Source organism: Phragmites australis, chromosome 15 (genome assembly GCF_958298935.1).
Source record: "Phragmites australis chromosome 15, lpPhrAust1.1, whole genome shotgun sequence".
Lineage (NCBI taxonomy): Eukaryota > Viridiplantae > Streptophyta > Magnoliopsida > Poales > Poaceae > Phragmites > Phragmites australis.
Genome location: NC_084935.1, coordinates 6,498,545 through 6,639,980, shown reverse-complemented (window position 1 = coordinate 6,639,980; position 141,436 = coordinate 6,498,545). Strand labels below are relative to the sequence as shown.

General features: G+C 44.9%; 10 protein-coding genes and 1 long non-coding RNA gene across 14 annotated transcripts; 5 read left to right on the top strand and 6 right to left on the bottom strand.

Moving 5' to 3' along the window:
* The first annotated feature begins 14,672 nt into the window (after positions 1 to 14,672).
* LOC133892008 (obtusifoliol 14-alpha demethylase-like) lies at positions 14,673 to 19,231 on the top strand. Of its 2 annotated transcripts, none has more exons than XM_062332744.1 (3): positions 14,673 to 14,783; positions 17,380 to 17,862; positions 17,993 to 19,229. In XM_062332744.1, the coding sequence occupies exons 2-3, from the start codon at positions 17,392 to 17,394 to the stop codon at positions 18,992 to 18,994; spliced, it is 1,473 nt and encodes a 490-aa protein (XP_062188728.1). In that variant the 5' UTR covers positions 14,673 to 14,783; positions 17,380 to 17,391; the 3' UTR covers positions 18,995 to 19,229. The 2 variants fall into 2 exon arrangements, with proteins under 2 accessions (XP_062188728.1, XP_062188730.1); XM_062332746.1 differs by having other exon boundaries at positions 14,679 to 14,783; positions 17,385 to 17,862; positions 17,993 to 19,231.
* Positions 19,232 to 44,411: 25,180 nt separating this feature from the next.
* Positions 44,412 to 45,212, top strand: LOC133891958 (uncharacterized). The gene is made up of 2 exons (XR_009904327.1): positions 44,412 to 44,594; positions 44,665 to 45,212. It is a non-coding gene; the product is annotated as an uncharacterized LOC133891958 (long non-coding RNA).
* A 2,019-nt stretch (positions 45,213 to 47,231) lies between these two features.
* On the bottom strand, positions 47,232 to 52,388 carry LOC133892492 (uncharacterized protein At4g19900-like). Its single transcript, XM_062333309.1, has 5 exons — positions 51,006 to 52,388; positions 49,752 to 49,901; positions 48,698 to 48,835; positions 48,217 to 48,411; positions 47,232 to 47,504 (listed from the first exon to the last, which is right to left on the bottom strand). Exons 1-5 carry the CDS (start codon positions 52,172 to 52,174, stop codon positions 47,318 to 47,320), a joined length of 1,839 nt encoding a protein of 612 aa, XP_062189293.1. The 5' UTR covers positions 52,175 to 52,388; the 3' UTR covers positions 47,232 to 47,317.
* Positions 52,389 to 52,600: 212 nt separating this feature from the next.
* LOC133892493 (cytochrome c6, chloroplastic) lies at positions 52,601 to 54,552 on the bottom strand. Its single transcript, XM_062333311.1, has 5 exons — positions 54,233 to 54,552; positions 53,606 to 53,694; positions 53,488 to 53,519; positions 53,324 to 53,387; positions 52,601 to 52,942 (listed from the first exon to the last, which is right to left on the bottom strand). The coding sequence occupies exons 1-5, from the start codon at positions 54,450 to 54,452 to the stop codon at positions 52,802 to 52,804; spliced, it is 546 nt and encodes a 181-aa protein (XP_062189295.1). The 5' UTR covers positions 54,453 to 54,552; the 3' UTR covers positions 52,601 to 52,801.
* Positions 54,553 to 65,526: 10,974 nt separating this feature from the next.
* LOC133893443 (scarecrow-like protein 23) lies at positions 65,527 to 67,304 on the top strand. Its single transcript, XM_062334459.1, has one exon. The coding sequence runs from the start codon at positions 65,738 to 65,740 to the stop codon at positions 67,157 to 67,159; it is 1,422 nt and encodes a 473-aa protein (XP_062190443.1). The 5' UTR covers positions 65,527 to 65,737; the 3' UTR covers positions 67,160 to 67,304.
* Positions 67,305 to 79,141: 11,837 nt separating this feature from the next.
* Positions 79,142 to 84,253, bottom strand: LOC133892719 (exocyst complex component EXO84C-like). The gene is made up of 7 exons (XM_062333656.1): positions 83,956 to 84,253; positions 83,294 to 83,388; positions 82,076 to 83,114; positions 81,038 to 81,556; positions 79,854 to 80,042; positions 79,639 to 79,775; positions 79,142 to 79,524 (listed from the first exon to the last, which is right to left on the bottom strand). The coding sequence occupies exons 1-7, from the start codon at positions 84,058 to 84,060 to the stop codon at positions 79,287 to 79,289; spliced, it is 2,322 nt and encodes a 773-aa protein (XP_062189640.1). The 5' UTR covers positions 84,061 to 84,253; the 3' UTR covers positions 79,142 to 79,286.
* A 1,997-nt stretch (positions 84,254 to 86,250) lies between these two features.
* On the top strand, positions 86,251 to 91,061 carry LOC133892720 (nodulation receptor kinase-like). The gene is made up of 12 exons (XM_062333657.1): positions 86,251 to 86,551; positions 86,750 to 86,900; positions 87,107 to 87,178; positions 87,260 to 87,331; positions 87,454 to 87,522; positions 87,610 to 87,812; positions 88,224 to 88,444; positions 88,740 to 88,866; positions 88,947 to 89,015; positions 89,211 to 89,400; positions 89,996 to 90,128; positions 90,349 to 91,061. The coding sequence occupies exons 1-12, from the start codon at positions 86,458 to 86,460 to the stop codon at positions 90,688 to 90,690; spliced, it is 1,743 nt and encodes a 580-aa protein (XP_062189641.1). The 5' UTR covers positions 86,251 to 86,457; the 3' UTR covers positions 90,691 to 91,061.
* A 532-nt stretch (positions 91,062 to 91,593) lies between these two features.
* On the bottom strand, positions 91,594 to 96,690 carry LOC133893083 (uncharacterized). Its single transcript, XM_062334051.1, has 4 exons — positions 96,352 to 96,690; positions 95,387 to 95,425; positions 94,435 to 95,292; positions 91,594 to 94,159 (listed from the first exon to the last, which is right to left on the bottom strand). The coding sequence occupies exons 1-4, from the start codon at positions 96,688 to 96,690 to the stop codon at positions 92,177 to 92,179; spliced, it is 3,219 nt and encodes a 1,072-aa protein (XP_062190035.1). The 3' UTR covers positions 91,594 to 92,176.
* An 18,008-nt stretch (positions 96,691 to 114,698) lies between these two features.
* Positions 114,699 to 117,606, top strand: LOC133892555 (zinc finger CCCH domain-containing protein 50-like). The gene is made up of 2 exons (XM_062333403.1): positions 114,699 to 114,888; positions 115,140 to 117,606. Exon 2 carries the CDS (start codon positions 115,172 to 115,174, stop codon positions 117,191 to 117,193), a length of 2,022 nt encoding a protein of 673 aa, XP_062189387.1. The 5' UTR covers positions 114,699 to 114,888; positions 115,140 to 115,171; the 3' UTR covers positions 117,194 to 117,606.
* A 1,959-nt stretch (positions 117,607 to 119,565) lies between these two features.
* On the bottom strand, positions 119,566 to 124,315 carry LOC133893269 (HVA22-like protein k). Of its 2 annotated transcripts, XM_062334258.1 has the most exons (9): positions 124,075 to 124,315; positions 123,065 to 123,123; positions 122,488 to 122,585; positions 121,827 to 121,878; positions 121,180 to 121,243; positions 120,636 to 120,731; positions 120,479 to 120,551; positions 120,005 to 120,067; positions 119,566 to 119,945 (listed from the first exon to the last, which is right to left on the bottom strand). In XM_062334258.1, exons 1-9 carry the CDS (start codon positions 124,105 to 124,107, stop codon positions 119,893 to 119,895), a joined length of 591 nt encoding a protein of 196 aa, XP_062190242.1. In that variant the 5' UTR covers positions 124,108 to 124,315; the 3' UTR covers positions 119,566 to 119,892. The 2 variants fall into 2 exon arrangements, with proteins under 2 accessions (XP_062190242.1, XP_062190241.1); XM_062334257.1 differs by having other exon boundaries at positions 119,930 to 120,067.
* A 656-nt stretch (positions 124,316 to 124,971) lies between these two features.
* Positions 124,972 to 128,992, bottom strand: LOC133892752 (protein TIC 20-I, chloroplastic-like). 2 transcript variants are annotated; one of them, XM_062333696.1, is made up of 3 exons: positions 128,760 to 128,992; positions 127,949 to 128,105; positions 124,972 to 125,823 (listed from the first exon to the last, which is right to left on the bottom strand). In XM_062333696.1, exons 2-3 carry the CDS (start codon positions 128,073 to 128,075, stop codon positions 125,183 to 125,185), a joined length of 768 nt encoding a protein of 255 aa, XP_062189680.1. In that variant the 5' UTR covers positions 128,076 to 128,105; positions 128,760 to 128,992; the 3' UTR covers positions 124,972 to 125,182. The 2 variants fall into 2 exon arrangements, with proteins under 2 accessions (XP_062189680.1, XP_062189681.1); XM_062333697.1 differs by lacking the exon at positions 128,760 to 128,992 and adding an exon at positions 128,334 to 128,753.
* Positions 128,993 to 141,436: the final 12,444 nt, after the last annotated feature.

Here is a 141,436-nt window from a genome sequence, read left to right as displayed (position 1 = left end):
AACGATCTCTTGGTTTGGCTCCCACAGTTTTTGTCTTGATTCGCTACTCCTTGAAGATCGTCTTCTTCGCAAAAACTTTGCAGGCATGATTGGACAAAGGTAGTTCCACAATGAGAATTCCTTTTGCACGAAATACGCTGGATTAGTTTTTTAAATATCCAGCAAATCGCTGGCTTGTATTATATAGTTGAGCAGTGAGAGACACGGACGACGACTAGAGGACTCATCTTCTTCTTCCTCACCCTTCTCCTTCTCCCTCTTTATCTCCCCTTACTCTCTATAGACCACCCAGAAGGTAGAGGGCTTGAGCCCCTCGCTCCCCCCTAAAGGTCCTGTAGTTGAGGGAGAACAAATGTAGAAGAAAAAGAAATTGCATGTTAGAATAAAATTGAACACATGAATAGGGTTTTGAACGCTGGATTAAAATTACATGTTAGAGTAAGCACCCTTTTTCATTCCACCACAGCTGCGCTGTCGACTCCTCGTTTGCAATTTCTTCTAACTACAATGCGTGTCCGTATCAACCACTTACCTTTCAAAATAGAGCAGTGCACCCAAACAACTCTCTACGCTTAACTTCAAACAACAGGAGCATATATAGCAACTGGTGTGACAGGCTTTGAAAATAATAGGGTTTGAGAATGTGATAGGAATCAATGACGAACAACCAATCAATGACAGGGTGCAAATGAGTCTTGACATGTTTTTATCAAGGTTACAAATAGCGTCCACTATTGCGTTTGTAGTGACTGCTATTACTACAAAAAATATCTTCACTGTCGGCTCTAAAACCACTCTTACTTTCGATTTTCGAGCCAGTAATGGGCAACGGGCCAACTATCATTGCCGGCCCAGGGACCAGCAGTGATAGTTTGTCCTTGATTCAATGTTTTTGTAGCTAGACAAATTAAAAAAAAATGCACTCGAGGAACCCCGCGGCCTCGTCGTTCCAAGTCACACGATTTTTTGTACAAAATACGCGCGCATGTAATTCATGGCACTCGAACCCGAGACCTCTCATCTCGCCCGATACGTCATTAACATCCCACCACAGAAATACTTGTGGTAACAATAGCATATGCAATTATTTTGATCTCTTCTGTCTGAAACTTCAAACGATTATTTGGACATCTAAATAACTTTAAATAAAAAAGTTTTTAACTACAAAGTTGTAGATCTCGTCGAGGACTACAATTTTTATATAAAGTTTGTCCCTATGTAACTTTGTATAAAAAAAGTTATGATTTTTTTAATATAAGCTATCATCCATTATCACTGCTGGTTCGTGGATAGAACCGGTAGTGATAGTTAAGTTTTAATACCGGTTCATAAGAAGGATCGCCAATGATTTTGACTGCATAACTTTTTGAAAAGCTTCATCAACTCTTTGTTTTTAAACTGTCTGTAGAAGTTCGCACCCATATGGCGTATGCACCACCTGCTTTTTATTCGGGCCATTGTGCTGCTACACCTCGTCGAACACTACCATGTTGCATATCCAGCAAGCCTGCAATAATCCTACATGTCTATCATGAATGAGACACACATCTGGTCAGTCAAGAACAATAGCATGTTTGATCCGCTCTAGGAACCAATACCAGCTGTCCCCGTTCTCACTCTCCAGAAAAGCAAACGCTAGTGGCAGGACTTGGTTGTTACCGTCGACCCCAATTGCAGACAATATCTGCCCTTTGTACTTCTCAGTCAGGAATGTTCCATCTAGGCATATGATGGGTCGACAGTACCAAAATGCTTTGATAGTTGTGGTGAATGTAAAGAAAGCACGCTGCAACACTCTTTTCCCGTTATACTCTACATCAGTAGAGGGGTAATGCTTGATATCATAGTAGCTGCCTGGGTTCCTTCCATAAATTATGGCTAATTGACGAGGTAGATTGTGATATGAATTTTCATATGTTCCGAACCTCATCTCAATAGCCTTTTGTTTTGTCCTCCATGCCTTCGCATAGTTTATTGTGTACTGGAACCTTTGCTCAATAGCACGGATTATTGATCGTGGCTCATACCTTAGGTTATCCACAATCTTCCTGTACATAACATTTGCAATAAAGGCAGATGACAGGTTTCGGTGGGCGAACTCTATTTCCTCAATGTGACAATTATGTTTCTTAACTATTAAGCACTGCCAGTAGTCTACCCATTTCTCTCTGAATGCATGCACCTGCCAAGGACACTGCGGCACCAAACACTTCACATCGTACTCCCTTTTACTGGATTTAACAACCTTGAATTGCCTCCGAAGAGACAACAACCAGAATTTCACTGCATCAATAACTGCATCCTTTGTAGGATATATAGCACCCTGTGACACCTCGTTCTCATGGTACTGCCACGGTGTCCGGTCAGCCTCGCTAACCACCAGCTTCGAAAATTCATGATCCCTCCACTCTGCAGGAACTAGAGCATTACCCTCCTCATCAGATGAATCCCCATCGGCAAAGCCTTCCTCCAACTCTTCATCCTCCAACTCCATCTCTTCAATGATGCTAGGGATGTGCTCCCCTTCATCAGTTACACCCATTGGTTGCAGCTCCGGACCAACATCCTCTCTGAACCCGATATTAACCTGCTCCGATTCATCTTCCACTGCCTCACTTGGTCCTGCTACTGCTTCCGCAGAGTTCACCTCAGTTTGATCTTTCAGGTACGGCTCAGCTAACAAAACCAGCGGCAGACCACGTTCACAACATATATCTATATACTGCCTCCAAGTTGATGTAGCTTAGATGGGAACAAGCTCACCAAAATATCCATGACTAGCACAGCTGAGGACAGCTTTCAACTTCAGCTCATGTTGTTGCGGATCCAGTTGGAAAAACCGCATGAGCCATTTGCACACACCCACAATAGTCCGCTCATTAGCTTTACTAAGATCCTTCATGACATGACGAAATCTAGACAGATCTACACCGTTAGGACTGTACCTAATTTCACCCTCACCATAATATATCAGAAAAATTAATTTATCTGTCATCCCTAGAAACACCCGCAAACATAACCAATATTAAGACCGATAAACTATATTTCTAATTATCGGATAAAATAATTTACCGACACCGATTCATACATAACAATAGGTTTTAAATAATAGTCCTAACCAAACCAACCTATAAATATCACTCTATACAATCTATATTTACTACCTATTGTACCGTGTGCAAATTAAACGCTACCATTTTCTAAATGCTACATCCTATGTTCGCAAATTATCATATAGTGCTACCTCCTATATCACACATTACAACCCTACAATTATTATTCTATAAAATCTACATATCCAAACCTAATATAGTAAAAATAATATTCTATATTTCATTGCTATCATACAATTTTCTAAGTAAATTTGACAATTTCCTATTAAATATGAAAATTTCTAAACCATAGATCATATATGTCTAAAACCTATGTCATATACTACTATTGCATTAATTAACAATAATAAAAAGAAAAAAAAGACTTACTCGAAAATAATCTTCAAATCCACAGCTCAAATGCAGTATGACTTCGCCGGCCTCTCTTCCAACCCTCCCCTCTCCTCTCTTCTCCTCTCTCTTCACAATTTTTTTCTTTTTTTGAATAAAATAGGATTTTAGGCTAATTTTAGCCCCTTTTATAGAAGAGGCCGGAGGGGTGGAGGCCGAGCGGCGCGAGCGGGAAGCCCCTTGAGGGGCGGTAAGGACCCCTACCCGCCCCCTCAGGGGCGGTAAGGCGCCGGTCACGGGCGAGCAGGCCCTAGCTGCTCTCTAAGGGGGTGGTTAGGCCAGCTAACCACCCTCTGGGAGGGCAAAAGGCCTAACCGCTCTCTTATAGTGCTGTATACGTTTAGTTTTGTAATTTTTTTCTATAAAATCTATTTATTTAAATTTTTAATAAAAATATAAAAATAAAAAAAACTCTCCCGTGTGCGCGTAGCGAAGTCACCCAATTTCTAGCAGCAACAGGTGACGGTAGGCTTGCGGCTGTGCACCTTTGCCTGGGACCAAGCAAATATCTTTCAAAAAAAAGACCAAGCAAATATATATTCTTTTGTGGCTTCACGGGTGAACAGGGACCAAAGCCTATCAATAAAGAAAGGAATAAATACTTGATCGGGCTTTGCTTCCGGGCGAGTGTTTCGTGTCAGCAGGTTCGGGAGGACGCCGGCTCGGGACAGCTTCTGTCGGTGATGTCACCGGTGGTTTGGCGGTTGAACACCTGACACGTGAAAAAATCCTTGCCAAAAAAACTATGAACGTCAATCGGTGATTTTTATTATACGGGAGATTGTATATAATATAGAAAAATTACAATAATTATTTCAACTTCTCATACGACTTACTATATATATATATATTAACACATACGGCAAGGATTTGGCTTGCGCTGTCGACTCCTCGTTTGCAATTTCTTCTAACTACAATGCGTGTCCGTATCAACCACTTACCTTTCAAAATAGAGCAGTGCACCCAAACAACTCTCTACGCTTAACTTCAAACAACAGGAGCATATATAGCAACTGGTGTGACAGGCTTTGAAAATAATAGGGTTTGAGAATGTGATAGGAATCAATGACGAACAACCAATCAATGACAGGGTGCAAATGAGTCTTGACATGTTTTTATCAAGGTTACAAATAGCGTCCACTATTGCGTTTGTAGTGACTGCTATTACTACAGAAAATATCTTCACTGTCAGCTCTAAAACCACTCATACTTTCGATTTTCGAGCCAGTAATGGACAACGGGCCGACTATCATTGCAGGCTCAGGGACCAGTAGTGATAGTTTGTCCTTGATTCAATGTTTTTTAAGCTAGAAAAATTAAAAAAAAATTGCACTCGAGGAACCCCGCGGCCGCGTCGTCCCAAGTCACACGATTTTTTGTACGAAATACGCGCGCATGCAATTGTAGGAAACATGCCCTTAGGTTGATTGCCTAAATTACATAAGGGCATGTATGTAATTTTGGTGATTAATGACAATATAGTCAATAAGACTAACATGTTTGTCAAGTATATGCTTTAGTAGGTCTCATGGATGCAACAAAAGAGAAGTCACCGAAGCCGGAATAAAGAAAGGAATGAATTGGACTTGTTCCATGAATTTTGATGTGATCAAATGGGTTGGATTTCTGTATAATTTTGTAGAGTTCTTCACAAGCTTTCAATAGAGCCCAAGATCATCAAAATCGGAGTTCGGAGCGAAAAGTTATGCCCAAAATACAAAACGCAGTTGTGCTGAAATTTGCCTCACCGGATTATCCGGTGCTCACAATGAATTTTGATGTGATCAAATGGGATGGATTTTTGTATAATCTTGTAGATCTATTCACAAGCTTTCAATAGAGCCCAAGATCATCAAAATCGGAGTTCGTAGCGAAAAGTTATACCCAAAATACAGTTGTGCTGAAATTTGCCTCACAGGATAATCCGGTGATCAAAATCAACATAACTCCGGTGCTTCAGAGGAATATCCGGTGCTCAAATCAACATAACTCCGGTGCTCAAATCAACATAAGTCCGGTGCCTCACAGGATAATCCGGTGCTCACAAAATGAACTCACCGGACTAATTTTTGCAGAGAGCTCCAAAATGAACTTATGGGCATAGGATAATCCGGTGCTTTTGTCCGGTGTTAACTAACTCATCACAGGATAATCCGGTGCTCACAAAATGAACTCACCGGACTAATTTTTGCAGAGAGCTCCAAAATGAACTTATGGGCATAGGATAATCCGGTGCTTTTGTCCGGTGTTAACTAACTCATCACAGGATAATTCGGTGCTCACAGTTGAGTTTGAGTGGGTTCCAACGGCTAGTTTCTCTGATGTACTCACAGGATAATCCGGTGCTTGTACTACTATCATCACAGGATTATCCGGTGCTCACAATTTTCTGAGCCGTTGGGGCAACGGCTAGTTGGCGGGTTTGAGGCTATAAATACTCCTCCACTCAGTCATTTGAAGGGGCTGGAGTCCAGAGAAGTTCATGTACACTTGAGAAGACATCCAAGCCACCAAAGTGCTTAAGTGATCAAATCCAAGGCGATTAAGCACACCATTAGAGAGTGATTAGTGCTTGTAGGCCTAGAGAGAGTGTAGCTAGTTGATAGCTGCATAGAGAGTGGATCAAGGAGTGATCCTAACTTGTACCAAGTGGTACGCCGGCACCTTGGAGTCTTGGTGACTCGTCGGTAAGCTTGTTGACCCTCCGACTTGGTGTGGAGAGGCGGCAAGGTATTTGTGCGGGGACGCGGAGACCCTTGCCTTTGTGGCTCAAGCTCCGAAGTGATCACGGCGGCGAGGAACCGGAAGAGAGGCTAGTGGTGAGACCTTGCCTTGGTGGTTTGGTGGCTCATCCGGGTAGAGGCCTTGTCTTTGTGACTTGGTGGCTCAAAGGCCGTGACCGGGTGCCGACCGGGAGCATATCCTTTGTGGAGCTCCAACGTGGACTAGGGGTGGCTTTCATACCATCGAAACCACGGGATAAAAATCCTTGTGCCGAGTTTGTTCTCTCTACCCTCTTTACACTTCCGCATTTACATTCTTGCAATTTACCTTACTAGATAGGTTGCAAGTTTCCTTAATCGGTAGAGTAGACACGCTAGATAAACCTAGAGCACATTTAGATAGAAATTGATATAGGTTTATCTTGTGTTATTTTTTGAGCCAGTTTAGTTCTAAATGTCCTAATTCACCCCCCCTCTTAGGACGTCACCGATCCTTACAGCAATTCATGGCACTCGAACCCGAGACCTCTCATCTCGCCCGATACGTCATTAACATCCCACCACAGAAATACTTGTGGTAACAATAGCATATGCAATTATTTTGATCTCTTCTGTCTGAAACTTCAAACGATTATTTGGACATCTTAATAACTTTAAATAAAAAAGTTTTTAACTACAAAATTGTAGATCTCATCGAGAACTACAATTTTTATATAAAGTTTGTCCCCATGTAACTTTGTATAAAAAAAGTTATGATTTTTTAATATAAGCTATCATCCATTATCACTGCTGGTTCGTGGATAGAACCGGTAGTGATAGTTAAGTTTTACTACCGGTTCATAAGAAGGATCGGCAATGATAGTATCACTGCTGGTTCGTGACTAGAACCGACAGTAATAGTCAATTATCACTGCCGGTTCTTTTCGAATGAGCTTTTAGTGCCAATACTTGATACGAACCGGCAGTGATACTCTATCATTGTCGGCTCGTAAGGAACCGACAGTGATTTGCTGGTATATAAGGCCTATTCTGTAGTAGTGATATAGTGAAGACTTACAAGATGGTCCCTATAAATTAGAATGCACATAATTAAGAATATCTTCTATTGTATGAACCGAAGTATTGATCTCACCCTCTTATGTTGCTAAAGACATAATACTTACAAAATTTCTGCTTGCAGATATTATGTCTGTCAAGAAGACATCTCTTACTCAATTTTGCCAAACCAAGTTCACTCATATGCCAAATATTAGTAGAATCAGAATATGATAATGTATGTGCACTTACATCTACATCACGGTTATTGTAGTGCCGTGTAGACAATAATTACAGATTTTAAATCACCTTTCATTATAGTAAGGGAACATTTTTCACCTTCAGAACACCATCTCCACCTGACTATTTATACCTTTATTATCAAGAGTACTCAAAGAAATAAGATTCCTGATCATACCTAGAACATATCTCACATCTGTCAAGGTCATAACAACGCTATCATGCATCTTTATCATAATCGATCCAATTCCAGCAATTGGATATGGCTTGTCATCACCCATTTTAACAGAACTAGGACCTTGAACATAATTATAAGTGGTGAACCTGGATGCATATATGAAAACATGTAGCAAAATCAATCAATAATCCATTCATCACCACTACTTGCACATCCAGCAAAAGCAACGTGAGTCTGACCATCATCAGAACTACCATTGGTAGTAGCAACAAAAACTTTACCTTCTTCATCAGATTTATCGTTCCTCTTTTCTTTGTTTTCATCTTGTAACAATAATATATGTCATGATTGTCCTTGTTGTAATACATGTAGAATTTTTCGTTGCCTTTGGATTTCAAACGACCTATGTAACCGTTCGAACTTTTACCCATGTGGCCATGTTGGGATTTCTTTTCCTTTGTCCTGCTACATGCAATCAGATCTTCTCAATTGGAAGGCGAGCCATTAGTAAACATCATATGTTTTTATCTTTTCCTTAGCATGCAATACCTTATAAACTTCTTTCAATCTTAGAGTATCATAACTGTATAATATAGAGTCTCTAAAGTTTGCAAAAGAACTGGACAATGAGCATAAAAGATTAAGACTCAACTCATCATCATCATATTTGACCTCTATAAACTGTAGATCAGCAATGACATCCTTGGAGACCAAAAAATGATTTAACACGGAACCATCATTTTGTAATTTATGTATGAACAACTTTATCTTTAGATATATTTTATTGGTAAGATCCTTGGACACTTAGTCGATTTTACCTTTAGCTATAAGGCAGCAACGATTTATTCCTACAAAACCTCTTATAAAATAATATTTGATAAATTAAAATGAATATGTGACAAAGCGTTACGATCATTTCTCTTTTACTCATTGAACCATGATCTCTTGTCCTTTTTGCCGAAGCCATTAAACACATCATCGAGATCAGTATGTGTCAAAATTGTCTGCATCTTACCTTGCCATAGAGAAAATCTTATGTCTCGATCTAATAACAGAATATCATATTTTATAAAAACCATGGCAAAGAAAACTAAGTGCGTGATCAACAGAGCAGGACAAAAATATTTGTTTAACTTGCGTGCAAAAATAAAGTTGGTGTCAACTTTCCTGGTACGTCTTCTTGGTGCACGTAGCAGAACCCAGCAAAGAATAATAGGGAAGTAGCCCTGCAAATATTCCTGGTAGGCGTCCCGTGTGGAGTTTTTTTTTATATTTTTTGGATTAAAAATTTAAATAAATAGATTCTTCGTAGGAAAAAATGTAAAACTAGATACCTGCAGCCTTCTGAGAGGGCTGCAGCTCTCTGAGAGGGCTGTTAAGTTAGCTAACTACCCCCTGAGAGGGCGAGAGGTCTAACCGCCCCTTCAGAGGGCGGTAAGGGACTTTTTTTCCCGAAAAATGCCAAATTTTGTGTAATTAATAAAACAAAAAAAGGGCTTTAAGAAAATTTGGAATTAAAATTTAGAGTAGGTTATGTAATAGTCGGAGAATAAAAAATTAGGAATTAAAACTCGCAGCATATTACGTGGGTATGAGGTGCGAACGACGATAAACATAGTATTAAACATAGGGTGAAAATATTACATAAGACTGTAACCACGACGACACGACGAAGAAACAAAGGTAGCATATACGGTTCGTACTAAGACCTACTTATTAGTGCGCCGATCCTAATCATAATATGCCTTAGGGAGTGAAAGTATGTCGGGTTACATTAGATACTCTCTACTGAGTGCATCTAGAATATTTTCTCTTTCGGAGGGCATCGGGACCTACCGCCTTAGCACGGCGGCCTCTCAGCCTCCCGAGCCTGAGCCATGGTACGGTCGTGCGCCGTCTTTCTCATATGCTCTTCTTCCTCCCGCTTGAGGCGAAGTTCCTCTTGCTGTTGCTCGTACTCCCGACGTGCGTACGCTTCTCTTCTCCACCTCATGTTCATGTTGACCCACTGCTTTTGTTCCTCATTTTGCTCATTGTCGAGCCATTGATAAAATCACAGAGCGGTGGAGGGGACTGAACAAATAGAACAAGATGAGCGGTTAGTAAAACAAGGTGCAAAATCGGCAGAGATGAGGCTGATATCTGTTGTTATACCGGTCGATACTCATATGTTGCATATTGAGGCTTGTCATACTCGTAGTTGGCACACATGAAGAAGCGCGTATGAGATGTATTGCGACTCGCGGAGCTTGCAAAGATCACCACAGAAGCACATTGGTGGTTCGATACCTTGAGATACGGTAGTCCCCTAATGTTTCTTTGGTGGGTTTGGTAGAGCTGAGGAAGACATTGCACTTGAGATATCTGAGAAATGAGTGGTGCATCAACGTAAGGAGGTTCGGCTATTTATGGTTGGGGGAGGCAGGAGCATTGGATTCTCTCTTGAAGAAAAGAGTGATTGCAGGGGCGCAGATGGTGGCAGGAGCATCGGATTCCATCTTGAAGAATGGGAAAGTTGTGTCACTGATGATGGTCAGATATTCCACATTTATTGGTACCTGTGTTGTCATTTATTGTTTGAAAAAAGCTGTCCAGTGTTGTCACTTCTTATCTAAAGCCTGCGCAAGGAAGCATGTGTTGTCATGTCATGGTAAAAGTTGAGTAGTGTGATCACTTCGTGATTAAAGTTACACTCCCAACAGAGTAAGCGAGGTATCACTCGTTGCATAAGTTGCTTTGTAAGATATAATGACGACGATAGAATGTAGCGTGTGGTCGTGTCAGATTAAGAAATGCAACTAGGATGCCATCGTTTTGGATATGAAATGCAGTTACAACATGCTAAGTGGACCATAAAGAGTAAACATGTCTGAATACGTAGGAGTACATCGCGAAGCGAATATGCATATATAAGTTACAAAAAATCTAAAATTCTACTGCTGCCTCCCCCGTTGCCATCGTCCGTGCCCCCCATCGTGGTCCCGATGCTGCTGGTTAACTCTCACGTGACCCCTGGAGTATGTGAGGGGGTCGGGTGGACCGACCTGTCTGGTAGGCCTAATAGGGAGCACCGGTGTCAAGGCCTCGTCCTGCGTGGGCTGTGTCCAAAGGGGAGTACTGGGTACCTGGGACCGCTGGAGGACGTCATAGTCAGGTGTGCCCCCGAAGAAGTCACGAATGAGGTCGTATGCGGCGTCCGAGCCAGCCTCATCCTCCTGACTAGGGTAGGAGGACTGTGAAGGCTCTCCTGGTGTCCATGTGTACTGGCTGGAGGGGCCTACGAACAAATAATTATGTTAGATACGAATAATGTGGTATTGTAAGTAGTAGTAAAAATTGTACAATTGTACCTGCGTGGTATGCCGGTGCAGCAGAAGAAGGCCAGGCTGTCGTGCCGTAGTATGGCTCAAACGATGCTGGTGGGGTTGGGCGTGAGGCCGCTGAAGACGGATCGGCCTCGTCACCGAAGTAACATGTGCACAATATTACCTTAATTTGCTGAATGTACCACCGTAGGTACTCGTTGAAGCTCCGCTCGTTGTGGGGACGGACCTCCTCCACGACATAACCCAAACAACCAAAACAGAAAGGCCTCCAAATGCCTGGAGACCGAGTATGCGTTGGCATGGGGGTGTATGTACGTCGGCTGCAAATATGACTGGTGTAAAAAGCAATCATTACTACATACTAGAACTTCAAATGATAGGTTGTATTGTACCGAACCTGAAACTATAGGATCCACTTCTTCATTGGCCCTTGTGCATCGGACAAGAACTAAGGCACGTAGGGGGGTGCGTCCGCCTTCCGCTCCACCGGGCCAAAGCACTGATGCATGACATTGATCCAGTCAGCATCCATATCGATAACCCCAATCGCAGCTCCCACGAAAGGTAGGCCTAAGAGGTAGGCTACATCCTGCAAGGTCGGGGTCATCTCGCCGCACGGGAGATGGAACGTATGTGTCTCCGACCTCCATCGGTCGACCAGGGCTTCTATCAGCGACCGGTCAAAGTAGAAACGACGCGCCGCTGCCTCGGGGTTCTCCGTCGATCGGGCCTCAACCAACCGGCAAAGCGGTAGGAGTCCCGCCGCTGCCAACCTAAAAGTATTGCAGTATATCAATAATATGGAATTACATCAGTGATATGGCAATTTCGTATAAAATTATCGAAGTACATGTGCTTCCATCGCTCGTCTATCGTAAGCAGCTCTCCAGGGCCCCGTGGTCGAAACACTCTTAGCTCTGTCTGGTGCTCGGCGGACAAGAAGCTGCGATGCTTTTTGTCCACTGCAGGGTCTAGAAGCTCGGGGGTCACAGGGTCCGCTATATCTGCATTTGAAAGACATGTACATTAATGCATTGTTAGATATAGACAGTAACAATATACTTTGAATGCAAATTCACTATATCACTATATGCAACATTAACACATTGCGATAGTTACCTACAAATGAAGGTTCAAATGCTACAAATCGAGCACAATACGTCATAATACTCACCTAGACAACAGGTGCATCACCAGGTGTATTTTTGGGACAATAATTGTTCGTGTGACCTGTTTCATTGCACTGACTGCATCGCTTGACCCTAGGGCCAGCCTCGGATTCATCCATATCGTTGCGAATCCGACGAGTTTGTCTTCGGCCAGGTGCGTTCTTCATCTTTTCCAAATCAGGCACATATATTCTTGCAGGCCCTGGATTATTTATAAAAGTGTCAACAATGCCGTAACCATACAGCTCATGATTCCAGGTGTTCAATATTTGATCTTCCATAAAATACTTTGAAACATATTGTCTGGGAAGCATATGGTGCTCCGCACACGCAGCTATGACGTGTGTACAAGGTTTGTGGAGTAATTGTGGCTTCTGGTAACTACAGATGCATGTCCCACTCCTTAGCACACACTCTTGAACATGTAGCTCACATCTTCCCCCCTCCGGCCCTTATCCCGGTACAGGACACTGAACCTGTGCTCCGCAGCCCCCTCTTGATTTGCGTGATGCATGTAGGCCTTCTTATTGGCCTTCTCCATATACTCACATAGCATTCGTCTGTAAAGCATACGATTGTCCTCCATTACGTCTGGACCCGATATTAACCTGCTCCGATTCATCTTCCACTGCCTCACTTGGTCCTACTACTGCTTCCGCAGAGTTCACCTCAGTTTGATCTTTCAAGTACGGCTCAGCTAACAAAACCAGCGGCATCCATGTTCACAACATATATCTATATATTGCCTCCAAGTTGATGTGGCTTCGATGAGAACAAGCTCACCAAAGTATCCATGACTAGCACAGCTGAGGACAGCTTTCAACTTCAGCTCATGTTGTTGCGGATCCAGTTGGAAAAACCGCATGAGCCATTTGCACACATCCACAATGGTCCGCTCATTAGCTTTACTAAGATCTTTCATGACATGACGAAATTCAGATAGATCTACACCGTTAGGACCGTACCTAATTTCACTCTCACCATAATACATCTGAAAAATTAATTTATCTGTCATCCCTAGAAACACCCGCAAACATAACCAATGTTAAGACCGATAAACTATATTTCTAATTATCGGATAAAATAATTTACCGACACCGATTCATACATAACAATAGATTTAAAATAATAGTCCTAACCAAACTAACCTATAAATATCACTCTATACAATCTATATTTACTACCTATTGTACCGTGTGCAAATTAAACGCTACCATTTTCTAAATGCTACATCCTAGGTTCGCAAATTATCATATAGTGCTACCTCTTATATCACACATTACAACCCTACAATTATTATTCTATAAAATCTACATATCCAAACCTATTATAGTAAAAATAATATTCTATATTTTATTGCTATCATACAATTTTCTAAGTAAATTTGACAATTTCCTATTAAATATGGAATTTTCTAAACCATAGATCATATATGTCTAAAACCTATGTCATATACTACTACTGCATTAATTAACAACAATAAAAAGAAAAAAAGACTTACTCGAAAATAAACTTCAAATCTACGGCTCAAATGCAGTAGGACTTCGCCGGCCTCTCTTCCTCCCCTCCCCTCTCCTCTCTTCTCCTCCCTCTTCACAATTTTTTCTTTTTTCTGAATAAAATGGGATTTTGGCTAATTTTAGCCTCTTTTATAGAAGAGGCCGGAGGGGGTGGAGGCCGAGCGGCGCGGGCGGGAAGCCCCTTACCGCCCTGTAAGGACCCCTACCCGCCCCCTGAGGGGGCGGTAAGGTGCCGATCACGGGCGGGCAGGCCCTAGCTGCTCTCTGAGGAGGCGGTTAGGCCAGCTAACCGCCCTCTCGAAGAGCAGGAGGCCTAACCGTTCTTTTATAGGGCTGCATGCGTTTAGTTTTGTAATTTTTTCTACGGAATCTATTTATTTAAATTTTAATAAAAAATATAAAAATAAAAAAACTCTCCCGTGTGCGCGAAGTCACCCAATTTCTAGCAGCAACAGGTGACGGTAGGCTTGCGGCTGTGAACCTTTGCCTGGGACCAAGCAAATATCTTTCAAAAAAAAGACCAAACAAATATATATTCTTTTGTGGCTTCACCGGTGAACAGGGACCAAAGCCTATCAATAAAGAAAGGAAAAAAAATACTTGATCGGGCTTTGCTTCCGGGCAAGTGTTTCGTGTCAGCAGGTTCGGGAGGACGCCGGCTCGGGACAGCTTCTGTCGGTGATGTCACTGGTGGTTTGGCGGTTGAACACCTGACACGTGAAAAAATCCTTGCCAAAAAAACTATGAACGTCAATCGGTGATTTTTATTATACGGGAGATTGTGTTTATATATATATATATAAACACATACAACTCGAATCTAATACAGACTATTTCAAAACGTAGCCGAATTAAGACGTCTCTTGCGTGACTCGAATTTGGTTTACAGTACAACTTATAATAATTTGAGTTGACCTCTCAATCCCTTTTTTTTCGTTTATAAATATCGTTCTCCCTGCATCCATCGTCAAGTAGCTCAAACACATCTTTGCATATATGCATTCCCTCTTAGCTTCTTCCATCAGCCGGAGAAATCTGTGAACTAGTGAAGGCTGCAGCTGCTCTAACAAAACTGAATCTCTAGCTGCTGTAAGCTCGCTCTCTCTCTCTCAGCCTTTTTACCATTCTTGGAAGTTACCAAGAATTATAATTAGGAAGGTACTAAATTTCGGTACCTGATCCGAAGGTATAATTTAATGGTACATCATAGTACCACCAAGGACCGTAAAACTTTAATCATGTTATTCGGTGTATAATTTATTACCACTAACTATGTATATATAGACTGTATATATTAGCCCGCTCAATCGCACGGTGTAGCTTACTAGCAGTAAACTATAGAGATTTCTGTTTCTTCACAACTCAATATTGGACAGGAATCTGTTGTACCGGGAGAAGTTTTATGTGGTTGAGATTTTTTTTTCTTACATCTTGAGTTCAAATATGATGTAGGTTACTCTGTCTTAATACACATATTTTGAGTTTAAATATGTTGTAGGCTATTCTTCTCTTCTTTTGACAAATAATACATGTTATTTGGACATGGCACCATGCATCTATAAGAGACATCTTTTACTGCTCTTTCTGATCCAAAATATAAGTCATTTATGACATTAACATGGTCTTCAAGATGACATTATGATTAGAAATTTTATAAAAATATACTCTCTCCGATTACAAATGTATGTCGTTTTAAACTTGTACATAAGGATTAAGAAAGTAGATCAAATAACTTTGTTACCCTTCATTTATTCTGCATTAGAAAAAATAACTTATTTATTTATGAGAGTGATAGCATTTATTAAACAAACAAAAGAGAAAAAATACATAGAAGTTCGAGAATGACTTATATTTAGAGAATATTTGAGGGGACTAAAACGACCTATATTTGCAACCAGAGAGAGTATTATTTTAAATACAAATTGTATATTATAGAAGTATTTTTCAAGATGGATATAGTAACATCAACCTTATGTTCTCAACTCATGAAATTTTCTTTATATTCATGGCCACAACTAAAGTTTGACCAATATGAATCCTGAAACGATTTACATTTTGGATTGATGGTACCTCCCAAGGACGGTAAAAACACTCTTCTAAAAAATACTATGGTTTCGTGTTTTGGTAAACTTTTGTAGCTTGATAAACCGTGATATGGCTAATACCATACTATAAAATCCATACATGATCTCTTTTTTTCTTCTCTCAAAACGAAAGTCATACTTCCAAAGCTGCCTCCCGTGTTCACTCACATGCATAGATATTCTTCTCTTTTGTTGGCCTGGCTTGAATGCATGGTACGGTAAGTTGAGATCAGTACATCTTATTTAAGCTTGCATATTATTCTTGACTGTTTACCACATTGAGGCCAGCTCCAGCAGTTTCACTTTCCAGTAGCGGTACTGTTTACACCGTAGGCACTGTAGCAACACTGTAGACACTGTAGCAACACTGTAGCGGTACTGTTTACAGAGGCTGATAGCGGGATCGTTGAGAGAAAAAGAGAAGTAAAATGTAGAAAATAGGATAGTTACTAGAGGAAAAAAAATAAGAGATACTGTAATAATATTTTTGAGGATGAAAATTTAAGGTAGGTACTGAAGATTACCTGAGCTACGACTAAGAGCCCTTATCGTCCTTGCATGGTATATCGTAGCTACCATATATTAATCCATATTTGATTTAGCTACAATAATATACAATAATAAACCACTTTTAGTTTCAATTTTTTTTTCAGAAACGAAGTCGATAATGATAATGTCAGAAACGAATACGATGTCGATAATACGAGAAAAACCGGAAGTGGTGTTGTTAGGACGAAAACATACCGGTATCGATCAAGAATCAATAATTCAAATCCGAAAGCACCGAATCTCGAGCTTCATTATAGTAACTAAATTGTTTTAGGATTGCAAGGATTTTGGATATGAAAGTGGAAGGGAATGGATCCGAAGATTTCAGATAATAGCAAACCATAAAAGATGAATTGTGATATCCAACCCTGGTTGTTTTATGTGTTGCTTCGCAGGCTCATGGCGTCCAGAGTGGCATCATGTTGCGTCTTATGTGCGGCTTCGCATTGTGTGGGGATGGCCAGACGGGGCGATGTCACGTCACGTCAGGGAGGGGAGGGTGGAGGAGGAAGGGTGTTGAGGGCTCGAGGTGGTGGATCTGGGAGGTGGGATCTGGCTACCGATGAATGCAAGGAGGGAGACACTCCAACGGCGGCGGTTGTCTGCCCGTCTAGGGTTGGACTAGCCGATTGCATAGGGTCAATCGTCAGCCTACCACAGACGACTGGGCGAATAGACAACGGAACTGTGGGAATCTTGAAGCCATATTGCCAGTTGGGCCATGGGTCGTGCCCGAGTTGAGATGGACCACAGGAAGGAGAAACGGGAATTCCCGGCCGAAAATGGAAGAACTAAAAAGCGATCAGAAATGGCCTAAATCGTTTCCGTAGAGTTTTCTCGTTTCTGTTTTCGTTTTTCCTATATATCATTTCCGGCTGCCACGGTCGGAAAAGTTCAAAAACGATCTCCGAAATACTGAGAATTACCATTTTCTTTCTCATCCCTAATTATATAGTTTTCAAATGTTGTAGCATACAAACAGGCCCTAATTATGATTCATCTTTAACATTTGTCATAAATAACTTTTTAGCCACTCTAATATGTACCTGCAGCACAGTTCCGGCATGGATTTACCAAGAATCACATGGCTGCTGTGTGCTCCCTTCTTTATCGCTGTAATAGCGACCAAGATTGCAAGAAGGCAATCTGCCGGTCCGACAACCAGACGGCCACCACCTCCACCCGTGGCTCCAGGAGTCCCTCTTCTCGGTGTCCTGCCAGCGCTGCTCGTCAAGGGCCCACTGGCGCTGATCCACGACTACTACGCGAAGATGGGTAGCGTCTTCACCGTGCGCTTGTTTCACATGAAGGTTACCTTCCTGGTCGGACCAGACGTGTCGAGCCATTTCTACCAAGGGTTGGACTCGGAGATCAGCCAAGACGAGGTTTCTCAGTTCACCATCCCGACCTTCGGCCCCGGCGTCGCCTTTGACGTGGACTATGCCACTCGGCATGAGCAGTTCCGGTTCTTCGGCGATGCGATGAAGCCGGTAAAACTAAGGACCTATGTCGGCGTCATGGTCCGTGAAGTTGAGGTAAGCAAGGGTTTTTTAATTTTTAAGATTTGGTTTAAATTCGTACAATTTTTTAAGATTCGCGTGTCTTATATGTCTTCCCAGTTTCCAGCAATACAACCTTTGAAATATCATGGTACATATTTTGCAGAGTTACTTCGCGAGATGGGGACAGTCCGGTAAGGTTGATCTGAAGCACGAGCTAGAGCACCTTGTGACGCTCATCGCCAGCCGGTGCCTTTTCGGGCCGGCGGTCCGGGAGAAGATGTTCGGCGAGGTCGGGGCGCTACTCCGCGAGCTCAACGACGGCATGCGCCTCATCACCATCCTGCTTCCTCACCTACCAATCCCGGCGCACCGCCGGCGCGACGCGGCGCGCGCCAGACTGGGAGGGATATTCTTCGAGATCGTGAGGTCCCGCAAGAGCGGCCGGGTCACCGAGAACGACATGCTGCAGTGCCTGATTGACTCGAGGTATAAGGATGGCCGCGGCACGACGGAGACGGAGGTCGCCGGAATGCTCGTTTCGGCGCTCTTTGCAGGGCAGCACACGAGCTCCAGCACGGGCACCTGGACCGGCGCACGCCTTCTCACGCACACCAAGCACCTGCGGGCCGCCGTCGATGAGCAGGAGCGTATCATTGCACGACACGGTTCCTGGATCGACTACGACGTTCTCCAAGAGATGGATACCTTGCACCGCTGCATCAAGGAGACCCTCCGGCTCCACCCGCCGGCGCTGATGCTGCTCCGCCACGCGCGCCAGAGCTTCAACGTGCGCACGAGGGATGGCCGCGAGTACGAGGTCCCGAGAGGCCATGCGGTCGCGAGCCCGCTGGTGATCCACAACAGGCTGGCGCACGTCTACGAGGAACCCGACAAGTACGACCCAGACCGGTTCGGCCGCCAGAGAGCCGAGGACAGGGCGGGGGGCGCGTTCGCGTACACGGCTTTCGGCGGCGGGAGGCACGCGTGCGTCGGTGAGGCGTTCGCGTACATGCAGATCAAGGTGATATGGAGCCATTTGTTGAGGAACTTCGAGCTTGAGCTGGTGTCACCTTTCCCAGAGACGGACTGGAACGTGGTCATGCCAGGGCCCAAGGGAAAGGTAGTGGTTATCTACAAGAGGCGGCAGCTATCGACGACCGCCTAAAATTATCTTACATTGTCGTAACAGATGCTATAGTATTAATAAATTGCGGTAGTGTGATAAAGCGTGGTTTCGTGGGTGTGCTAGGGTGGTTGTGCGTCCATAGCAGTGTGTGCATGTGTCGCTATTGTAATAAAAAGGCTTTACTAACAGGACCCGACTAATGCACATGCTATAGTGGGTCGGGATGCACATCCGATTCATAAAAAAGTAGCATTAATTTCTTTGGTGTTTACTACTCTCTCCGATGACAAATATTTAAATCTTTGACTAAAATTTGATTAAACTTTTGAAAATTTGAACATCAATATCTTTAAAAAATATTTAATTTGAAAATATAAAAATCACACGTATAGATTTGTCTTAAAAAATTATTTAATAATATTATACTTTTATTAGATATGCAACTATATTCTAATAAAAAATAGTGATCAAAGTTGCACATCAAAAATCGTGAAAAATCAACAATATCATGTATTTTTTATTGGAGAGAGTAATTCGGAAGTACATCCCCATTGCTAATTAATTAGGTAGGATCACCTAATCAATCTGTCTCAATGTGCAAGAGCGCGTTCGCTTGCGGCCACGCCATTCTCTCCGGTAGTGGATTGAATCACAACATATTCAGCATTGGATCAAAACTACGTATCCAATGATATAGGCAAATCAAAATAAAAATTTGTTTCTATACTCCTTTTTTGCATTTAGAAATGATAGGTAAATCATTGTAATATCATGAGCAATTTTGAACAAAATCCAAAAGCAAGTTATAACATATATAAAAGCAAATACTTAGCGAACGCTTCTTACTCCAGTTTGTTCCATATTTTCTAATAAAATTAGTACATTTGGGGGGAGCAAATTGTGCAAAAAAATTATTGTCTATCTGCAGTGGGGAAGGGAGGGGGAAGAGAAGAAAAGAACAGGGCCGGCTAACCTGCTCGCCGGAGTTGTGGATGAGGAAGTCCTAGTCACCATCGGTGAGGATGGCAGAGGGGACGACAAAGGGAAGGGGAAGGGGAAGGGGAGGGGGCAGCGTTGTGATTCTCGCGCTTGGAGGATGCAGACGAGGGGGGTTTCTTGAGGCGGCCATGGTTCTTTACGAAGAGGTCGGTGAGGGAGGTGGGGAAGCCGGTCTGGATGGGGAGGGGCCCAGTGCGGGAGGAGCGGAGTGCGGTGCTCCGACGGTCGGTTGAGCAGTTCTTCAGTGGGTTGGGCATTAGCTGCCGCGGTCGTCGCTGGCAAGCATAGGAGGAGGCCGAACATGACGGCCGGAGCAGGGCCTGGGTTGATTGGAATTTTGGATTTTCTTTTTGTTCGGTTTGGTGCTATGGTAGATGTTGTATCTATATGTACCCTATATAGATTAAGTCTTGCGAGTACCTTTGTACTCACGCGGCTCTTTCAGGTTCTGAAGATGACGATGAGTTAGTCTTTGGTTACTTCACACCCGCCGATGTTGGTGGCGGGAATGAGTAGTGTAAACTATTGGAGTGACGGTGTTCTGGGGTGGTGCCTCAGGGCAAATGGCTTCACCCTTCTTTTGTTGTCAATAGGTTTTGTTTCCGCTATGTAGTTTCTCTAATCTTTTATTGAAAATTGTTGAAAATAATGATCCCTAAAGGCTTGTAATATAATGTTAATTACTCGCTCTTTCTTAAACTTGTTGTGATGCTATATGTTGGTAAGGTATGTATTCCGATCTTAGACATAAAATACGTGTCGGGACTACCGGGATGGTATTCTGATTAATCATGGAGGTTGTGATTATGAATAATGATCATCCTGATGATTAATTAGAATACTGTTTGGACGGTTCTTCACAGCTTGATATCAGAGCTTGGTTTAAGGAAGTAGCCTAAAACACTTAAGGTGTTGTTTAGTAAGTGTGTCAACATCACTAAGCATCCCACTAAAGTTTCGTATAGTGCCTCTCTTGCTAATATGTATGAACTTGCTATACTATACCTCTAAGTATAATGTGTTGTTGTTTGTGGTCTGTAAATTGTTTGCTTCCGTATTATGTTATTCCATAGTACGATGCCTTTGTGATTTATATTGCATCGACGCAATCGACGAAAAAGGTAAGAAGGTAAGGAACATGGTAGATGCCTGGTTTGTTTTATACGACAATGGTAAAAAAGTGAATATGTTAGCAATAACGTATGAACATCCACCATACGATGGTAGATATGGTCATTTATCCATGTGGCGATTAAATAGGATGTCCCGTAAGGCGATGGTACGGGATGTGAATACGTTGGCAACAACATATAAAATGTTGCTTGTGTGACGAGATGCAAAAGCACCCTTCACGCTACTTATTCTTTCTCGCGCGAAGGGTGATGAATGGTATTTTTTGCATATATAACTGCCTGTGATCTTGATGTTTGTTGCAGAGAGACGCGTTCGAGAAAGAAAGTGTGTAGGTAGGATCGAGCAAGCCGTCATTTCTCTATTGCTCATATGCATGCATTTCCCCCAAATATACGCTCTTATGGAATCCAAGCAAGTAATATCCGACATAGCATAGCAGCATGAGTCAGAATCTGACCTTTCGCCTCTTTCCTCATCCTACTGTGATGACGTTCATCTTAGTCTACCGTTCCTTGTCGTCTTAAATTTTATTCGTATCTCCTTGTCAAAACCTTGTTGTCACAAACTTTGGAATTAACGACGGGATGAGAACTCGTCACAATCTTGAAGATCTTCCCGAGGGTTCTAATGAGAATAACCCTTCACCTCTTCCACCACTGAGCATGATGGATGTGCTTATGCAAATTGAACAAAACCGTCAAGCTCAAACGATACTCCTCAAATCTCTTATGCGTAACACGACCCCTCAAGGAGGAGGTGGGCGAACGCTGGGATGACTTCTCGGATTTCCTTAGAACTCAGCCACCCACCTTCACGCGTGTTGAGGATCCTCTCGATGCAGACCATTGGCTTATGACTATCGAGCAGAAGCTCACTCTCCTCAGATGTGAAGACCACGAAAAGTCTCTTTGCCACCCATCAACTTCACGGTGCTGCTGGCGCATGGTGGACCAACTACCTCGCCATGCACGCCGCCAACCAACGGGTGTCTTGGGCGGAGTTCCGCTAGGCATTCCGTGATTATCATATTCCCAAGGGTATAATGGAAATCAAGAAGCGAGAGTTCCTGGATTTTCAACAATGAGGCAGATGTGTTATGGTGTACGTGCAGGTGTTCAACCACCTTGCACAATATGCGTCGAACGAGGTCAACACCGATGAGCGGAAGCAATACCGTTTTGCGAACAACCTCTCTTCTAAGATACAAGATCACTTGTCAGCTCATGAGTTCGCTGACTTCAACAAGTTGGTGAGCACCTCCCTCATTGTCGAGTTCAAGATGAAGGGCCATCAAGAGGAGAAGAAATGTAAGAGGGTTCTGTCGCCTTCCGTGGCAGGACCTCCCAACATACGCGTACGAAAAGTCAGCATCCTCCATCTCACATGTTAACTTTGGCTGCTCCACAACCAATGTGGATGGTGCGATGTCCATCTTTCTCTGCTCCACAAGGACAACCTCCAAGACCTGCCGGTTCTCAAGTGAGTGTGATAGGTGGCCGCGGCGGCCCATATTACAATTGTGGTTGTGTCGGTCACTATGCACGGGATTGCCCCTTCCCGAAGCCGGGAGCCGTGGCGACTGCTTCAAGGCCGTCACAGTCAGCTCAACCCCCTCCCCAAGTTTCCAAGATGGCGCACGTTCCCAAACATGGCCAAGTGAACTACACCACCACCGAGGAAGCTCACGAGGATGCCGATGTATTGATAGGTATATTGCTCATGAATTCTCACCCTGTAGTTGTCTTTTTGATCCTAGTGCATTCCATTTATTCATCAAGGAGGGTTATGCTTTGGGTCACCATATAGTCATCGAGACCCTGCCTTCTACTTATCATATTGATGCACCCGGGGCCAAGTTAATAACCAACCGATGTGTTCCTAAGGTCGAGATTCTTATTGAAGGAGTTGCATTCTCTGCCAATTTGGTCCTGCTTGATACTAAAGGAATGGATGTCATATTAGGGATGAATTGGCTAACCAAGTATGGAGCTCGTATTGATTATGCCCAGAGAGTCGTTTCTCTCAAGAATCCCAAGGGTGATCATGTGTCTTTTCACATTGGAAAGGGTGGTCATCATCTTTATGCTTTGACGAGTGTCGCAACTACGAGTCTTCTGGATATACCAATCATCTGTGAATTTCCAGATGTCTTACAGGAAGAATTGCCAGGAATGCCAAATGATCGAACCATAGAATTCTCTATTGATCTATTGCCCGGTACGACCCTGATTTCAAACAGGTCCTATCAGATGCCGCCGAACGAGTTAACAGAATTGAAGAAGTAAATTCAGAAATTGCTTGCGAAGGGTTTCATTCGTTCGAGCTCCTCACCTTGGGGACACCTGACGCTCTTTGTGAAGAAGAAGGGACAAACTCTTCGGATGTGTGTTGATTACTATCCATTGAATGAAGTCACTGTCAAGAACAAGTATCTGATTCCTCAAATCAATATTCTGTTTGATCAACTGACTGGTGCTCGAGTTTTTTCCAAGATTGACTTACTACTGGGATACCACCAAATAAAGGTCCAACCGGAGGATATTCCAAAGATAGCTTTCTCTACCCGTTACGGTCTTTACGAGTTTACCATCATGTCCTTCAGCCTTACCAACGCATCAGCATTCTTCATGTATTTGATGAATATGGTGTTCATGGAGGAACTGGATAAGTTTGTTGTGATTTTCATCGATGACATCCTTATATACTCCAAGGCTGAGGAAGAACATTTAAAGCACCTCCGTGTTGTTCTTGTTCAACTTCGAGATCACCATCTCTATGCCAAATTTAGCAAATGTGAGTTCTGGCTCAAAGAGGTCGCTTTTCTGGGTCATTTGTTGTCTAAAGGTGGTGTTGCAATTGACCCGAGCAAAGTACAGGATGTACTAAATTGGGTGCAGCGCAGGAATGTCACCGACATTCGGAGTTTTCTCGGACTCGTGGGTTATTACCGCCTATTTATAGAGAATTTCTCCAAAATCTCTAAACTAATGACCGAGCTATTAAAGCAAGGGAGTGTATTCAATTTTCAATTTTTGCAATAGTTTAAAATTTTGCTAGAAGTTAAATAGGAGTTGTAGATTTTGTTCAATTTGGAAGGAAATTAATTTCTAAATTTAATTTGCTACAAGTTATATCTATGTTTGATGCATTCATGCTGCAGTAGTTGCAATAGGCTTTTATGGGTGAAAAATGTTTGCAAAAAGTTCACTAGAAGGCGCTCATTTAAAAGCTCTTTGCGAAAATGGTTTAAAAGTAAAGAGAAAATCTTTTCCAAAATTCTTAACCATCTCGGGCCATTTTCCTCTCAAAATCCGGCCCAAACCCTTCCTCCCCCTCTCCCTCTCTCTTTTTCGGGCCGTTTTCCCCCATCCTCTCCCTGTTGGGCCAAAGCCCGACCGTTCCCGCGTGTGCACTGGGCCAGGACCGCCAGGCTGAACCGGCCTTCTCCCGTGTTGGGCCGCCCGAGCCGGCCTGCCCACAGCGCCTGAGTCACCACTTCCCTACCCTCTCTTGCTGTCGCATGGGCCCGGCTGGAGCCGAGCCGAGCCGCCGAACCGTGCGCTCACCCGCTGGCTCCTCTTCTTCCTCCTCCCACCCGAGCTCACTCCACCCCCAAAATCTCGCACCGCCCGTTCAAATCCGAGCCTCCCCGCACCGTTCCGCATCAATTAAAGGCTGTGGCCACGATCCCTGCCCCTTAATCACTTCGCCCCGCTCGTTTCCCCCTCCATTACCCCTCTCAAATGAGGAAACCACCGCATTCAACTCCTTTAAGGCTACCAGCCAATATCTTCAAATCCCGGCTGATGCACTTCCCCTCTCATGCTTATAAGTTGGCCATTGTCTCCATGGTGAGGTTTTGCACCAATTCAACCTGTTTCCCCCTCCTTTCCCACTCGGTTTCACCCTCAGCGCCGTCGTCTTCTTCGTTGCCGGTGAGAGCTCCACAGCCGTCTCAATTCACCGTGGAAGAGCCATCTCTAACCTTTTCCTCCCCTCCACAGCTTCGCAGGGTCATCGGAGAAGCTCCCGGCCGTAGCTCAGCGTCGCCCGACATGTGAAGCACCGCTCGCGTCGTGATCGAGCCCCGCCGTCCACCTCTCTCTATCACCGGCCTCCCTCCGCCCTTCTCCACCGACGAGAAGCCCACGGTGATGATCCTCTTGCCCTCCTCTTCATTTTTGCGCCTTGTCCCATCGTGATACATGGCCGGATACGCAATTTCATGCACTCTGGTGATGCGCCGATGACCCCACCGTCGTCGGCCGGCCACTACCCATGTCCACACCCCCGGTCCAAGCCCCCTTCGCCCTGGCCATCCAATCGAGATCCAATGGCCGAGATCACGTACCCCTTCACCATCTCATAATCGATCCATCGTAGACCCATGGATCGGCCTTCAGGCCGTGGTCCATGAGCCCATGAACCTTTTCCACATGCTTTTCAATTGGAAAATAATCCCATTTTGATTTATGATGTCATAAATAAGATTTTTAGTATAAAAACAAATCAGTTTATTCCCGGAAAACAAGTGAAATTTGCAAAAAAGCCCCTAGAACTTCAAAAGCTCGTAACTTTTTGCTCGTGACTTCGATTTGGACGATTTTCATGCTCAAATGTTTGTAGCGATGTCTAGAATATTTTTTTATAGGATTTTTTACCTAGATTTAGTATTGTTTGGTGTACTGATCTTTGTAGTTTCCCTTGTGTACTTTTTTGGTTATGTCTTTTAGGAGGTGATCAGTTCGGGAATCTGCAAGAACAAGTTTTTGAAGACTTTGAGCAACTCTCAGCTGAAGGCAAGTGCCCTTGAACATCTTGCTCCTATTTTAGGATTCATGTGTAGTTATTTATCCTTCATTGCATGCTTGTCAAAATTAGAATCTCATGTTAGGGTTACTAGCTTTTGTATGATTATTCCTTGTCGTCGTTGATAAGTCATGGTTAAAGAAGGGTAGATATACTAGTGCTGTCATACTTGGATAAATGTTAATCTTGACTAATGTTTATGCAACAAGAATCGGGTATGGTAATCTTGTAGCAACATGGTATAGGGATCCTAACTGGATGGTTGGTTTGAGGTGGTGGTGCATAGTAGGTTTGTGGTTGTTCCTCTGTGGGATTCTAAGGACCGGTTCTTGAACATGTAACCAAGCTAATCCGCACACCCACAAGGTCTATATGGGTACAGACTGGCCAACTAATTAGCCACACATCCGGTTCTGTGGGCACCAATGGACTGTTGAGTGGCGCAAGAGGGAGCTTCTGTAGTGATGAAATCGTCTGTTAGCTGTGAAACCTCAACGGGTGCCTACGGATCGGCGAGAACTTTGGAAAGGCATTGTAGTGAGACCCCGACTCCACACCTCAAAAGTGTGAAGCAACACGGGAATCATGACTCGTGGGGAAAGCTATGCAAACTCTGTAGAGTATCAAACTGATCTGATCAGCCATGCTCATGGACAAGAGTGGGCTTGGACTTCTTCTTGATTAGCTGGGATCAGGGTTTTGGTATGGATAGTCAAGTAGCTGGGTAATTGAATTACCTAGTGAGTCTTGGTTGTCGGATGGAATCCGATGAGTCATCCTTTTTGTTATAGATATATCTTCACACTTAGTAAAAAGGATGTCTGTTGTTGAAGTCATAGGTCATAGTTGTTTAGAGCAGTTAACCAGTGTCTAAAATTTCCTTGACTTAGCCCCATAGCATGTTTTCCCACACTTGCGGAGTACATTTTGTACTCACACATGTTGTCCCCTTTCTTGCATCATTCTCCTGTCCAGAAGCCGCTATGAAGCTGCATCCTCCAATGAGGACGACTTCGACCCGGAGCTCCTGTTCTAGGCTGGTGTGCCCCCAGTTGACGCTTGTGGAAGATGGAAGACCCGCTGGCGCTGAAGCTCTCTTGTTCTACTGTGTTTTATTTTAGACTCTCGGGTCCTTTTGTAATAAGTTATTAACATTACTATAATAATGGCACTGTGATGATACACTGATGATGTAACGCATGTATGAAACTTAATCCTGGCATACATGTGTTGTGCCCAGCTTCATTCCTTTAAAACTGGGTGTTATAATACTTTGAAGAAACTACTCACGACTGCTCCCGTTCTTGCTCAACCCAAAGTAGGCAAGGGTTTGACGTCTATTGCGATGCTTCCTGCATAGGCCTCAGCTATGTCCTCATGCAAGAAGGACGATTTGTCGCTTATGCCTCGCGCTAATTGAAGCGCCATGAAGAGAACTATCCAACCCATGATTTAGGACTTACAGTAGTGGTGCATACTCTGAAGATTTGGTGCCACTACCTATTAGGAAATATGTGCCGTATCTATACGGATCACAAAAGTCTTATGTATATATTCACTCAAGCTAATCTGAATATGAGACAGAGAAGATGGCTCGAATTAATCAAGGACTATGAACTAGAAGTTCATTATCATCCCGGCAAGGCCAATGTGGTCGTCGATGCACTGAGTCGAAAGGCTCGATGCAATTGGCTCATGGTCAAGCCTGGGAATGCCACACTTTGTGATGACTTTCGACGGCTTGGGCTCAAAATGGTTCCGAAGGGATTTCTTGCTAACCTGGAGATCAAGTCCACCCTCTTGGATCAAATCAAGGAAGCTCAAAAAGACGATAAGGGCATGGCCCAAATCTGAGACAAAATGAAGGAAGGCAAAGCCACATGCTTTTCTATATATGATCAAGGTATTATGTGGTTTGGGAAGAGGCTAGTGGTTCCAAAGGTTGAGGCATTGAGGAAGAAGATTCTGGACGTGACCCATGATTCATTATTGTCCATCCATCCAGGAAGTACCAAGATATAACAAGACCTCAAGACCAGATCTGGTGGACTCGCATGAAGCGAGAGATCACTTGACATGTAGCTGAGTGTGATGTCTACCAAAGGGTGAAGGCCAAACATTTCAAGCCAGTCGGTACGCTCCAGCTGTTGCCCATTCCCTCCTGGAAGTGGGAGGAGATCGAAATGGATTTCATTACCAGATTACCGAAGACCTCACAGGGATATGACTCAATTTGGTCCATTGTGGATTGGTTCACAAAATCCACTCATTTCATTCCTGTTAGGACCACGTACTCGATCAAGCAATAGGAAGAGATGTATCTCACTCGGATTGTTTGCCTTCATGGGATTCCGAAGAAGATCATCTCCAATCGAGGCACTCAGTTCACTTCTCATTTATGGAGGGGCCTTCATGAATCTATGGGGATCGAGTTCTTCCACAGCATCGCTTACCACCCTCAAACCGATGGTGAAATCAAGAGGGTGAATCAAATCTTAGAAGATATGTTGCGGTCATGTGCCCTCACGTATGGGAAGAAGAGGGAGTTTTGCTTGTCGTTTGATGAGTTCTCCTACAACAATAGCTATCATTCAAACATCAAAATGTCACCGTTATAAGCTCTCTATAGCCGAAGATGTCGAACGCCCTTAAATTGGTCTGAATCCGGCAAAAGGGCTTTCTTAGGCCCGAATTTGGTCTAAGAGGCAGAAGAACATGTTCTGGCTATTCAAAAATGCCTCCTCACGGTTCAGTCCCGACATAAGAGCTATGCGGATCGCCATCGTCGAGGCCTTGAGTTCACCAATGGAGATTTTGTGTATCTCAAGGTGTCTCCACTCAAAGGAGTTCGACGCTTTCAAGTTTGAGGCAAGCTAGCACCTTGTTATGTGGGACCATTCCAAATCATTGCTCGGCATGGAGTGATGGCCTATCAATTGGACTTACCTCCATCCCTCTCCGCCGTACATAATGTATTGCATGTCTCACAGTTGAAGAAGTACCTTCGAGTTCCAACTGAAGTCACTGAAATTGCAAGTTAAAACTTGCAACCTGATCTGACCTACTTCGAGCGACCAATCCGTATCTTGGACAAAGCGGAACGCAAGATGTGATGGTATTCCATTAAGTTTATCAAGGTTCAATGGAGTAATCACTCCGAAGATGAAGTTACGTGGGAACATGAAGACCAGCTTCGCACTGATTTTCTCGAGCTCTTCTCCAATATGTAAATGATGCTATAATCATATAGACGTCATGAAACACCTTGCCTATCGTTGAGATGTGTTCACTTTTGAGTAAAATGAAAGTTCTATCATCCCACCCATGCCACCCATGTTTTCGTAGGAATCTTATATTCCTATTGTTCTTATATATGTACACAATCACCATCCAGTCCCTGAGGAGGCCACCCTCACCTTTGTTCTCTCATGAATATAAGTAGAATTTGTTACTTTGTCATGTCAATGAACTGAGATCAGAAAGGATGGTGATACTGCCAGCACTCGCACCATATCCGCTTGTTACCTTGTATATCCTTGTTATAGGATTAGCTTATCTAGGTGAATATGGCACTAAGAAAACTAGGGTCGTGTCATCTTTTCAATGTCGTTACCATTCCATTTCTGGAACTCCTTTTTCATTACGCCCTTCCCGAACCTCACCCAAATCTCGGGACGAGATTCTTTTAAGTGGGGGAGTGTTATGACAGCCCAAAGTCTGTAAGCACGTAATTGAGCATTCATGACCATCATTAACATCATAATTGAAGTGTTGAGCATGTAATTAATTCAATTAAAGCTTACCCAAAATGGTTAAGTTGAATAATAATTGATGTCTTGTGAAGCAACTCACAATATTTCTATACGACATAGGGTTGGAAATAATTTTAGAAATTAGTCTACAATAAGTGATGAATATTAGTAATTTTTTCCAAATTTTTAGGAGTTATTTTGAAGGCATAAAAATTACAACAAGTTAGAAAAGGGTGCATGTTTGAATAATTTTATTTCAAATTTGGCTCAAGATTTTTGGGCCGAACAAGTTAAAATGGGTTGCAAAAGAATTATAATTTCACACAAAATGTGTCCCATGAATTTTGGACCACATAAAGATCTCCAAATGGATTAGAAAGGAGGGATATCTTTTTCACCTGAACGGTTACTGTTCATCTCCCATCCCTCCTCTCTGCTCTCTGGTCGGCCGCCATTATGGACTTTTGCGGCCACCAGCCATTCACTGACACAAGTCATCGACGCTGATTTCCTTGACCCCGAGCACATGGCCACTAGCCTTATCGCCCCCCCTGCCCGCTCGTCTCTCCCCCATTCTTCTCGTACGCGCCTAGCGCAGAGCTGAGTTGAGCATCGCATCACGCACCGCCGGCCAAGTTTCCATGCCCAAGCTCCATCTAGCTGGGCCTGAGCTTCATGGAACCTCACCCGAGCTTTCCCCTCTAGATTCACTGTGAGCCGACGCGCTGCCCCTCATCTTCCTCGGTTCTGGCGCATCCATTCCACCCCTCTCCGTCGAGCCACTGTGCCACTACTCTCCGGCCCAACCGATCGTAAGGTGAGATTTCATGTTCCCCACAAAGTCTTTAGTGTGCGCTCCTTTTCCTTTTGCCTGACACCAGTGCGGTCTCCGCGTGAGCCATTCGTCGTCACCGCCTTGGCGCACGTCATCGACTGAGCTGGCGCCGGGCTCATCATCCAGTAGCCGCACCGTTGAGTTTTCTAGGGCGCATAGATGTCGTAGGTACCCTCAGCTTGACCGTTTGGGCTGTCGTTCGCCGCTCGCACGCTTGGACCCAACCGTCACCATGTCACCATCGTTGTGCGCCGCCGTTGGCCGCTCTCCGGCCATCGCTGTTGACTACATGCGCCACCGATGCATTCCCCCTATCGTGCTAGTGCTGCCTCTACCCTCTGCTGGCCGAGCCACGTCGTCGCTCACCGTCGACGAGGCCGCCCGTGCCGCCTGGCGCTGTCTAGCTATGGCGCGCGTCGATTTTGACTCGGGGTCAAAATGCCAAGCCTGCTATCAGCGATTGAGGCTAGCTCCCCACCAATGCAAAATGGTTTAGAGCCATTTAATAATCTGCTTGATTCAGAAATAGTAAGATTGATTTATTGATCAAGTGTTAAATCGGCTGGAACTTGAAAATACATAGGAAATTGTATGTTTCTCCAAAAATTGTGAAACCAATTTTGTAGGGTTTGTATGAGTATAATATACACGTTAAAAATACTAAGAGCTATGAAATATGTACTGGAATTTCATTGGTTAATAAAATATGTTTAAGCTTAATTAATCCAAGAAATATTAAATATTTGTCAATAATACGAAATAAGAAAACCTTGAGGCTTTAAACTCATGGCATGATGCTTTGCACTATTGTCATACTGTGGAATATCTTTCATTGTATATCATTCGTGCTCATCATTGCATGCGTTCTTCAGTAGTGAATGAAGGACCAGAGCGTGACGCGGGCACGATCAAGGATAACACCGAACTACCAGAATTTTGCGAGTGTTGTGCGGGTAGCATCAGCCAGGCACCAAAATAGCAAGGCAAGCATCTAACTTTAATTTGATAAATTATGCTCTATGTATATTGCATGTTCAGTGAGTCGATGTCGGGTTTGTATGGATAGAATCTAAGTTGATTGCATTACATCTACCTTTAGTTGTTGTTTATCAGTATCCTTGTAGCCTTTATGTAATTGGTGTCTAGTGTCAAAGGTTAATCGAAATGCTTAGCACTGCTTAGGTACTTGATAGAAGTCGAACGACGGTGCATCCGTTTTTCGCGAGCCTAGTCTTACTTATTGATTACATTAATGGTTAAGAGGTTAAGATGGATGAGTTGTGATGATGAGGAAAGATGTGGGCGGTGTTAGGGGTGTTTCTCCTGCCCGGATGTGGAATTCCCTTGGGTAGGTCGGGAGAGGAGCCCAGACACCATTGATCGCATGCGTCGTTTAACCACTGATCGTTGTTGCAGTTGGCTCCAGCACTTTTCGTACTAACCACATGTTGATCTAATGGTAAGGTAAGCCAATTATCATACGTCGTGCTAACACTTGCCTTGCGGCCCAATGATGCGTAAGAGAAAAAAAATGAGGAGAAGCAAGGTGTCAGGGAGCTGGAGCATGGTCGGGACTTGCTCGCGGTAACCCTGGTGCCATAGGGGCATGTGCCTGTGGTGGTTCCGCGTATGAGAAAGGTTGTCACAAGTACCCTCTTGTATGTACTTTAGTGAGTAGCACAAGCCGAATGATCATTGTGTCGTGTGGGTAAAGATGTACCCCCTACAGGGTATAAGAACAATTCAAATTACCGCGCTCTCGGTTATGAGCATGTTTCTATCCATTTGCAGCAGTTGTAGAGTTACGAATGTGATTTTGGTGTGGTATGTGTTTGAGATGGCTATGTTTACAGATATATTAATTGTTGTTCCAGTTACACATACGTTCATATTTATGTTGAGGTTTACAGGTTGAAAAGGTATAGTTAGTTAAGTATAGATGCTCACACATATGTGTCTATGTTGCGGTCGCATGCTATTTTACTTAATCTTGTGGTCTTTTCCTTACTAGCGGCTCAATGCATAATTCTTGGAGTCAGATAATCTATATGTACCTTATATGGATTAAGTCTTGTGAGCACCTTCGTACTCACACTGCTCTTTTAGGTTCTGCACGTGAGGATGAATTGGTATTTGGTTACTTCACGCCCGTCAATATTGGTGGCGGGAATGAGTAGTGCAAACTACTGGAGTGACAGTGTTTTGAGGTGGTGCCTCAGGGCAAATGGCTCCACCCTTCTTTTGTAGTCAATAGGTTTTGTTTTTGCTGCATAGTTTCTCTAATCTTTTGTTGAAAATTGTTGAAAATGATGATCCTCTAAAGGCTTGTAATATAATGTTAATTACTCGCTCTTTCCTAAACTTGTTGTGATGTTATATGTTGGTAAGGCATGTGTTCTGATCTTGGGCATAAAACACGTGTCAAGACTATCAGGCTGATATTTTGGTTAATCATGGAGGTTATGACTATAAATAATAATCCTATTGATGATTAATTAGAATACTGTTTGTGTAACACCCTGAATTTTAACATATAAAAATATAGCAAAAATCGCTCCAAATTAAAACTTTTTCTAATTATTAAACCAGTATAAAATCAAGGAGATATATATTTGAATATGTATATACTTGTATGTGTGTATTCAAATATATTATTTGGCTAAGTATTCCAAAGATCACTAAGTTAATTTCTAAATTAATTGTTGCATAAATTGAGCATGTGCATTTTGCTTTATTTTTCTTATGGTTCTTGTGTGGCAATTCGAGTGTTGAATGCTTCTCAGTTCGAATATGTTTTAGTTCTTCTCGGTAATTTTCTAATCCAAATCAATTCATGAAAATCGATCTTCCAATCCAACTCAAATCTATAATTCAATTACTCAATTGAATAATCCCCAATTAATTTTGATCGGCACGAATTTGAATGTCTCTCGAATTCAAATATATTTCTTAGATTCTTTTCAACTGAATTTCAATTTGAATTCAATTCCTTTGAGTTCAAACCTCTCTCAAATACCGAGATTTCTAGATCAAACCTTTTTCCTAATTCAAACACCCTTATCGGAATTAATGTCAAATTCAATCTCTAATTCAGATCCAAACTCAAATATTCCTATTTGAATTCAATCCCAGATATCCCAAATCCAGTTTCAATCAAATGTTTCTCATTTTCGTATTCGAGTGCGGTTCAAATCATTCGAGTTATAATCTTATTCTTCCGGTTCAATCGCTTCGCAACTTAATTCAGTCGGTTCGAATCTTGGTTCAAGTTTGAATCTCGTATTCAAATTTTCATACCAACACGATGTCCATTTCAGTTCAATCACAATTGAATAATCCATTCTGATCTAATACAATTTACTCAAATTGAACATTTACAAATTCAATTCAATTACATCTGAATTGAATTATACAAATCCAACTCGATTCGATTGCATTCAAACTGAATCATTCAAGTTATATTTGAATACTTTCCAGTTTAATCTTTTCACAAAATCGTTTCAATACAATCCAATTTGTCGGAGAGTGAACTCCTGTCGCAGGGATCCCGAGAGACCCCTCTTTAGAGATTCGGCCGGGGGGATGATCCTAGAACAGCTTGTACGGGAAATGAGCGGGAACGGAAGTAAATGCGATGGCTTGCGGGTATACCGGGTTTTTGGACAGGTTCGGGCCGCGCGGAGGCGTAACACCCTACTCCTGTATGAGTGTTATATCTATCCTTGAAGGGGATCCTTCAAGGATATATCTGGTTCTCGAAGGAGAACCGTTTACAAAGAGCAGGAGGCTCTTATGTTCTAGCTAGTTGGTCCCTTGATCGTCTTGCGATCGGGGGCTGTTGTTTTTTTGTTCTTCGACTGACCTTTTTTCCTCTCTCTCTTCGGTGTCCTCCATCCTTTCCTTTTATAGATGCGCCGACCTCGACATATCCTGAATGGGAAAGAGGGGACGCGAATGCCCAGGTGCCACGGAGAAAGGCGTAATCATTTCATTTTGGCGAAGTGACAGGGGCGGTGGAGGAAGGCGGCGTGCATTCGACCACCAGCCGCTGCGGAAGCTTCGGGGTGCTCTGAAAAGGGCCTACCGGACAGCCTCAGAGGTGCCCGGTGCGCCCACCCTGTCTTGTTCTCCTGCCAGGGCATGGTGGCAGGCCGAGCGCTTCGATTCTGGCGACGTTATCCCGAGGCGCGCAGGCGAAAACGGGACGGGACCCGTGCATTTAATGGACCCACGCCCCCCTGCCATTGCATGGCAGGGTCTGACACTGGGGCGTGGGCAGCCGAGAATGTCAGGATGTCAGAATGTCAGGCCACGCGCGCCTATTAAATGCGGCATCGGGCCTTTGACTGGATGACACCCTGACGACGGGGCCCTTTGAGTCTTTGAACGATCTTGCGCGGACCTTCGGGGCACCGAGTCCTCGGGGGCTGCCATGTGCAGCCCCGAGCACTCTCTCCCGAGCTCTTTGGTGGGACCTTCGGGGCACCGAGTCCTCGGGGGCTGCCACGTGCAGCCCCGCGCACTCTCTCCCGAGCTCTTCGGTGGGACCTTCGGGGCACCGAGTCCTCGGGGGCTGCCACGTGCAGCCCCGAGCACCCTCTCCCGAGTACTTCAGCGGGACCTTCGGGGCACCGAGTCCTCGGGGGCTGCCACGTGCAGCCCCGCGCACCCTCTCCCGAGTACTTCAGCGGGACCTTTGGGGCACCGAGTCCTCGGGGGCTGCCACGTGCAGCCCCGAGCACTCTCTCCCGAGCACCTTGGAGGGACCTTCGGGGCACCGAGGCCTCGGGGGCTGCCACGTGCAGCCCCGAGCGCTCTCTCCCGGGACTCTGCTTCTACCTATCTTGCAGGGTGGTGATATGTGGTGGACGGCCGGTCTGGGACTTAGGGACCCCTGGTTCTAAATACACCGACAGTAGCCCCCGGGCCCGTTTGGCAGCTGATGGGACAGAGACTGCGAATGGGCCCTTCGTCACGACCGAGGCCAAGGCGGGCCGGATGCTATGTGGCAAGCCTTCGAGAGGTGGTGGCTAAGGCGAAGCAGGATGCCGTCCCCGCCGCAGCTGGCGGTTCTTCCGGTCCGGCCGAGGACCAGGGACTCGAGGCACAGCTGCGGGCCGCCAGGGAGAAGCTCGAGGCAGCCTTTGTTTCGCGGGTCAACCTTGTGCAGATGCTGGAGGATATACTCCGGCGGATGCGACGGGCCATGGAGAAAGGTGGTCTTGGGCGGCTTGTCGGCGACACGAAGGGCGACGGCCCCGCACGACAAGTGTTGGAGCTGCAGCAGGTCTGCGAGCGCCTCGAGACCCTGCCCTGGGCAGTTCAGGAACTTGCCGCCCGGGAGGGACGTGGCTTGGCCCAAGCCGTGGCCGAGCATGTCCTGGCCTGCTACCGAAGCAGGGACCCGGACTTCCCATTGGAGCCGGCGCGGGAGGGAGTGGTCGAGGCTGAGGAGGAGGTCGCCCGAGCAGCGGTTAGGAGTACCGCCTCTGCGGTGGCGGCCGGCTTCAGGCGAGAGGTGCCGCCACCGCCAGCCCCCGGGGACGACTCAGAGGACTCAGCCGACGCCTCTGCCGCTGACTAGGCCTTCGGCGCCCTTTTTTCTTTTGTTGTAGATGCAGGAGTGAATATTAGGAGTGAACCCTTAGAAAAATGCTTTGTCTATGTCTTGTGAATATAATGGCAGCTTTTCCTTGGGCTCGCAACTCCAATTTCTCTGTATGCTTGATGTTTCCTCTGGCGCTCCGCCTGGAAGTCCCGAGGAGTACTCAGTCGGGCCGCTCCCGACCTTCCCATCCCCGAGAAATGAAGTTGTTCTGGTTGCTGGCGTTGGCACAGCCAGCCTTCAAGCTCTCGCGAGTCCGTACTGCCTAGTTTAAGAAACAAAGACACAGACTCCCTTGCTCGGGAGATGGAACGGCCCTGCCCGGAACACGCCGTGCCCAGCGAACACCTTTTCACTTTGCGACCACTCAGCTGGTAGAAGGGAGACGCGTGCGGGCGAGAATGTGACCAAAAGTCCTCGCGGTCCGGTGGTGCCCGGGCTCAAAATGGGCCGGACCGAGCACTGACAGCCCGCCCTCAAGGCCTGAGCTCCGGACTACTCGAGCAGCTCGAGTGATAGGATTACCCAGGGCACCTGAGGACTCGGTAGTGCTCGGGGTCCTTAAAAGCGGACCGAACACCACGACCACCACGAAGGGCTTCGGTCAGACGTTACCGTACGCACGGTACTCCTTTCTACGAACCGCTCTGTCGTTCTGGAAAAAGCCGACACGCGGCAGGGTTTTGCGTGCCAGGAGACCACCTCACCGAGCAGATTAAAGCGCAAGAGCCCCCGAGAATGACTCGGGAACATAAATTTACTGAAAGCAGACTTGTCTGAACATAACCACTCACCGGACAGCCGTCGGCCTTTCGGCCAGCCGACCCAGAAGGGGTTGATTCCGAGCTCGGGGGCCCGGGGACTTGATCCTTTCAACGGAGCGCCCGAGCGCCCAGAGTCATACGAGGCTCCTAGGGTCGGGTGATCTCGACCACCCAAGCCTAGGCGGTAGGACCACCCGAAGACCCTTGGGGCCGACCAGAGACCGGGGCATTGAAGCCCTCGCGGCCGAACTGCTTGTGATTGCCAACCTGTGACTCGAGAGAGAGAATATAGAATTTCTTTGTTTGGTGCACTCTGTTAGTGCGGTACTTGCCATAGACTGCTCTCGTTTTTTCGACCCGAGACCTCTCGAATACCCGAACCGGCAGACAAGGGTGGACAGAGGCATAACCTAGAGGTCCTATGGTTCGGTGGCGCCCGGGTATGACAGGCCAGACCGAGCACCGACAGCCCGCTCCGGGGGCCTGAGCTCCGGCCTACTCGAGCAGCTCGAGTGATGGGATTACCCAGAGCGCCCCGAAACTCGGTTAGTGCCCGGGAGCCCGTTACGACACCGAATACCACAGCCTACCATGTCGGACGTAAGTCAGCGGCGACTGCTCGTATGTATACCGATTGGGATTCTTTTATCAACGGGAAAAAATGAGAGAGCGAACTTTTTCTCGCACAACCGAGCACCTCACCAGACAGATTAAACATAGGGGATCCAGAGGAATAATTTGCCATAGTGATTGCTTATTAAAATACTGAATGTACGATATTTACAAGGTTGGGTGACAGCGATTTACCACACGGGGCGAAGCCTCCAGACTGCTCGGGCGGGGAGAAGCCCCCGGCCTTATCAACCTGAACCGCGAGCTTGACCGTCTACGGGTAGAAGCGTCGAAGATGCTCGATGTTCCACGGATTCGGGAGTGGCTGCCCTTCCTCCGTCGCCAACCTGAAAGAACCTGCCCGGGGGACTGCAATTACGGTGAAAGGACCTTCCCACACAGGGGACAATTTATTCATTCCTTCGCGCGACTGGATGCGCCGGAGAACTAGGTCCCCCACCTCAAGAGACCGGGCCCGGACGTGACGCAGATGATAACGGCGCAGACTCTGCTGGTACCGAGCCGCCCGGACAGCAGAACGCCGCCGGCGCTCTTCCAGGTAGTCTACGTCGTCGCGCCTTTGATGCTCCTGCTCGCGGTGGTGAAGGCGCGGCACCCGGTGCCGTACCCCGCAGCACGAGCGGGGGTTCTTGGTGGTGAGGAACGGCGAGCCGGGGATCCCCGGTGGTCGTGGGCCGGGAGAGAGGAAGCTTGGTCCTCTGCCCCAACCCCCTGCCGGGTCTCCCGCTGGCGCTCGAGAGTGACCCGGGCATCCTCGTGTCCCCTTCGCTCGTCGAGACGCAAACGGAGGTCCCGGGCCTCAGATACGTCCTGGGGGATGGCGCTCCGCCTGGAGACCCCTCGGCCCGTGCGGGTGTTGCCCGCTGAGGAGCCGACTCTGGCGGCACCGCGCTGAAAAGTGGCGCGAGGGCTCTCGACCTGCACCTGGCGACGAGCGGTGCCGACCAAAGCGGCGATATCTTGCATCCACCGGCCTTCCGGAGTGTTTGGCGTGGCCCGAATGGGAGGGTGCCTGAGGAGGGCTTGCGCTGCAAGCAAGGCGCTCCCTGGGCTGGCCTCACCAAAAGCGAGCCTGCGCCGGGGCGGCGCTCGATGTGATCCAGAGGCGGACCTAGCGGCCGGGGCCCCGACCATCTGCTGGGGGTCGGAAAGTACGCCGGCAGCGGCGGCGCTGATGGGCCCAGCGCCCTGATCCCCTTGGGTGGGAAAAACCTCTTGGTCGTGGGGCGGCGTTCCGTTACTGGAAGTGGAGCCGGAACGCTGGAGACGGTGCCCACCGGCCATCTTTTCCTGTGGAGAAAAAAGGGAAACAAACAATCTAGGGATATTCCCCCCTACCTGGCGCGCCAGCTGTCGGAGAGTGAACTCCTGTCGCAGGGATCCCGAGAGACCCCTCTTTAGAGATTCGGCCGGGGGGATGATCCTAGAACAGCTTGTACGGGAAATGAGCGGGAACGGAAGTAAATGCGATGGCTTGCGGGTATACCGGGTTTTTGGACAGGTTCGGGCCGCGCGGAGGCGTAACACCCTACTCCTGTATGAGTGTTATATCTATCCTTGAAGGGGATCCTTCAAGGATATATCTGGTTCTCGAAGGAGAACCGTTTACAAAGAGCAGGAGGCTCTTATGTTCTAGCTAGTTGGTCCCTTGATCGTCTTGCGATCGGGGGCTGTTGTTTTTTTGTTCTTCGACTGACCTTTTTTCCTCTCTCTCTTCGGTGTCCTCCATCCTTTCCTTTTATAGATGCGCCGACCTCGACATATCCTGAATGGGAAAGAGGGGACGCGAATGCCCAGGTGCCACGGAGAAAGGCGTAATCATTTCATTTTGGCGAAGTGACAGGGGCGGTGGAGGAAGGCGGCGTGCATTCGACCACCAGCCGCTGCGGAAGCTTCGGGGTGCTCTGAAAAGGGCCCACCGGACAACCTCAGAGGTGCCCGGTGCGCCCACCCTGTCTTGTTCTCCTGCCAGGGCAGGGTGGCAGGCCGAGCGCTTCGATTCTGGCGACGTTATCCCGAGGCGCGCAGGCGAAAACGGGACGGGACCCGTGCATTTAATGGACCCACGCCCCCCTGCCATTGCATGGCAGGGTCTGACACTGGGGCGTGGGCAGCCGAGAATGTCAGGATGTCAGAATGTCAGGCCACGCGCGCCTATTAAATGCGGCATCGGGCCTTTGACTGGATGACACCCTGACGACGGGGCCCTTTGAGTCTTTGAACGATCTTGCGCGGACCTTCGGGGCACCGAGTCCTCGGGGGCTGCCATGTGCAGCCCCGAGCACTCTCTCCCGAGCTCTTCGGTGGGACCTTCGGGGCACCGAGTCCTCGGGGGCTGCCACGTGCAGCCCCGCGCACTCTCTCCCGAGCTCTTCGGTGGGACCTTCGGGGCACCGAGTCCTCGGGGGCTGCCACGTGCAGCCCCGAGCACCCTCTCCCGAGTACTTCAGCGGGACCTTCGGGGCACCGAGTCCTCGGGGGCTGCCACGTGCAGCCCCGCGCACCCTCTCCCGAGTACTTCAGCGGGACCTTTGGGGCACCGAGTCCTCGGGGGCTGCCACGTGCAGCCCCGAGCACTCTCTCCCGAGCACCTTGGAGGGACCTTCGGGGCACCGAGGCCTCGGGGGCTGCCACGTGCAGCCCCGAGCGCTCTCTCCCGGGACTCTGCTTCTACCTATCTTGCAGGGTGGTGATATGTGGTGGACGGCCGGTCTGGCCTCGGGACTTAGGGACCCCTGGTTCTAAATACACCGACACAATTCAAATCCAAAATGAATTGCCAATCCAATTCGATTCAAATCATTCCTTCAATTATCAGCCATCTGATTTTGAATTCGAATACGTTTACTCAATCAACATGCAATTCGACTCCTCGTTCCAAAATCAATTTGATTTCAAATTCAATTTGAATTACCCAATTCAAAACAATTCCATTAATTCAAATTGAATTATTATACATCTCTTTGCAATTCAAATACATCCATCTCAATTTAGCTAGTCTAATTCAATTCAACTTATACAATTGAATTGTCCTCAATCATATCTCACTCTTGTCTCTCTCTCTCTCACATCTCTCCCTCTCTGATCCTCTCACCATGGGCATTAAAAGATCAACACCGGCCAACACCATGCCCATGCCCTCCTCTCTTCCTCACTGACCTTTTCATCTAGATGGCAAAGCCAATTTCCCTTTCTCCTCCTCTCCTCTCTACCTTCTCCTGCAAGCATACATACACACGGGCATACAAGCCACAACACAAACACAGCACAACAGCAGCTCGTCACTGCTAGCCGCCACGTTGTCCTGCGCCGCCCACGCGTCCTCCTGCATAGTCGGCCTTCCGCTGCAGGACGTTCCACCACGCCGCCCTCAAACCATCCTCCACGGTGAGCTTCTCTCCCCGTCGCCGGTGAGTTGGCCCCTCCAGCTGGCCATCTCCATCGCCCCACTCTGGCTCCACATCCCTCCCCACTCGGTCCCGCACCCCTCCACCACGCGCAGCCGTGCCAGCCTGCGTGCTTCTTCCGAGCCGCACGCCCCTCTGCGCGTCGTGCCGCCGCCCCCTGCAGCTGCGCCGTCCCAACCGCGCTGCCGTGCTGTGCCCTTTCTCCCCTGGCCGCCGCGCTCAACTGAAGGAATCGCTGCCACCATTCGCCATCGCAGCCCAAATCCACATCGCGCCGCCATGAGCGCAGCTGCGCCATTTCCCCCGCACCACCAGCCGTGCCGCCATGCGTCGCTGCTCCACGCACGCCGTGCCACCAACCGTCATGCGCGCCTTCTCGCCCCGGCCGACCTCCTCCTTCTCCGCCAACCACCACCACGAGCCCCTTCCTCCGCTGGTGAGCTCCACCTCCCTCTCCGATTCCCTCCCATCTCTGGCCGGCCACCTTCCTCCGGTCGCCGCCCCCACCTTTTTTCCCGCACCACCACCCTCCCTCCGGCGCCGCCGGCCTCCCTTCTTCCCCGGCGCCCCCCACTCACCTCCCTCCTCTCCTTTTTTCTCTCTCAGCGCCGCACGCCCAGAAGCCCGGCTGGCCTTATCCGTTCGGCACACCCCCCTGCCGTGTGGGCCCATGGGCCAGTCCACTGGCCACGGTCTGTGGTGGACCGCCCACTGTGAGCCCCCCCAGTCCACAGACCTGGAGACCGAGTCCACCGCACCGGCCCACGGCTTCGGTCCACGGTGCACCACCTTCACAAGCACCTCCGGTTCACCAATCCCGTAGACCCAATCCGTGAAACAGTAACCCCTTTTTAATTTCCAGGATTTTCCTTTTCCGTAAATCTTTCGGTGTCCATAACTCATCCGTTTCAACTCCGATTTCAGCGATTCTTTCTCCGATATTCCTCTAAAATCATAATCTACCTCCAAGCCAAATCTTGTAATTTTTGGAGTTTGTTTATTTTCTCATCCGGTATTTAATTCATGTCGTCGTGTTTGATCTAGATTTAGATTTCGCCTTTTGATAAATAAAGTGAGTTAGATAATTTCATAAATATGTTTTGGTTGTAATCATGTATAAGTTGCTTATATTAATCTCGCTTAAGTGTAGATTAATCATCATATGAGTTAAATGGTAGTTTTTAGATTAATCTTTTAATCAATGTTGCAATATATTGTTATTTCATGTGATAGGTTATAAATTAACCTTAGCTCAATTAAGGTAATAAATTAACCCATGCAGCGGTTAAATAAATCGGTACATGTTAATAGAATATGATAAAATAGTTTAACATTGGTAATTAGTTAATTGAATACTCTTTTAATAATTAATTAATTAGATTTAAAGAATAGATTAACCTAATTAATTAATTGCATACATGCTTTTATGATAGCAATAAATATAACTTAATTAGTGTGGAAATTAAACAACACTAGGTAATTAAGATTAATTACTAAATGACCATATTTAGTGCAAGGTTAGAATATTTAATCTCCACACTTAAGCACATATAATCGTCTAGAGTTATACTCACGTATATATGTATACATGTTCACATACATATAGACGTAAGTATTACACATACATTCATGCCGGTACACGTGCACTCACCTACGTGTAGAATCTCTAGCTGTCAACTTCTGGTAGTTAAACTAATAAACATTCACCTAGTTAATCATATTTTGTTTAAGCTTTCTCTTAAGTTGATAAAATAACTAGGTAACAGCTTAACCTAGCTTTACTAGTTTATCCCGCTATTCCTTGAGTATTAGCTTTGTATCGCTTAGAGTTGTCGGTCGTCTTCCGCTAGGTTTAGCTTTCGTCGTTTTCTCCGTCGTTCTTCTTCCGCTTTGGTATTTCATTTGGTTTTATTCTGGTGTTCATTTGCTTAGTCATTGTGCGCTTTTTGTCGTTAATCTATGTAGGCTCGAAGTCAAGGTTCTAAGCAAGAACGCGAGGAAGGAACTGAAGGCAAGGTCCAGCGATGAAGAAGAACCCCGGATGACTCAAGTGACAAGACCAATCGTGAATTGACCCTTCAAGAAGGCAAGTCATATCTCCTTGATCATACTGAACCTATGATTTTCAAATAATATACATGATCAACTAAAACCAGACTTATTATCGCATGTGCTATATATTGCGTTTCCTTTCAAACTACTTGTAATAATTAATCCTATCAACACTGCCATGCCTTACATGTCATCCTCCAGAATACATATCACCCTAGGAATACCTGTTGTTAAATATATTAACGATGGACGACACCTTGATATCTAGCATGCTTAGGATAGAATACGTCTCCTCGAAGACGTCGCTTTTAAAACACTTCTCCTCGGAGATAAGATTTACCGTTATCAATGTTAACTCATATACCATGAATCCTTGATGGTTATGAATTCTATGATGGGTGTGAAATCCTTGACATCATGTGGGATATGGTGGGAGATGTGTAAAAATGGGTGAAAACTGTTTTGGCAAGGGCATGTGGAGTAGTACTCTGGACGAGGATGCTCCTGGGGGCTTGAGTCACCTTTGTGGTGTTCATTGCCAGAAGATACTTGCTCTGGCTGATTAAGGACCGAGTCATTGCGCCGTCATACTTAGCCACTCCCGTGCAGCCATGCGTCCTAAATGGGTAGGACTTGACTCTCCTTTCACTGGATCGGGTTAGGCATAATACTAAGCGGCTGGGGAGCAGCGAGAAACCAAGTGTCCATCTGGCCCTCTATTGAATATTTCGAGAGACGGCATAGCCAATCTGGTATTCTGAACATGGTCTCTGGTGCTTGAGGTGTCTCGTAGAAAAGCCCGGCAGGAAAGGTGTTCGGAGGATCTCGGTATGATTCACTCCTCCGCTTGCAACTGTTAGAGGCTGAGCATATCGCATGGGTAAAGTTGTACAACCTCTGCAGAGTGTAAATCTATTCGAATAGCCATATCCATGGTAATGGGCATGCGAAAGCAGTAACCCTGATGATTAGACTCCGAGTGCGTGTGTCTTGATGAGTGAGTGTGACTAGATGTCCGTGTGATGAGGTTCCTGGCTCGATCCGCTAGAAGCTGTGTGGTACTAGAGGTACAACAGATGTGATAAAAGGAACTGCGGAGTGAGGTATAGCCCCTCCCAGGACCAAAAACCCCCAGATAAAGCTTGTTATCCGGTTTTAAAACTGTTTCGAAAGCTTTGTTACTAGGTCACCTTCTAACACGTTGGGGACTTGAGGTGATACTCAGTACCAACAGAAGATGCCTGCAATTGTTACTTTTAAAACTATTTTCTAAAGCTTTGTTACAATTATTTCAAAAGGATAACAGTGGAGAATATAATTGGACACCCGCATAAAACTTGCTTTACACTCAAAACTATGCAGTAAAGCCTTTTCCTTGAATCATCCATTATGCATCTGTCAACCCCTTGAAGTAGTATAGGACTTGTTGAGTACCATCCGTACTCAGTCTTGTTGCTTTCAGATTATTGAGTTGGAGATCAACCTCAACCCAGATGAAGTCAAAGAGAAGAAGTGTAAGGTCGCGTCCGCACCCGAGTTGCCTGTGGCATTGGGTTGTATCGTCGTTTCGCTCCGCTGTGCTGTAGGCTCTTCTGCCTGGCTGGTCTGCTGTGGATTTTTGTCCATCAGACCATCTTTTCATTTTTCAGGTATTTATTTTACTTATTTGTATTCGAAGTATGTATTTGATATCATTCTGTTGAATTCTGTGCGTATCAGCTACTTCATCCAGGGACTGATACAGGAGGCACAAGGGAACCCGGGTTCGGGGTCCTGACAATTTGGATGGTTCCTCACAGCGACTTACGTGCAGTAATGTAAGATATCAGTGATGCATGCCAGGTACTTGACTAAATTACCCATCCAGGATGCAGTCTCAATTGCTATTTGTTACTAATTCTTCCCCCTGACACGGTTGATCAATCCATTCAATCTAGATTGAACACTGCTTCATCCCATGGCACTATCTATAAATTTGTAGGTGGTTGCTTCTATCATTCATGTTGTTTCTTTGCAAGATTTTTCGCACTTCCTTTTCGATGAATATTTTCACTCGCCATAACTTATTAATTTATAACTATTGTTGTATTCTACATTGCAGGTTGAATTTTATTGACTTCTAAGCTAAAGTAAAGCGGTATATTTGCTAAAGTATTGCGATATGCAAATTGCATCTTTTAGGCAATTCCCTCTTAGCATTGTGCTGTACTTAACCAGTTCATGATACTAAAGTTGTTCCATCAATCATAATGTCTTGGTTCAGCTGATATGCTTGCGGCATTTGTTTCTTTAATTTTGATTTTTATTCTATCTCAAAATAATAGTTTGCTTGCGGCAGCTTATGAGAAGTGAAAATATATGGTGTATAGACACAAATCTAACTTCTTTTATTTCAAATAGTATCTTCTAGTTTTTAGGCCTGCTCGTGGGGACAATTTGAGTTTAGTGATAAAATATTCAGACTTCGCACTTTGCTGTGTTTCGTGGCTTTAATCATTATCTAGAAAAATACATAGTTTAAACCTAATATGTTCAAACATAGTTTCTAGTTGATAATAAATATCGTACATTCCAATTTTATATTCTAATTAATAACATAATCAAATAATTTCTCATCCTTCACGCATGCTATTTAAGGACATGGAGCATGGGCAGGTTGACGTTACGTTTGAGCGCGTTGTTCAGCAAGTTGGGACGCACCACTTGGCCAATGGGCAAGTTTGAATTGGGCAGTTTGGATGTACTGATAGGCAAGCCAACATAGTAGTGGTGATCGGCATGATGGTAGCAACATTGGTGTTTGAACTGCTGATGTTGCGGGAGCCATGGATGTGGCAGCTACCCTCATCCATACTTTCATCTATGAACAATGATACAAATTGAATAATAAAGGGACTAGTTTATTTAGAAAGTGGTTTTCTATTGTGAAACACGATCTATTTGCTTAATCAATTCTATATATAATCAGAAATGGCCTATACATATTCGATGAAATTTATATGACAATCATCTGCTATGTGGAGGAAGTTCTGATAGCTAGATCAAGTTTCAACATGCGAAGTAAGATCGGACTTTACTTAATATATGTTGATTAATTTGTTAATTCTCGATTGCTCCAATCTTCATTTTTGTTATGCAAAGTCACTGAGAAACTCTGAAAGATACACAACTTTATAGGCTAAAAATTCTGATCTGTAGCTTTGTTCAATCTTCGTTCTTATTCTAATCTTCATTCATGCTATGCAGATAACTTTATAGGCTAAAAAGCTATTGTAGTTCAAGCCATCTACAATTTATGTAAGGATTTGTCTTCTGTCATTTGGAAATGTACTTAAAATGTTGAGATTGTAAAAAGTTTTACAATGAGAATAGTATATTTTGGAATGGAATTTCCTTCACTCTATTTGTAAATATTTGTTCCGCAATTATCAAACTGAAAGGTTGAAGTAAATGAGATTTATGCCAATATAAGTGGTAAAGAAAATTATTTGGTTGAAATGCACACACAATACATTAACTTCGCTCAGTCAACTATATTATCTCGTGAAAAAATTTAAACTCATGTTACAACACACGGTCATTTAATTAATTAATATATATATATATTATATACCTAGACACACTGTAGTTTACTGTTGCACCACCCCACAGCTACAATAAAAAAGAGTATAGTTATGACTCACAAGATAGGTTAGTTACTACAAATATATATGATCGTAACTGAGTATCTTATCTATTATAACTATACACTTTTTTATTATATAATCGCAACTAGATCATCTCTAACACACCCCAAGTTACGATCCACAAAACAGTATAATTACTATGGTAACTGACTTTTGTGTCATATAATCGTAACTCAACTATCTGTACTGCCGTAACTAACTATTATCTTAGTCATAACTGTGATCGCAACTGAATCACCTCAACGCATACCCAGTTACGATCAAAAAGCAGTATAGTTACTGTCGTAACTGACTTTTTTATTATATAATCATAACTAAACTATCTGTGTTGTCGTAACTGACTATTTTCTTAGTCGTAACTGGAAGTGACGTAGCAGTAAACTAAAATACTTCTCGTAATTATACTTTTTTATCATGTGATCATAACTCACCTACATATGCTGTCGTAACCGACTAATTTATTAGTCGTAATTGAAGTGGTACGAAAGTGACTGCACCAACTGAGGGTGACGCAATATAGTTCACTATTATGCCTAGACGCAAAATAGACTCACTGTATATGTGTATATATGTGTATATTTGTGTATATATGTATATATCTAGCACCACAAGCCTTGTTGATTATTTCTGTATATGTCATCTAAACCAAAAGTGAAGCCCTTCGCAGGAACTTCAGACTGCCAAAACTATAAAACATCTAAGCAATGGAGACAGTAAAGATTAAGGATTTTCTCAACAAGACTGCTGGATTCAGGGACCAGCGAAGATGTAATGCCACTCCAAAGATGGAAAGTGGTAGAGTCCTTCAAAATTCTGGAAAACATTGCGTCATGTTGTGTTTTCTCAACCATGTTACCTGGCTCCGAGAAGTATCTGCAGTATATCGACATCACATGAGTATGTTGTATGCATGTATCAAATTTGTATCTAGACTCAAACTTCCAGCCAAACACCCGAAGAGTCAACAATTACTTTAAAGTGATATATGTAAGTAATAAGAGTAAATTTTAAAACCCTACAACTATTTTGACATATGTTGCAGAAAACTATAATTTTGAGTGCCCATTTCAAAAACCTACAACTATTTTAACATATGTTGCAAAAAACTTAGAACTTTCTCACCGTAGACCCACCTGTTGTAGTTTTTTTTGCAACATATGTCAAAATAGTTATAAGTTTTTGACATAAACACTAGAAGTTGTAGTTTTTTGCAACATATATCAAAATAGTTGTAGATTTTTGAAATTTAGTCAAGTAACAAATTTAAGGAGCGCCAGAAGGCATTTAGTTGAATAGTTCAACTTGGCAAATGAACAATGCAATCCATGATCATGAAAAAAATGAGGATACATTTTGCAGTGAACGACAATTTTGATGATTTAATTTTAAATAAGCCATTTAGTAAAAAAAAACTAATGAGACAAAAGTATTATAATACTACATGTGAATATTCTAGTTGAAGTTATCTGTCTGGTTGAGATGGATAGAGAGCAATTGTAAAACTTACCATGTAATATTGTTTCTAAACAGTAAATTTAACCAAAAAGAGTTATTGCAAGCACAAATGGATGAACAAACATCATACCTCGCAATGTCAGTAGAAGCTATAGGGTAAAAGGTAACAGAGGGTTCCAACTTTATGTCAAGATGCCCAAGATTTTCATCTGCTCTGCTAGATAGATTGCTTATTACTCTTGTCATAAGTTCAGCACCATTCCACTGCAAGAGGGTATCATCATATGTTGAATAAAATTCCTTAAGGCACTCCGCCAAGAAAGGGCTGCAACCAGCACAAGCTAAGTGAGAAACTCAAGTGTGAGCTAGCAGTAGTTATACTCAAAATAATTAACCGCCTACATTTGACACATAGTTTCATATAATTCTTAGTATTTTGATGTAGCAAAAAGAAAAAGATGGAACCAACAGCAACAATAACACAGTCCCTATTTCCTGTGAATCAATAGAAGACTGATAGATGTGAACTTCATCTGTCTATTACACGATGGTATAAACTTTTAATTAAATGATATTGGTTTATCCAGAATAAAAATATAGAACACTGTTACCTTCGTTTTTCAAATGCTAACACAGCACTACTAAAACTGGAATTTCCAGAGACTTGCTTTGTAGCACCAATAGAATTCCGGAGCGATGTTAAAGGTTTAAGGACAATAACATCAGAGTCAAGGTATATTCCACCATATCTGCATATGAAGCATAAAGAAATAAATTAATCATATTCTTCACAAAGAAAAAGGAACTAAGAATGTACTCGTGATTATATTTATGTTCTGGATTCTGACAGATATCAGTGCCACACTCATCAACATTCATGAAGAAACATCTACCATATTAATGGTTCAGTAAATTAAAAGTAAGATTGAAGCTAATTTATTGAAAGAAAGTCTCAATAATATTTGTGGATTAATGATTCACTATTGATCAGAAGGTTAATACTAATATGTATGGTTTTAGTCATGTATTCTTGACCATTGTTCAGCTGTGAAAATAAGGATATTCTCTATCAATGCTATCTCAAGTTCTCAACTAACCTGAACGAGTCTAGAAGAACTGAAAATCAGTGTTTACAGCTAAAGTTTACTTCAAAAACTATAAGGTGATCTACTGGTGTTAAATAGAGGGCACAATCGTATTTATTACCAGGGTGTTTGGTTTGAGAGACCACCTAATTCTATGATGGGTTGTTCCATCATGGGATCATCCTGCTTGCGAAATGCGAATAGTATCGTTCTGATTTATTGTGATGTTTCAAAATAACAACCGGAGATGCTGGACTGTCTGTGGTTAATTCTAAACAATCGGAGTCCTTCAGATTGTAATTTCACCTTTTTGTGTCGTTTATTCATCCCAAGTTGCACTGCCTGGACTGATCTCTGTTTATGTCTAACTGATAGGGAGTGTTTGACAAAATTGCCTGTCATCTGTTTCCTAAGGTCATTGTTTTGCCAAGAGTTCATTACTCCTAAGGATTCTTCAGCTCAAATATAAAGATGCAGCATTATCTCTCAAGATTCTTTGTCTGATAGACTAAAAAGCATACAATGCATGTCACTCAACAGCTTTATGCATTTCTCTACTGTAGTTCTTGTATCATCTTACTTGTAAAGAGCAGCGAGGCGTACTAGCTCACTGTAATGCAAGGGGTAATATTTTGTCTGCCGCCATTCATACCACAATGATGCAAATACATGTGTTGGAGTACTTTCCAAAAGTTCATCAAGATTCGGCACCGCAACAGCAACTTTATATCTGCAAGAGAAACAAACATTATCAATAGCAATGCACATGCAGGCTCATGCTGTTAGTGGTTGTCATACAAAGTACATATAAGTTAGTGTTAAAAAAATGTTTTAGGAGTTCATATATAATTCTAACGAATAGTTGACTTAGCTTAATTATATAATTAAGTGGGGTTCAACTCAATACACACAAGGATTGGCTCCTGCAATTAGTAGATAGCAACAAGATAAATCCATAAATGTTCCTACAAATCACACACTGCCAGCTATTACTTGCAACAAAGCTAGCAGCAAAAAGTGTTCTTTCTGAAAAGCGCTAGATGCTAAGCAAGCAATGGGGTGGCACCTAGTGCCTAACCTTCGCTAAGTGGGCCAGGTGGCGATTAGATGCTAGGCGGGAGGCTAGGAGGGTGGCACCTACAGCCTAGGCGCCGCCTAGGTAGGCTAGACAGCTGCCTCTTAGAACTGTGATAGTAGTAAATAAAGGGGAATAAAAAGAAAAGGTCTTTCCAGTTACAAAAGTAACGAATTGCATTACATTAGCTCATGCATGACAATCCATGTTCTTTGAGGACTATAAATACATAAGCAATTTACGCTGTGGATCTTGCTTTACAAACTTTATGAATTACATCCATTAGATTGCATTTTAAAGTGCACAAATTAGGGCGGGGGGGGGGGGGAGGGTCAGGAAAGGCTAAAAGTTGGATGGCGAGCAGCAAAGGTGCAAGATTTGAGAAATGTGATAACTTAAATTAGACCGGAAAACATGTGTGGCAACCATCCAGGTCTTGCTAAGATACCACTTCATATGTCTATGAGAATTAATAAAACAGTCAATAAGTGATAATAGCACCATATATTTTTCTCATTGTGCGATACATGGATTCAATGTCATATAACAGCTAAACTGAATATGATCCTTAAACAATACTTCATATAATACAATACCAATCAAAATTTGCCACAAAAAGATCATGATATTTCATCTTTTCAAGTAGGAATTTATGCATTTATCTGACTTATTATTTAGTGTTATCTACTAAAATTAGCTATTTTAACTAATTGCAAACTAAATACATGGAGGCTAGAATTGTGTACCAACACAGCATACCCTTCCTTCAAAAACTCCTTGAAGAACTTTAGCTCCAGCGTCTCCGATAGCATGACTACACAGGCTTCTGGGTGCTGCTTGAGCAGGCTCTCCAGTCCACGCTGGTGCCGCACACCGTAGGCCCACTCCGGGCTGTTCCAAACCATGAACACCTTCATGGAGCACTTCCCATGCTCGAAGAACCTCTCAATGAACTCCGAGAACCCCAAATGTGGATCAATCCCCGGGAAGTATCCCCACCTCCTTCCCTCCCCATGCTTCTCCTTCACAGTTACTCCCATTCCCTCCTTATTCTCATAAGATTGGAGGCTCCGACGCTCAAAATTTTTGGGGGCGGGCTTCTCAATCTCGGCGAGGAGCATCCGCTGCACCATTCGGTCGCCGCGGGTGAGAGATGTGAGGCCGGGGCTGTCCGGATCCTGGAGCAGCGGGTGGTTGCGCGGATTGAGGGATTCCAGGTTGGAGCGGAGCATCCGATCGCGCCGGAGGTAGTCGACCTTCCCTTCCAGCCACGGCGCCCACCCGGCGCGGAGCCGCGTCTCGGCGCCCTTGCTAGAGGCGGGCTTCAGCAGCAGCACGTCCTCGATGCCGCCGATGGACGAGATCTCCATCCGCAGGTCCAGATCCACCAGCTCGTCGTCGGATCCGAAGGCGGCCGCGGCAATCCGACGTGGGGAGTTGAGGTGAGGCAGCCCGCCGGCAGCCGGGAGGCGGAAGGGGAGGCGGGCGGCGCCGACGGCGTGGTCCCAGACGAGGGACGTGGCGGCCGCGGCTGCGGAGGCGGACACGTCGTCCGCTGCGTCGGACCCCGCAGTGTCCTCGTCGAGCACGTCGAGCTCGTCGATGCGGTCGTCGTCGGAGTTGGCGATGACGCCGCCACCGCCCTCGGTGGTGGTGGTCGTGGTGGTGAGGGTGACCAGCGGGTCGAGCACGGCGGCCACGTCCTCGTCCTCTTCGTCCGCGAGGACCGCGGAGGAGTTGGAGTCGGCCGCGGGTGTGGAGGAGCGGGAGCGGGAGCGGGAGGAGTTGGGGAAGGGGGAGGAGGACGAGAGGCGCGAGTGGAGGACGGCGAGGGAGAGGAGCAGCAGGAGCGCGGCGACGGCGGCGCAGAGCTGCGGGCCCAGCCCGGAGCGCCGCCGCGCCGGGTGGGAGTGCGTGCGCGGCAACATGGCTTCTGCTGTTCGAGAGGGGTGCGGTGCGGTGCGAGTTGCGACGCCGCTTTCCCTCCCCTTCCCCCCGCACCGTCAGGGCAGCAGCCGAGCCTGTTCGTTTCTTCGTGCTTAAACCACGCCGACGCCTAGTTCGCGCGGCGTCAGCGTCACCAACCTCACGTCCTCCTCACCTACCCTGGTCAGGGAGCTGGGCTGACTTGTGACTAGCCAACCCCGAGCCCTGAACATTGAACTCGATTCGATTAAGGGTCATCGCACTCATTTGTTGTCCTGGAAACTGGGATAAAATGGGGGCTTTAGGGCCAAGAATTAGGCAAGAGTACAGAAAACTTAGACTAAAATATCATAGGAAGGTTATCTCCAGCAGAGTCTGTATCCAGTACTACAGTACCCGAAAATAATATGGAACCATATCGCCGGGAATATGAAACCATACCGTGTTCCTATCTTGTTAAAACCTTTCACAAGAAGCGTATCATGTTTTTTGACCTTATCAATAGAATTTGGTGGCTATAAACCAAACCATGGTTAGGTTACAAGTTCAAAAGTTCAGATCATACAAATATTTTCTTCGCGGCCCTTGTTGTCTGATCAATAGAAACATTGTCTTCGCTTGACATCTGATCAATCTCCATCACCTTCGATCTTTGGCCACCCGTTTTCGGCTTGTGACTTGACGAACGAAGCCAGGAGCTTGATATCATCTTCCGATAGCCGAGGGCCGAAGGTGCACTGTCCTCTTGGGGTGCATTTCTCTCCGAAGCCCTAAGCAAAATGAGACATATGGCTTGCTATTACACACGTCATTTTCTACTTCTCTAAACACATAGCATTTGTAATTGAACAGCACAAAAGTGGTCTTTGCAGAATGTTTAATACTCATTCCGTTCAAGGATGTAAGGCATATTTTGTTTTGAAAAATCATCAAAATTAAATTTTAACCGTTAATTTCTCTTATAATATATTGACAATTGCTATAAAATTAACATCATATTAAAAGTACTTTGAAATACAAACTTGTTGAAACAAATTTTGTATACTCAACATACATATAATTTGACTTATTGTCGACCAAAATTTATGAAATTTGACTTTTTCAAAACAAAATACGCCTTACATTTTTCAACAGAGGGAGTACTAACTTACCGGCATCCTTCCTTTCCCATAGTACGTGATGTTATATAACTCCTCCTCTGTGGCAACTCCATTCCTGCAACAATTTTGCCTCCTTGCCTCAGTCTAACAATGAGCAGTAAAACCATAGAACATACTTCAGCTTGCCATATGACAGATAGGTTGCATGGCTGTACCTCTCGAGATCCTTCAGGAAAAGAGTGGCGCCCTGGGCATGATCAAGCAGCAAGTTGAGAACAAACGATGACCAAAACTGAAGGATTTGCGCTTCACATAAGGATTTCAGCAACTCACTGGCTGTAGAATGTTTCCTCCCATGTCATGGCAGCCGATGCATGCCTTCCGGAACAGCGCTGCGCCTTCTGAAACTGGTTGGGCAAATGCTGCCGGGGGGGGGGGGGGGGGGAAGGAAACCACCCATCAGCTTGTATTCAATTCAATTTAGTTTCAAAAACAGCTTGGATTCAATTCATATGCAGGTCATGTATAATATGCACATTGCAAATTTCAGTGTGTGGCAGCTTTGCTTCTATGACTGCAGACTCTGGTACTTATATTCTTCAGTCAATTTCATTGGACTACGGTCTATGTCTCATTGTTTAGCAAGCTCTGCGCATCCCAGTTATAGATAAAATTCACTAAGCCACCATGACAAACGCAATTTTTGTGTCTGTGTGCGATAACTGGCTACCAGAATACCATTGTCCGTTAAGCGACAATTATAGCCAAATCTACATCAGGAGAGAGAGAAAATATAGCCAAACCTTAGATGCCACGGAAACGGTGACCTAAGAGCATCCAAATTCCAACCATAATATCACGACTTGACATGTAATTATGCAATGCAAATTAATTTGCAATGAGGAACAACAATAGCAGCGGAGTTTCGTCCATCTTACTAGGAGCAAGAATCGGAGAAACCTGGTGGAGTAGCAGCGGGAAGGCCAGGAGGTGCAGAGGCAACGAGGAGCGCCGCAGCGAAGAGCGGAGCGGCAGCGGCAGCGGCGAAAGGGGCAGTGGGGCCTGGGCGCTCCTGCTTTAGGCTGCCGCAGATCGCCGCCCTCCCCTGACGAATGAAGAAAGAGGAGGAGGTGCAGCGGGGCGGCAGCGGCGGCCGCGCGGCCGAAGGAAGCCCAAGCATCGCGCTTGGCCGTGGCGCGTTCCTGGACAGAGCAAATCTAGGTGAGCTGGAGCGGACGAATGCTCGGAGCTGCCGCTTGCTAAGGTAGGTTCAAGTTGACGCCACGTGGTCTAGATGTTGGAAAGGATCGGGTTTGTGGAGCTTTTTTACTTTTATATTTCGAAAATTAAAAAATTGTAAAGTACACATATGTTTGAAAAAATTATATAAATATGTTATTGTGGCCTATTGAAAGGGCAACCGGCGAAAAAATTGTAATGCCCCAATGTATTAGGAGAAATTCGATGCGAAAAAAAGAAAAAAGAAAAACGTTTTTTCACGTGTTCTTCCAAATGGGCAACAAGTGGTTTTTTCGAATTGTAGCTTGGATAAACGATTTGAGACCACAAATGCGATGATCTCATCGAAACGAATTCATTTTGCTATTCCAACATACATTCCGGATACCTATGACCCGAGGTGAGCACACTAAATCTAGATCGTTGGTTTAATAAAAAAAATTAGCACCCAACCAACTCAGTCGGTTCGAACATCTTATAAAAGGCCTCGGGGCCAAGCTGTCTGACGCTCGAGCCCCAAACCACCCTAACCCTAACCCTTGAGCTCACAACCGTTGTCATGTATCCGGCCACCGTCGCGTCGCCTGTGCCGCGCCACCTGTCAATGTCGTCCGTGTCGCCGTCGCCTTGTTGTGCCACATCGTACTCATCGTCGCCCACAGCTAGCCCGTCGTCGAGCCATCCCAGCAGCATCCCGAGCTGCCCTGGTCGAAGCTCGCTGCCGCCAGAGCCACCGAGCCCACGGGTTGTTGCCTCGGTACAAAGAAGCCAGCGCTGTGAGGAAGGAAGAGAAAGAGGAAAAAAAGAAAAAGAAAGAAAAAGGAAGGAAGAAGGGGACTTTTTGGGATTTCACTGGATTCATTCCAAAATCGTGGTCCATGCTCTGTCCTGCTTTCTCTTATCTTGATATCTTGTTTTCTACTCTAATTATGCTTCCAACAATAATCTCAAGTCTACTGTGCAGAATGGGGGTGTTCTATGACCAGATAGCATTTTGCCAAATCAATTATTCACTGTAAAAGTATAGAACAAAGTGGTGTATTCATCACAGAAATATCATTATACTAGAAGAGAATGCTCATCTGTTAGGCAGATTAGGGCTCCTGATGTGCCTCGAGGCAGAGAGAGAGGTCGATGCGCTCGCTGGCACTACAAGCACTTCAGCACGGTGTTGGCGCTACTGCAGAGGGTGCGGACTACCTCGTTCTCGCCGAGGCAGCATGCGGTCACCACGCACTCCGCCAGTGCCCGGTTGAGGTGTCGGCATAGCACCTCCAGGTGCATCGGCCTGCGGGCAGCGTGGCTGTGGCACTCGGCGAGCGCCCGCTGTCTCGAGGCATAGGGCCTTGATACGAGCAGGGCCGTTGAGGTGGGCACCCGCTCTCGCTGCTCGCTGTCGTTGGTGGCAGCGTTGCTCATGGAATTCAGTGGGAGATCGAGTGGCGCTCCCGTCCCCTCCCGGAGTGCTCTTCACAAGAATTTTTTATTTTTATATTTTTAAACAAAAAATTGCAAATATATGTATCCATTGCAAAGCCCCCTTGCCTCTGCGTCGCATGGCTCTATGGAAAAGTTGTTGCCCTTCGGATGGACCATAACTTTTCTTATATAACTAGAAGTCGGCGTGGCATTGCTACACCCGATGGCCCGTGGCCACGCCAGGTGCATTGCAGTTGCCGTGTTTCATTCATATTAACTCATCTGCAGCATTTGAACCACTTCGTATCTGAAACTATAAAATGTACTTCGATAATAAATATTAACATTTTTCTCTTATACTATCACAAAGATTTGTTATGATAAGATTGTTATGGTAAGCAATGGGTAATATAGGTCTTATTGGTAAATGAAAAAAAAAATCAAATGTTGTAGAGATCATCTTGATGTAGTTATTACATAGTGCTGATTTTTACTATCATTAAATTTTATCGACTCCAACACAAATTGTGTGTTCCATACCTGTAAATTTTTCCAGGTACTTTAGGTAGGCATCCTGGAAAATTTGGTGTTTGTCGACCTACCAAATAGATATGATTCAATTACAAACCATGTTCAAAATCAAGACATCGACATTTCCGTCAAGGCACATTACATGATCACATAGCAATACGTGTGGGCATACCTATGAGCCCTCCCCTATTCTCCCTTCAGTTTTTGGGTATAGAAGAGGAGAAAGAGGAGGAGGAGGAGAAAAAAATAGGGAGTGCCCCTACTTGGTGGTTCTAGAACCGTCATTGTGCGTCGATATTGCTTTCATTCAATAGCCCGTGCAAGGTTCGATAGAAGATATATTTTTTATCGTGACAATTAATAACTCGCAAGTTAAGGGTTAGTACCGTTGTGCACCATGTACACAGAGAAATAGGCCGCCAAACCGGAGCAACTCCCACCAAGGCTAATTGCCCTCCATGCAACGGGCCCTTCCAGCCTTACCTGTAACATCATGAGTTTTAGCATGTAAATTAATTACAAATTTTACTCAAAATTAATTTTTTCTAATTATTAAATCAATATAAAATCAAGGAAATATATATTTGATGTATATATACTTGTATGTATAGATTCAAATATATTATTTGGACTAAGTATTCCAAATAGCATCAAGACAATTTCTGAATTAATCGTTACAATAAATTTAGAATATGCATTTTTGGTTTAATTATTTTTATGGTTCTTTGTGTGGAGATTTGAAATTGGATGTCTCTTAATTTCAAATCTACTCTTAGGTTCTATTCAGCTCAAATCTAATTCAAATTCAGATCCCTTGATTCAAATCATCTTAGGAAGCTCAAAATTCAAGTTCAAATTATAATTCAAATATGTTATTTGAATTTATATCAATCCAAAGTCAAATCTAAATTCAAATCACACATTTGAATTTAATCCCAAAAATCCAATTTTCTTTCCTCTTCTCCTAGTCACCATGGGCTCAATCTCTCTCCCTCCCTCCCTGTTTTGGCCCAAGCGCAGCCGGCCCAGCCTTCTCTCCTCTCTCTCCTGCACGCTCTCCCGGCCTAGCCCACACTGCGCCGCACTGGCCTACTCCCTCACGCTCTCCCAGCTCAGCCCGCACAGCGTTGTGCCGGCTTGCTCTTGCACCGCGTGTCACATGGCCATCCACGTGTTAATGATCTGACGAGCGAGCCCGCGCCTTTCCACCCTCTTCTCCAATGTGAGCCCGCACCGTGCATCGCTGTCTCTCGCCACCATGACGGCCGGTGAGCCACTTGCCTCTCTCACCCGTCATGTCGCGCGATCCCGCTCCCTTCCCCCTCTCTCAGCTCTCTCTCTCTCTCTCTCTCTCCCGTAACCCAAAGCCCCTGGTGTACGCAACTTTTGCCACCGTGCACGCACATGGATGGCGCATGCCTCCCATACCGCGTGGAAAATGGTGGGTACCATCCACCACCTCACCGCGACACTGCCCGCCGACGTCCGCTTGACGTCACGCGCACGCACCGCCTTTCTGAAGCTCCCTTCCCCGCTATAAATAGCGCAGCCCCGGCCTCTCTTCTTCCCCTTTCCCCCATTCCACCGCCACCGTCACCACCATTGTACGCCACCAAGCTCGCCGTCGTTGATCCACCAACCAAGTGCTGCCAAGGAGCCTTAGGCCCTTGCTGCCGTCCCTGTGCCACCGTCCATTTGTCGGAAGCCCGACGGGAGCCCGTCAGAGCCAGTAGCCGAGCAGCGCTGTCACCGCCTCTACGACGGGTCACCGATCGCCTCCCAGTCCCCTTACGCATTCGCCTAGGTAGATTATAGATACCCGAGCTCTCCCTCTTAGCACGTAGTCGTGAGCCGCCGTGCTCTTGTTTCCACCGCTGTGCAATCGCTCATCGCTGGCGTGCATATGTGTTGTTTGTGAGGTCGGCCTTCATGCCGTGATGTCCAGGGTGCATTTGGCCCCTTTTATTTGCAGGGAGGTAGCTCGTTGTAGTGGACAGGTGCTGCCCGAGCTTTCTCTGCTGCTGCCGTCCTCTTCGGTCGCCGTGTGGCATTGCTCTGGCCACCGCCGGCAGTCGATGAGCCCATATCTATGTTCCCCGTAGTGCCTAGGTCCCTGGCTTGAGCTTCCAGTTGAGGAACTCCGACGGGAGTGCGTCTCAGTGAGCCTTCTGGTGTGGCTCCACCGAGATTGCTTGTCGCCGGCCTGTTTTTCCCCAGCACAGCCTCGCTCGTGCCAGCGCGCGCGTGAAAACAGTTATGGGCCATGGCTCAGCCTGTTCGAGTGGGCCATGGCTCATCCCAGCATGCAGCGGCTAGCTAGGCTGACCCAGCCGCCAAAGGCCACACCCTAGTGGATCGGCACAACTCTACAACCCACTAAACTAGCACTATGCAGCCCAAAGCCCAGTCCCAGCCCATCTAAGCCCACTTCAGTCCAATCCAATACTATTTATGTGGGTCCCACCCAAATCACTATTCATGTATTTACTTCTTTATTAAAAAATAGACACATATATTTACATTTTTTAATTAAAAAACTCTTCACGAGAGGCTTCACTAGCGAATAGCGAGTTTTTTGTTTTTATATTTTCTAACATAAATAATTAAATAAATGTACTCCAGATAAATTTTTTAAAAAATAGACCTACTGCACGGGTGAACAGTACACCGCCAAAATACAGGACTATTATACCTTCCCATCCTCTCTGTATAAAACAGTATTCTTTTATTGCTCTAAAAATCCTAAAAAAATTTAATGTGCTTTATAATCCCTGTGCAACCCATTTTAATTAGATTCATTTAGAAATAATGTGTAGAATTTAAACTAAAATTCTCCAAAAATGCTACTTTTATAAGTTCTAACAATTGTTAGGATCTCAAATAAATTTCCAAAAATCTGGAAAAATTCGCTAATATTTTTCTTATGTGATGGACTAATTTCCAAAATTATTTGCAGCCATAGGTTATATGATGAAAAAATGAGTTCCTTTGTAATGTTCTATTTATATGCATTTTTATCAATTATGTGATATTCTTCTTTTAATTCAATTTGATCCGGACTCAGACCCGGTTACCATGAAAGAGATTGTGTTGTAATGTGTTGGACATACATGTGTTGATGTAGCTCTCTAAAGAAAGAGGCAGCTGGTACTCTAAAGGCCGAGGAGAAGAAGGAGAGGTTGAAGACATCTCGCGGGAAGAGTGGTTCAACAAGTGTAGACCACTGAGTTTGTTACTGCCAATATATTTCACGTAAGATATTCATGTGCCGTATGCTACATGTATCGTACCGTCGTAGTTGCAGTTTATAAGGGTATTGTCAATTCAGTATGACTAGAAATAATGTAACCTACTTTCTTATTCTTATATAATATTTCTTTGTACCATACAGTCAATGGGTGTATATGTTTGAATTCAAATTGAATAAAAAGAAGAATGTCACATTAAATGATAAAAATACATATAAATAAAGCATTACAAATGAACTCACTTTTTCACCATATAACATATGGCTGCAAATTATTTTAAAAATTAGTCCATTATATAAGAAGAATATTAGTGAATTTTTCCAGATTTTTGAAAAATTATTTGAGGCACTAACAATTGTTAGAAGTTATAAAAGTAGCATTTTAAAGAATTTTAGTTTAAATTCTACACATGTTTTTTAGGTGAATCCAATTAAATGGGTTGCACATGGATTATGAAACACGTAAAAAAAAATTTAGAATTTTTGGAGCAAGAGAGACTACTTTTTTATACAGGAGAAGACGAAAGGGAAAAATAGTCTTTGAACAGTAATTTTGACGCTACACTGAACGGCTTGCCGCTCTCTCGAGGGCAATAAGGGTCTAACCGCCCTATGAGAGAGCAGTAGGGGTCTATTTTTATAAATTTTTCTTCTAAAATACATTTATTTAATTATTTATGTTAAAAAATATAAAAAAAATCGCGAATAGCGGTCACCGTTTGGTAATTGTGATCCAGTAACGTTTCTTGTAGGCTCGATTGGATGATGGATCGTCCATGACATACGAGTTCCTCCAAAGATTATTTGGGCTGAGCCAAACGGGCTTGTAAGATCCTACCTTTAGTAAATCTTTTTCTAGCACATCCAAAAAAAATCTTTTTCTAGCACTCATCATTCAAAAAATATCATTTTCTAGCACTTCATTTTTTTTCGTAAGAAGAGGTGTTTCTAGCATTTCTTTTTTTTTTTTCTGTGATGAACTTTTTCTAGCACTTTGTTTGGTGCTTTCTTCAGAGGAAACAGAACAAGATACCAAGTGGCAAACAACACACACGACTATTGAAGAGATCCACGAAGCCTTCAGCTCTGCAAAGCGACGGGCACGTTGCACTCTCAATTGTAAGAGAATGAGAATTGGTAGAATGGTTGTATTATATTGTATTGAGTCTTGAGGGTTGAATATATAGAGTACATATAGTTTAGATATCAAGCAACTCTAGAGATAGAATGTAACCTAATCTTAACCTACTATAACAAACGAATTCTTGTATATCTTATACCATATATTCTAACATCATTGTGGTCCACAGACGCTTGAGACTCTCCAGAAGAAATCCATCTGAAAATAAATCCCTCCCCTCTGCAGGAGCATGCAAGAGCCAAGCGTTGAACGCCCGCAGTCGCAGTGGGAGCTTGCAGATGATGAGACTGGAGAGGAAGACGAATGACATCCCCTACAATCGAAACGACACGGCGCATATGTTGTGACTAGAGAACCCGACGAGTTGCTGATGCAGATCGTAGTCCTTTGGGCCGAAGTCGAGGTAGCTGAGAACGAGGCAAGTAGCCGTGGTCGAGGATGCCATGCGTGAGGTAGCTGTGGTCGACGAAGCCATAGTAAAGGTTTTTGTGGTCGAGGGAGCCGCACATGAAGCTATGCGCGCAAGAAGGCGCCACGGTGATGGGCGCAGGGAGGCATGGGGAAGAAGACGGTGACACGGATGAGACGATCGTTGAGGAAGAGGTCGATGCCAAAGTTGACGCAATCGGGACCATCGAGGATGAGGCATGCACCGGGTTTGCCAGGTTCGGGAACACATCGGGGACGAATACACGTACCGGTGTTGCCAGTACCGGACGTGCGAAGGTAAGGAGCCCAACCAAACGTCAGTGTCTGAGGGACCAACGGAGAATGCCTCAACGATTATGGTGCGCAAAGCGGCGAGGAGGAGAAGGTGCCGATGCAGCCCACGGTTCTTAGAGTAGATGAAGTAGTCGGGGAGGAGACTACAACGTTGGCAATGAGGTTGTGCTGGACGAAGGAGGTAGAGGGATGCGAAACTAGTGGCCTGAAGCGATGACGCCGGTGTCTGAGAGAGTGTAGTGACGGTGCTCAAAGAAGCCGGCGAAGAACACCTAAACAGTGTGACGAAGACCAAGGGCGCCGATGACTGAGGCGATGATACGCCAAGAGAGGCGATGTCAACCGACCGAAGCATCGTGGCGCACAGGACGATGATGTAGAGCTACGGCGGGATCCTCCGTTCGGCCGAACCACACATTGAAGGGCATGGCGGCGATGTGGAAGCTCAGACTATAGGCGGCAGCACTACGGCCTGAAGGCGACGCAGCGGTAGCCTCAGTTCTCGGGAGGGAGACATGCATACTCGAGGAGGAAAGGAGCCAAACTTAATCTGCCGGGAGGCACACGCGGTCGGCTGATCAGACCGAGGGCACGCAAGGCTGTCATGGTGGAGGCATCCCAAGTGGTGGAGGCGACGACGAACCAAACCAGCATGGAGCACTGTGCGGACGAAGTAACGGGGCAACGACGTGTGAGGATGTCCCTCTAAGCGTCGCACGCCCAGCTGCACCGCATGAGTGGAGTGGAGGAGTGCATTGATCCGATCCAGCGCCTGGAGTCGTGTTGACGAAGTGGTGGGAGGATGGATCCAGCGCGATGCAGACGACCCGTGAGGGAGGACGCGCGATGTGGTCGACAGGTCGGCGACGTGGTCGAGCGCATGTAGACAGGTGCATGACTGGACGATGCAGTTGGTGGATGTGTAGACGGGCACATGGCCGAATGACACGTGTAGACGAGGATTCGTGCGACGTGTGGACGCGTGGGTGACACAACAGAGACAGGGAGATGGTGTAGATGGTCGACGCAGCGTGTTGACAACTGTGGACGATACGAGCATCGGTGGAGCGTGACGTCCAGTGCATGGCGCACGGGCAGCCCATGCACGAGGCATCATGGTGGACGGACCAGGGTGAAAGGAGATGTCGACCACGTGGAGCGGATGGAGTGGATCAGCCGACCGACGGGTGAGGCGTGCAGACGTGAGCGTGATGTCATGGTGATGGGAAGTTGGGGCAATGTAGATCGATGCGGGTGTGTGGTCGAGGGCATGCTGTCAGGACGCGTGGAGACCGTCGCGGGAGGTGGGAGTCGTGGATGGGCGACACGTTGTGGATTTGGAGCTGGACCAGGCGCGTGGCGCACAGAGCAGCAAAAACGCGTGGCACATAGATCCAAGCAGCAACGACGTGTGACGTGGAGCAATGGTGGCACGTGGATGGGCGACCTGGACAGTGGTGCGTGGATGAGGCAGCATGAAGATGGAGAGCGGTGTGGTGTCGAAGCCGAGGTTGGAGTACATACGCGCGAAGACGACGGACGGCAGTGGGTGACGCAACCCAATCTTTAATCGGGGAAATCAAAGAGAAACATTGATCGATGGCCAGTGAGAGAGAAAACCCCGATCAACGGATCTGGATAAGACTCAACACGATCGGCAATGCGAACCCTAGGTACGAGCGGCACTGCCCCCAGCGGAGATCGATCTCCCCAGGGGCGACGTGGTGGAAGCGGAAGCGATGGATTCAGGGCTACGACTGAATCCTAAATTGATACTATGTAAGAGAATGAGAATTGGTAGAATGATTGTATTATATTGTATTGAGCCTCGAGGGCTGAATATATATAGTACAGATGACTTAGATATCAAGCAACTCTAAAAATAGGATAGAATCAAATCCTAACCTACCATAACAAATGAATCATTGTGTATCTTATACCATATACACTGACATCATTGTGGTCCACAAACGCTTGAGACTCTCAGAAGAAATCCATCTGAAAATAAATCCCTCCCCTTTGTAGGAGCGTGCAAGAGCCAAGCGTCGAACGCCCAACCCAGCCGCTTGCAACGAGTGAGCCAAGCATCTAGTTGAAAGCTCGTTCACTAGCACTTCGGAGTTCAGAGTGCCATCCGACAGTCTATGCATGGTTCCCTGAAAAATTCTTGTACTAAAGAGACCATCTACCAAGCGTTTTTACATTGGCCGATAGCTTCGGCATTACCCTCATCCTCACCCACTCGACATGCGGCCAGTGCCAGTGTGCCACCAGAACTGGATCATTGTCAGCTAGCAGGGAAATGAGTGAGTGAGCAACTCACGGGGAGACCAGCTTGGTAGAAACCAAATAAAACCACAACCCCTCTTTGTACCGCAGTCTGCAAATCAATCCTTGCACCTCGCATGATAGGCGGTAGTACCAACCCCACGCTGTCTGACGTTCCATCCATGCATGGGCGGAGCCAATGGGTAGTCCAGATAAACCTAGAATCATTCTATACTTTTGCAAGTGTTTTCCTAATAGTTAGCCTAGCGGCCTAGCTCATTAGAAAAAAAAAACACGGAACAACATCGTCACCATTTTCCTATCGATTCCCCATCTACCCCACTCGCCAATTGCATGCAACCATGCATCGACGCTTCCCAATCCTCATCCCCTCTCTATTCTCTAACCCTCAATTCCTATTTCACATGGGGGCAATCGACACTGATATTGTCGCACCTCAGTGCCTGCCCAAGCTCAACGGCAACCGCCTTCGGCAAGCCATGGAGACGTCGTTTTGCAACTCAATGCCCATTGGTCACACAGGGGCGAGTCACAAGCATCCAATAGGTAGCATGTCATTTGTACTCTTTTTTATTTCTTTTGTAATGTGGAATGTTCATTTACAGCTGTTTGGTCTGATGAATAGGATGATGATGGATTATCCGATTCTAACTCAGAACCTAATCCACTTGTTTGGTTTAAGGAATGAAAAGTTGATCCATCACCATCTCATTTCTCACAATCACTTCGATATTATTAGCATGAGGGATGATGTCCTCCCACCAAAATTTATAGGATGACCCCATGAAAGATCATTTCATCTAGGATGATGCGATTCATCATACCAAATGCCCACTTAATGACATAAGCAGCAGAATTTAGAGATTAGATTGACTTTATGAATTGTGAAAGTAGAATTTTAAAATATGAAGAGGATTGGAGACACTGCATCACTTTTTCGAAACAGAAAGCAAAGGAAAAAAAAGATAACCTCAACTCCAACTTAATAAATTTATTGATGATATGAGAAAATATGGTAGATACAAGGTCTAAACAATTTTGGTGAGCTTTCTATTATGCTTGTTGAAACAAATAATCTTCATGGCCACTAGAAAAGAGTAGATTAGAGTTCTAAGTAGTGCTATAATATTCTATTTATGTAATATTTTATTTCATATTTGAACTATTAATGTTGTGATTTTGCAAATTTCAAACTTATTTTTTTGAATTTACGATGTTATGCAACATTTTTATATATTTGTATTATACTTTTGGCAAATTTTACACTGGTATATTGAATTTGCAGTATTATATAAATTCGTAGTATAGAATGGCACACCCAGCAAAAAAAATACTATCCCAACCAGCCGCTTCTCCTAACCCAGAGACGTCAAACGTCCCGCCGAGCCGCTGGTATCCGAGGGAACCTTTTGTCCGGCCTTGCACACCGCGCCTTGTCCTCCCCGCCCGTCTCGCTCGCCAGTCACCCCGCCGAATGATCACAGGCTTTACTAATCAATCCACCCCCGTCCGCGCAACGCCGGCCTCACAAGCACGCCCCCACCCTGCCGTCGGTCGCACGCACGGTCTCACCTCACCCCCGCGATGTCTTTTCAGCCCGCCCCGGACCGGGATGGAGATGGAGACAACCAGTCGCCTTGTCGCGGCCCGCGTCCTTTGATTCCCCCTGCCTGGCCGCGCCAGCAACTACCAGCAAACAAACGGCCGCCCTGGCGCCCTCCTCAGTCTCACTCACTCGCAAGCACCGCACGGCGGGCGAGACCCCCTTCGCGTCCCGAGTCATCGGCGTTATCAGTAGCCAGCCGTCCCCTCGCTTGCTTTGCCACGGATCACCGAGTGACTCGGCCTTGACCGAAACGAATTATTGGCCGGCGCGATGCTCCAGGGCGTCCTGTCGCGCGCGCCCGCCACCGACGCGGCGGCTGAGGCAGCGATGAAGGCCAAGCGGGCGCCCGCGCCCGCCTCCCCCGAGGAGTATGAGGGAGACGGGCGCGCGGCGCGGGGGAAGCGGCGGCAGCTGCATGGCTCCGGCGCGGTGCAGGGGCTGGTGGCCGGAGCGGAGAGGGAGGGGGCGGAGACGCGGGGGCTGCGGCTGCTGACCCTACTTTTGCGGTGCGCGGAGGCGGTGGCCATGGACCAGCTGACGGAGGCGCGGGAGCTGCTGCCCGAGATCGCAGAGCTGGCGTCGCCGTTCGGCTCGTCGCCGGAGCGCGTGGCGGCCTACTTCGGGGACGCGCTGTGCGCGCGTGTGCTGAGCTCGTGCCTGGGCGCGTACTCACCGCTCGCGTTCCGCCCGCTGGCGGCGGCGCAGAGCCGCCGCGTCGCCGGGGCGTTCCAGGCGTACAACGCGCTGTCGCCGCTCGTCAAGTTCTCGCACTTCACGGCCAACCAGGCCATCCTGCAGGCGCTCGACGGCGAGGACCGGCTCCACGTGATCGACCTCGACATCATGCAGGGGCTGCAGTGGCCGGGGCTCTTCCACATCCTCGCCTCCCGCCCCCGCAAGCCGCGCTCGCTCCGGATCACCGGACTCGGCGCGTCGCTCGACGTCCTCGAGGCCACCGGTCGCCGCCTCGCCGACTTCGCGGCGTCGCTCGGCCTGCCCTTCGAGTTCCACCCCATCGAGGGGAAGATCGGGCACGTCGCCGAAGCCCTCCTCGGCCCGCGCCACCAACACCACCACCACGGGGACGAGGCCACCGTCGTGCACTGGATGCACCACAGCCTCTACGACGTGACGGGATCGGACGTCGGCACGTTGCGGCTGCTCAAGAGCCTGCGGCCGAAGCTGATCACCATCGTGGAGCAGGACCTCGGCCACAGCGGCGACTTCCTGGGCCGGTTCGTGGAGGCGCTGCACTACTACTCGGCGCTGTTCGACGCGCTGGGCGACGGGGCCGGCGCGGCCGTGGAGGAGGCCGCCGAGCGGCACGCGGTGGAGCGGCATCTCTTGGGCGCGGAGATACGGAACATCGTGGCCGTAGGGGGTCCCAAGCGGACGGGGGAGGTGCGGGTAGAGCGGTGGAGAGACGAGCTGCGCCGCGCCGGGTTCCTGCCGGTGTCCCTGGCTGGGAGCCCCGCCACGCAGGCAAGGCTGCTGCTTGGCATGTACCCGTGGAAGGGCTACACGCTGGTGGAGGACGACGCGTGCCTCAAGCTCGGCTGGAAGGACCTCTCCCTGCTCACCGCGTCGGCGTGGGAGCCCACGGACGACGACGACGACGTCGCTGCCGCGGCTCGCCACGAGAGCCACAAATCGCGATTGCAAGACAATGATTTGCAGCAGCTAGATTGGTAGTTCATGCCTGGTGCTAATCTTGCAGCTCCTTTCCTGCCATATTCTCTTCTCGCTACCCTCCCTGTTAGTCGTCGTCTTGTGAGTAGTAACCTTGTCACGTAATTAAAATTTGTGACATAATCGTATAGGCTTCGGCATTCGTTCCCTCCTCAGTTTCACCTGTTCAAATCGACATCTAATTTTAGCACAGTGCAGTTCTGAACGAGAGAGTTCTTTGTTGCTATGACGTGCGTAGGTTCACCAAAAGGTATGGTCAGAACAGTACTCGAAATCTTTTGGTTATATATTTCGGCTGGTGCCTGCGGACATCAGTGCCCCCATTTGGTTTGAGCTGAGCGGAGAGAGGGAGGAGAGGAGGAGAGAGAGGATAGGAGAAAATTTATGGAGAAGTTCTGCTAAAGTAATGAGGTATGTTTGTTTTTTTTTTATAAACCTGTAGTATAGCTTTCGGTGCTAAATGTTTACATAGGTTAGAAGTTAGATCTAATTTTTTTTTATAAATCTGGTAGGATAGTCACTAGATATATATTATAATATATAACTTTAGAATTAAGGTTATACATAGTTTAGCAACTAGATCATGTTTGAATACATATTTTAGCAACTAATTGAATACCCGTATGTTATAATGGGAGTCGAAAATTTACACACGATAACATTATTGATTGCTCTAACACTAGTCAATGAAACACCATCAAACGAATCTTGATTGTTAGATTTGTTAGATGTTAACAAATCTGAGGGTGTTGGTTGTTATGTGGTTATTTTTTGGGGTGTGCATAGGATTGTTCCTACTCGTGTTTTTATAGTTAAGATTTTTCATATTTTTTTTATTTTTTTGGCACAATTCGTTATGGGCTGGCCTGATCAAACCTTAGTTGGACTGGTTTTGTATCGGCCCAATTCCTTTAGGAGGGTTGGGCCTAACTCCTCCTGGCCCAGAACAGCCACGTGGCCCATCGTGTTTCGTTCGCTCAAAACAAAGCCGACGGCTAGGGTTTCCATCCCTAGCCACTGCGCGTGCTGCGCGCATGGGTGGCAGCGGTCGGTTGCTGTGGGCGACGACAGGAGCTTGAATGAGAGCGAGTGATGAGGAGCCCGAGTGTGCGTGCGTGCGTGCATTGGCGGTGGTCGATGAGGCAGCCAGATTGAGGGCGAGATGGTGCACACGTGAAGGAGAGCAAACAGTAGCTTGCTGTGCTGGAGCCGGGGAAAGGGAGGCAGCGACGCGTGTTCCGGTGACGTTGACGGCGGGAGGCGACACGGACCCGGTGCGGTCGAATCGCGCGTGATGCGGGGAGGGAGCGGATCTGGTAGGATCCGCATGGATTGAGGCCACGCACATGTGGGGGATAACGGTGAAGCGGCACATCTTCATGCAGTGACACGGGATAGGAGGGAAGTGGTTGTATGGTTGCTTGCCTACCATCGCTTGTACAGGAGTGGAGGGAGGAGGAACATGACGTCATTGTCTTATCCGTCGTTCTGTCATTTGATGGGGTGGTATGAATTGGAGAGGAATGAGGCAGTTTAGGAGGGGCACGAGATTGGGGTTGGATGGTGTCGGAGTATTAAGTAAGGGGGCATTCTGGCTAACAGGCCCCACGAGGGATGTGGCAACCGATAAGGAATATTTTTTGAACCCTGGTCCATCGTGCGACCAGCCCTTGGCTCGCACGACCAACGCGAGGCTTGTGCGACCATCCTCTTTGCGATATAATGTGGTCTTGCGACCAGCTTTTGTTGGTCACGAGACACCCATATCTAACATGTGTGATCGTATTTATTGATGTCTACTCAAGTGTACATATTACCAAGTTTTCAAAAGATCAAATTAAATAGTGTCTTTGCGACACAAGGGACACATGTTCCCTCGAGTTCTATCATGAGCTAAACATTTGATAAAGACAGAAAATATAGCACAATGTTCCTCAATCCACTACCCTGAATTAAGAAGCTTAGAGCAAAATATTCATCAAACTAGCCTTAACACAAGAATTGACTAAGCAAAAGCGATTAGAAATATGGTGATCAAGAATGTAGCATTTCATAGTCTACATGATTCATAAAATTACCAAATTTCATCTATAGGAAAGCTAGATTGTTTGAAATGTTACATGTCAAAGCATGAAGAGGAGCCTAATATTAAAAGTTTGCTCCGCACAACTACTCAATTTAGTCTAAATTCAAGACTAGCAACCAAAAATGTTGAAGACATATAAGTCAAAGCTCAATTACAATGATTATCTTGCATGATGCAATGTAGATACAATAACAATAAGATAGAATATGTACAATAAATACTCCCTCTCACACAATGCCATATGGATGACACATTCCAAGCCCCCCCCCCCTCAGAAAAGCAAATCTGGTTGCATTTAGAGGCTTGGTAAAGATATCGGCAAGCTGATGTTATATATCAATGTATCTCAAGTCAATGTCCCCTTTTCCATTGTGGTCTCATAAAAATAGAATATCATATCTATGTGTTTGGTTCTGGAGTGTTGGACTGGAATCTCATATAAAGTCTTTTGAAGCTTGTATACTCTATGTGGATATTTGGGGTGCACAAAAACAGGGAGTTACTTAACATAGACCTCTTCCTCTATGAAACCATTTAAGAAAGCACTCTTGATATGCATTTGATGCAGTTTGAAACCTTGGGATGCTGCAAATGCAAGGAGGATCCTAATGGGTTCTAATCTAACTATTGGTGCAAAGTTCTCTCCAAAGTATATACCCTCTATTTTAGTGAAACCCTGAGCCACAAGTATAGCCTTATTTCTAACAACAAACCCATCCTCCCCTGCTTGTTCTTGAAAACTCATTTTGTGCCTATGGTGTAAACATTTAGAGGTGGCTTTGCAAGGACTCAGACTTGGTTTCGTTCAAAGTTTTCTAGTTCTTCATGCATGATATTGACCCAATTTGAATCAAAAAGAGCGTGTCCAACTTCATGCAGCTCGAAAGAAACAACAAATGCAGAATTAATGAAATTAGCATGTTGAGCAGATTTGGATCTTGTATCTCATCAAGGTCGTCGAACATCTGTTGTGGAGTATGTATCCACTAAATGTGACGATGGGCCTCACGTTGTGAGATGATCTGCACATCAAACACTGCTGGTGCAAGCTTGAAAGCAGCTGAAGTGGAATTAGAGGCTGTAGGACTCTTCGCCGGTGTCGAAGAGGCAGGAGCCATCTCTAGAGGAGGTATGATGTTAGGAAGTAGTGGATCATCCTCATCATCACTGACAGCTGGAAGGTCACCATCTACAAAGATGCTTTGGCTCATCTCTAGACCACCTGCACACTCAAGAACATTGCTAGCACAAGAGGTTGATTCATCAAAAGTCACATCATAGGATCCATTATAGTGTTAGTGTTAAGATTATAAACCCTATAAGAATAACTATGAAGAGAATAGCCCAAAAAAATTCCATCGGAAGAGCGTGACTCAAATTTGTCAAGATTGTTAAACTTTAGGATGAAGCACCGACAGCTAAAAACTCTCAAGTGTGAAACATTCGGCTTCCTCCCAAAGCGCAACTCATAAGAAGTCAAATTCAAAATCGAGCGTAAGAAAATACGATTGGAGATATAGCAAGTTGTGCTAATAGCCTTGTCCAAAACTTCTTAGGAGTCCTATGACCATTGAGCATCGTCCTAGCTATTTCCACCAAAGTTCAATTCTTCCTTTCAAACGCGTCATTTTGTTACGGAACGTGTGGAGAAAAAATTGATGCTCAATGCCATGTTCAGGACAGAAAGCATTAACGAGATAGTTCTTGAACTCGGTGCCATTATCACTGCGAATTGCTTTCAATGCACCAAAGAGTTCCTTAAACAATCTCAAAGCTAAGCTTCGAAAGTGTGAGAGTATTTTATCCTTGCTCACAAGAAAGAACACCTAAGAGTAGCGAGAGTAGTCATCAACAATGATAAATATATACCACTTTCCACCCGCAAAACGAACCCGGGATGGATCAACAGTGTCATTATGGAGAAGTTCTTCCGGTCGTTCACTCATCGTAGGATTAACTAGTGGGTGAGAGATGGCAACCCTTGCCACGCTGACAAGGAGCACAAACAAGATTCTTCTCAAATTTGAACTTAGGGGCAATCATCGAATCAAGTCTAGGGCACTTAAATGCGTGAGCAAGTCAAAACTCATGTGCCCTAATCTCCTATACAACATCCAAAGCTCAGAAAAAGGTTGAGCAATCAAACAACGAGAAGAACCAAAAGTCTAAAAAAAATCAGCTCAGAGAACTCTCCCAACTTGAGAAATCCGACAAATCAAAACGCCTGAGGAATCAAAAACTCGAGAAGCATCATGCTTGAAACACACTTCCAAGTTCTCATCCAATAACTGAGACACATAAAGCAAATTCTATCCCATATGCTCCACTTAAGCCACATCTTTGAGAGTAAAATCCTCACTCACTCTTACCATTCCCTTGACTTTCACTCTACCTTTTCTATCATCCCTGAAAGTGATGTATTCATGTCGCTTTGTCGGGGTGAGGCCGGGGAACCATGATGCATCTCTGGTCATATGGCGCGAACAACCAGAGTCGTTGAGCACTTGTTCTCCAAGAGAGTAGACCTAGACTCCTCCTCAAAGAGCTTCTTCTCAATAGTCTTAAGCGAACTGGCGACTTGAGCATGTAGAGTCTGAAACTCAGCAAGCTCACTCATGACCACAAGGCAACTATCACACTTCTCATCCTTGGCTCTAGACTTAAGCAACTTAAGCTCAGAATAAGAATATTCTAGCCTATACTTGAGCTCCTTGACCTCATGAACAACTCTCTTAAGCAATCTATCCGAAGTAACAAGAACGTCATTTAAGGTATCAGCATGAATAGAAAGTTGGTCATAGGAAGATAATACCTAAGAAGGATCAAACTCAGGGTCATTATCGTTGTTATCTGTCATGAAGCAATGATTGGTGAAGTCCTTGTTCTTCATCTTGACCTTCACAAACCGTTCCTCCTCCTCCAAACTCTCATCCTCGCTTGAGGAAGTATCGATGTCGTTGAGCGCTGCTGTCGGTGACATAGGAACCGGGGGTCCCCGAGTCCCGAGGCCAGAGCAGCAGAGTACCACGTGGCACCCTCCCGTGGGGGTTATCTCCCCGAGGTACGAGAAGACCAAGTCCCGAGAGAGGGTGCTCGGGGCTATGAACAGTGGACCCCGAGTACCTGAGTTCCCCGATGACCCGAGAAGACCAAGTGCCGGGAAGAGAGTGCTCGGGGCTGCGAGCAGCGGCCCCCGAGCACTCAAGTCCTCGGATGACAAGGAAAGCCAAGTACCGGGAAGAGGGTGCTCGGGGCTGCGAGCAGTGGCCCCCGAGCACCCGAGTCTCCCGAGGACCCAAGGGAAGTCAGTTCCGGGAGAGAGTGCTTGGGGCCGTGAACAGTGGCCCCCGAGCACTCGGTTCCCCGAGGACCCGAACAGTCAGTTCCGGGAGAGAGTGCTCGGGGCTGTGAACAGTGGCCCCCGAGCACTCGGTTCGCCGAGGACCAAGAAAGGGCATATCCGGGAAAGAGTGCTCGAAGCGGCGAACAGTGGCCCCCGAGCACTCGGTTCCCCGAGAGCCTGAGAAGTCCTTCGCCGGTGGCCCCCACAGAGGCCCAGCGGTGAGGTGTCAACTGGTGAGAGGCCCAATGCTGCATTTAAGAGGGTGCGTGGTCTGTCACTTCCAACTGCTCCCCCTACGCTAGCTGCCAGTCCCTGCCACGGCCTGGCATGGAGGCGTGGGGATATTTAATGCACAGGTCCCGTCGCGCGACATCCGGCGCGCCTCGGGATAACATCGCAAAGCCCAAGACACCCCCCTGCCGCCCAGCTGTGTCAGGCTTGCTCTGATCGGGCGGGCACGCCGGGCTGCTCGGTGGGCCCTCCCTGCGGCGCCCGTTGAAAAATGGCCTGATGACGAACAAGACCGGACGGGGCGCATTTTCAACCCTGTCCGTCACCTCGCGCAGCAGCCTATGATGGTTGCTTTCCATTTATGGCGCTTTGAAACTCGTGCCATCCCTTTCTGGGCACGCTACCGCCCGGGCGGATATATATGCCGGGTGGGCTCGCCGAAGAACAAAAAAAGGAAAACTGAGTGAGGTTCAGACAGCAAAGGTTCAGTTCGACTCAAGTCTTGAAGCCAGATGAGCACCGAAGAACAAGGAGCACGAAGTTCTAGACTAGACAAATATTCTTGTAACCCAGCAAATACTCAGAGAGACATTCTTAGAGCATTTATAGCATACACACAGGAGTAGGATGTTACGCTCAGTGTGACCCGAACCTGTCTAAAAATCCCCTGAGCATTTACTACTTCCTGCATCCGATCCTTCCATTCCACCTGCATCTCATTTACTCTCATTTATTTCACCCGCAAAACGGATTCAGAATCATCCCCCCGGCCAAATCTCAAAGGGGGTCCCTTCGGATCCCCGCTTGAGGAGTTCACTCTCCGACAGCTGCCATAAAAGCTAAAGATGTTGCATTGGCCACCTTCTTGACCATCTTATCGTGATTCTTGAAGAAGGGCTTCTTGTTCTTCTTCTGCTTATCAAGGTTGTGGTTGCAGTCCTCTTTCTTCTTGAGCTTAGAGAAGTCCGTCTTGAAGTGAGTAGTGTCACCACACTCAAAGCATGCACGTGAACCATCCCTACTCCAGTCTCTTCAGATGTTGTAGAAGCGGGTAAACTTCTTCACAATCAAAGCCAAGTCTTCATCATCTAGAGCTTCCAACTGCTATTCTAGAATTAGGACCAAGGAAAACAAAGCAAATCCACTAGATTAAGGGTTAGCACAAGAAAAAACCAACTCCTCCCTGAGAGCCACTGATAGATCCTAAAACCAACATCATGTTTTAAGACGGGGGGTTTTCTAGATCTATTCTAGCCGTCTTGGCTATTTCAGTGGACTTGAGCTTGCAGAAGAGTTCATCACATGTTAATGTATCATAACTGGATGACTCCTCAATTCTCGTGATCTTCACTTCCCATATGCTACGGTCAAGAGCATAGAGAAGTTTGATCGCTCTCTCATGATCAGAGTAAGGCAAAACACCACTGAATCTAATGTTGCTAACAATTTTATCAAATCTAGCAAATATAGCATCCAAAGACTCTTCAAGGCTCTGCACAAATATTTGATATTCCTGATTATACGTGCTCTGGCGTCGAGCCTCGATTTTGTTAGTACCTTCATAAAAGACACTAAGAGTATTCTAAATCTCATGAGTACGGAGGTGCTCAACTCTGTCAAACTCATTACGACTCAGGCTGGTGACCAATATATTTCTAGCCTTGTTATTAGCTTCATATTATTCAATTTGGGCCTGAGTAGTGCGAGCAGCAGGAATCTCGTAGTTGGAGTCTACAATCTCCCATATAGCACTTCCTTGGATTAAGAGGTAAGCCTCCATACACACCTTTCAGTACGAAAAATCACGACCTTTAAATAGAGGGATCTTCTTATGTCTCTCTATTATCGTCTACAGATCATAAAGCCGGTTAAGGTCAACAACTAATCAAATTGACTCTGATACCAATTGTAGGACCAATAATGACGACTAGATGAGGGTAAATATGCGTCTCACAAATTTCTTTGATGTCATTCTCCTATTTTGTCACCCAACGCATCTCAAAACCAAGAGTGGAAGCACAAACCGGAAAGAAACGAGTTGCTATGGAAATCTCTAAGGAAAAAACATGGCTCTCATGGATTTAAATAAACTCTAGGTTTCATTAAAAACCATTCCATGAGTCATCACCACAAAAGATAGCAACCTGAAGAAAAAACCCTTAGATCCAAAGAAAAGATCACCGAAAGAAGAAATTCTCCAAGTTGATGATCTAAAGGCAAAGTAATTCAAGACCAACTCTAAATATGAATTTTATGCCTTTATCAACATTGAGAACAATTTCACAAGGTGGAAAAATCTTAGGTCAACAACCAAAACGAAAAACATAACCAAAAAGGTAAAACTCACAACAAAGCAAAGGAGCTAATAGAGGGAAACTAGAAGGAGATGAAAACAAGTATTAGAGAAAACATGCACTTTATTTCTTCCAAAGGTTGGCCCTATTTCCGGCAGATTACAATATTATTTTACTCACAAAAATTCTCACCTACACATAGGCTAAGCTATCATCTTCCTCTCCTCTAAAACCCTAGCTCTCAAACTCAAATAGCTAGCTCAAATGGCTCAAACAGCCCTCTCCCTCTATTTGTAGACCTAGGGAGGTTGCTTAGCCTTTAATCTCCCTTGTTCCCAAAATACCTCTCCCTTACAAGTCACTCATACCTACCACCAGGCCATTTTGGTCCATTTTTAGCTTTGTCCATTGAACGGCCATGGCACCTTCATGACATAGCTTCGTCACGACTCAAGCTTCACAATGATGACACGTGCACTCATCCCTTCCACGGTTTTGAGGCCAAACCATGAAACCGCCTCGCATGCTTCTCAAAGCGTAACTCACTGCCACTTGCTTTCACCTCAAGCAAGTATCCCGATATCGACATAAGTACTCCGTCATGCGATCTTGACTGTCAACAAGTCTCTCCCACTCTTGATCCCTCGTTCCATCTTGTCACTTGCACCGGCATCCTGTTCGCTTGACTTTGTCAACTTATCATCTTCATCCATCTTCAAGTTGTATTTGATCTCCCCGTGTAGAGCTAGGATCACCCTTAACTTCATCCGACCTCCTTGATCTTCCAACACCAAGCAATCCGCTTAGCCTTGATCATCTCGTCGTAGACCCCCAAGTTGCATCTATCATCTACATATCATGAGAGAAGCAAACACATATCTTCAACACCATTTAACTCCATCACAAGCTAGTGAAAATCAAAATCTCTATTGTAAAGCACATCCCATAGGAAACGTGAACACTGGATGATCTAGTGTTCACTCCTCCCGAGCGTCGAACCATCCGACGTGTGCAATGTCCTCAACCAAACTATCTGTAATCTCTCTGGAAAAATTAGTCCGGCGTGCACATCATCTCATCGTCGAACCATCCAATGTGTTCATCTCTACTAGACAACCATTTTGCAATCTCTTTGCAACAAATACTCCGGTGTAGCATCCGGTTCACTCCTTTCAGCGTAGGACCATCCGATGAGTGTAACTTCACCAGAGCCAACTTGCAACCTCTCTGGAATAAATGCTCCAACGTGCACTGCTGCCCATCGCTAGACCATCCGGTGTACACTTCAACTTTTGCTTCTAAGTTGAAATGCTCTCGCGTGAAACTTCCCTTAGCGTCAGACCATCTAGCATGTACAAAATGTCCAGCGCCAGATCATCCGGCGTATGCAATTTTCCCGAAGCCCCTCAAGCTCCATCACAATATTTGATTCACATTGGGTCTAATGGTATTTCTTCTGGGCCTTCAGCGTGCGGTGTCCAATCTGCCAAAAACTCCGCGAAGGCTTGAGATTTTATTGTCGTTCACACGACGAAGGTCGGCGTGAATGGTCAATCTTTGCGGCTCATTTTCCATTTCTTCTCGTAGACTCATGATTTTCAAACATATCACTAAGGGGTGAAGAAGTCGGCACTGTTATCTAGGGTGCTATGAAGTAGTGTTGAAGCTTTTGCAAAGCCATCACCACGACATATGCCATTTTTTTCCATTTCAGAATAGAACCTCTTCAACCCTGCCAATGCCTCTGACACATAGTATATTGGAAACTGTTGCAATTTTTGTTGACTTGCATTTCTTGCATAAGCACCGCACTTACCGTTGAAGGGGAAGCCACTGTGTACAATATTGCTTGTCAAATACTCTTTCAACTCATCAAAAGTGTTATGTTGCTCCGCGCTCCATCTAAAAGGATTGGAGCCCATGAGAGTTTTGAAAAAAGGCAGACTTTGCTCAGCAAATCTGGCAATGAATCAGCTTAGAGCTGTCAATCTTCCAAACAAGCATTATGCCTCTTTCCTATTTTGCGGAGGCCTCATGTCAAGTATTGCTTGTATCTTTTCTAAATTTACCTCGATACCCCTTTTTGACACCAAGAATCCCATCAATCTCCCAAAGCGCACACCTAATACACACTTCTCTGGATTCAACTTTAATCCTACACTTCGCAAATTGTCGAAGGTCTCCCGAAGATCATCAAAGTGTTTGTCTTCTTTGATGCTATCGACTATTATGCCATCAACATATGCAGATACATTTTCTCCCAACCGTGACTTCAATACAACCTGTACTAATCTGACGAAGGTGGCTCTGGTATTCCAAAGGACATTCTTACAAAACAATATATTCTGAAGGAGGTTCTGAAACTAGTTTTTGCCTCATCCTCCTTCGCCATCTAAATCTGGTGGTATCCGAAATATGCGTCTAGAAAGCTTAATATTTCACAACCAACTGCGGAGTCTACCAAATGGTCAATATGTGGCAAAAGAAATCATCATTCAAACAGAGTCTGTTCAGGTCTATAAAATCAACGCATATTCTTTATTTGCCATTGCTGCTCATATTTTTTTTTCCTTTATTGCTATCAGCTTTGTTTTCTACAGAAACCAAGAGCTGATGTCTGTTTCCCCTGCCGTAAATCAAATCAAACTTTCCCAGCCGTGTGAACCAAATAGAAAAGCTGCTGTGTTGCTTGATCCCTCAGATATCTAGTACTCCATCTGAACTGCTTGAATCATTAATTGCTGCTCCCAAATTTTTAATATTATTTTTTTATCATTCACATTTTCCTCCTAAGTATCTCGGTCAACCCTGATAAGGTTATGTCGAATCATTTTTCAAAAAAAAAAAAAACGTTCTTGAGCTAATGTTAACCAACACTGATGAATGATTAAGCTTTCTTATTATATGTACTAACAACTTACGTGTAACGATATTACCAACTTATGAGCAAACATGCTAATGAAACATCCAAGTAAGTTGCTATAAACTATTTTTTTTTCTTCATTGTACAGGTCATATTTTTATCTGAAAATATTTGTAATCTAGATTTGCAGTTTTTTAAATTAAATGCACATATTTACAATTTTTTATTTAAAATTAAAAAGTCCTGCAGATGTGCGGCCCTTCCGTGTTGTTGCCTCTTTTTTCAGAACATCCAATGCACGCATTTCATTAAGGGTCTATTTATTTAGGTTTCTGCTGGTAGTTTCTCTGGAGCTAAAGTCAGAAGCTCAAACAAACGGAATTGTTGTAAAATGATTTTTAAAGAAGTCAGAAGTGTTTCTGAGAAAATGAACTACAAACTGATAAGCTAGCTGAGAGTAGATTTTTAACTTTTAATGTATTTAGAAGTTAAAAATTTATTATAAAAGTCAACAAGTAAAATTTAAAAATAGCTTTTTAGAAAAACAAAAATAGGAATCCAAACAATTAGACCTGTTTGTTTCGGCCTATTTCTCTCTTCTAAAGTCTAAAAAAATAAGTTTGTTAAAAAGTGGTTTTTTTAGAGAAACCAAAAATCTGTTTTTAAAAAAATAAATTAAAAACTAAGAAGCTAACTAAGAGTATTTTTTCTGAGAAGTAGTATGCTGAGAAATAAAAAAATATTATAAAAACAAACTGTTAAAATTTAAAAGTAACTTTTCAGTAAAGAAAAAAACATAACTTTCAAATTTAAAAGTAACTTTTCAGTAAAGAAAAAAACATAACTTTTTAGAAAGAAAAAAAACAGAAGCTCAATAAACCAGCCCAAAAAAGGGTGTCGCTGCCTCCTGGACATGTGCTGCTAAGGCCGGCGAAGGCAAAAGCGCACCGAACCACGCCTACTCTGCATTTGTAACATAGCCCGTTTATACCTCGAGGATAACTAGTGTGATACCTGTCACGTTACTCACGTACCATCAGTTTTATTGTGTTGGCACAAGGTTTGTATTTCTGAATCGTGTATGAAGCAAACAAAGATTCATCGTGTTCACTTCTCAGTCTTACGAAAAGAAACAATTTCAGGAAAACTAAAAAAATAAGGGGCGATGTATGAAAATGATCTTAATCACTGATGATATTTCCGGGTTCTTTTTGTCTTTTAGGGCAATGGTGTTTCAGGGTTCTGAGATCTGACAAGTATACAGGATAATAAAACCGATAATAATGATTAAAACATCTACAAGGCCTGAGCAACTAAGTTTCAGGATCAATGAAGTAAGCAGGGCTTTCTAGGTCATCATTGTTTGCAGAAGCAAATGAGTCTTCGGACCCTATCGTCGACAGAGTCGAAGTGCTCTCTTCGGAATCAGAGATCTCATCATGCTGAGCAACATGTTCTTGGGGCTCGGACTCAGATCCAGAAGTCCCTAACATGAGCTTGTGAATTGCAGCCTTGGCAGTGTCAAGAAACCACTCATCCTCAGGAAGAGCACTGAAATAATTCAGTGGAAGAAGAAATGTGATATTAAGCACTAGGCGAACAAATAACCTAAAAAGTATTATGAGAACAGTTACAAAAAGTTATTAAAAAAATGTGATTACAGACCTTTGTGGGTCAACGTCCCTTGCCGAGAAAGCTGCAATTGCTTTGGTTATGACTGCCGACACAAGCTGCTGAACTGGTCTGTGTGGAAACCGTCCACAGACAGCAATCTCAACAATGAAGTGCATATCGAGAATAAGCTGCAAGGAAAAAAAGAATAAAAGATTGTTAACTTCAGTATTTGCATCAAACTAAGATGAACATTCAAGAAGTTGTACCTGCTGCAGTCCCGAAGGCTGGAGTTGGACTGACTGGTCCTCAAAAACATCCCAGAATTCTTGCTCATTTGAGAGCCACATGACAACCGTTTCAGTTAGCCTTGAGAGCAAGACCTTTTGTGTCTTCTCTTTTCCCAGTAGAACATCACCAGCGACACTAGCTAGCTGTTGCAACCTTCCAAACAGCGCCTGAAAGAACCAAAAACAAATACGTGAGGCAACTTCGTTTGGTAGATCAAATTTCAATTTTTTTGGTGTTTAGCTAATCGCTTTTGTCTAAACCAAGTTGCAATGGATGCATTGTTGTATCTCAAATAACAGAACAAACCAGCCGAACGTGAGAGGGGATAACAGAATAAACGAGCCGAATGTGAGAAAGGATAACAGAATTTTTCCAACATTAATCTGATTTACCGAACAGAATGCTAGATTTTTCATACATGCTTTTCCACAGCAGAATAAGTAGTGCACATCAAAGCAACCACAGATTGATACTATAAGCTCAATGATAATGTAAACATCATTGCCTGTTCCCTCTTAAGTTACAGACTTTATACCCATGGGACTAGAATGCAATACTCCGAGATGAGGGCCTTCCACCTTGCCCTTCCCTTATACTTAACATGCATAGATCTCTATCCTTACACCTTGCCCTTCCCCACCATTCAAAATCACAGGAATGGTCATTCTGAAATGAGGGCTGGGACTTCCATTCATTCATTAAACAACAGTTGCTCGCTAACTAATTAACACACAAACAAACACGATGTACTTATGATGCATAGTACACCATCCAATCTAAAATATAATCTGTTTTAGGATTCGTGTTGGTCAACTTTTTTAGTTTTGATCATCAATATATAGATAATTATGTAGATTGACAATATAAGATGGATGTTAACAGATCCATAAAATTAAAAAAAACTTCACGGTGCATATTCTTTTATTTATTTTGAACAACATATGTTCACAGAAATCGGTAGTCCAAGCTTCATCTTAGAGATCATGCCAATGTCCTAAACTGACTAATATTTTGGATCAAAGGGAGTATAGAGATATGTGATGAAGCATCTATTTCAATCATATAAAACAGTTGTCAGAGAGACAAGAAAAAAGTTGCACCTTCTATCAGGACCATATGTAAACATTTGATATCAATTATTGAAATACAAATATACAATCACCTGGAAGGGCAGTGAAGGCAAGGGATCAGAATCAAACAAAAGATCATCGCTTTTACGCTCCAAGTACATTCTAGCATCCAATCGTGACTTCCCTTCCAAGTAAATAAATGATAAGACATACTGTCGGCAGAAGTGATCCCTCAGTTTGTCCAATGAATGTTGCAGATGATGTTTCCACTCTTTGTATTCCATGGAGTATATGGACCCAGAGCCAAGGCCTTCACTTGATCCACCAGTTCCTTTCTTCTCAGTTTGCACATCAAAGAACTTGGATACAGCAGCTGGCAATAGCTCATCTGCTACAGTATATGCCGTTCCAATTAGTGTAAGCTTCTGTGCGTCACTTTCAGCTTTAAATTCAACAGGCTCATTTGACTCCACTAGATTATCATCTTCAGAAGGTCCAGGCAAGACTTTGATCAGTGTTTCTACATATCTATCAAAAAGCTGGAGAAATTTATTCAAAATTGTTCCACCAAAGTGAACTATAGTCATTGGGGTAACTTGATCCAAAACATCCTGTAAGGAGGACATGCATATCATATGAGCCGCTTCAAGTTATCACTTATCAGATAGCAGGTGAAGTACAGAAATTCGTGAAACTAGTAAATGAACCGTGCAGTATTGCAATCCATTTGTTCCAGTGAAACATTATTCTATTCAAAATTCGAAAAGCTTGGTGTCTACACGAACTCATCGCTACATTAAGTCAAGCAAATGCATTACATCTATTTATCCTAGATATGTGTATGCAGGGAGTTATTGACGTTGTGTATGATTGCCTGTATCAAGTAACTAGCATATGTAGAGAATGTGCTGACTGCTAGCGTTAAAAGGGTCACTGTTTGCATTCAACAAAGTTTCCTGGGTGAAGTACATCTAAAAAAGTACCGGCAGGACAAATCACAGGAATCGAATTGTGCAAACCAACATAAAAGGAAGCTGAATTTCCAGACATGTTAAACCAAGAGGTTGGATTAAGGCAAGTTCACCTAAAAGAAATAAAAAAATGTAAGAATCAATTAAAGGAGAACTCACATTGACAATGGACATGAACTTCTTTCCACTGCTTGTAAGCATAATGTTTGGTGCAACTGTACCAGAGAGCGGTGATCCTTCTTGAGGGGTGATAAGCAGAATATCATCATTCCTTGCTGAATCTACAATCTTTCTTCTCACCCTTCTAAAATTCAGATCAAGAACTTCTTCAATATAAGGGCGCAATAGTATCATAAGTAACTTTGAGAGTTTCAGCCCATGTGATTCTAGATAAGAGCAGTGACTGAGACTAGTTTGAATGCATATGCAGGCGGAGCGAAGGGCAGAAACACTCTCAGGCAAAGGAGAATTTTCTTTAACCAAACGCGCAAAGGTTTCGATTTCATATTCAGCCCATTGGATAATCCGGTTTGTATTCATCGGGCTATCTCCAAGTAGTGTAGTAGTTTCTTTTGATGCCTTTGAGATAGCTGAGAAAACAATATGTGACAACGTTGCAGAGTAAGTCTCTGTGTAGATTGAACAGTTGGGAAGAAATGCCTCAACACTTTTCTGAAGGCGCAAACCGTAAGCTCTCAGAAGTACTTGATGGGCTAAAGAACTTTTGCCTATCCTAATTAAACCAGACAATGATTTCCTTAGTTCTGTAATAGATAAAGATGGCTGTTCAGAATACCTAACAAGCTGATCCTCAAGAATCGATTTCCTTCTAAACAATGCTATCTTGAAGGCAGAAATATCTGCATTTGATTCTTTGCTAGATTCATCTGTAATCAAATATTTCTTCTCTTCAGCTTCCAGAGCAAGCAACGCCTCCTCTATTTTGTACTCTGCAAGCAAAACATCTATTTTATCAAGAAAAATGACATTGGGATCCTGGGTATCATCAGACAAAATCTCATCCAGTTCAGTTTGAAAATCCTTTTCTGTCACATCTTCGTCCTTGCTAGATTTGTGCCAAATGTCAAGCTCACGGCACACACCGCTCATTAGATCCTGCACAAGAATACCCTGGGCAGACACATGCTTTTGTAGCTCAATTAACTCTTGTTCTGCTTCAACAACCTCCTCGGATATTCTGTGTGAATAGCAAAAAGGAGAAAAACATTGAATATGCAAATGATTTAAACAGAAAAAATGAGTGTGTGAACTGGAAGTATTCAAGTATGAGCAAAGAAAACATAATATATTCTGAATTGCAATTTGTTTCGTTTATTTTCAGAGCAAAAATAATCAGCCGTGAATTTTTGTAATTACCTGAGAAAAGCCAAGTATTTTGACTGCATATTCCCACACAGGTTTTCAATAGCATCCTTCAACTCCAGCAGCTCAGAGCAAATTTTCCTGATGCCCTGCAAGCACAACAATCATGTCGTTGAGTACCATCACCACACCAATGAGAACTTTTTGGCAACCGCCGGAGTCCCTACCGGTCCCAACAGACAAGGATGCAGGCAACACTAAACCCTTCATTCAGTCCCATCGAAATAATGTCCAGTTAGGCCACATTTTACTTGCAACTTTCATTGCAGCAAGGTCAAGTTATGTACTTTTATTTGGCTATATTTCTTAATTTGTTGAAACAAGGTCCAGTGAGAACATGTTGTGTTATAATAATGAGAACACAGTGTTCAAGAATCACAGGTCAGAACTAACAAGGCCAGGTCTTTCCCCCCAAACAAAAGGGTAGGAATTGCTAAGGCCAAATGATAGGTTCATCTCCCTACGCGGCATTACCCCTCGGAACACCATCATATCAGCTTTAGATCCAAAAATTGCAAAAACTCTAGCACAAACAGGCTGAACCGGCAGACAACAGCAGAAGAAGCAAGAACTAGCCGAACGAAGCGGGGAAGAAGCATGCAAGGGAGGGAGAAATCCGTTCGGGCGTATGGGAAGGAGGAGGAAGAAAGCAACACCTTCTCGGTCTGGGACTGGTAGGCGGCGCGGATGGAGGACTGCGGGGTGATCCACTCATGGCCCGGGAAGTCCTCCTCCAGCTCCTCCTCGCTGCTGCTCTCCATCCCCGACCTCCGCGCAATCTTGGAAGCCTCGCGCTATGCCGGAGCTTGGAAGGAAGGATTTCTTGGCGTGCGGCGAGGCCGAGAATGAATGGTTAGAGTCCGCAGGGGGCGGCGGTGCAGGAGTGGAAGGAAGTGGAGAGGAGCGGAGCGGAGTGCCGTTACGGGTAGCCACCCACCGGCAGCGACCGGAGGGCTACCGTCTAGGGGGTTTTCTGCCTTGGCGTGTTCTGCGATAGGTGAGAAAATGGAATAAATTATAATTTGCCACTTATAAACATTGATATTTTGATTCGGCGACTCGGCGTGAAAATTAGTAATATTTTGTCCATATGCCTTTTCGGCATTATAGTTCAATCTTTCTTATAAAATCTGGACAACGTCGAATAGAATATGAACAGAATAAGTATTTTTTTTAGATTATGATTTATACATCCGTAGTTTTAGAGGTAGATATACATGATGCTCTATAATTCTCGTGAAAGATATATAAAAATATAGTTACTCAAAATTGATCATACTTCTCAGTAGTGTTGTTAAAATGACCTTCTCCATGCATAAAGTTTGTTCCTCGTAATTTTTACTTTGAATTTTTGCCATGTTATTAATCCATAGATTCATTCCACAATAACTTCAACAAGTCGCTAATATGTATGTGTGTAGCTGATGTTCCGTATGACTCTATTTGGTTACCGCCCAGTCCCAAGATCTATCATCGCTCCTATAGTTCTATCTAGTTGGTTGCTAGCTATCATTGCTGCATAATTTTTTCATGTCAACTGGAATTTTGCAACTTTTAATTAAATGTTTTTATTATCTTTTGGTTTGGTATTGAGCTTTTTCATCCCTGAATACATGAACTTCTAGTGAAAACTCCTAGTTTTGACTACCTCTATGGTGAAATCACACAAAGGTTTAGGGGTTTGGGTAGAATTTACTGGCATCGTATTTAACAACACTCCACAATAATGGAGATAGCACGAGTAGCCTATCAACTTTTAAGAGTATTTTGCTTTCTAGGTAACATCCAAAGATGTATGAGTTGAAAGATATCATCGCATGTGCACCGTCAATGACACACCAGTAGTATTCCCCAACTCTTGCGATCTTTCCTATGGTACCTGCGCGAAAAATATCTTAAATTCCCCAAAATTTTAGATAGAAAGTTGAGAAACTTATTTACAAGTTGAGGGATTCTGATACGATAGTAATGGGGTTTGAATATTTGGAGACAACGACGATGACACCTCGTGAATGTACCATCCATCCTCCCTTCTAGTGTCGAATAAGTAGAGGAAGCCAGCCTATGCGAACCCTTAGACCGATTAGAGGAGGAGAGAGAGATTGAATAGGGAAACTATAATGTGGGAAGAATTTTGATTTAAATATATAACGAATAACTTTCAATTAATGTATCAAACAAAGCTTGAAAAAACTTGTATAATCAATTATATCTGTGTAGCGAGAGTGAAAGACTAGGTCAAAATGAATCGTGCATAGATTAAAGCCCAATTTAATGTAAAAGAACCTAAACAAATATCAAACTCTATTTTAGGTTGATCCATGGGGCAACATATCCTCTCCCAATAATATGAACAAGACAACTACAAAAGCATCCTCTGAGACCAAATGTGACCTCCGGTGGCCAAGTCACTTGTGTGTGATTGAGCTTGTTCATGTTCGAGCCTTAAGGCCGATGTGAGTGCTTCCCTAATTGTTCTTGGGATAGATCTCGAGATACGTATATAATATACACGTTTGTGAGTTTAGTGGTACTACACGTTTCACACATTGGATATCTCGAGTCTCCTGATATTATTCTAACTTATGTACAGACACATATGTATATGTGCATATGTTGTATGAATGTGATGTACGTTAATAGTATGCATCCCATATACCTTTAAAAAACGAGAGCATCCTCTTGAAAACAGACCAGGGGAAGAACATAGCTTAAAATGAGAAAAAATAGCAAAATAGTACACCATAGGAAAGAATTAGTGAGTTGCCTAACATCATGTGATAGTAATACTGAAAAATACGTACGTCAAGTACAAATCTCTCTCTCTCTCTCTCTCTCTCTCTCTCTCTCTCTCTCTCTGACATTCAAGAAGAGCAAGGAGCAATCCGCCGACGCTGGTCAAAGCCTGTTCCGTAGCGCTCATCCCCCGGGAGCATACAAGGCCTAAGAATATCCGGAGGCCGAGCTATGACGCACCGAAACAGTGCAGAGAACGAAAAGCGCCGTCGCTGTCGACGGCCGTGCCGAGCGCCAGCAGACAAGCGGCGACGCTACAAAACAACGCGCCAACCAACCGCCCCACTGCTGACCCTTTCCACCCCCAGCTCCCTCCATTCCGCCGGCCGGCAGCGGCCACCCCGCTCCATCGCCCGCACGGTATGGCCGCCCGCTCCCTCGTCCTCGTCCTCCTCCTCCTCTCCGCAACGCTGCTGCTCCTCGCCACCGCCGCGCCATCCCACGGCCACACCCAAGGTAGAGTCTTGTCGTCGCGACCGAATCATTCTGTTTCAGTTCTTGATTGTTAGCCCATCCTGTGCGCCGCTGGTTTCCCGGGTCGATTGAACCATGGACCGGATTTCGTGGACAAAGCGGACTGCTTTTGCGTGTGACCGACGTGACTTACTGCTGCTTTCTCATGTGACGGGGGACTTTCTGCTGACTTTGACACAGCGGATGTTGCGAAGCGATTGAAGGAGGAGCTATGGGAGAGGAACCGGGGACATGAGATGCTCGAGTCATGGAATGGGGACCCGTGTTCTCCGTCCACCTGGGAAGGGTTCTCTTGCCGGTCCAAGGGTGGCGCCCTTGTCGTCCTCAAGCTGTGAGTGCCCCACCAGACTGTGGACGCGTGACCAACATACGTATATAGCTTTTAGAATGGATTTGATTGTTCTTGTACAATAGATTAAGATCATCTTCTGTCCTTTTCTTTTTAAAGATCAAGATCCTGTTCTGTCGCTCCTGTATTACTTGCATCTGCAGTTGGTGATGAATTGGGACGAATGTGATGAAGTTGTATTTCCGCAGGAACTTCTCTTCGAAGAAATTGCAAGGGCCGATTCCCGCAGCGATTGGTAACTTAACGGACCTATATGAAGTGTAAGTTTCTCTGTCTGTTTTCCATAGTGAGCTCATGCTTTTCTAGGTGTTGGCTTTTTGTTCTTACTACTGTGGGTTCAGTGATCTGCAGGACAATAACTTCACTGGATCTATTCCGGCATCTTTGTCTGCTCTCAAACACCTGCTGAAGCTGTAAGCATATGCTATCCTCCTCTTTCTGGTTCCATTTAATCTCGTATGCTTCTCACATCACATGGACAGTTTGCATGAATTCCTACCTAAAAGATCTGATCATACACTGTCATTTTATCCAGGTCAGTGAACTGCAACCCCTTCCTGAACAATCAGCCACCTGATAGTTTATCTCATGGGGCGAATTTCAGGTGAGATTCCTGTTATGATGTTCAACTTATCTTGGCATGTATAGCAGCAAGTAATCTTACTGCCGTTTCTTTCTGAAAATTAAAAAGCTATGGGGGCTGTGCTGCCGAAGAGTATTATAGTCCACCTGCTGAAGAGTACCAAAGCCCACCTGGAGTTGCCAGTCAGAGAATATTTGTTATTGGTGTTGCCGGAGGATCTTTGGCATGTACTTTTGCACTTGGATTGTTCTTTGTTTGTTTTAACAAACGTGAACGGCGTCCTCCGAAAACAGACTGCTCTTCTACAACAAGTTTGTCTCCTGCTGCTACAGTCAGATAGTAGATGTCTTGCACCATGCTTGTTTAAATCATGTTGCGCATGTCTTTCGTGCAGTCTTGCGTGCACGGATAAGTTCTTCTGTGCATTTGGATATGTTTGCGATCAGAAACCTATATTTGGTAGAGGAAACAGAATTTTTATGCGATGTATAGCCTCTTAGATGAACATGCATAATTACCAGCCATCATATGATCGAGGAAAAAGAAGAAATCCCAGAAATGCTAATAGGCCATGGAAACCATGTAAACAGAATTATCCAATTTTGATTTCAGTGGGAGGCTAATATATACAGGAAGTAGTGCAAATGTTTCATTTGTCAGTGTATCCATGGCTTAAATACTTCATAGATAAATGAATGTTTGTTTTATACTGGTTTATGCAGATCCTATTTTTCAAGAATGCAGCATCCATAAGACTACAAACCCTGCGGTTCAACAGTTATCCCTCAAATCAATCCAGACTGCGACGAGCAACTTCAAAACGTTGATAGGAGAGGGTGGGTTTGGAGCAGTTTATCGAGGTACATTAGCACATGGACAAGAAGTTGCAGTAAAGGTTCGCTCGACCTCATCGACACAGGGAACACGTGAGTTTAACAATGAGGTATAGACCAACTCTACCCATACTAGCATTTTTTTTTTCAAAAGAAAACTATACCAGCATAAGGCATCTTGTGAGGGAGAGTTCATTCTTAATCATGGATGTGGCATTTCACCATGTCGCACTCTTGTCTGAGATGTTTTTTTCAGCTGTCTATTGTCATAGCTTGCAAAATATTCCATAATAACTCCACTCTATATTTTGGTCAAATTTTACATCAATGCTCAGTTGTTCCAGTTAGTTTTATCATTTTCTCAAGCAAAGTTCCTCTGATCACTGAATCAACCAATTGAAACAGTTAAGGCTTCTTTCTGCTGCGCGGCATGAGAATTTAGTCCCACTAATTGGCTATTGCTGTGAAAAGGATCAACAGATATTGGTCTATCCGTTCATGTCCAATGGTTCACTACAGGATCGCCTCTATGGTATCATGCTTCGCGAACATTTATTTACTTTTCAGTTGTAAGACCCTTATTATTTATAATCATTATTTTTTGTTTTGTAGGTGAGGCATCAAAAAGGAAAGTTCTTGATTGGCCCACCAGACTATCTGTTTGCATTGGTGCGGCAAGAGGTGAGCAGTACGTTTTTTCTAATACCCAGTCCACTTTTTTTTTCTATAGCGGGATCGAACTAAATAATTCTTTGTGCAATTCAGGGACATGGCGTGTTGCTTTATGCTCACTTTTCCTCTCTAATATTTGAACATCGTAAATGCTTCCTTACATTTGTACATTTACATAATTCATCGCTTGTTTTCCTGGTTCAGGACTGGTATATCTGCACAATTTTGCTGACCGGTGTATCATACACAGAGATGTTAAATCAAGCAACATACTTCTGGATCACAGCATGTGTGGCAAGGTAGCCGATTTTGGTTTTTCTAAGTATGCACCTCAAGAAGGTGACAGCAATGCATCAATGGAAGTGAGAGGAACTGCTGGATATTTGGACCCTGAGTAAGTTTTTGCATCACTTGCACTTCGGCAACAATGTTAGAAGATCGAGACTGTTAGTTTTGAAGCAGTGATGATTTAAATAGATAGAACAGCATATTGTTTGAAAAACAAAGCTGAGAAAAGTTTATGGGTTCTAAATGTTTTCATAAACCTGAGCATAGCTATTTGGGAGTGAGTTGTCTAAATGACAAACTTTCCATCCATTATATATAAGTAGACCATGTTCACTTGGATATTTTCTGTCATACTAACATCAACATTATTGCAATATAGCAGGTCTTGTAATTTTTAATAAATAACTGCGTTTAAAATAATTAGGAAATTCGACTGAAAAGTCAACTCTAGAAAGGTAAAATGCAGATTAATGTGTAAGCGAAGAGTTGTTGCATCTGTAGTTTTGGTTGTATATTTTTTAAACAGTTTATAAATATTATCCAGCCGGAAATCTATTTTTCCTTTAGAATTCAACCACCATTCCACAGATCGCCAATTGCACAATATTATATGTAAGTTGAAATGCCAAATCACCATGTATCAAATCAGAACATGTTCTTCATGAAACACCAAAGTTTGGTGATGTTTCCTTTTCTTTTAGATACTATTCTACTCAGGTGTTATCAACCAGAAGCGATGTCTTCAGTTTTGGAGTAGTTCTGTTAGAAATTGTAACTGCAAGAGAACCTCTTGATGTCCAAAGGCCTCGTGATGAATGGAGCTTAGTTGAGTGGGTAAGTTCTCATTGCGCCCTAATCATCCATTGTACTTCTCAATAAAATGTCACAGCTCTCCTTTGGAAACACTAATTTATCCCCATCCTCTAGCTGTTGTGATTGGCAAAATAATTTCCATGCATTCATTATAGCTGTTCTGAAAAAGAAGAAGATATATTCAGCTCCAGAACTCCAAAAATGTTTGCACATCAATCTTACCTCGATCCATACCATGCAGGCAAAACCGTACATAAGGGAGTACAAGATTGAAGAGATCGTGGACCCTGGCATAAAAGGGCAATACTGTTCAGAGGCCATGTGGAGAGTGCTTGAGGTTGCATCAGTATGCACCGAGCCCTTCTCAACCTTCCGGCCAAGCATGGAGGATGTCCTCAGGGAGCTGGAGGACGCTCTGATCATTGAGAACAACGCATCTGAGTACATGAGATCCATTGAAAGCACCGGGACACTGGGTTCTAATCGCTATCTGTCCATGGATAGGAAGATGTTTGCATCAGGTTCAGCGCGAATTGACACGGCAAAGGGACATTTGCAAACGATGCCCTCGCTTCCGAGGTAACTAGATGTGCATTGTGATCTCACAATGGGTGACCTCATGGGTCTGATCCTTGTTAAAGGCACGTCTGACTTTAGACTTTAGACACTGAACCATGACCCATGAGCACCTGAGAAGGGCATGGCGGGGTCATGCTGCCCATCTCTGTAGTCTGTGCTATTCACAGAGCCCATCCAGTGATGAGTGCACAGATCAGCGACACCTGTACTTGGAAATGCTTTCTGAAGTCAGGAGGCTAGTTCTGCCAGTATAATTTCCATTGATTCAATCACCTAAAAGCTGGTGAACGTGTGTGCACAACTATTCTTTGAACATTGTTTGGACCATCGAATATAAGATATTTTGAGGTAGCATCACTTCATTATTTGAACAAATGTTGTCTTGAGAAATTGTTGTAACTCAAATCGGTGCGTATTTGTTATTGCTTCTTCTTGTCAAATATTTTTCTATTTCTTTTCGCTCTTGTTCTTGCAAAATAAAAAGTAGTAGATGAACAACAGTAGCGATGAATTTTCTCCTGAACAAGTATTGATGAGCAGGTTCTACTGAAACCAAGACAGATATTGAGATATGGGGTCTGAAGAGAAGTCCTGTAAAAATTAGTAGGAACGCAAGTGTAGGTCACAAGTCGTCGTATGATCGTCAGAAGAAAGCTTTACGGCCAAATAAATGCAATCCATGTCTATTTGTGTCAAATGTTTTAAAAGAGCGATTGTTTTTAGAAGCCAAACAAGGGCATGGAAAAATAACCCAAGAAGTTACCCACCAGAAGAATTATCTTGTAGCATACACCAAACTTTGGTCACGGATCAAACAATGACTTAGCATGCCTACTGTCCTGTAAAAACTTTGAACCTCGGAGAATATCATGAGCATAAAGATTTTCACAAGTATACTTAGAACATATGCATTTTCACAAGTATGCTTAGAACACGCTTTTGGGTTTGTTGCACAGGGACAGAGTTCCAAATTTAGTTCAGGTATGGTTCTTATACGAGCGCACTATAACACGCTTGTCCAGCTAACCGACATAGTATATGTAATAAAAAGCAAGAGTATAACTCCGGGTAAAGTTTTATCAGAAAACTTCAAAGGAAAGGTAAAAGCTTCATCATAGGCTTCCAAACAAGAAGCGCATGATTCTATCACGGAAGACTTGATAAGCCACTGGAGGCTGAACTGCTGATGCGAAGGCAATCATCAATCACATGTTTGTAGTTCATTGGTCTCATCTGCTCTTGATAAGTATTGAGAACGTACATGCACATAACTGTAGATGAAATTGAAAACTGAGTTTTATAAGCTTCCTCCATTCGTTTCTCAACCAAAAAACAAAGTTTGAACAAGTAGTACCCATCAATTACTGCAGGTTGCATTCTGACCATAAGATCACTTCGTTCTCTTAACCGGCAGCCAATCCATTCAATAAAGGTTGGCTAATCCAAAGATATTGCTGGGCATGGACCGACCTTACTCATTTTCATGCGATCTAAGGTATGCCAAACAATTCATGAGCTCCTTTATCAGTAGACTTGTCTGCCCCGAACAAGTCAGGACTCCCTTTATCTGTGGATTTATCCGAGGGGCTGCTGTGAATCATTTGGTATGGAGGATTACCCATGTGCCATTCGTTGACGTCCATGGGCGAATCAGTAAAATGAGAAGTACATCCTTCGCCATCAGAAGGAAATGACAGAGCAACATCAGTTGATCTTCGTGGTCGTCGAACAGGTCTGCTGCTCCTGCTTGAAGATGGAAAGTTTGCCTCCCTGCCCTTTTGTTTGGTCCCAAGAAAGCCACAGGCAAGAGCTTCCAGAGCTCGGGCTGTTGGCGGGCGGCTTCTGCTACTCTGCCTTCTTGAGTTGAAAGAAAGCTCCCCATAGAGCACATTACTAGGGGCATCCATATCTGGAAGGTGGTTGGTCATTTCCTCAGTTTCTGAAGAACGTAGAGGTCTGTCCATGGCTTGTGTATTCTTGTCGGATTGAGGGACACTGTAGCTCACAGTTGACTCATAATCAGATGGTGTTTGTGGGACATTCGGATCAACGACATGCCTATTTTGTCGCTTTTCCTTGTAAATCATTTTTTCATCATTGCGGGGCACATTGTGAAGCTGTCTGCAATATGCCTGCTTGTTATTCACATCGAAGGATATGTTAGTTGATGAGTTCGCAATTGCGCCCCATACAAAAGGGTTAGCCTCTCTGCTTGTTTCATTTGCTCCAGACACATCATGTTGCGGTGGCTTGTCAACTTTCTTCCAGTAATGATTTTCATTGGCAACAATATTTTTGCGACCAGTTCTTTCAGTCTTACAGGAAACTAACCTTCTTCTCTTTGACAAAGGTGCTAAGAAAACTTGGGACTCAGCATTTATCCTTTGATCAAACTGAAAGCTTATTTCAGTGGAGGTAGTAGTAGTATAGACCCTTTGAACATCAACAGGAAGAATAGTTGCGGTAGAAGAGCACACACTATTCACTGTGCCGAAATCTTGATCAATTGAAATATGACCATTGATCGATGTTGATGTGCCTGAAAAAACAGACTTCTGAAGTGCACTAGAATCCATCTTATCACTTGTTGGAGGCTTACTTTTCTTCTCCTCGTTAACATACTTGACATTGGTTGTGCTTCGATCAGTATTTATATGTTCATATGGCTGAGAGCCGTCTTCAGAATCTGAGTGCTCCTCTGAGCTGTCACTCCCAGAATCTCCTGATCGTGGTGAAGACATGTAACCATGACTGGCATCTGTTGGTAGATTTCTTAGTGACCTCACCTTAGAAGGTTCTTCCCCTTGAACAAGACTAGTATCCACCACAGTAAATTTCATTAGCTCTGGGGAACAGCCAGGCTCACTGGCCCGGCTATAGCAAGGAGGTTTCTTGTCAGGAAGTGTGTTTTTGTCAGGTTCAGAATCATGGATCCATCCATTTTCAAGCTTAACCACACCTTCATCATTACCACCCTCAACTCCAAACTCAAGCAGCTTTGGTTCAGATGCAACTTTTCTCAAGACATCGCTAACAGAATCAAAATAATGATTTCCTTTGACAAGCTTCTTTCTAGAAAATTTCTTTACGCCTGGAATGAGAAAGACTAAAGCATGCTTTCCAACTGGTGAAGAATCCTTGGGCTGCTCTGAATGCCAGCCTCTTGCAAGCAACCGAGGCCAGACAGCCTCCCAGAATAGATCATTGGATCTTGCCTTGCTTAGTCTGAAGTCACCAGTCAAAAACTTTATGATATCTCCAGATGAAAGCGCCGAGCAAGCCTTGCCAATAGGGATTTCTGATCGGGTCAAGATACCATGATTTCTACTAGGATCTAATGCAAATCCAGTCAAGTCATATTTCCCCTTGCCAATTCCAACTGCCTCTACAAGAACTTGAGCACCAACTGTGGACTTTAAGGTCAAAATAAACTGCTCAAAAGTAGATGTTCCCTCATTGAATGTCTTAAAGACCTGCAGAAGACCATGTAACTGTCATCCTCTTGAGAAAACTGATGGAATCACATCAATGCAATGACATGCTAGACAGAAATTCAGGAGCATCTTAGAGCAAAAGGTTAAGATACCAGAATAATGGCATAAGACTTTTAGTTTAAATAATAAAATAATAACCAGTATATTCAATGCTAGGGCTTTTTCAAAGGCAGAAAAGCATGGTTTTAATGCTAGGTCTTTTTTCAAAAAAAAAGAAGAAAAAAAAAAGAGGAGGAAAAGAAAAGTTGACACACCTCCAGCAAAGGATCTTCAACCTCCCTTGCTACGGCAGCAAGCAAACGTGACAACAATTCCTGCTGCCTAGGACCAGAAAATATACGTAACCCAAGTATACATCTCCTGCTTCTTGCTTTTCTACATGCAGCCCATCGTTTGTATGCATCAGACCTGAAAAATTCTCCGTAGTAGTAGGACAACACTTCTCCCATTGTCTTACCTTCCGTAAATTTCATCACCTGAACAAGATTTTTGCCAAATATGTAGAGACCCAGAAGAAAAGTATGTGCCTCTTCATCAGTCCAGGAGTGTCTTGGCATCCCAGGCAATGGAATAAAATCATTAAGTTTCCTTTTTACACAAGAACAGACTAAAAGCTCCCTTTTCTGTAAGCAGTGCATATCTTGTCCTATAGATCCTGATAATTTCTCACCTTGCTCGACATATTCAACTTTACAGCCCCGACACTCTGAACAAATGCTGTGCTGATATAAATTTCCGGGAATATTTCCACTGCTGTGGATGGTACCTTCATCTTGTGAAGGACATGAACTGCGTCCTGAAAATCCCCTCTGCTCTTCTTTTATATGACTGCTTGTATTTTGGGTCAATGTGACTGGAATAGCTAATCCTACTGCCACAGGGTACTCAAACCCAACCGAAATGCTGTCATAAACTGTCAATGAGCTTAGTTTCATGAGTTTATCATCTGTTACTAGATTTGGAACTTCCACCTGGTACTCATCCCCTACACGAGGGTATACTCGTGTGTCTTCATTGACCTCCTCTGGACATAAGGGTTCTAGAAAACGAGGATGGTCAACAAGCATCTCTATCGGATGGTCTTCATCATCCTTGATTTCAATCTGATCCATCTGCACAAAAGCAAAGGGGTATCAGATTGGGATCCATGATGGCTGAACACATAGCTGAGTGATATAACATAAATATGTGGGCAAACATATCTACCTGATAATCTTCTTCTTTCTTGATTTCAAGAGAATCCATCTGTAAAAAAAAGTACAGGATATGGATCATATTAGACCATTAGTTCATGCTCAGTCAACTCTATATGCATGTCATCTGAACAGGAATATGTAACACCAGGACAAGTCTGCAATACACGAAGTGTGGAGATAAGAGGGGAAGCATTCATACTGTGAAGGTCTGTGAGTATAGAAATGTGCCTCGATATGCTCAGATACACTGATTACTCGGAGAAAAAGTGCATAATAACATGCAGCACTTAAATTAACTTATTCTAAATTTGTTATACTGTTTTATGTCATAAAGAAAGCATATAACAAAATGAGGACTTGGCACAGAGAGTTTAGACATCCAGCAAATAGTGTGGGCTCAAGCATAAACTATTTCTTCATTCCAACATTTCCTACTCTAAATCTGCATGCATACTAGGTTGAAGGGGGGAAACCGTCCGTCAACAGTAGCTGCATTTTTCCTCGGAAAAAAACAAAAAAACAAAAATGGTAGCATTTTGCAGTCATCTGCCCACCAAACCATTTGCATTAGCTCTGACAGCAATTGCAGGCTAGGCGCACTGATCAAGATCAATAAGTTAAAGAAAAACTGCACTTTATCAATCCCACACCAGCCAGGGACAAACTTAACGTGGGACATGGGATTCAGTTGATCCCCCAAAAAATTTTCGAGTTGCAAACTGAACTGCACCCGCACCTCGGGTACCGAGTCATACGGGGTCAACTGAGATCGATCTTGCGCGCAGAGGAAGAACAACCCAATCGAACCATCAATGGATGGATTACAATAGTAGGCTGCCACGAAGCAAACAAATCCGATGCTAACCGACGGAGAGAGACAACGAAAGATGTGGGTTTGATTGCTCACAGCGAAGAAGAGATCCCGAGTAACACAATTCTACGAACAATCAATCCAAGCAGGCTGAGGCGCCTTACCAGCAAATGGAATCGGTCGCGAGTCCGGACGGATCTCCCGTCCACGGTAGAGGGGAAGACAACAACGCCGATGAGGAAAGGATGAGCTTCTTCGAGGTGGATTGCGTGCTCCGGCGAAAGGACGCCGGAGACGCGGGCGCTGGCGAGGTGGACCGGCGGCGGCGCGGACGCTGGCGAAGTGGCGAGGACGACGATGGTGTGAGAGATGCTCTGCCTCGACAAAACGAGGCAGCCGGGTGGAGGTGGACCCCAGCGTTCCTCGGGCCGGGCCGGACCGGAAGAAAGCCCAGATAGCTTTGGGCCTAGGAGGCTGCCCAGGCTCGGCCCGTAAAGAGGCATCAGACCAAAACAAACCCTCCGTTACCAGTTTACCACATGTCAACATCAACCCATTGCTGTTGGAAAAAAAAAAACATAGAAGTGGTGAGAGGAGAAGGAAGAAAAACACGCACCTATGAAAAGATCTGACATTGTTTAGAGGGTGTGAATAGATGGAGTCTGAAAATTTTACAAACTAAATATAGTACATTAGTAAAATATGGATTTTTTTTAGATTTTTCGAGAACCTTTGTAAGGTTTCAAAAAATCTACAAATACTCTGAATATTTTTCGGAGCTCACCACAAGATTGATAGCTTAATGAGCGACGTCTGGCTATCGAGGTGGATAAAACACCAAGAGTAACAAACGCGAAATTACCAGCTTAACGAAGAAACCGAGTGCTCAAATGATGAATTTGAATCTTATTAGCACTACTCCTGCTCTCATTCAATTCCACACAAGACTTCACCTAGAATCACAAAGGGAAGTGGAGATGGAAGCTTTGAATGCTTTTGAGCTATTTGTCTCAAGTTATGTCGAAATGAATGAGTTGGGTGTTGTTTGAGAGAGGGTGTAGGGTATAAATATTACACACTCAAAAACTAGCCATTGCACTGTAAAAATACGAACACTCCGTAAAAGTGTGTACCTTCCGCACACCCTTAGTTAACCTAAACTCCGCAAAAGTGTGGATCAATTCGGAGGAGTTCTTGCAAATCTATACCACCATGGTACAGGCTGCGGGAGGCCATGGGAAGGTCATGGCCAACTACTTCCCTAACGTCTTGACCGGTTTCACCCGGTCCTAGCTGATGAACCTCCCCCACGGATCAGTTCACTCCTAGGATGACCTGTGCGACCAGTTCATCGCCAACTTCCAAGGAACCTACGTCTGACCAGGGGTCGAGGACGACCTATATCAGGTCCGGCAGCGACAAGAAGAGTCATTGTGAGACTTCATACGATGTTTTGCCAAACGCCGGAACACCATTCCAAGGATCACGGGAGAGTCTGTGATCCTAGCGTTCAAGCAGGGGGTCAAAGACTAGAAAATGACCAAGAAGCTGGTCACCCGGGTAATCCAAAACACAACCGAGCTTTTCGAACTCGCAGATAAGTGCATGTAGGTTGCCGAGGCCCGAGAGCAGCAGATCGACACTATGTCGCAACCTGCTTCTGACCAGCCCACCTCTTCCAAAGGGGTCGGCTGGAAGAACAAGAAGAGCAAGCGTAAGGCCGAACCTCCCGAGCTCTTGGCGATCGAGCAAACCGGCCTAACACGCCGACGCTTCGAGAAGAAAGACAAAAAATAAGGGTTAGAGCTACTACCCGATCCACCGTACAGACGCCCACGACCTAACCGAGTGCAAGGTTGTTTGAGGCATCATCGACAAGGAGCTCCGGGAGCACAGGCATAAGCACGACAAGGACGATGAGGATGGGGCTGCCCCCGACCAGTCGACACTGGGATACCAATAGGCCGATCACATGGTCCACCACACCTTCGGAGGTGCCGCGACATATTCCTTTAATATGGAATACAAGTCGATGGTCCGGGAGGTGTGGGCGACCGCATTGGACCCGAGCCCGCGCCTGAAGTGGTCGGAGGTCTCACTCACTTTTAGCTAGGCCGACCACCCCGCGTGCGTTAGAAGCCCTAGTCGCTATCCCATTGTGGTCGAATCCATGGTGTAGAACATCCCGCTGGGTCAAGTACTCATCGACAGGGGGAGCTCAATCAACCTCCTCTTCGCCGACACGCTGGATGCCCTACAGATTCCAAGGAGCTCGTTGAGGCCATCTCTACCCTTCTTCAGGATCACCCTGGGCTCCTTAGCTAAGCCTTTAGGGAAAATCGAGCTGCCCATTACCTTTGGCTCACCGGACAACTTCAGAACAGAAAGGGTCCTGTTCAATGTGGCCGACTTCGGGACCACATATAACACGATCCTCAGATGACCAACGATGGCCCAGTTCATGGCCATTGCCCACTATGAATACCAAACGATCAAAATCCCTGTGCCAGTAGGGGCCATCACCATTGCTGGTAATGCCAAAATGGGCCTGCACTATGACAAGAGGAGTCTCGACATGGTCGAGTTGACTCCCAAATCACAAATCGTGACAACTGAACCCAGCGGGCGACCGATAAAGGTCTATGTCATCGCCAGCTAGACGATCGTCTCAAGGCAATGAGCCCAGACGACACCGACCCGACCAAGTCGGTCCAGATAGGGTCCGCACTGGACCTCAATATAGGGACTCATGCTCATTACCTTCCTTCAGGTGAACGCGAACGTCTTTTCATAGAGTCTATCTGATATGCCCGGAGTCCTCGGGGATGTGATAGAGCACAAGTTTTCTGTGCGACCAGACGTGCAACCAGTAAAGCAAAAAGTGCGCCAATTCGCAACCAACTGGAAGGAAGCGCTTCGTCAAGAGATCGACAAGCTCCTGGAAGCAGGCTTAATCCGGGAGGTGCAGTACTCAGAATAGCTGGCTAACCTAGTCATGCTCTGGAAGCACAATGACAAGTGGAGAATGTGTGTTGACTTCACCGATCTTAACAAGGTGTGCCCAAATGACCTTTTTCCTCTTCCCCAAATCGATCAGCTAGTTGACTCAATGGCCAACAACGATCTGTTATGTCTCTTAGATGCTCAATTGGGGTACCATCATATTAGTATGTTTAGGGAAGATGAGGAAAAGTCGACTTTTGTTACACCCTTTGGGGTCTTTTGCTATGTAAAAATGTTTTTTGGCTTAAAAAGTGTCTGTGCCACTTACCAACAGTGTATTCAACTCATTCTCCGACCACAACTTGGAAAAAATATCAAGGCATACGTGGACGATGTGGTTGTCAAAATTATGACCAAGACAGACCTAGTTATAGACCTTCAAGAAATGTTTGACAATCTCCAGAAGTACCGTATGAAGCTAAATCCAAAGAAGTGTACGCTCGGGGTTCTGTCAAGGAAGTTGCTTGGACTCCTCGTGTCTCATCGAGGGATAGATGCGTATCTTGAAAAGATCAGTGCCATAGACCAGATGAGATCCCTGACTAGGTTAAAGGAGGTTCAAAAACTAACAGGATGCATTGCTACTCTGAGCAGGTTCATCTCAAGTCTAGGGGAGAAGGGATTGCCGCTCTTCAAACTTCTAAAGAAAAACGACAACTTTCAATGAACACCGGAAGCAAAGGCAGCATTTCAATAGCTCAAGGTATCTCCCCTCCCCTCCCATACTAACTGCGCCTCGACCTGACAAGGAGCTTTTGCTCTATGTTGCCTCAACATAACAGGTCGCGAGCGCGGTCCTAGTCATCGAGTGGTAAGGTCTCCAGCGACTAGTGTATTACGTCAGTGAGGTCCTGCACGACACGAAGGCTCGGTACCCACAGGCTCAGAAACTGCTCTACGCCATCTTAATGGCTTCTTGCAAGCTCAGACACTACTTTCAGACTCACAGAATCAAGGTGATTTTCTCGTTCTCAATTAGGGAAATTCTCCATAATAGAGATGCAGCAGGAAAAACAGTAAAGTGGACAGTAGAGCTCGGGGGATTCGATCTCAGTACATCCCTCAAACGTCTATCAAGTCCCATACGCTGGCCGATTTTGTAGCCGAGTGGTCATCCTTCGAGCATGAGTAGGTGCAACGACCAGAGGCAAACGAACACCGAACCATGCACTTTGACGGATCGTTCACACTAAAGGGAGCCGAGGCTTGAGTGGTTCTAACCTCACCTACCGGGCATAGAAATAAAGCTTAACCGAGAGCTCTACTCAAAGTCTCACTCAGAGACTCCGGAACACCTATAGAGTCCGGAGTATCCGGACCAATCCGGAGACTCCGATACCAGACAAAACTGCCCTTTGATCCCGGTGTTCATGAGTGATGGTGTCTCTCAAAAATTAGTTTTCATAAAGCACTTTGAGCACTGAGACACTACCAAAACTACAAGAAGCGACCCTCTTAATAGTACAGCATTCCTAAGACTCAAAATTCAAATTAAAAAACAGTTGGATTTTAAGAGTCTCTTCATGCCACTTCTTCTTTCTTTTTGAGGGGCATGGACATCTTTTATCCTTTTTCAATAGGACTAAAATCTGTTCATACACTTGATAAAACCATTAGTCCCTTAATCGTTTGTCATCAATTATCCAAAACCCACAGGGGGCCTAGATGCACTTTCAATCTCCCCATTTTTGGTGATTGATGACAACCCGATTAAAGCTTATAAAAGATAATAGAATTTAAAGTTTTAAATTTTAAGATATTTGGTAAGCTCCCCCCTAAATGTGTGAATTGTCTTGAATTTAGAATTTAAGAGCAAATGCACATATTTAAAGAAGATTTGCGAGAGCTCCCATTATATCTTAGAATTCGTGGGGTGCAAAGTGTGTGAGCATTTATATACGTGATGCATATGGCATGGTATTTCACAAAATCTAAGAAAGAAAGAAACAAATATTACACCATTCAAATCATTTCATCACACTAGCACCAAATATGGTCTTATGAATTTAAGAAGTCTATTACAGGCAAACCACATAGTTCATTACAAATATAGCATATGTCTCAGTTAATCCAAGGAAACGATGAAGGGATTAAAAGGAAGATAGATAGGACACAATCGGATTTCTCTCCCTCTTTGGTATCAAGCACCAAAAAGAAAGAGAAGCATAAAGACAAACTAACCGCTGTCTTCTTCATAGTCATCATCAGCACCGTCATCGGATCCATCTTCATGTCCATCTTCCGAAGAACTTGCTTCGTCTTCCTCTACTTCCTTGTCATCATCATCGCTCTCCTCATCATTTTGAGCATGAGAGGTACCCGCAACATCTCTTTGGGCTTCATCATACCAAGCCCAGGGGTTTTCAAACTCTGGCTCACTTTCTTTTGCTTCATGAATGATTGGTGAGCAAGATGGCTGAATGCCAAGGTGAGAGTGTATCTCCTATTGCCTTGCTTCAATTTCTTCATCCTCATATTAGTTTCTCGAATTTGAGTTGCATTATGAGTGCAAACTCGAAAAATTGCCTTGAGTGCACTTTTGAGAAAAGACTGAGAACCTCTACAGGATGGAACACGCTAAGGGGCCATGCGTTGTGCACTCGGAGCTGTAGGTGGAGGAGAGGTCGAAGGAGGTGACCGAGAGCTCACAATTCTCACTCTATAAGGCTCGCGCTTCACCTCCTTGAAGAAAATTTTCTTTGTAATCCTCTCAATCATGTACATGATATAAGGTGCATAAGCACAGCTCTTGTTGGGAGTGTAATAGGTTGCATGAATTTCCTCCCAAACAAAGTCAATCACGCTAAATGGTTCGCCTTCATTAGACATCTGTGCAAGAAGGTTTCTAAATATGCCTTGCACATTGGTTACATTACCTCCTTTTGGATTCAAGGTGAGCCGAAAGAGACTGTTCAGATATTTGTAGAAGGGCTTCATCCATGTAGTTGTGCCATACATTACTCTTCCTCGATCCAAGTACATGAAATCAATATCATCAGGTGACAATTGATTCTCATTGTGAATATTTGAATTGTGCAAATCACGAACATCAAAACCAAATAGGTGAGCAAATGATTGATATGAAATATTGTATTTTTCTCCTTCGATCATCCAGAACATTGACTGATTTTCCTCATGATAATAAGAAAGAGTAGCATAAAACTGGGCAATCACCTTAACGCTCCAATCACATTTCAGACCCATGAACTTCTTAATCTTCTTCTCCTCACAAGCAGTGATGACAGCATTGAATGTCTGATCATTTTTCTGTTCCATATACTCCCAGTCAATCCACTGCATCGGGGTAACAGGGTTTTTCTTGGTGAGAATCACGCTTTCATAAAAGTCGGCGTGAAACTCATTCCAAAAGCGAGGGTCGGCCACGCTCTTCTCATATTCATACGGGTCTTCATCTCTGTCTTTCTTGCATTTTTTGCAGCTCTCTTCATGTAATCAATCATCCTCCTTGGGATTTCATGGGATTGATGAGCCCTATATGGTCGGTGAAGTTTTAGTGGAGCTAGCACAATGTTTTCCTCTTCTAATTCATCATCCTTTCCGTGGATGCTAGAACCGGCATCCATTGCTTTTCCTTTACCACGGCCAGTTGTCACAGGAACAGTTCCTCTTGGCTTGAAAGAGCCTCTGCCTCTCATGGCTTGCAATTTAGTTGTTGCCCGAGGCACATTTCCGGATTGTGCCAGCTCCTCAATCCGAATTCCTCTTGTTTCATCTCTCTGAGAAGGGGCATCGGTTTGGCCTTGAGCATGAGAATCGCTCTTCTGTTTCTTCCTCCTCTCATACCCATAACCTTTGTTTCGATCCATATCAAATGACCTGAGATATATATCAAAGAGGTATAAGATAATGCACAAAGGTTGATTGAGGCAGACTGTTGAAAGTGGAAATGCTGGAAAAAATTTGACAGACCCGGAGTATCCGGGCCAACCCGGATACTCCGGGTGACCTGACTCCGGGCCAAGATTTTAGGGTTTTCTTGATTCCTTTTCCACATTGCAAAACCCTCCTAGGGATTGATTCTAGGGACCATAAGGGACGTATTCACCGAAGGAATTTGATTTTGGACCAAGGTATTTAGAGACCGGGTGAAAAAGTACCTTTTGGTCTAAATGAGGCACCGAGGTTCAATCCGGAGGAAAGGTCGGAGATTCCGAGCTTGAAAAGATGAAGAATCCAAGATTCTCGTGAAAAATCCTTGGTTGAAGCTTGAAATCGCCAGAGCCCTCTTTTTGTGAAGAAGGAAAGGAAATAGATGCAAAAAGGGTGGAAGAGGGAGAAGAAACCAAAGGGATTGCTGTATAAACTGGGTTACTCGGAGACTCCGGGCCGACCCGAAGACCTCAAGTGGAGTCAGACGCCCAAACCGAGAGGCCATCCCGGAGGGTGAGTAACAGAACCCGGATACTTCGGGTGGTCTCGGAGACTCCAGGTTCTGTTAACTCAACAGAACCACAGGCTCACAAAATAGTTTCAGATTCCGGATACTCCGGGATAGTCCGGACATTCCGGGATCTGTAGAATTTCCAGATTGAGCTAGGGGCTGAGAGAAGATTGTTGGACAATTGAGACATATATTTACCACTTGTGATCAGCCAACAAACATCATTACATAACTATGATCACAAGTAACAAAATATGATCCAAAGATCAAAGATCCAAATTTTCAAATATTCCACACAAGATTTTTGAAAAACTATCTATAAAATTACAAATCCACAACAATCAATTGTATGTGATATGTCAAGTCATGTTGCGAGAATTTAGGATATTGAGCTCACATCTCAACTCACAAAATTTTCGCTCATCTAATGGCTTTGTGAGGATATCGGCTAGTTGTTTTTCGGTTCTCACATAGCGAATATCGATATCCCCTTTTGTAGAGTGGTCTGTCAAGAAGTGGTGACGTACATCTATGTGTTTAGTTCTTGAGTGTTATACGGGATTATTGGCTATCTTGACGGCACTCTTATTGTCACACAAAAGTGGAACTTTGGTCATGTTATAGCAGTAATCTCTTAATGTTTGCTTCATCCAAAGTAGTTGAGCACAACAAGCTCCTGCTGCAACATACTCAGCTTCGGCGGTGGATAGAGCTACACAATTTTGTTTCTTGGATGACCAAGACACCAAGGACCTACCCAAGAATTGGTAAGTCCCGGATATACTCTTCCTATCCACTTTGCAATCGGCATAGTCAGAGTCCGAATAGTCGATAAGTTCGAAGGATGAACCTTTGGGATACCATAAGCCAAGATATGGAGTATGAACTAAATATCTAAGAATTCTCTTAACAGCCATTAAATGGTACTCCTTAGGAGCGGCTTGAAATCTTGCACACATGTACATACTAAGTATAATATCAGGCCTAGATGCACAAAGGTAAAGTAAAGAACCGATCATAGAACGATATACCTTTTGATCCACGGCCTTACCTTCTTCATTTAGGTCGAGATGCCCATTTGATTGCATTGGAGTCTTGATGGGCTTTGCATTCTTCATGTCAAACTTTTTAAGCATATCCTTGATATACTTCATTTGACAAATAAAGATTCCTTTCTTGAGTTGTTTGATTTGAAATCCTAGGAAGAACTTTAATTCACCCATCATTGACATCTCGAATCTCTTGGTCATAATCCTACTAAACTCTTCACAAAATATTTTGTTAGTAGAACCAAATATAATGTCATCAACATATATTTGGTAAACAAATAAATTATTATCAACATTCTTAGTAAAGAGAGTAGAATCGGCTTTGCCTATTTTAAAACCTTTATTAATGAGAAAATTCCTAAGGCATTCATACCATGCTCTAGGTGCTTTCTTAAGCCCATAGAGTGTCTTACGGAGTTTATACACATGATGAGGGCATTTGAGATCTTCAAATCTGGGAGGTTGCTCTACGTACACCAATTCGGAGATTGGTTCATTTAGGAAAATGATCTTCACGTTCATTTGATATAGCTTGAAATCATGGTGAGTAACATAGGTAAGTAATATACAAATTGATTCAAGTCTAGCCGCAGGAGCATAAGTCTCACCAAAATCCAAACCTTCTATTTGCGTGAAGCCTTGAGCAACCAACCTTACTTTGTTTCTTGTAACGATCCTATTCTCATCTTGCTTGTTGCGGAAGACCCATTTTGTGCCAATCACATTTTGGTTAGGTCTTTCCACCAACGTCTAAACTTCATTCCTCTTGAAATTGTTCAACTCTTCTTGCATAACCATCACCCAATCCGGATCTCCAAGTGTGTCTTCCACCTTCAATGGTTCCAAAGCGGAGACAAAAGAGTAACATTCACAAAAATTTGCAATTCTAGAACAAGTGGTTACCCCCTTTTGTATATCACCAAGTATGTTGTCCATAGGGTGATCTTTTTGGATGCTTTGATGAACTATTGGGTGTGGCACTTAAGATTGGGGTTGAATATCTTCTCCTTCATCAAGAAACTTGTTGTAATCATCATGAGCTTGATCTTGATCTTGTTCTTGATTTTGATCTTGCATAGGAGTTGATGTTGATGGCTCTGCTTGAATTGAGGAAGATGGTTGACTTAAGTCTTTATTTGCTAAATTTTACTCTTGTGATTCTTGAGGCTTGATTTCTTCAATTGTTATCTTCTTAATTGCTTCGTTTGAAATTTCTTCATCACCTAGAACATTAGGATCAACTTGCTCCACTTGGGAGCCGTTAGATTCATCAAATATCACGTCGCGTGCAATTTCAACACAACCAGAGGTTTTTTCGAAAACACGATAGGCGTAGGCATTTGATACATAACCAAGCATAAAACCTTCGTCTACTTTAGGAGCAAATTTAGAACTTTTTGCCTTCTTATTAATAATAAAACATTTGTATGTCTTGCTCTTGTCCTTCTTGAATGGCTTGCCCTTATTTTCTTCTTTGTCTTTGCTTTTCTTCTTGTTAGGGCAATCCGCTATGAAATGGTCAACTTTGTCACACTCATAGCACGCCCTCTTGGAAGTTCTTCTCTTGGGAATGTCTCTTTTATATTTGCTATATCCTCCCTTCCTCATGAATTTCTTGAACTTTCTTACAAAGAAAGCAATTTCTTCATCATCGAAGCTTTCGTCTTCACTTGAGCAAGATTTTTCAACTTGTTTGCTCTTGCTTGCCTTAAAAGCTATATCTTTGTTCTTGGAGGAGGAGCTTTGCTTGGACAAGTTCTTCAATTTATTTGCTTCTTCTTTCATTAGCTTATGAGCAAGTATTCTCCCAAGAACATTACTTGGGGTGAGCCTCTTGTAATCTCTACTCTCCCGGATAAGGGTGACCAATGTTGGATTTTTTTTGGAGCAAAGGCTTTAAGTAACCTTCTCACAACCTTGTGATCATCGAGTTCTTCACTCCCAAGTCCTCTTATCTTGTTCACAAGCACCATTATCTGATCATACATTGCTTGTGGAGTCTCATCATCCTCCATGACAAATCTTCCCAATTTGCCTTCAAGTAATTCAATCTTGGATTCCCTCACACTAGTTGTACCTTCGTGTGATACTTGAAGTGTGTTCCAAATTGATTTAGCCTCTTCAAGCCCATCCACCTTGTTGAACTCTTCGGGGCTTAAGGTGCTATGTAGGACACTTGTTGCTTGGGTATTTCTATGTATGGCTTGTTCTTGTTCGAGTGTGAGCTACATGTCTTCAGCTGGAAAATCAGTACTTACACACACAATTCTCCAAATGCTCGGATGGAGCAATATTAAATGCATCTTCATCTTGTGCCTCCAAGCGACGTAACGAGTATCATCAAAAAATGGTGACGGTATGGAGATGAAGTTGTTAGAAGGGGATTTTAATTTGCTATAATCGAAATTGATTTCAACTCCATTTCTTTCTGTGGAGTCACCGGCGGTTGATGCATCTCCCAAATCCATTTGTCTTCTAGAACCACCACCCGAGGTTTCACCTTTTGGGCTTCTCGGGCTTTTCTCTCCGGACGCCGACATCTCTAATTCCTCCAAGCGGTTAAGCCTTATAGGAGGTTAAGCTCTGATACCACTTGAATGTCCTTGATGTCGACTAGAGGGGGAGTATATAGTCATTTCTGAAAATTAAAACTCAGTAGCGGATTAAACAGGGTTCGAAGACTCCAGAGTATCCGAATTAACTCGGATTATCCGGACTATACAGAACCTTCGAAAACAAAGTAAGCTTAAGAGATTCTACTAGAGATTATAAGCTATCACAGTATTTCTAAGATGGATATTTTCTACTGAACAATAAAGGTATAATTAAATACTCGCAAGCAATATAATTGAGGCAAATCCTCAAATAACAATTTGAATGAATAACTTGCAAGAATTTAAATGGAGACAAGATTTAAATCCAAAGTTCGGTCACCTCATAAAGAAGTGTCTACGTCTCCGTTGAGGAGCTCACAAAGAGCCGGGTCTTTTCCAACCCTATCTTCTCCCAAGCGATCACAAAGATCAAGCTAGGGTTCTTACTCAAATCAAGGGTAATACAAACTCCCCGTGGCACTCCACAGCAATTGGGTGCTATACGGGTGACCTCTTGCCGTCTAGAAGCACAAAGCTTCAAGAGAAAAGATTGCAATTCGTAGCTAGGCAAGAACTCAAATGCTTAAAGGGTTTCTTTTTGCTCTCTTGCTCAAAATCTCACTCCCCAAACCAAACTCTCAAAACTTTGCAAAGATTGAGCACTAGAGAGTTGGGAAGGCTATTGAATGCACTAGAGAGAGTAAATGAGTTGGTGGTTCAGCAAGCATTCAATGAGAGGGGGTGAAGAGGTATTTATACTCTTTCCCCAAAAATTAGCCGTTATTGTGCAAACCAGACAGACTCGGAGTCTCCAGATTCACCCGGAGTCTCCGGGTTGCACAGAAAACTGCGCACCTAACCTGTCAGAACTAGCCGTTACACTGACCTGGAGTATTCGGGTTCACCTGAAGTCTCCGGGTAACACTTAGAGAAAAACTGGCTAGAACTCAAGCTCGGAGGATGCTCGGAAGCATCAGACCTCGGAGACTCCGGGTAAAAAATCTTAGCTAACCGAGAGCCTGTCTCGGAGACTCACTCGGAGACTCCAGAACTTTAACAGTATCCGGAGTATCTGAACGAACTCGGAGACTCCGGGATTTAAAAATTAAATCGTAACCAAGAGCTCTTCACGGAGACCCACTCGGAGTATCCAGGACATTTGAACTGTCCAGAGTATCCGGGCCATCCCGGAGACTCCGGGCATAGTATAAAGCTTAACTGAGAGCTCTACTCGGAGTCTCACTCGGAGACTCCGGAACACCTATAGAGTCCGGAGTATCCGGACCAATCCAGAGACTCCGGAACCAGACAAAACTGCCCTTTGATCCCGGTGTTCGTGAGTGATGGTGTCTCTCAAAAATTGGTTTTTATAAAGCACTTTGAGCACTGAGACACTACCAAAACTACAAGAAGTAACCCTCTTAATAGTACGACATTCCTGAGACTCAAAATTCAAATTAAAAAATAGTTGGATTCTAAGAGTCTCATCATGTCACTTCTTCTTTCTTTTTGAGGGGCATGGACATCTTTTATCCCTTTTCAACGAGACTAAAATATGTTCATACACTTGATTAAACCATTAATCCCTTAATTGTTTGTCATCAATTATCCAAAACTCACACGGGGCCTAGATGCACTTTCAACCTCGCTGAAGCGAGAAGACTAGAGCGACGCTTCGTTGGCTTTGAGGTCAAGCACGTCCCTCACAAGGACAACTTCCTAGCCGATGAGCTGGCTCGTCTAGCTTCTTCTCGTGAACCTATCCTAATCAGAGTCTTTGAAGAAATACTCTCACGACCATCCATCGCGGTCTCAAGCTAAGGTGAAGGGGATGCTCCTTCAGTGTTGTCGACCTCAGGCGGCCATCATATGGTTGTACTGCTCGATTCGGGTATGACCTGGATGGATTAGATCTTGGATTATCTTCAAAATCGAGCAGTCCCTAACGATTATGCGCTAGCAGAAAAGGTCTCACGGCAAGCCCACATATAATCCCTGGTAGAGGGACGCATCTACCACTGAGGGAGCAACGACCTTTTAGTGAAATACATCACCTAGGAAGCGGGGAGCACAATGCTCTCTAATATCCACGAAGGCATATGTGGTAGCCACGCTTCATATCGCATCCTGGTCAGAAAGGTATCCCGGTAAGGATTCTATTGGCCCACTGCCCTCCAGGATGCCTATGAGCTGGTGAAATGATGTGAGTTGTGTCAGTACCACGACTAAAATGCCAACCTACCAGTCTAGGCACTGCAAACCGTACTACTCTTTTGGCCTTTTATTGTCTGAGGGCTCGATATCGCGAGACCATTCCCTAAAGCCCCAGACGATTTTGAGTTCCTGTTCGTGGCAATCGACAAGTTCACTAAGTGGATCAAGGTGAGCCCATTAGGAAGATCACCGCCACAGCCGCGATTAAGTTTATACAAGGGCTGGTAGTGTAGTTTGGTAGTCCGAACCGCATAATCACGGACAACAGAACTCAGTTCGCTAGTAGTGCTTTTTGAGACTACTGCAAAGAGATCGGGACTTTGTTATGCGTTTGTGGCTCACCCCCAAAGCAACAGACATGTTGAAAGTACGAACGAGATGATATTGCAAGGGATCAAAACTCAGGTCTTCGATTGTCTTAAAAGCTATTCGAGATGCTGGGTGGATGAACTCCCTAGTACTCTGGTCATTACGAACGACCCCTAGCTGGGTCACACCTGAAACCCCTTTCTTCCTGGTTTTTGGCGTCGAAGTAATGCTCCCCTCTGAAATCGCCCTGAGTTAATAATTACTTGGATAATGATCATGTGGCACGATGGGAGGATGACATAAACCTGATTGAAGAGTTCCGGGATCGCGTTCTAATTCGAGCTGCCCATTATCAGTAGAGACTCAGACACTACCACAACTGAAAGGTGCAGAAGCGAATACTAGTCGTAGGCGACTTCATCCTTAGGCAAATCCAGAATAAGGCTGGTCGAAATAAACTCTCCCCCAAATGGGAGGGACCCTACAAAGTGTTACCATCACCTGACCTGGCACGGTCAAGCTAGCCATGGAAGACCCTACAAAGTGTTGCCATCCGCTGACCTTGTTGCACAGTTCTATGTGTACGGTCGCTTGAAGACAAACTTGTCTTTATATTTTGTAGGACCTTTCGGACGAGCATGGAATATAGCTTGCAAGTTCTTAAATTACAAAAACATAGACTCTCCGTTTTGCAGGACTTCACAATTAAGCCACGGGCTCCCAACATATTGATTCTCCGACCATAGCACGCGGCAACGCTCGACGTCCACTACGAAACTTAGTGATCGAGATGCCAAATGGCCAGGAGGCCAGAGACAACGACCACCAGACCATAAGTTCTCACTAGGGCCGATCGCTACTCGCCCCTGATGGACTTGCTGAGCCGTGTCTTGTTTTGCGCACCAAGAACCTGACTAGCATGCGGATAGAACAAGAACAGACGTTCAACCCCCATGCTTCTTCATTCATGGAAAGGTTAGGTTATAGGATGACTAGTTACATCTAATCAGACTAACTATCCTATTACATGCCTGCCCTACCCTCCCTGCCTCAAGCGGCTAGCGCAAAGTTGACAAAAAGGGCCTGTCGAATTCTCGCCTCTATTTGCCCTTGACTGAGTCAAAGAACCTCTTGTACTCTTCCTTGGAGAGACAACTCACCACTTCGGGGATTAGACGATGACCGACATAAGGTCCAGGGAAGGTGGCCGACGCAAAGACCTTGCTAGGGCTGTTGACTAGCACCGGTGCACCCTACAGACCTCCCTTCCGCTTTATCTCCAACTCTTCCTCTTCATTGATCTTCTTCTCCAGAAGGTCCCAATCGACCCCCTCCTTGTCATTAGAGATATCGATGACCTCGACCGAGGGATCCGCCCAGGCGGGAGATCGAGACGAACCGAAGGGGGGGGGGGCGACCTTCTTTGGAAGAGCGTGAGCTCGATGGTCGCTGGCTTCAACCTCGTAAGCATACCCACGACAACCGCCGCCTCCGTAAGCACCACGGTGAGTGGATCCGGAGTCGGAGCCGACTTTGCCCCTGTCGAGCCGTCCGAGGTCATCGACCTCTTCAGCGATGAGGCAGGGGAATATGCCATGGCCTCAGGGCCTGCAAACACTACGAGGCAGAATGCAAGACGATATGAAGGTGAATAGACTCTAGGCACTAAAAGTTTGAGGGTGAGAAGGAAGGCGAGAGGGTGGTTCGAAAGGCCATCAAACACTCCTCCTTTTTAAACCACATCAACACCCTAACCAATGAGGCCTTTAAAATCGCTCGAAACCCAAGGGAGCACACAGAAGGAACCAAGAGTCATTTAGATCTGGTGATAATCAATATCTATCCCGTACCCTCTTTTTTTACCTCTCGAGACATTTAAACCTCCCCACATGATGCGAAGTTCAGAGTTACACTCTGAGGACTAACGTCGTCAATGACCACTCTCTGAGCAGACTATGTCCGTTCGAGGCCCAAGTGGTGTGACCAGGCCGAACCATAGTCACGAGAAAGCTCGACGGTTATTGTTGGTATATTGAGTAAAGGGTACCCTGGCAAACTGGCCCCACGAGGGATTTAACAGCCAGAGACGTATATTTCGTAAAACTAATCGGTCGCGCGACCAGGATATGGTTACCACGACTAGTACAAGGCATACACGACTAGTCTCCCTGCACCATCACATAAATCCGCGACCGGCTTCACTAGTCGCAAGGCCGAATCTGACACAACTTGTCCAATAGTATTTATTAACAACTACTCATGTGTTTTCCTTCCCCAGGCGCTAACTCCAGTGGACGAAGTCATGGATGGTGTAGAAGGGTCTTGTCCCGTCTCGTAGCATTAAATGCTATAGAGTGAGACTTTTGTAGGTCGATGCGGTGCTGCACGACGAACGAGACGTTGTCAGCAGGCCGATCAAGCAAGTGATCAGGGACAGTCCTTCGTAGTGATGGCTTGTGTTAGATATTAGGATGAACAGAGTTTTATATTTGGACTCACATGTAAGTTCTCCTCCTTTCTACTATATAAGGGATGAGAACCCCATTTATACAGAAAGGAAGATTAAGTCTGGTAGCCAGCTAGAACTACCTCTGTAACCAATTAAGATCCTCCACAACACAACACACAAGATGCATGACTATTATCCTCCAGGAGACCTAAACCTGTATAACTCCTTGTGTCCCTGAGTCCATTGTACGTACACACATCGATTCTTAAAACGCCGTTCAGGCACCCGCTGTCCAGCATACCTCAAAATCATTATCAGAGATTGAGATTAACTCTCGATAGATGATAAGAAGAAGTAGACGTCTATAGAACATAGATATCCTTAGAAAACTACTCATGAGGGGACTATTCAAAAGGTAAGAAGAAGTAGACATATATGAAACATATATATCCTTAAAGCAACTCCAACATCATATTCATATTTCACCCTCTGTATCCTCATATGGATTGCCATATATAAAGATTCTTCTTCCATATTGCTTCACCGCTCCAACAACACATCCATATTTCCCTATCCATATTCTCTCTCCTATTTTTTAATAATATTCTATAACTAACAATACACACCGATGTCTCAACGCGAACACACTTCATCGGTGGTGGCTACTCACGCATCTAGAGATCAGGCTCAGCATACACGCGCAGCACCTCAGCGAGAAGACATGCACTGGTGTACCGAACCCGACAGCCGCAACACGCATGCCGGCAGCGTAGCCAACCCAGCCATTCGGCGGCACGACTCACCAGCTGGCAGCGATAACCAATCGACCAACACAAAGGCGGACAACTCAGTGGCCAGAAGAGCGACCGACGCGTGAGCACGATGACGAAGGCACACACGACGGGGGAAAAGTCAAAACAACTCAACGACGAAGGTCACCGGAGTGCTGACATGCTTCCATGGTGGCAGAGGGCACACACGCCGGAGCACAAACACACTTTGGATTTGGGGAGGCAGGGGAGGTAGCACAAGGGGGAGCGCAGTTGCTCTCACAATGGGAAGAACTCATCAAAATGGCGGATTGGGGAACTGAACTCCGGGAAAACCACCATATCAACCAAAACCTCCTAGATGAACAGATCAATAGAGGCCACCGCGCATGGGTCGAGAAGGCAGTCAGGGATGGCGTGGGGAGAGAGGCACGCCAGATTTGGCGTGCGGGAGGTCGGGAATGGCGACCGCTCTAAAATGGAGATTGCGATAGAGGGTCTGTTGGAAACGGGATTTAAAGAATTTTAGCATGCGGATGAAATAGTGGGTGAAATGGATAAGCTGTTGAAGATGCTCTTAGAAAACTACTCATGAGGGGACTATTAAAAAGGTGAAACACGAGGATGATGAAGGTACTATTTCTTTGTTAAAGAGGGTTCCGAGGAAAGATATTTTTTTAAGAGTCTGGTGCATTTATTATGTACCCTAATAAGTACATCAATCTTGAGATAACCTTTCATACAAATTTCACCCATTCGATTTCTTAGGTCAAGCTTGAAGTATGAACCAGCACTGCGTATTTTGTTCAAGACTAGGGAAAAATGTCTAGATATGAATCCAAGACAAAGCCAAAGGCATCCGAGTACTGTACAATAAGAAGGATTTTGATTCGTCCAAGCATCTGGGTTCCGTTCTCAAAAAAGGCGAATCTGGGTTGAACCGCAACAGCGAACTGTAAAACGAAGCCGTTCCGTCCTCGGCATGCCACGGTTGACGGTTTTCCGCTCCTCCCGTCTCACCCCCATCTTCTCACCGACAGGTGGGTCCAACCCGACAGCCCTGAGATTTGACCACTGTCCTGGCTACGCCTGGGGCCCACTTCCCCCTTCCCCCTCTCGCGGACCTCACCAACCCAGCATCCAATCCACCTCTGCGGCCCACTCAACCGCTCGACGCGTCCGCTCGCTGCGCCGAACACTCCTTGGACGACGCCCACAGCGCCGGTGGCAACGCCCACGTTTGTCACATCCGTGGGCATCAGCTTCGATCCATGGACCAGGTCCAGGCGACGCTACCGACGACCTTTCCACGGGCCGACCGGCCCGTACCGCGACGGAGATGCAACCGAGGCTTTCGGCGTCGAATCTCCCGTCCACCACCTGCCCCGGCCGATCCAGGCCGTCCGTATCGCCAGCCGACGGCCGGATGGGGCTCCAGCGCAGCAGGGTGGCGGGCGGGCGCCCGACCCCACCGCGCACCGGCACCCGCCTGTTTGAATCCCCGCGGGCCTCGCCCCCAGTACATTCTCCCACACAAATCTCAAACCAAACCGCCCCCTTACACTTCTAAATCATCTGAATGACAATGCGGCCCCATCTTATGCGGTCCCTACATGTCAGTGAGTGTATAAGACGAGGGGTTAGACAAAGTATGGAGTGGTGCCCGAGGAATAAGACAAGTTAACTCCACCTCACCACCACCAGTAAACTGCGAGTCCTCCTCGTCGCTGCGTCTCTCTCTCTCTCTCTCTCTCTCTCTCTCTTTCTCACTGCTGTTCCCAAAAACAGTTTCGGCTTCTCTTCTCCGGCGAGGGCCGACGACGGCGACCGTCGCAAGGAAGGAAAGAGAAGGAGCCCGTTGGATCCGGCTGGATTGGATTAGATTAGGACCGGATCATCGCGGCGAGGCAGGTAAATACTGCTCGTTATTGCTTTCCTTTCTCGCGTCGATCCGGCCTTCGGATCGGGGATTGCTCCCGGGGCTATCCGGATTGGATAACCTGATTTCTTTCCAAGGAGAGGTGCTCCGATTCGTGGAGTTGGTTTCTTCTTCTGCTTTCCATTTTCTCGCCTTCTTTATTCGACGATTTCTTGATCTCGTTTCGTGGTGCCCTCGTCTTGCTGAATCTATATAAGCCTTCGCCGTCTTGCCGTGGTTGCAGATGCGCTGAGCTCTCATCGGGTTGAGTGAGCGATGGGCGACCTTGCCGATCTCGCGTTCGCGGACGAGGCAGCGCGTTCGCATCTCGCCGGCGGCGGCCGGCGGGACAGGCTGGCGGCGCTGCTGGAGCTCGCGGCAGCGGACGATGCCTCCGGGTTCCGTGAGGCTCTCGCTGGGGGAGTCGAGGAGGCGGCGGCAGAGCTGGCTGACGGGGTGGGACTGTGGTACGGCCGGAGCAAGGCGTACGAGCCGCGCACGCCGCTGATGGTCGCGGCGACGTACGGCAGCGCGGCCGTGGTGTCGCTGCTGCTCGGCCTGGGCTGCGTCGATGTCAACAGACGCCCCGGTGTCGACGGAGCCACCGCGCTGCATTGCGCTGCGTCCGGCGGCTCGCGTAACGCCGTCGCCATCGTCAAGTTGCTCCTGGCTGCTGGCGCCGACCCGGTCACACCCGATTCCGCTGGCCGCTGCCCTGCCGACGTCATCCTGGCTCCTCCTGGTTTGCCGGACGCCTTGGGCGATCTGGAGATGCTCCTTGGTCGCCGCAGAGGGCTCGCTGTAGCGACCTCGGTGCCATCGGGCTCGTCGTCCCCGCCACTGTCGTCCTCGCCGGATGAGGGCAACAGGTCGCTATCCTCGAGGTCGTCTTCGTTGTCTCCGATTACGGTGGACCGTGGCAAGAAGGAGTACCCAGTGGATCCGACGCTGCCGGACATCAAGAGCAGCGTGTATGCCTCCGACGAGTTCCGCATGTTTGCGTTCAAGGTGCGGCCCTGCTCCAGGGCATACTCGCATGACTGGACGGAGTGCCCATTCGTGCACCCCGGCGAGAACGCCCGCCGCCGTGACCCCCGCAAGCACCCGTACACTGCTGTGCCTTGCCCCAACTTCCGCCGCCCTGGTGGCTGCCCCAGCGGTGATAGCTGTGAGTTCTCCCATGGCGTGTTTGAGAGCTGGCTCCACCCGTCGCAGTACCGCACCAGGCTCTGCAAGGAGGGTGCAGCTTGCGCCCGCCGCATCTGCTTCTTCGCTCATGATGAAGATGAGCTCCGCCATGTGCCTCGCAATAGCGGCGCAGGTCTGCTGTCTCCCCGTGCCTCATCTATTGATATGACTGCAGCAGCTGCTCTTGGGCTTCTTCCCGGATCTCCTACCAGGCACTTTGTGCAGCCACCTGGGTCACCATCTTCTGCGAACAATGGTGAAGGTGCTGCTGCTCATTGGCTCCAAGGTAGCAGGCTGCGTTCTTCTTTCAATGCAAGGGATGCACAAATTGATGACCTTGGTGCACTCCTGGAATGGGAATCACAGTACCTTGGGGCACTCAGCCTCCCACAAAGCAGCCGATCCCAACCCCGTCTTTCTACTGGTCTGAGCATTCGGCCAACAGCGATTGCTCCAACTAGCCTTGAAGAAATGTATGCTTCAGACATGGCAATGTCGCCAATGTTTTCTAATGACCAAGGTCACTCAGTCTACTCACCAGCACACAAATCAGCCATCCTTAACAAGCTTCATCAGCAAAAGGGCCTCCTGTCACCTGTTAATACCAACAGGATGTACTCTGCAAGGGGCCTCGATCCATCGGCACTTCTCCATTCTCCATTTGGTGGCATGTCTCCTCGGTCGCCTCGGACCATGGAGCCAACATCACCCCTAAGTGCCCGTGTTGGAGCTACTGTTACACAGCGTGAGATGTTTGATCAGTTCTCTTCCCTGAACAAGCATCAGGTGCCATCTGTGGGTTCGCCACGGAATCTTAATGCTTCATGGGGCAACATTGTTGCCCCAAAGGGTAAGGTCGACTGGGGTGTTGACGACGAGGAGCTGGTCCGCTTGAGGCATCCCTCACAGCTAGGAGTTGCAGAAGAGGAGCCAGATGTGTCATGGGTGCAGTCACTGGCGAACCATGCCGAGCTGAATGGTATTAGGAGTGAAATGGCAGGCATGGCCTCCCGATCATTGAATAGGCCTGACCTGAGCAATCAGGCTGACCTAGTGGATCACACGGTAATTTCTTCTTGGCTTGAGCAGATGCACTTGGAACCGAAGTGACTATCGAGGGAACAATCATTTTACTGGGTTAGCTACTGAAGAATAGTTATTGGTCCTAGTAAATAATAATTATTCTATTTTATTCTTAAAATTTTTGTTCGCAAAGTCAGAGATGGTCAGATGGTGGTGTTCAGCAAAGAAGCATCCGGATCCGGTCACAGATTGGTAGCTGAAAGAGAATTGGTAAACAACCTCACTTTCGGGGTCCTAACTAGTTCAGATGAGGTATAATTCTTTTCATTAGTTCATATGAGATATAAATTCATATGTTCCACCATTGGTCATTGTGTTCCTGATCTCTTGTAACAAGAGAAATTATAGTTGTCCTTTTTGTCATTTATCAATGAATGATTTTGTGAAAACATTGTTAATTTCAATTTATTGCTCCGCCGGTGGATAGTACAATTTCGTTCTATTTTTTCTATTTTCTTGTCTTTGATTGATCATATGACTATGGCTGTGAAAATGGTCCACCACCAACCATGAGATATTTCTGTATCACTGTTGATGTTATCAGAGAGTTCCAAACTTCACAAATCTTTTTTTTTTTTTGACTCTTCATCACTGAATACAGCTGTAGTATCTGAATATGAACGCGCGCACTCACCCCCACACATATACGCACCTACTCCACACACACCTAACGCACGCACATGCTAGCCCTACAACTACACACAGCTCGAAGAAAGCGTCCATCCAAAGATCACCAGGACTCACTGAGAATTCCGTAGACGACGAGCACGTCGTAATCCTTTCTGTAGCGTCACGCCGGAGAAACTGGAGAAATCCGAAATAAATCAGAGCCTCCGCGCGTCACCCGGACTTGAAGCCCGGGTGGGTTCGGCTCAAAGCTTAGCCAGACAGACAGAATAGGATATGAAAACAAAATGCCCTGGAAAATGTACGAACATAACAGTACAACTGTTAAACTGGTTTCTGTATCTTCTCTTCGAAAATCTTTATCTGCCATGTTCCGTCGTAAAGATTGTCCCCAAAAAAACTTGCATTTTGTGCCTTGTGGAAATTAAAATGTCCAGATTATAAACGAGTTAATACTCTTTCAATTATGATGCATGTATCATCGATGCCCGTTCTGATTATCTGCTACACGAATCGGATAGGAATATGCGGTACATATTCCAAATTTAATTCTCATCGACTATAGAACATGTCTTTTTAAATTAGTAGACAAATTGTGAAATAATTCAAGTTGTTCGGTTGATGGCGCATGCTGTTTTTGTTCTTCGCTGAGCAAACTCGGTCTAGAGACGAAGTAAGCAGCCGCCTTCCCCAACTGAAAGGCGAGCTCGGTTTCGGTCAAAAGCAAGTGTGGCATCGTTTTGGTCCAACGCAAGTTCAACAACCGGCACGTGGCAATGCCTGGGCAAATGCCAGATTGGGATTTTGCTATGATCAGCATCGTCTTTCTGGAGGCAGCGAACCGTGGATGTCCAGGCTATGTATATATACAGAATGCTGAGCTATTTACTGAAATAGAAAATATTTTATTGTATTTACAATTTTAGTATTCGTATTTGGTACATCATTTATTGGAAATGAAATTTTGGTACACCGTACGTCGAAAAACCACGAGCCCGGTTATATTTGGCACCCCGTGTGCCGAATATGACACTGTAGCACATATTCGACACACCATGTGCTGAATATGGGCTACAATATCGTATTCGGTATACGGTGTGTCGAATGACCTTTGTCTGCTGTGTGATCACTAGTTTCGCATACGGTCATATTTGACGTATCATGTGCTGAATATGGCAATGTAGTTCGTATTCGACATACAATGTGTCGAATATGGGTTTTTCGACGCATTATTTACCGAAAATAATTTTTCGGTATATTCTACGTCTAATACAGATGCTAAATTTGTAAATACAATAATATATTATTTATTTTAGCAAATACGTTCATATATATTGTCTAATTTTAGATTTTTACCGAGTTATCACTAAACTTGGTAATATACTAGATCATACAGTTCAAAAAATGCTCAAGTGATGTTCCAAAACATGCTCAAGTGGAAATATATCGATGGGACCCAGTTCCAGCTTATTAGTAACATATCGAACATGGCAACCCAGTGAACGTGACTACATGCTTAGACCATCTCCAACAGCTACCTCAAATTTTCATCCTCAAAATACTATTACAGCATCCCTTATCACTATTACAGCATCCACTATCTATAACACTGTAGCAGTACTGTATCACTGGATACAGACTCTGCTGAAGACGAATTTTCAGTGCTACAGTACACCGCAAAGTACTGTAGCACTGGAATTTTCAGATTTGCAAATTCTGTTAGAGATGGCCTTACAACTTATCCTTCTGAATTATCTTAAATACCGCGGAGCTAAAGAAATGCTGGAATAGAACTCAGTTGAAGATTGTTCGATGCAAGATTCAAACGGCTTAGCTGAAACTTACAGCTGACACACAATGACACAACTTAGATAACGAAAATGCAAACAGCCAGTCATATTTATACATCAATGAAAACTGGATGCTGCAAGTTTTCCCAACACCCAAATCTAAATGGCTCTGGATGATACTTATCTAGCTAAAGCTAAAAACATAGTTTCTAGACTCATCCTTTCAAGAACAGTCATATTCACAATCCAAACAAGCTGGATGCTATTTGCTGTGCCAGAGACATCGCGAGCAGAGATCGCAGGTTCAACTTAAGTTTCAGTTCCCGACACGCCAGCTTCTTCCGTTGCAGCTGAATGTGGACCTTCAATTAAGTTTCAGTTCCCGACACGCCAGCTTCTTCCGTTGCAGCTGAATGTGGACCTTCAATTGTATTAACTGCTTCTGATTGTCCAGGTTGGTCGAGACCATTTACTATGTAGTTTGCTGTCAAAAACATAGGCAGCATAAATTAGTTCTCCTTGACATCAAGAGATTTTAAAGTCGCATAGCACGATTGCAGCTATGAGGCAGAGGGGATAGTAGATATGCCAAGTAAATCGGGATATGCAACATGTGAGATAAGCTACGTGACAAAGAATGTGCATACAAAGTTATGTACACGGCTCGGCAGATAGGTCCACTGCAGTAGAGATCTAAATGGTTGTGATGCAAGCATATGATAAAAAAACAATCTTAACAAGTTGAAATCCCAATTTGTCACAAGATATGTTATTATCTATGGCCCAATATTAAGCATTTTTTTTACTTCTTTTCCCTGGACTAGAATCGTCTGTACAAGAATGCTGTTTTTCTTAGACAGTCTCTGTCATACATGGTCTGCTTCCAGTTCTGTACCTGTTGTAGCACCTCTGATGGCCATGTTCTCTACAAAACGAATTTCATCTTCGTGGCTGCTGACAAACTTCGTCTGGTTTTGTACAATATTACTTCCATTAATAATATATCCACTAGAGAAAATATGTAAAGAGATGCAGAGTAAAATTACACTTACAAGTTCCTTGGACAGGATATTCAGAAATCTATCAATTTTTGCTTGGTGCTTCAGGAAAAATGGACGCAGGTACCTTCTGTATACATGCTTTGATCCCTGAAAGGAAAAGAACGCAGCTATCGGTACAACAAAGGCCACAAATTCTATCAAACCATTCATTGTTGAAGATGCAGTTAGCACCAATAAGAGTGAAACTTATAGTAAAATATGGTGACATTATATGTCCAAAAGGTAGCACAAATCTTTAAAAGAGGCCAATAGTATACAGTTTCCTAAGCAATAGAAAGGAAAACAGCATATATAGAGCTTTGATCTCAAGTTCTCGACAAACTCCCAATACATGAGAAAACTGAAATGGGTTTCAGCTAGATAATCACAGGTGTTCTTGAAAGTTGAAAGGGAAAAAAGTTTGGGCCAAGCAAAGCAAAGAAAACAGTGCCATGAATATCATGGATTTGAGATAAAGGTCATATCACAAAGAGGCAAATGGTACTGGTCAACCTATCAGAAATTTGGAGGGAAAGGGGGAGTTTTGATTACTTACACCATTTGAGGGGAACTGGAGCCACACAAGGACAGCAAACTTCACATGATAATAGAGAGGAACACTGGAGAACAGCAACAGACATATGCTCAAATAGCTTTTAAGGCAGGTAGAATTCAAAACAAGGCATGTTACCTATGCCACAATAACAAGGCATGTTACCTGTGCCAAATGTAAAGCACAGTAATAAAAGGCAACAAATACGAACTGAGAATGATAGTTATGGTAAATGTATAGCACAATAACAAAATGATGCAATTTAGTGAAGGCTTTTTTAACTCAAATATGATGACTCTCAATGCATCATTGTGTGTAAATCCCTGCTTCATTCCCATATGTCAGTCAGTGTGCACCTTTAGATATCCCTCTCTGTTACATAATTCGTTCCTTTCTGTTTGTAGCTATGGCAGAAACAACGAAATTACTGTTTAGGCCCTTTTCATGACACTCCACTCGGGCATTCTAACTTTCTAAGGGCAAATAGCAAGGATTGTGATGCAACCTGCGTGGGGGCTCTAACCAGAACGTTTTTCTTAAACTTAACAAACGCTCACTGACTAGAGTGTCATTGCAATTCAATGGTTATGCGAAAAAACAAGAAAAATCATAAATATTTCAAACACTCTGATTACATCAGATATCCATACCTTGAAAGAAGCTTATCTGCAAAGACCTCCACAATGCTAAAAGATCCATATGCTGCAAAACATTTCGAACAGGAGGTAACGTTGAGATACCATCATACCAATGTTACAAGCAACAAGCAATGCACAAAAATCTTGACTGCAGATTTTGGACCAAAACAAGTTAATAAATAGACACCTGCTATTTTTATATTTGTTCACTTTATTCCATCTAAAACAAAGTTTCTCACTCTTCTTAGTTCTTTTATTCTAGGAATGTTCAGACATATCGTTATAACAGCAACCACATCACTTAAGTCTTTATACTAAAACACATCAAGTCGTACTGGCATTTCATCGGCTAAGGAATCATGTTGAGATGATAAGGCAAGTTAGTGTACATCACAAAAATAGTGGGTCCTTTTTCATTTGTTACTTCATCGACATGAACATCCTTTTTACTACAACTAATTGAGCAATGCCAACTGGATTTAAAAGAAAACTGCTCGAAAAAGTTCCTATACGATGAATAATTCCAGAAAAGACTATGAAACGTGCTGCAATTTTGCTCTATGTGGCAATGTTAATATAGCAATAGTTGCACAAAATTTTCATCAATATACTGAAAGAAGTTGCTTGGAGGTAATGATGAATATTTTACTAAAAGTTTCCTCTTAATACAGACCTGCCCAATACAAGAGCAACCGCTCTTTCTCCTGCTCATCCTTCTTTTCTATAGCTCTGAAAGTGGAGTATACAGGTAGACCAATCCCCACTGCACAACTGCATCAGCATGAAGTGAATGATGGATGAATTCCTTACTAACTATGATAGTAGCACAATACTTTTTAAAAGATTGCCAGAATAGATATTATTTTTGGTTTATTACATCCAGTTAGGCCACCATGTGATTTAACATTAACATGTTGTTGCCCAATACCCAATAAGAATTTGCAGTACAGATGATGCTCATGTCACATAGATTTATCTTGTTGCTAATATCAATGAAATAATTATTGTCAACATAACAACTTTTTGTAGAAAATTATAAAGTGAAAACAGTGACAAAGTATTGACATCTGTATAACCAGTTCATTAACGTACACTATGGCACTATGGTATAGACACACAATAAGCTGTCAATCTTTTCTCACCAAGAAAGTGTCAAACAACTTCCAACTTCCAAGAAGGACAACACAAAAATAAACAATATGATAACGCAATGCTGATAGCCTGATAAATTTACTATGTTCAATGAGTACCTGGCTGTACGGATGACTACATTAGAGCTTAGTGGCGCCAGTAAGAGTCGCAAACCCACCTATGACAATAAATACAGTTTTAACACAAAGCATCAATAACTTTTGAGTTGCAAGTGCATAATCTGGAGGTCATGAAAGGTCATGAAATTTGCCAATAACCTATCCTGAAAACTTATAGACAAGTTGTTATATATTATCCCAACTTATACATATACTCCATGGCTCAGCTTGCAAGCAGATGTTTCAGATTATCACCCTAACTCAGGAATTCGAATATTTACGTGCCACATTCAGAGCCACTGAAAACACTAGAGTCCCATGGTTCAAACGTTTAATATTAGGCTATTGGGAAAAGGTCACTAGAACAAAGAAGAGTGTAACAAATAAATTCGAACACAATGAAACACAAAAGTCCCATTCTGCCTGATTTGATAAAAAACTACCATGTGAGTTCATGATTTAATTTGCCTCAATGTGCTAGCCATTTTCACCAATGCTCCTATAACTCAATCATCCAATGTGCTAGCCATTTGACATAATGCTCCTATAACTAATCGGAAAACAAAATCCTGTGCAAGAGCAGAGGCAGTTACATAACGTTCCCGTTGTCATCCAATTGATCGATTCAGTGTTTAACTAATGGAGAAATAAGGAAGAGTTCGATACACACCGTGTCACCGACTAGGATTCGCGAGGAAGCGAACTGATTTGGCTCGATATCATACCACAGCATACGGTAATTTAACGGCACGGGAGCTCGACAGCTCCCAGACAAATAATCGATGCATTGATCCTAAATCTACCACAGCCTCCCAATCAAAACCAAAACAGATTCAGCCGCGGCCTACCCCAATTAACTCACTTGCCTCCATGCCCGAGCCCAGCAGACAGAAACCAATAACACAAACACGAGTAGAACCGCGAACACAGCGACACCCCGAGTCTCGGGCGAACGAGATCGCTCGAGCGTCTCGGGCGATCCAGGTTGTGGAGACGTGATGGGCGCGTACCTCGCCGGAGATGGCGGGGGCAAGGAGGGCCATGGGTCGCCGCCGAGGAGGAGGAGGCGAGGGTCCCGAGGCGGCGCGCGAACCAGGGAGCCGCGGGTGCTGATTAGAGGCCGAGGAATCCGCGGCGATCTCGGCTCTGATCGGCACAGGGGGGAGGCGCCGAGGCGGCAAGAGGAGACGCGACGGCTGCGACGCGAAAGCGGGGACCAAGGGGAAAAGTCGTTGCCGCTTTGGGCAATTTACGATTTGGTCCTCGGTTAGTCGATGATTTCAACGTGAGTACAGCTTCCTTCAGGGAGTTTTGAGATTTTAGGATTTAGGTTTTGGCACGGCTTCAATAATTCATAGAGTTAGCTATTTATAGCTTTAGAAATTTATGAAGGTACATTGAAGGTATTTGAGTGAGCTATTTTATTTTTATTTTAGACAAAAAAAGTTTTAAATCAGTTTATTTTAATCTATAATCTCAAAATCTGATATGAAATTGGAAGTTAGAGCTCTGTTAAATAAAACCTTAATTTGAAAAATTTCAGATTCAAATCCAAACTCCAAACAGGCAACGTATGTAGTGCAAACCGACTAAATTCCCTAAAAATCCTCAATTTCAAACAAGCCCAATGTGACACGATTTTCACACCTGCCCGGAGTGTCATGCACTCGAGATATTAGCTGACAGGTGGGCCCTGTTGTCTCATTCATTACGGCACAGCCAAGCAGTGCACAGCTGACAGCTGTGAGGAGGACGATTCAGCATCTGAGTCCCCAAACACACGAGGGAGCATGAACTCTGGAAGGGAAGCAGTAGCCCAACAAAGCATGACTCGGATTTGAAGCACAAGAGGAAACACGAATTCAACTATTTCATTTCAAGAAACAAAATTGCAGGCAACCAAAGCATAGAAACAATACGCCAAACCTATAACAATTGGAGTTAAAAAATTATGTTGTAACAGCAAGCCATACCAACAGCAATTGGCGTTCAAAATCTGTTGTACCAGCACGCCATACTGATAGCAATTACACATGAGGCTTCGATATGAACAAAACAGTCTATGGAACAAAAAAACCACCCTTGCGATATCCTAGACCTGATACTGTAAGCAGTGGGCTACCTGAACAGATTCAGGTCAGAGTGGATAAATGCTGTGTGCGAAATGAAGGGGACATTTGGGTACATTCCAGCGAGAGCACACCGCATACACTCGAGCACCGTGAAGATCTGTATAAACGCAATAGACATCCAGAAGTACTGCATGGGCTTCCCCTGATACACGATGCCTGGCATCCAGGTGCACATTGTTGCCACTGCTTGGGAACCGGTGTCCAGGAGGATAGCCAGGATTACATGGAACCTCAGGAAGTGCGGTGACCATTTTCGTCTCACAACAAAGAAGTAGACTGTCATAAAAATCACCAGGAAGAGCCACCCAGGAAGCAGTGTCATGGTGTCGATGAAGGTGTACAATAGCGAAAACCCCTGCAAGTATGTGTGCAGCTGGTAGATGGCGTCAGCATATGACCACATGTTGTGGAGTGGCAGCAAGTACGGCACACAAGCTAGAGTTCTCCACCACCATCTGGGTTTGGAAGTCAGCTCGGGGTAGCTGAATGATGACAGAGAGGATGCTCGACAGCCAACTTCAGACCTTCGATGCTGATTGTACCGTGTTGATAGTGATGGAATAGCCTTGACAGAATTCTCCCTTGGGAATGATGTAAGCATGCCATGATGGACAGAATCAGTACCAACTGCAAGACACAGGTGATAATTAAAATCAAATTAAGTTTAGTACTCAGGGGGAAAAAATCAAAGAATAAGACAATGGAATGTATAGAGAAATTCCTGACAATAATATACAATGACCTATAACACTTGCAAAATGCTTCCACTTGCAAAATGATTCTAGAGAACATCAAACCAGGATAGCTAAACTAGGGTTCTGGAACTTTGGTAAAGGATGATCACCGCCACTGGGCTGAAACTGGATTCCAGCAGGTTGTCGGTGGGATTCGGTGATAAAACAAGACTTTTGTTTGAACATTAAAATCAAATCCCAAAAAAGGACAGCTTTCTTCTCAACAGCATAACTCCAAGGATCTCTCTCGCAAAACTTGAGTATCAACACGCAACTAAACTTTGGTACTTATGCAGGTATGTCTCAATGATTCCCAGTCCCAGTTTTTACACTAACAATTCTATCTGAATTTGTTACAAAGAGAAATCTGGTAATCACTGCACACCTGATGCTGTAGTATTGCTTGTGATCCAAAGAAGTACAATCTACCAGAAACATGGTTCACTTGAGTAGCAGTACGGTATGCTGTTATGTATGCCACTTATTTAAACTTCCATTGCGAACACATACCCTGAACCGTTTCAGATTCGATGAATTCCAGTACAAGATCCGCAGGTGTGTATAGCATCAGACAACTTAGTAAAACAAAAAAGATGCACAAGATTGTGCAGTGCGCGAGCAGCAAATGTGGAACACATGCAATTGATACCCAGTTAATTACAGAAGATAAGCTACATAAGACATTCAAATGCCTAAGTAATAGCTAAGGAATGCTCATTGCAAGTTTTATGCACCTGTCTAGTTGATTCAAGCCATCCTTTTAAAAGAAACAAGGGGGGGGGGGCATAATGGACTGTAAGTTTGTAATGGAGGTCAATCTAGGTATTCTTATATGTACAAGTTAATAATGGACCGAGGCAATTGAAGCTTTCTTCGATGTGCCATAAGTTCACAATAGCCATATTTCATTGCTTACTTAATGTCATTGGCTTGACCAAGCACTAACTAAACAATATATAGTTTTGTTCAGCAAAACATCTTCAAAAAAACTGGTTGGCGGACAATAAAAGAGATGGAGATCCTAAGATTGCAGAAGTATTTTCTAACATACACAATATTGGACTGTCAGCTGGAGCATAGCATCACCAGATACTCCAGCATCTAATATAACAGATTATGTACAAGTTAATAATGAACAAATGCAATTGAAGCTTTTTTCGATGTGCCATAACTTCACAATAGTCATTTCACTGCTTAGTGTCATTGGATTGACCAAGTACTAACTTAACAATATATAGTTTTGTTCAGAAAAACATTTTTTAAAAAAACTCGTCGACAGACAATAAAAGAGATGGAGATCCTAAGATTGCAAAAGTATTTTATAAAATACACAATATTGGACTGTCAGCTGGAGCATAGCATCACCAGATACTCCAGCATCTAATATAACAGATTAGAATCCAAAAAAAAAAGCCAGAAATCACAAACAAAAATAAAATGAAATAACTACACTACCACTTACAAAAGAACTAGAATTCAGTGCTACAAACCTGCTGCCAACTAGATTATATATTATATGTTCCCAATGGCCCTCTATATCGCAAATAATGCACTATATAATCATTAAGGGTATGAACTACTGCTCTCTGCTAGATGCATAAAAACTAAAAGCATAGAGAATGACAATCTACTGTATGAGGCCTACGAGGAGTACAAAAAAAGAATTGTTTGTGGAAACCCATATTTTGAGTAAACAGCCCTGCCCTCCAACCCTATGATCAAACAAGAGACAGCAGAGCTTTGCTTTGGCACAATGATCTATGTTGAATGGGAAGTTATTTTGGGCATCTGAAGATACAATGCAGTTTGTCGGCAGCTTCAGCTTCATGTTTATTTTAGAAAGAAAGCTAGCATTACACTATAACAGTATAGGAGATTAGAGGTAACTCGCAATGACTGATAATAAAGAGGATATAACAGCAGAAAATCAGGGAAAGCACTGTGGGCAATAAACGAGGACATGCATCATATATTGCAGCAAATTTAACGAAAAGAAAATAGCATTGTCATATGCATACCTCGCAGAGCTCGCATAGGAAAATTATTCCTCTTAACATGAAACTGGGTGGCCTTTAGACTTGATGACCTACCAGGAAAAGCTAGCAGCTGAGCATTCCCAGCTGATAAGCCTTGACAGAGAACCATTTTGCATATGGCACGGCCTTGCAAAATTATCTGTGCAGAACATGCAAACGAATTTAGATAGTGTTTGGTCTGACACTGTCATCATAAACGAAACTAGTAATTGGAAATGTGAAGGGAATGGGTGAACCAAATTGCTGAGCTTCAGTCGTCTAACCGTATGAAAACTCAATAAAGTGTTTGGTTCACCTCAACTAACAGTGTGAAATTGTTATGCAAACAGAAAATTGAAGTGATAAAATTTTGAACAAACTCCAATACTTCTTTTTAGGGAAACAAACTTCAATACTTCACAGCTAACTGAAGTCGTCGACCAGTCAGATAACTTTCTATGGACAGCCGGCGAGAGCAAACCAGCGGCGGAGTTAAAGGTGGGGGGAAGGGTGGTTAGTTGAACCCCTAAAAAATCTCGGGAACTAAACCAAACCACCGGCACAATTGCGTACTCCACTACGCAGCAAACGATATCCGCAACGAACTGGACCGGCTGGAGAGAACGAAACAGTTGGTGCGACTCATGACTCGTCCGAGCAAGCTAGGGCATCCTATCCTAACCAACAGCAGAATTAATCGACTCATCGAGTCCGGATGGATCTCCACCCCACGCGAGTGGCATCCGGCGGGGACGAGGACGCCGACGGGGGTAGGGAGAGGAGAGAGGTGCGGGCTGCGGTTTGGGATAGATACCTGGGTATGTATGGGCCGATGCGTGCTCGGCCGGAGAGACTGAAGAGGCGGGAAAGGAACGGACGGACGGACGGTGACCCTTGGGATCGGAGCGGTGGTGGCGCTCCGGTGAACCGGAGGAACGGGCCGGAGTGGGTGGCTGGGCAAGCGACGCCCAAGCCGGAGGATAGGGTTCTTCAGTTGCAGATCAGCCCCTGGAGCTTCTGGAATTCACCGCCGAGGGCCTTTCTGAGTTCACTTCTTTTTTGGGATTGGGGGGGGGGGGGCGGTGGGGGAGGCCTGTTCAATTGTTGTGCAGGCCTCAAAGAATCCTGGCCCAATTTGGTCTGGCTCGAGAATTTTTTTAGAATGAATTTGTCGGTATAATAAAATTTGTTTTCTTTGTCTTTTGTTCAAGTAATTATTTAAGTTGAAAATTTTAGAAGCTAGATTATAGTATTTTATATACCATACTTTTTTAGAATTTTTTATGAGTATTTTAATAGTGTTTTGAATTTTAAGAGGGTGGGGGAGGCCTGTTCAATTGTTGTGCAGGCCTCAAAGAATCCTGGCCCAATTTGGTCTGGCTCGAGAATTTTTTTAGAATGAAATTTGTCAGTATAATGAAATTTGTTTTCTTTGTCTTTTTTAAGTAATTATTTAATTTGAAAATTTTTAGAAGCTATATTATAGTATTTTATATACCATACTTTTTTTTGAATTTGTTATGAGTATTTTGATAGTGTTTTGAATTTTAAGAGCAGTGTAATGTTATATTTTTATTTTTAACACGTCATCTATTGAAAAGTCGATAGACACCTGTTGCTGGACGGTAATAGTTTAGATGTATGATTTTTGAAAATAAACATAATTTTTACAAATTTTTTATTTAAAATATAAAAATAAAAAATGTTCTTGCTCGAGCCGGCAGAACCCAATTTGCCGGTCCTCCTCGTCCAGTGGGATTATTACATGGACATGGCTCACTGAGACCATTACTGATCTCTCTCGAGTCTTGACGATCCAGCCAGCAACGTTTAATCGGTGGCTCTTATCTCACATTGCGGAAGAAACGGTTACAATCACCGCCACGTAATCAGCGAAAGTAGACGAAATATTATATATGATTTTTTAGACTCGTTACTAATAAAATACTCTCAAATAATTGCTAAAACATACATATTTATAACCATACCAACATCTATATGTGACCGAACACGTATACAATTTTTATAAATTCGTTTATTTCTATAATACAGATACATATAGTTTATTGTAACATATGTTTGTGTCTGTGTGATAGATATTAATGGATTTTATGAAAATCCTATAAATATAAAAATACAGAAATTATTTTAAATTTGGCTGCTGGTTTCCTCTATATCTTTTGCTTTCCCATCCACACAACCTACTCGTTTCACCAGACTCTTTAGCTTTCCAAACACACAACCCGCTCTTCTCCCCTCAATCTAAAGCGACAAAGGGTGTTCATCTTACTCGCTTGCCATCCTAGCATTCATATCTTCCACACACACAGCTACTATGGATTTTTCTATTCACTACACTGAGGTGAGTATCATATAGTTCACATCACGGTTTAATTAGAGTTTGTTAATTTTTTCTTCGATATGTGTAACAGAGAGCAATGACTTGTTTCCGTCGTAGATTTGTTGTTGGGGAAACGCCGCGGTTATGAGATATTTAGACGATGTGCGATGATATCGTTATTGTAACTGTAGTATCTTAGATACCACATCACATATAAAGGGGTGAAACACCCAATATACCCTCGTATACATATCGTTGTAACATAATATCTTAAGAATAGACTGGTAATTTTTCCTATCGCTTCTCTCTATAAAAATAGTCCCATAGGGGCAAGCAAGGGGACTCGAGATTTTCCCCAGGTACCTAGGCTCTGCTTCTCTCTCGCTCTCCCCTCTTGAATCACTATTCATCTCTAAGCTTGAACCTTCTTATTGGAAGAGGCTCTTGCCTTATGCTATTGGGGCATGTTTTGGTGTCCCAACAGATGGCACCGTTCGTGGGGATGTCTGATACAAAAAGCCATGAGAGGAAAGGAGTTTAGAAGACATCAAGAGAGCATAACATGTTCTCAGATTGACTCATGGAGGAGTACTCGCGTTGCTTGAAGGAGCTGTCGTTGGTGGCACACAACGCAGGCTCTGCAAAGAGCGTCTTCCTGTCATCTGCTATATGCCCCGCGAGGCGCGCTTTTGGTCTAGCAGCTTGCAGGCAAGCTATGTGTGGGTCTATAGGCTGAGATGATGGCTTCGAACCTAGCTCTATGCGAAGGTAAGCATGCATAGCTCCGGGCACCACTCCACGTGAAGCTCTTATTTAAATCTCCCTAGCTCATTACTATGCGGCTTAGGAGACTAGTTAGCAAGCGCTGCACAAGGCAAGAAAAAAAAATCAAGAGGCAGGTCGTGTCCACTCAGTGTGGACCCCTGATACACGCACGGTCCATAGCAAAGCATGACGCCACAAGGTTTGACTAAAGTCCTCGTGTTTGCACCATGACCGTAGGATATTTATTCTCATGGTGTAAAAGATAGTAATATATTTACTTGTTGTACATGTGCAGACTTTCCTATAGGTTATGGTCTGTGTCAAAGGGTGCATGTGGATGGTATTGGAAGATAGCTTCTGACTTTTGTGGTGCCCACGTATCCTTGTCACTAGCAAGCTTATCTTGTGTCGGAGGCATACACATTAAGTATGGCAGCCCTGTGTGCCTATGATTCGCTTGCTCACAGATATTTTAAGCTAACATGCCATGAGTCTAGCTGCGTAGCCACAGCTGGGCTAGGATATCGTATAGCTACAGCTGTGGGGTGCTAGCAGCGCTGAGATCATAGTAAAAACATACCAAAAATAAAGCTTGCTCCATTTTTCCTACCGTCTTATCTGTAGCAAGATGTTTCCCCAGCGATACAAGCACCAGACGCATGGCTCCACACGAGCTGATACTCGAACGTGTGGCTCCGCACCTCTCAGCGTCGAACACGGAGACCTCCACATCGGACGATGTTCAATCGAAAGAACAAGCCTTTTAGAACCATAAATCGAATCCCCTGCAACTCGACCCCATGTGGAAGTGAGTGTAGTAAGGATTAGGGTTATAGCCGCATGAGTTCCACGTGGCTAGAGACGCCTCCACTCTCTGCATGGCTAGGAGCCTCTTCTACACCGCAACCGTTGGTCAGAGCCATCTACTAAACCACAAGAGCCCCTGTGCTCAGCGGCCCGAGCCACCTCTGCTCTATCGCTAAAGCCATCTACCTCGTCAATAGAGCCCCTATGCTCAGCCACCAGAGCTGTCTACCTCATCACCAGAGCCCCTGAGCTCGGCGGCCCGAGCCACCTCCGCTCCATTGTTAGAGCCGTCTACCTCGTCACTGGAGCCCACATGCTTGGCGGCCCGAGCCACTTCCGCTCCACCACCAGAGCCATCTGCATTGCCACCAGAGCCCATGCGCTCAGCAGCCACCTCTTCGCTGAAGCCCTCCATCATACTCAATCGGAGGTCGGGCTCCATGGCCACTTCATCGCCGAATCCCTCAATCTTCGGTGATCATGCCCACGAGAGGACTAGCCAAGTAGTTGAAGCCCTCCAACGCACTTACTAAAGACTGGGCTCCGCAACCACCACATCACCGGAGCCCTTCATCCTACTCGTCAGAGGCCATTCACCCAGAGGCCCAGCTCCGTGCTGCCAATGGCCAAGCTTCAATGAGCTGAAGGACACTCACCCAAAGGCCTAACTCCAAGCTGGAGTCCAGGCTTTGTGGCACCGGTGGCCGAGGTCCCTGCCGGAGACCTGTGTCCGCCTTGGAGGCTACTCACTCGAAGGCCGCTCATCGGAGGCCGATCTCCATGCCGAAGCCCCACGCACGCATTGGTGTTGAGCCGCACACCAAGAAGCTTACAACCGGGATGGAGTTGGACACGTCCGCCTTGTTGCGGCGACGAAGCACCAGTTGGTACAACAACTGTGGCGACTCCTCCTGCGCGGAGCCCTGTTCGGGTTGTGCTTGGCCAACAGTTGGAGCTGATGGCCATGCGCCAGAGAGAATCCAGTGGTGGTGTGGCGTCCTCCGACACCTCGGTTGTGCTGGACAACAGCATGCAGTGGATGCCCTCGACGGCAGGTCGCTGTTATTGTGCACTCGCTTCTCTCGCTTCCTCTCACACATGAATGCATGTAGCTCCTGCTTACTCATACACACATGCATCCACTCGCTCCCTCTCGCACGTGAAAGAAGCAGAGGCCTTACGTCACAGATGCCACACATGAATGCATGTAGCTCTTTCTTACTGCATACCCGCATGCATGCACTCGCTTGATCTCGCACGTGAAAGCAACAAAGCATTAAGCCACAAACGCTATGCTCGCATGTAGCTTTTGCTTTCTGTGGTATGCCTGCATGTATGCACCGCCTTCTCTATTTTCCATGTACTGGAAGCAGGACATTTAATGGGCGTTGGAGCAAGGAATGGTCGAGACCTAGCCTCTAGGCGCGCGCGTGAGCCCCTCCAGCCTCACAGGCTCCACCTCTGGCCTAGTAGGCCTTCGTCCACACGCTCCTTAATTAGCATGCCTAGGCTCCCTCTGACCGCCAGGTACGCCCCACCGTTGCTGTCTCAAGATCAACATCACATGGCTTACTCATGGTCTTAAGTTGGCGTGTGCTAAGAATAGCCGTCCAACCTGGTCACACCTTATGCTGCAAATTAGCTATTCGCTAATAATGGTAAAGTACAAAATTGCTCAAAAAATGCAACATAGCGCACATCAATAAAAACCCTCCACCATGAGCGTCGAGGTCTGAAAACCCTCCGCCATGTGCGTCGAGGTCTAAAAACCCTCTACCATGAGCGTCGAGGTCTAAAAACCCTCTGCCATGAGCGTTAAGGTCTAAAAAACTCTCCGCCATGAGCGTCGAGGTCTAAAAACCCTATGCCATATGCGTCGAGGTCTGAAAACCCTCCGCCATGAGCGTTGAGGTCTAAAAAAACCCTCCGCTATGAGCGTCGAGGTCTGAAAACCCTCATCGAGGTCTAGAAAAAAAAGCCTCTGCCATGAGCATCGAGGTCCAAACCTTCTGTGTAAGACCCCAAACCCGAGATCTCCTATACCTCCTATATATAGGGATCCTAACAGGATGGATATGTGATGATGGTGCGGGAATGCACTTGTGTGGGAAATGCATATTTGGTTTGTGATTGTTCATGTGTGAGATCCTAAGGATTGGTTCTTGAACATGTAACTAGGCTATATCGTATAACCACAAGGTTTATATAGGTATGACCTGGCCAATTAATTAGCCACCCATTCGGTTCTGTGAGCACCAGTAGTCCGTTGAGTGGCACAAGAGGGGGCTTCTACAGTGATTCAAAACCTCAGTGGGTGCTTACGGGTCAACGGGAGCTTTGTAAAGTCCTTGTAGTGATCTATTGGCACACACTATGAAAGTGTGTAAGTTACCGACGGGTACCGGCAAAAGAGTTGATCACGACTCGTGGAGAAAGCTGTGCAAACTCTGTAGAATATAAAACTGATCAATCAGCTATGCTCACGGTCAAGAGCGGCTTAGACTTCTTCTTGATTAGTAGGGATTAGAGATCTGGAATGGTTGGTCGAGTAGCTAGGTTATGAGTTTACCTTGTGAGTCTTGGTAGTTGGATGGAATCTGATGAGCTGTTCTTCTTGGTTAAGTTGTGTCTTCACACTTAGTAAATAGGATGCCTTTTGTTGGATTTATAGGATAAGGTTGCTTAGTGTAGTAAATCAATGTTAAACCTTTTCTTGACTTAAACCCCATATCATGCATTCCTACACTTGTGGAGTACAATTTGTTCTCACACTCGGTGCTACCTCTCTTGTATTCTACCATTGTTCAGAAGCCGTCATTGAAGCTGCACCTTATGAAGGAGATGATTTCGACCCAGAGCTCCTTTTCTAGGTTGGTGTTCCCCCAGTTGACACCTGTGGAAGATAGAAGACCCTATGGGGTTGGAGTTTTCCTTTCTACTGTGTCTTTCTTCTAGACCCTTGTGTCCTTTTGTAATAAGTTACGATGATATTGGAATAATAACACTGTGATGATACACTGATGATATAACATATATATGAAACTTGATCCTAGCATACATGTGATTGTACTTGATTTTGTTCCTTTAAAACTAGGTGTTACACCTGCCTTTGTCGAGCCTCGCTGCAACTACAAGCTGAGGGGGTCGTGGATTGCCTCCCTCAGCCTCGTCGTTGACTCCGCCTTCGGCTACTGCTGCGTGGCCCCGGACGGCCCTGCTTCCATCGAGCCTCATCGCAAATATATGCTGAGGGGGTCGCGGACAACCTCCCTTAGCCTCGCCGTCGACTCCGCCTCCGGCTACCACCGCGGGGCTTCGGATGGCCCTTCCTCCGTCGAGCATCGCCACGACTACATGTTGAGGGGGTCGCAGACTACCTCCTTCAGCCTCACAGTCGACTTCACCTCCGGCTACCACTATGGGGCTCTGGACGGCACTGCCTCCATTGAGCCTCACCGCAACTACATGCTAAGGGGGTCACGAATGGCCTCCCTCAACCTCGCCGATGACTCAGCCTCCAACTACCACCGCAGGCCTTCGAACGGTGAAAGCATCTAGGCCCCTAAATTGGGTTTTGGTAATTAATGACAATATATCTTTGTGAACTAACTCGTTTAAATTGAGTTGTGAAAATGTTAGTCACGAATATGTTGCGGAGCTAGAAAGATGCATGTATGGAAGGCGTAAAAGGCTAGCTCAAGGCAAAGGTACATGTTAGGGCATTTTAATTTTGCCGGTCAAAGATGCTTAGAGAAGAAAGTGACCAGATTTATAGGTTAAATGCCGTACTATAAAGAGGTATTGATGTATAGTTACTTGAAGTCTCTATAGTGCCAACTTGCTCAAACCTGCATTCATATAGATGTCAAAAACTTGTTAGAGAGAAAAACCCCCTTTGAAAAAGGCTATCTCTGGAATTTCTTCTGTTGGCGGTCTGACCGTGCCTCTGGGCGGTCTGACCGCTGTCTTCTTCAGAGCAGCTCATGAGTTTTTCTGCTCGTCGATCTGACCGGTGTGATCAAAGTGCTCGCTCGGTCTGACCGGAGTTCTCGGGGGTGCTCGCTCGGTCTGACCGAGGTGCTCGCTCGGTCTGACCGCTGTGTAAGTTTTGGTGTTCTGGCTTTTCTTGTGAGTGCTCGGTCTGACCGGAAGGTCAGCTCGATCGAACCGGTAGCGTACAGAAACTTTCTGTGTTGACGGTCTGTCTTAGAGGGTCGTCGGTCGGACCGTCCGACAGTGTCTCAAAGTCAAATTAGCCGTTGGCTGCTAGCGGATATTTCGGTCGGTCTGACCGACATTGGGCTCGGTCAGACCGCCAAAGTCAATCTTCACGTGTTAGAGTACTGTAACGGTCGAATTTATTGGGTTGGCTATAAATATGAAGTGTGCTGGCCATTTGGACATCTCTCTTGTACTCCAAACACTTCATATTCATTCTTGGATCTCTTGTTTCTCCTCTCTCACTCACTTTGCTTAAAGATTGTATTCTTGTGAGATTTGAGAGCATCTAGTGCATAAACTTGAGGGTTTGAGCATTTGGGCACTAGTGAATCTTCAAGCAAGCGTCATCGGCTTTTTACTTTTGGAGGTTGCCGCCTCCTAGACGGCTTGGAGGTTGTGGCACCGTCGAGCCCTTCAAGGAGATTGTGAAGGAGCCATGGTGGTGGTTGTGAAAGGCTTGAGCACGCCTTGTCGGAGTGACGAAGTGCATCACTAGTGGAAATGAGGTTTGAGTAGTTCTTGTCAATTCCGGTTTAAGATCAAGTTGTTTGGGGTAAGCCTTTTCTCTTGCTAGATTTGACACTTGATAGAGAAGCGGATTGAAGCTTGAACTCACCTCAACGTGGATTAGGGGTGATCGGCAAATCACCGATACCACGGGAAAAATCATTTGTGTTCCTTGAGCAATTTTCTTTATTGTTGAGCTATTTACCTTTCAAGCAATTTACTTAAGTAATTTATATTCCTAGACTTTGAATTGTTGCTTGTCACCCTAGGATTGCAAACCTTCTATATAGCTCTAGTTGTCCCATTTATTGCTTTTGTGATCATTAGTTTAAATTTCGCAAGTTTTATTGATCGCATTGCAATTAGTTTTAAAACCGCCTATTCACCCCCCTCTAGTCGGTATCTTTGATCCTACAAACGGCCTTGCCTCTGTCGAGCCTCACTGTGACTACATGCTGAGGGTGTCATGGACTGCCTCCGTCAGCCTCGCCATCGACTCCACCTTCGGCTACCACCGTGGGGCTCCAGACGGCACTGCCTCCATCGAGCCTCGCTGTGACTACATGCTGAGGGGGTCGCGGACTGGCTCTGCCTCAGTCAAGCCTCGCCATGACTACATGCTGAGGGGGTCGAGGACTGCCTCCCTTAGCCTCACCATCGACTCTACCTCTGACTATCGTCGCGGGGCTCTGTATGGCCCTACCTCCGTCGAGCCTCGCCATGACTACTTGCTCAGGGGGTCATGGATGACCTCCCTTAGCCTTATCATCGACTCCGCCTTCAGCTACCGTTGCGGGGCTCCAAATGCCCCTGCCTCCGTCAAGCCGCACCGCGACTACATTCTCAGGCGGTTGCGAACTACCTCCATCAGCCTCACCATCGAATTCGCCTCCTGCTATCGCCGCGAAACTCTGGACAGTTCTGCCTTCGTTGAGTCTCACCGTGACTACATGCTGAGTGGATCGCGGAAGACCTCCCTCAGCCTCGCTAACAACACAGCCTCCAGCTACCGTCACGGGGCTTTGGACGGCCCTACCTATATCGAGCCTTGATGTGACTACATGCTTAGGGGGTCACAGACTGCCTCCATTGGCCTCGCCATCGACACCACCTCCGGCTACCACCACGGGGCTCCGTACGACCCTGCCTCCATCGAGCCTTGTCACAACTACATGCTGAGGGGGTCACAGACTGCCTCCCTCAGCCTCGCTGCTGACTCCGCCTCTGGCTACCGTCATTGGGCTCCAGACAGCCCTGTCTCCATTGAGCCTCAACGCAACTACATGCTAAGGGGGTCACAGACAGCCTCCCTCAGCCTCGTGGTCGACTCCGCCTCCGGCTACCGTCATAGGGATCCGGACGGTCCTGCCTTCGTCGAGCCTCGCTGTGACTACATGCTGAGGGGGTCAAGGATTGCCTCCCTCAGCCTCACCGTTGACTCCGCCTTTGGCTACCGCCACAGGGCACTGAACGGCCTTGCCTCCGTCGAGCGTTGTTGCGACTACATGTTAAGTGGGTCGCGGACTGCCTCCCTCAGCCTCGTCGTTGATTTTGCCTCCGGCTACTGCCGTGGGCCCTAGACGGGCCTACCTCCGTCGAGCCTTACCGTGACTACATGCTGAGGGGGTCGTGGACTGCCTCTCTCAGCCTCACCGTCGATTCCACCTCTCGCTACCACAACAGGGCCCAAATGGCCCTGCCTCTGTCGAGCCCCACAACGACTACAGGCTGAGAGGGTCGCAGATTGCCTCCATTAGCCTCACCGTTGACGCCACCTCTGGCTACCGCCACGAGGCTTTGAACAGCCCTACCTCCGTCAAGCCTCACCATGACTACATGCTGAGGGGGTTGCATACTGCCTCTCTCAGCCTCGCCATCAACTCTGCCTGCGGCTACCATCGTAGGGCTCTGGATGGCCCTGTCTCCATCGAGCCTCGCCACGACTACATGATGAGGGGTCGCAGACTGCCTCCCTCAGCCTCACCGTCGACTCTGCCTTCGGTTATTACCACAGGACTCCGGACGACCCTGCCTCTATCAAGCCTCGCCACGGCACATCGTATCTGGCAATGACTCTCTAGACAGTCCTGCCTCCATCGAGCATCTCCGTGGCTGCAAGGGTCGTGACCTCGTTGTCATCACCTCTGTCGTTGGCTTCGAGCTCTGCCATCGAACCCCTGGTGTGCGATCTCGGTAAGCTTTGCGGCCCTCGTTGGTTCCTTAAAAGTCCGTGCTACAACGATAGGGAGCAGTTTGAGATAGCCTGACTTAAAAAAAAGGAGGGGGGGTGGTGTTGGAGCTAGTTCTCTGTATATCCGCTCGTCTCTCGGGACCTTAGAATTGGAGGATGAGGGGGTGCTATTGCGGAAACACCCCAATTATGAGATATTTAGACGATATGCGGTGACATCATTATTACAATTATAGTATCTTAGATTCCACCTCACAAATAAACAGGTGAAAGGTCCAATATACCCTCATATGCGCATCGCTGTAACATACTATCTTGGGGATAGGCTGGTAAATTCTTTGCCCCCTTCTCTCTATAAAAAGAGCCCCAAAGGGGTAGGCAAGGGGACTCGAGATTTTCCCCTATGTACCCAGGCTCTGCTTCTCCCGCTCTCCCCTCTCGGTTCACTATTCCTCTCTAAGCTTGAATCTCATCGTTGGAAAAGGCTCTCGTCATATGCTGTTGGGGCACATTTTCGTGCCTTAACATCTGCAATGGCTGAGTTCACAACAATCAGACGGTGGCAGTATGTGATTGTCCCTATGGCTGCTTCCACAGTGCGGATGCTTGATGTCGACTTTGACGTGGTGGAGTTTGTGTTCTTTGCTATTGTGAAGGGCACCTCAGTGGATCATGTTTTTGCTGTGAATCACGTGCTCCATTCTTTTCTTGCATATGGAAATTTCTCTATTGTTGTTCGTCACAATAGAGATATTTTCGTGAATTGTAAGACTGGTTTGAACGCGTATTTTTTGCTTAACCATGGATGGTGGTTTGGCAGCAACACAGTCTAGTTCGGGCTCATACATAAGATAGTCAATATGGAACCTAATCCGGATGACTACGAGCTGCTCATTGAAGATGATGCTTGGGTTGACATTGTGCTGAAACGCAAAAGGCTGAGAATATGTTAATCATTTTATCTTTTTGGAAGACGGCGTCTATTGACCAATGATGTCGATCATTTTGTTATTTTGGAAGACAGTGTCTCCATGTTGATGTGTATCATCTCGTCCTTTTGTAAGATAATGTTGCCAATGATGTATAGTTAGGGATTGTGTTTAGCTAGCTAGGTTTATGTGTTCTGAATAATATGTGATGTTCTTAACCTTTATGATGTAAATGATTGTGTTTTGTATTCTGGATAATATGTGATCGATGTTCTGAATAATGTGTCAATATATGGTTTAATTTGTGAATTATAAAGTGTATATGTCATATCATAAGGGTAGCAGGAAGCAAAAATACTTATAGGGAGAAATTGTCACACATACGGTTTTTAAAAAAACTTCGTCTGTGATAATTAATACAGACAAGTTTAAATAAAAATCGCTTGTGACTCTTACTACTCACAAACGTGTTTCGTTCTTTGATCCTTACTATGCAGAGATGGTTTTCTAAAAAATTCATCTGTGTTTAACTCTATTACAGACGGAGCTAAAAACGTTTGTAATAAGATTAATATTATAGACACTTCTATATAGACATAACCTATAATCAGTTATGATATGGTATAAAATCTGTATAAAACAACAGAAAGGGGAAATTGTCCTCATACTATTATGAAGATTTGCATCTTGCCAAAATACCACCGGTGTATCTATGACATGTGAGGTCATGTCTCACATGTCATTAAGACAGTTCAGTGATATTTTAGCAAAATAGGAGAGAGAGTTTTATGGTGGCAATTTTCCCTAATAGAAACGTAGTGAATGATGTCACGATTTCCTGCCATTGCCAGCATTGATATTTCAATCACGATCCATTCCACCTCTTCCAAAGGAGTGGTTTATTTTGCTATTGGTTTGCAATCTTAATGCAATTAATCATGCTTCACGACGTAAACTAATGATAAGTACCAATGTCTCAAGCTACATCTTCAACTTGCATCAAAGACCCTAAGAAAAAGGAAAAATACATTGAGGTCCTTGAGGGTCTTCTCCTTCACCGAGCTTCATGTCTCCAATCGCCGCCGTCGAAGATGAACACCGGCACTAGAGGTAGTTGCTCTACCGCACGAGCAAAAGGCTCCGAACCTTGGAAGTAACCGCATCAACCAGCGCCCCAGGAGCCCTAGAACATATCTAAACCAATGAACATACATCGGCAACCCTTACACCGAACGGGAAAAAAACCTAGCGCCACCACATCCAAGCCGGAGGAATGGCCCAAAACAACTCCGTGACGGCTCACTGGAGAAATTCCCGCCAAAGCTGCCCGGAAGACCGATTCGGTGCCGGTGACATCATCACCAGCCTGAAGACATAACCCAACCATGGGGATGAACCACAACAGCATCACCTTCGCCAAAAGTCCAAACAAAACTAACCTTCGACCATTGCTGGAGTTGTCAATGTCATCGGAGATGGCGAAGAGGAACTTACCGCTGGAAGGAGACATTCTCAACGCTGCCGTCCTACATGAGGCCTCTTCCACGGCCGAAAGGTACCCTAACCTTCCTAATTTTATTGAAGGAAAACGAAATTTATACGTCGGCCGTTGATCTCGCCGGTCCCCCCTCCTTCGGCGCTAGGGTGGCCACCGTAAGTGATGGGGAAGCGACAAAATCGACGTTGAAACTCGAAACACCCTTCAGGCGCCCGGTTTCTACTGTAGCAAG

What these genes read in the sequence shown, in the direction of transcription:
- LOC133892720 (XM_062333657.1), top strand. Translation starts at nt 86,458, where the DNA reads ATGGCCGCCCGCTCCCTCGTCCTCGTCCTCCTCCTCCTCTCCGCAACG. An exon ending in GCTGGATATTTGGACCCTGA is followed by an intron (nt 89,401 to 89,995) that starts GTAAGTTTTTGC and finishes CTTTTCTTTTAG; the next exon opens with ATACTATTCTACTCAGGTGT. An exon ending in AATGGAGCTTAGTTGAGTGG is followed by an intron (nt 90,129 to 90,348) that starts GTAAGTTCTCAT and finishes CATACCATGCAG; the next exon opens with GCAAAACCGTACATAAGGGA.
- LOC133893443 (XM_062334459.1), top strand. Translation starts at nt 65,738, where the DNA reads ATGCTCCAGGGCGTCCTGTCGCGCGCGCCCGCCACCGACGCGGCGGCT.
- LOC133893269 (XM_062334258.1), bottom strand. Translation starts at nt 124,107, where the DNA reads ATGGCCCTCCTTGCCCCCGCCATCTCCGGCGAG. An exon ending in TCCAGTTCCCCTCAAATGGT is followed by an intron (nt 120,732 to 121,179) that starts GTAAGTAATCAA and finishes TTTTCCTTTCAG; the next exon opens with GGATCAAAGCATGTATACAG. An exon ending in AGCAGTTAATACAATTGAAG is followed by an intron (nt 119,946 to 120,004) that starts GTCCACATTCAG and finishes ACTTAATTGAAG; the next exon opens with GTCCACATTCAGCTGCAACG.
- LOC133892752 (XM_062333696.1), bottom strand. Translation starts at nt 128,075, where the DNA reads ATGGTTCTCTGTCAAGGCTTATCAGCTGGGAATGCTCAGCTGCTAGCT. An exon ending in TCCTATGCGAGCTCTGCGAG is followed by an intron (nt 125,824 to 127,948) that starts GTATGCATATGA and finishes TGTGTCTTGCAG; the next exon opens with TTGGTACTGATTCTGTCCAT.
- LOC133892555 (XM_062333403.1), top strand. Translation starts at nt 115,172, where the DNA reads ATGGGCGACCTTGCCGATCTCGCGTTCGCGGACGAGGCAGCGCGTTCG.
- LOC133892492 (XM_062333309.1), bottom strand. Translation starts at nt 52,174, where the DNA reads ATGTTGCCGCGCACGCACTCCCACCCGGCGCGGCGGCGCTCCGGGCTG. An exon ending in CGCCTCGCTGCTCTTTACAA is followed by an intron (nt 48,836 to 49,751) that starts GTAAGATGATAC and finishes CTTCATATGCAG; the next exon opens with ATATGGTGGAATATACCTTG. An exon ending in TTAGCATTTGAAAAACGAAG is followed by an intron (nt 48,412 to 48,697) that starts GTAACAGTGTTC and finishes TGCTGGTTGCAG; the next exon opens with CCCTTTCTTGGCGGAGTGCC.
- LOC133893083 (XM_062334051.1), bottom strand. Translation starts at nt 96,690, where the DNA reads ATGCCTCTTTACGGGCCGAGCCTGGGCAGCCTCCTAGGCCCAAAGCTA. An exon ending in GCGACCGATTCCATTTGCTG is followed by an intron (nt 95,426 to 96,351) that starts GTAAGGCGCCTC and finishes TTTTTTTTACAG; the next exon opens with ATGGATTCTCTTGAAATCAA. An exon ending in AGAAAGAAGAAGATTATCAG is followed by an intron (nt 95,293 to 95,386) that starts GTAGATATGTTT and finishes GCTTTTGTGCAG; the next exon opens with ATGGATCAGATTGAAATCAA.
- LOC133892719 (XM_062333656.1), bottom strand. Translation starts at nt 84,060, where the DNA reads ATGGAGAGCAGCAGCGAGGAGGAGCTGGAGGAGGACTTCCCGGGCCAT. An exon ending in ACCAGTCCCAGACCGAGAAG is followed by an intron (nt 83,389 to 83,955) that starts GTGTTGCTTTCT and finishes TTGTGCTTGCAG; the next exon opens with GGCATCAGGAAAATTTGCTC. An exon ending in AGCCTTCGGGACTGCAGCAG is followed by an intron (nt 79,776 to 79,853) that starts GTACAACTTCTT and finishes TTTTCCTTGCAG; the next exon opens with CTTATTCTCGATATGCACTT.
- LOC133892493 (XM_062333311.1), bottom strand. Translation starts at nt 54,452, where the DNA reads ATGCTTGGGCTTCCTTCGGCCGCGCGGCCGCCGCTGCCGCCCCGCTGC. An exon ending in TCCCGCTGCTACTCCACCAG is followed by an intron (nt 53,695 to 54,232) that starts GTTTCTCCGATT and finishes CCCCCCCGGCAG; the next exon opens with CATTTGCCCAACCAGTTTCA. An exon ending in ATGGGAAAGGAAGGATGCCG is followed by an intron (nt 52,943 to 53,323) that starts GTAAGTTAGTAC and finishes CATTTTGCTTAG; the next exon opens with GGCTTCGGAGAGAAATGCAC.
- LOC133892008 (XM_062332746.1), top strand. Translation starts at nt 17,392, where the DNA reads ATGGATTTACCAAGAATCACATGGCTGCTGTGTGCTCCCTTCTTTATC. An exon ending in TCATGGTCCGTGAAGTTGAG is followed by an intron (nt 17,863 to 17,992) that starts GTAAGCAAGGGT and finishes CATATTTTGCAG; the next exon opens with AGTTACTTCGCGAGATGGGG.